Source organism: Pelodiscus sinensis, chromosome 3, assembly GCF_052426305.1.
Source record: "Pelodiscus sinensis isolate ZL-2025 chromosome 3, ASM5242630v1, whole genome shotgun sequence".
In the NCBI taxonomy this organism is placed as follows: Eukaryota; Metazoa; Chordata; order Testudines; family Trionychidae; genus Pelodiscus; species Pelodiscus sinensis.
The window spans coordinates 159741203-159885381 of NC_143054.1; the positions used below are offsets into that span (position 1 = coordinate 159741203).

The window sequence follows — 144179 nt, forward strand, 5'->3', positions numbered from 1 at the left end:
TGATTTATGTGTGTCGCTTTAGTAACATTGGTAGGGAAAAAACCTTACATGGATGGACACCTTCAGCATCTGGTAGCCCGTGCTTGGGCAACAAACAAAATGTCTCTTGGGCCACTCATAAGAACCCCAATAGCACATGTGGCCCATGGGCCACAGGTTACCCACTACTGACTGTCCTACAGGGTCATAACAGGCAATTGCACTTAATGGCCCAGGTATCCTTCTGAAATTTCCCAAAATCCCACTCATCACCCTTATTTTTCAAATATGCAAGATATTAGGTGAAAATGTAAATCACTATTTCATTATCATTAATGTTTTCTGCATCTCTTTTGTGAGTCGTGCAGCTAATGCTCAATCCCAGTGGCTGAAAAAAATTAGCTTGACACTTACCCTAGGGAAGATGGTGATGACAGGAGGAACACCACATGTGCTGCCAGGAACTGCAACTGAATGCTCTCTGGTCAGCAACAGTGCTCCTAGAAGGATATTCTAGTGCAAGCTCTTTATCCTGCTGTACTCACCACTATCCTGTGCCACCCAGCAGAGGCTAGAAAAACATTGTTTCACCTGTGACTAGCAAGAAGAGCATGTTCTTTCCCTGGAGAAGCTTGCCATCTCTAGGACTACCACACCATAATCTCAGTGGAAATTAATGCGAAGGCCACATGGTAACCAAAGCCAGTTCATCATTCAGCATGTTGCCTCTAAATTGGGCTAGCTAAGACTAGTGCTCCACACTTTCTAGTGTGGCACCTGATCCAATTCCAAATGTACTTCAGTATGTTGGACCCTGATCTTTAAAGCTCTGAGCAAACTACAGACAAGCATCTCCGATTGCCTTTTCCTCATTACCTGCAGTTCACAACATGAATACTGCAGTTGGGATGCTGTAAGCGCTGGTTCCTTAGTAGGGCCCCTCACTGTAGAATTCCTCCCCCCTAAATTACTAGGATGAACCACTGTCCTTATACTTAAAACTGCAGTAGCAATGTCACTTTAGCCATACTATATGATCAGTTTTCTAGATGCCAGTATATCAATGAAACGGAAATACTTTCTGGGATGTAGACACCCAAGAAAGCTGCTGACCAGATGTATGTAGTCCATCAGAAGAATTATGCAAGGAATGAAAGATGTAAAAAAAAAAAAAAGATATATTATAACCCTGAGATGGAGGTTCGCCACAAGTATTTTTTGCTTAATTTACGTGCACAATGATTAAAAAAATAGAGGCTTTTTCACCAGTCTTTAAATGTTGAAGTGGTTTAAAGGGAAAGAATGGTTCTATGGTTAAAGTAGCCTGCCACTTAAAAGAGATCTGCGTTTTATTCCTGTTCCAGCCAGAAACTTCCCAGGAAAACAAGGGCATATCACTTACTCTGTACTCTATCTGTCCATCTGTAAAATGGAGATAACAGTACTTCCTTTCTGCCTTGTCCATTTAGATGATCAACACTTAAGGCAGGGAATTTCTTGTGTTTGTGTTGGATACCGTACATTGAGGCCACAATCTCAGGCAGGCACTCTAGTGTTAGCATAATACAAAAATACCAGATTTATTCTTAAAATGCTTCTGCCAGTTCTGCTCATTCAGAAAATTATTCTTTTAGTAACACTTGCATAATTTCTTCCCAGCACATTTAAACTAGAATTATTTCTATTCTGATCTAAAATCTTTAACCCTCAAAATCTAATCTTAACTCTACCAGTTCTTTATGGTCAAATGCTGTCCTGTACCTACTTAACAAGTCTGTTCCCTGCATCTATTTCAAGTCTCATCTGGTATTTTAGCAACAAAATAGGTCTAGTATGTTTTTCCTCTCATGTTAGTACTGCAGAGCCAATACAGTTATAGGAAAGTGAGCTGGTTTCTTCTCTTATCAAACAGAGGGACTGATTATCATTTATGCTAAGGCACACTTATACAGTGCTGGCATTAGAATTACATGTACAGCCATATTAATGCCCTTTACAGATCTGGGTGTAAAACGAACTTTGAGACAGGCACTGAGTTTATTTGCTGATAGTAATATGAACCCAAGAATCACAATGTTCTGATCCCACGTTGGATATGCAGGGCCGATATTTAGGATTTTTAAAAAACTTTTTGGCATGGTATCTGGATCTCCCAGGTAGCGGGGTGGCCTAGTGGTTAGGTCCCAACATTAACTGGGAGCCCGGGGTGTAGGACTTCAGGCCACTTAGAGTTTGTTCCTTCAGTTTGGGGTGTGGCCCCAAGAGTCCAATTTCCCCCTCCTCAGTGGGGCTTTCCTTCTGGTTCTCCCCCTTTGGGCCAGATGGAGAGGTGGGAGGCGTGTGTCCTCCAGCAGCCGATCCAGCAGATAGCTCTGGCTCAGGTCCTGAGGACAGCAGAACCAGCTCCTGCCTCTTCGCTGGTCAGCCCCTGAGCTAGGTTCCCTCCTTTTATTCTTTCTCCAGGCCTGGCATTAGCTGCAGGTAAAACGGTGTGGGGCTAATTGGGCAAAAAGGCCTTGTTGAGCCCTTGCACTGCCAGGCCCTCCTTGTACTCCCTAACATATTCCCCCTTATGGCTCCCATTGGGTTCTGCCCTCCCCCAACTGTGTTCCATCCCTCTCAGAGAAAAAGTCTGCATTTGCATGGGCCTTCCCAGCCCAATGTTGGACCCAGAAGGAGAAGGGTTGGAAGGAGTGGTACCATCTCATAATTCTGGGGTTTGTCTCTGTAGTGGTTGGTGTCAGTGGAGGACATGCTGACTCACCACTGCCTCCAGAATCAGGCTCCAAGCCTTGCTGCCGGTCCACTCTCACTTCTAAAGGTCTCGCCCTTATGCGGGTGGGGCAACGAACGAACAGTTTCAAATAAGCTGCTCAGCAGTCTACACACCCTATACAACAGTCTAGCAAATAGTCTAAATAGTACATTCTAAACAGTAAATAGTCCACCAGGTTTAACAGCACCAGCCCATGTACAGGCAGGGTCCAGGATCGGGTCTCCATGCTGGCGGAGGGCCAACAAGCACAAGGGTTTTTGTCCACAGGGGGGAACCTGTTACCCAAAGGAAGGATTGTTAGGTATGATTTGTTTTCTTTATGATAATCAAGATTTCTGTGATTGTGCATACTCCATCTTGAATCCATCATGGCCTCCATTTTTTTATCCAATGGAAACTGTGAGGTGAACTGTTTTCCCGCCAAAGGACGCTGAGCTGTAAACAAGTTCTGGCTAGAACTGGATTTTCCCGCCAGAGACTCATTAGAATATTAACTTTACCTCAGAACTGTGCACAGCCAGCCTATCAATCATCCTGTTTTCCCACCAAAGAAGTAATAAAAGCCCTGCGCCTCTAGGGACAGTGTGGCTTTTCCTGCCTGCCAACGCAAAGAGAAAGAGAAAAAGAGGTTGTGGTCTGGGGTCTCCAGCCTATTGAGGTGCCTTTCCCATACTGAGCCATAGTTAAGACTTGGTTACAGTACTGGGATGCACCAAGCAAGGTCTGTTGATCTCTGCCTCCTCTCAAAAGTCATCTGTTCTGCAGACCTCCTGTGGCTCCATTGCTTTGTGGTGAAGGCCCAAGAAGGATCGGCAGCTGGAAAACCCGCAGCGTGGACAAGCACTTCCAGGCTTATCCTGTGGCGAACACCCAAGATTTTCAGCTAAGGATGGTGCTGACCTCAGTTTCCATCTTCCATCGAGGAATTATCTGGTGTTCCTCCCTGAAAGCTGGATACAGCTCTAGGGTAGAAGGTCCCAAGCCTACAGCTGTCCACTAGCCATGCACAGTGATTGTAAAGTATACTTACCTTATTGTATTCAGGGATCTTTTCTGTCTTCTTTTTCTTCTGTTTTGGGGTTGGGTGGGTTGTTTACTGGTTTGCTAGTGAGTGATTGTATGAATTACATGCATTGTATTTCTAAATTCTTACAATATATTGATTAACTTTAATTCTGGCTCTGTGTGCGTTATTGGGAAATCTGCCGGTGACAGATATGGTGTTTATCAGGGGGGCTTCTCTTCTGATTACAGGAATGCATAACATCTAAAATCAGATCCTTAAATTACTAAATTATCTTGTTACTGAGATTCCTGGGTAACAAAGGAGGTGGCGGGGGGGAGAGAGACAGGGACATGGGCCCTCCCTACTCCACCGTGTCCCAGCCCAGGGCCCTAACAATGGCAGCAACACAGTTACTGGACCAGCGGGCTCCAAGCCGTAACGCGCTGGTCTGGGTCACTGCGTCAGCAGGGTTCCAATCCATAATGCGCTGCCCAGCTGACCTCCATGTTCTCAGCCACCTCAGATTTGGCTGTCCCTGGGCCACTTCCCCATTCCCCCCCGGGGGAGGAGGGGTCTATCTGGCTTGGGTACGGCTCCTTGGTGTTGGCTGTGGATGGAGGTGCCGGCAGCGTGTCCATAGGCGTAGGGTCCAGGGCAGGTAAGGGTCCCGGCAGTTCAGCCCACTCGGCTGGGCCTTGCACGGGTGCAGAGTGTCCAGGTAGCAGCCTTCGCAAATGTGTCCTGGGATCCAGGTCCAGCAGCGGCCTGGGTGGTCTAGGCCTGGGCTCAGGGCCCTGGTACAGGCCCGGGCGATCCGACCCAGTCGTCCAGCGGAGCACGGCTTGGCTGGGCCTTCCTTCTCTGGGGCCGGGGAGAGCCTCTGCCCTGCTCGGCAGCTGGGCTCCGACTGAGCTGGGAGCTTCCCTTCTTATATCCCCAGCTCTAGTTTCCTGTTTCCTGTGGGTGGGGCTGGGTGATTCTGGCACCGTCCACCAAGGGGTTTTGAAGGGAGTTTCCTCCTCTGGGTCAGCGGGAGGCCACGCTGACTCACTATAGTCACTTTCATTGCATGTAGCCAGCAAAGAGGGGCATGGTCTGTGACGAGGATAAAGTGTCTGCCCGGGAGGTAATATCGGTGGAAGTCCACTGCCCATTTCACCGTTAGCGCCACCTTTTTGATTACAGGGTAGGCCTTCTCTCTGGGAAATACTGATGTAGAGGATCAAGTGCTCATCACCTCTTAGGACCTGGGAGAGAACAGCTCCTAGGCCTATGTCAGAGGCATCTGTCTGTAACAAGAGCTCCCTTGAGAAGTCTGGACTCTACAAGACAGGTTCTTGACAGAGCTGGGCCTTTAAGTCTTGGAAAGCTTCCTCACAAGCTTGGGTTCACTGGATTCAGTCTGGACTCTCCTTCTTGAGGAGGTCAGTAAGAGGGGCTGCAATGGAGGAGAAGCCCGGGATGAAGCGGTGCTTGTACCCTGCTAACCCCAGGAACTGGCGTACCTGCCTTTTGGATGATGGAGGGGGGAAAAAAAAAATCACTGGACCTTTCCCACTAGGGGCTGTACAGTGCCTTTCCCCAAGGCGTAGCCCAGATAGATGGTCTCATCCCTTCCAAGGCAGCATTTTGCAGGGTTCTCTGTCAGGCTGGCTTCCCTGAGGAACTGCAGTACAGCCGCCACGTTTTAAGTGGGCCTGCCAATCGTGGCTATAAATCACTATGTTGTCCAAATAAGCAGCCATGTACTGGCCATGGGGACGCAGAACACAGCCCATCAGCCACTGGAATGTGGCAGGGGCGCCATGCATGGTTCAGAATTGGAAGAGCTCAAAGGGGGTGGAGAAAGCCGTCTCCTCCTTAGACTCAGGCATGAGGGGGATTTGCCAGTAGCCTTTTGTTAAATCCAGCGTGGTACTCTGCCTCTCCAAGCCAGTTCAGCAGCTCACCCACCCGGGGAATGGGGTATGCATCAAATTTGGACACAGCATTCACCTTCCAGAAATCAATGCAAAACTGGGTGCTTCCATCAGCTTTAGGGACTAAGACTATCGGGCTCTTCCAATCACTGAAGGACTCCTCAATTACCCCCACTGCCAGCATCGACTGAAGCCCTTGTTTTACCAAATCCCTCAATTTTTGGGGAAGGGACCAGGGTTCTCCAGGACCGTAACCCCTGGTTACTGTGTGGATGTGATGGATGGCCAGGTGAGTTCCACCTGGTTTTGCTGAGAAGACAGAGGAGACTTTGGTGACTAACTGCTAGGCCTGAAGCCTCTGTTTAGGGGTGAGGTTGGACCCAATCTGGACCTTTCCGGGTTTTGATGTATCGTTCGCCTGGGGCCCCAGTTCCAGGTCTGGCAGGTAGGGTGTTATTAGTAACTCTTCCTGGGCTTTCCAGGGTTTTAAGAGATTCACATGGTAAATCTGTCGCACTTTGCGCATGTCAGGCTAGTGCATTTCATAGTTTACCGGGGCCCACTTGCTGAACCATCTCATAAGGCCACTGGTCAGCAACAGTAGGACCTGATCGCTTGGTTGGAACTCACGGAGTCTTGCCCATTTGTTATAAGTTGCCTCCGGGGCCCTTTGGGCCTGGAGGAGGTTCTCCTACGCAAATGTACCTAGGGCTTCAAGCCTCTGTCAGAGGTTAAGCACATATATTAGCAGCTTGGGAGGGCTGTTCCTCCCACATCTCCCAAACTAAGTCCAAAAGCCCATGTGGCTGCCTTCCATACAAGAGTTCAAAAAATGAAAACCCTGTGGCAGCCTGGGGGACCTCACGGACTGTGAACATGAAGGCCAGGAGGAGCTGGTCCCAGTGGTGCACATCCGTTATAACAAATTTGTGGAGCATAGCCTTCAGGGTCTGGTTGAAACGCTCTACTAGTCTGTACATTTGGGGGTGGTAGACGGACGTCCGGAGTGTCTTGATTTTTAATAACCGGCAGAGTTGCTGCACTGTTTGGGACAAAGTTTGTTCCCTGATCTGTTAGGATTTCCCGAGGGACTCCGTCCTGAGCAAAGATGTTCATCAGTTAAGTCGCCACTCTCTTGGCACTCATGGAGCGTAATGGCACAGCTTCGGGGTACTGGGTTGCGTAGTCGACTACAAGGATGAATGTGTGTCCAGCAGCACTCTTCTCCAGCGGGCCAACTATATCCACCTCAAAGGGTACACTCATGAGTGAGAGGGGGAATTAGCAGGGCTTTCTCCACTGACTGGGGTGCCATGAGCTGACACTCTGGGCAGGAGGCACAAAAGTCTGCCACCTTCTGGTGGATCCCAGGCCAAAAGAAGCAGGCCAGGATCCGAGCCAGCGTCTTTTCCCTCCCCTGGTGTCCCGTCACGGGGATGGCATGGGCAAGCCACATGAACTTCCTCCGATACGGCCAAGGCACCAGGAGCTGGTGGCGCACCTCTTCCATTTGCGGATCCTTATCGACTCGGTATAGGCAGTCTCCCTGAATTTCAAAATGGGGTAACTGTCCCACTTGATAGGGCCCCGTGGTCTCCCCATTTACTACAGCCACCTGGTCATATGCTCTGTTCAGGGTCTCGTCAGCTTGTTGCTCTCCCACAAAGTCCGAGGGGCACGTTAGGATTGCTGATTCAGGTAATGGAGCTGGCTCCCTCTCAGGCTGGCTGGGGCCTGGATCCACCAGGGTTTATGCTGGGCCCTGGGAAGTCCCCTCCCCCAGATCCGCCACTTCCCCCACTCTGACAAAAGTCGTGATTTCAACTCAACCAGCCCTCAAAGGCCGGGGTTGTTGTTCCAGAGCAGAAGGTTTCACTCCTTCTGACAGCAGTTCCCCAAAATATCCCAGTGATATTGGGCAGAGATGGGTCTCCTTGAGGCATCCGGGAGGACGGCCATGGACAAGGTTCCCCAAGCCTGGGGCTGAGTGGGGGCCCTGGCTCTATGTCTAGTGGGCGCCTGATATCCCGAAGGGGGAGCTGGTGGGCTGGTCCTGTGCCCAGGAATTGGGATATGTGGGTACCCTTGAATCCACGAGCCCTTCAGGGCCCGGGGAGGGGCAGCAGGTGCTCAGGCTCCTTTCAGGTGACCCTGGCTACTTTCAGGTGTCAGTGCTGGGGTGCCCTTGGCTGTTCTGGGTTCAAAGAGGGTGTTGTCTCTGGGGACTTGGCTGCTAGGTAGTTCATCAGCTATTCCCTCCCCCCAGAGTGTAGAACCTGGTTGAACTATTCAAGCAGGATCTGCTCAGCAATCTGCACTCCCATCTTTGTCTCTGGCTTCAGCCATCTCCAGCAGGCGTCCCACAACTTCTGGGTGATGAGCCGTGATTAGGCTCCTGCTCCCCCAGGAAGTGTTGTCTGAACATTTCCTCCAAAATGTCCAGAGCGTCTAGGATTGCTGCTTTGACCTGGGCATTGCCCTGAGTGGCAACGGGGTCTAGGACGTGGTACGCAGTCTGGGCGACCCCCATCATGTATGGAGCCAGGATTGCCACCCACTGTGCTTGGGCCCATTGGGCTACCACAGCCATCTGCTCAAAGGTTTCCAGGAACGCCTCAGGATCATCATCCGGTCCCATCTTAGCAAGCTTAATAGACGCCGGTGCAGGAGTCGGCAGCTGTTGCTGGGCCATCTGTTGGAACAGCTGCTGCTGTTGTTGCTGGTTGGCGTTTTGCTCTGCCATCCACTTCAGCAGCAGCTCCATCTTGCTTCAATGGCTGGGCTCACACTCACTTGGTCTATGGTTGTCTCTGTAATAAGACCCTTCAGCAGGCCATTCTCCACCACCTGTGGCCGGGTCTCCCAGGCAGTGGGGTGCCCTAGTGGTTAGGTCTCAGTGTTAGCTGGGGGCCCAGGGTGTAGGACTTCCAGCCACTTATAAGAGTTTGTTCCTACAGGTTGGGGTGACCAGAGTCCAATTTCCCCCTCCTCAGTGGAGTTTTCCCTTCTGATTCTCCCCCTTTGCACCAGAGGGAGGGGTTGGAGGCTTGCGTCCTCCTGTGGCTGACCCAGCAGATAGCGCTGGCTCAGGTCCTGAGGACACAGAACCAGCTCCTGTCTCTTCATTGGTCATCCCCTAACTGAGCGAGGTTCCCTCCTTTTATTCTCTCTCCATGCCCGGCCTTAGCTGAGGTAAAACAGGGCGGAGCTAATTGGGGAAAAAGGGCTTGTTTAGCCCCTGCACTGCCAGGCCCTCCTCTCATTCCCTCACAAGTCCATAAACACAAAACCAGTTATTCAGAACAGATATATACCAATGCTTCGGGTTCAGTGAATTTGATTTCCCTATAGGAACTTGCAAAGTAAAATACAATAATTCTGTTCAAGTTTATGACAGTCTTAAAGCTTAATAATTATTAAACAGAAAACACACCAGTATTTTCAAACTCAAATTCCATTCTGTAAAAGATTTAATTATACTGCAACCTGCTAAATGACACACCTGTGTTGTGCCATAATCTTCCATCTCTCCACCAGGGCCGCATGACGACTTTCGTGGGCCCTAGGCACTTGTGCCTTTGTGGGCCCCTTCCTCCATAAAAAAAACCAACCCATTAAACATTATTTTTGATATAACTTTAAATACTTCAACATTTTATTTTTTTTCCTGTTTTAGGCAAAATTGAATAGATTTTCGTGGGCCCTAAAAGTTTCATTTTTTTCTGATGTGAGAAAAAATTAAAACATTTTCGTCGACCCTAAAGTTCATTTTTTTCTTCTGATTTTAAAAGAAATTAAAACATTTTTGTGGGCCCCTAAAATTATCATGGGTTCTAGGCACTGTGCCTAATGGATAAGTCGGCCCTGCTCTCCACCCCCAATCAATCAATTCCCCACTATTCCCTTCACTCTTTACAAGGATCTTCACTCTAGAAGAGGGAAGAGGCGGTGGCTGCTGTACTCAGAGGCAGCCCTTAGCCTCCAAGTTCCTAATATACCTGTCATGCTCTGGTCCCCCCACCCCTTTCCAGAAAGGAGCAACAAATCGGGGTCACTCCGAGTTTCTCTCTTGCTCAATCTCCTCACCCCCAAAAAAACCTTACAGTACCAGCTATTTTGCTCCTTTAGAACCAGTGGATTTTAAGTCACATCACTTACCTGTTCCTTACACATTTCCTTCCCCATAGATCAGTGGTCTCCAACCTTTCTACACCCAAGGTCACTTTTTAAATGACAGAACAAGCCAAGATCTACCGCCCCGCCCCTTCCTTGAAGCCCCACCCTATCTAGTTTCCTCCTCTCCATTACTTGCTATCCCCAACCCTTACACTGCTGCCTTTTTCCCCAATTCTTCTGTAAGAAGAGGTTTTTCCAACATTTGGCCTGTCTAGACTGGACCAAATATCAGAAAAAAACCCTTCTTTTGGAAGCCCCCTTATTCCTCGTGGAAAGAGGAATATAGGGGTGACCGAAAGATCATGTTTGCTCTTCCACTAAAAGAAGTAGAACAACAAACACATCCCTGAATGCAGAAGAGTTTTTCTGGGATATCTCCAGAATCCTGAAAAACTCCTGCAGTCTAGCCGTACCCTCGCTGGGTTGAGACAGGATGTGTAGGCTCTAGGGTGGGAATGAGGGATTTGGGTGTGGGAAGGGGTGAGAGGTGCAAGCTGTGGGAGGAAATCTGGATGCAGGAAGAGGTGGATAAGGGAACACTGATGCTCGGGGAGGGAGCTCCAGGCCGGGCAGTGTTGGGGTCAGATGTAGGGTTAGGGTACTAAGCAAGCCACAGACTTCTGGATGTGAGGGTTCAGGAATTTGGGTTGGGGTACGTGAGGGGCTCAGGGCAGGGGATTCCAGTTTATGATAGGCTCAGATGTAGGGTCTGGGGGAAAGGGGCGTGCAGGAGTGTTATGATGCTGTGGCCAGATGCGGGCTTGGCCCCAATTGGGGGTTTGTTGGCCAGGCTTCATTTTTAAATAAAATACTATGTCAAACACAAAAAGTTTCTGCATTGTCTTTATTTCTGAGAAGGGCAGGGAACCTGTTTTGAGTCAGGGGTCACCGACTCACTGTTTTGAGTCAGTTGGGGCCACACAAGTGAGATGCAAAAAAACCCTCCTCCAACCCCCAAGCTTCACTAATGCGGCCCAACTGTGTTGGTGGGAGCAGGGGAGATAGTACTGGGGAAGGGTGCTAGTAGGTGCTTCGGCAGGGGACAGGGTGCCAGTGGGGACAGAGTTCTGCGGCTGGGGGCAGGGAAGAGGGAACAGAATGCTGGGAGGGGAGAGGACAAGGTTCTGCAGCATGGAACAGAGTGCCAGTGGGGACAGGATTCTGCAGCTGGGGACAGTTCTGTGGGTGGGGACAGTTCTGTGGCTGGGGAGAGGGGGACAGGGAAGAGGGGGCACAGGGAGGGCAGGGAACAGGGAGCCGAGGCTGGGGTGCCAGTGGGGGGCAGGGAGTCTCTATATTCTATAAGTTTATGATTAGCAACTACCATTGTTCTTAGAACACTAATTGCAATCTCATCAACTTCATTATGTACAAATCTGGTTCACACTCTAAAAATCAAGCATTTTATTAATGTGGTCACAGGCATTACGATCTACATATTAGAACAATGCCCTGAAAATATAAAATGTATGTATTTTAGCTTGCAAAGTGTAGTTTGTGAATGAGTCACAGAAATATGGTTACTTTAGTTATTGACTATGTTTTACCCTGCATATAGCAAAACAATGTGGAAATGGATGGCTCACGACATTAGGTAAGGAACATTTCAACATGAAATCACCATGGTCAAAAATTGTCTCTGGATGTTTTGTGGTCTTTTGGAAGTGAGCAGATTCAAAAGACATACCCACATCCTATCATATTTGGAGCTAATGGCACTTTCTGTTGACAGTCCTCTTAACGGTGGTCAATGACAAAACTGACCACAGACTGAATTTGCATTTCAATCTAGGTCTGGGTGAGTAAAGCCTGCTGTACCAATCCTACACATTTGTTCTGTGGATCAAAAGGATAGTCTACAATGAAGGTCCTCCACACACCCTAAATCACATGAAAAATTGGTATTTATAGAGGTCTGTTGAGACTAATTCTCAATAAATCATGGCAACATGTATTGGTTCTTTCCAGGGACATTTCCTACATTAGGCCTCAAATTAATCAGAAACTGGTTACTACCACCACAATGGAAAAAAATCCCAATGGCTATCCAGTGTGGATTGAGATGTGTCCACAGGTTTGAATGTTTAGTGTTTATATTTAGAGAGCCATGGCGTGTTTAAAAGTATTACAAAATAATACACAAACTGAATCAAACATCACAATTCAATCATTTTGCAACATAAAAATAAAAGTTATTAGTATGAAATTAGCTTTTATTTTTACCTCAAAATAAATGCACGTTTAATATTTATTCAAAATCAAAAATCGAAGAGGATATTTTAAACAAGTGAGCAATTTTTTTTTAAATAGCACAACTATTTGTAAACATTCAGTAATATCTTTTCCTCTCCAACTCCCCTTCAACTCCATTTGGTTAAAATCCCCTTCCTTTAATTTTTTTTGGTCTGTCAATTCAAAGATACACTTGATAGCCCAAAAATTAGAAGTGGCATAAAACAAAAACTGGTATTCATTCTCATCAAAATTCAGTTCCATGTGCCACCACATATTTATAAAAAAAACGCTTACTAAAGTGTTACTAAATCTGGATTTAGTAACCTCTTCTGCATCTTAGCTTTTTGATACCTTGATAAGGAAAGTCAATGCATAAGCATGTCAGAAGTCAGCACTAGAGCGTAACTACATTGTAACTCATTAACAGGGCTTCTAAGCAGGGTTCACCAGAGTGATGTCTTGTAGTTGAACTTCAGTTTCAGTAGATACTTCAGATTTACCTGAGCAACATCATAGACAATGTATCTGGGAAGGAAACAGCGAGTTAAGGAAAAACTACTTTAAAATAACAATATAAACATAGCTTGGACTTCAACAGTGTTTGAGTCTTGCACTATGCCAATCTGAACATAACAGCAAGCTCATGATGTCAAATTCTAGGTGCATGCCTATATTTCTTCTTGTGAGTTAGAACGTTTCCCCCTCACACACATTTGATTTACTTTTTAGTTTGCAATGTGTGAAATAGAAGTTTATGTTCTAAAAAATTCTGACAATATAAACAAAAGGAACAGTGCTAAACTCTGCAAATACTATAGGAAAATCAGCTCCAGGCTAAATCAAATAATGAATTCAGAAAAGCAGAACTGAACACCAAAATTAGGCAAACTTCCTGACCCCACACAAACCCATTCTTCTTTAAATCAGAGTATATAGCATCAACCGTTTATTTCGGAGCTCTTGATACAAAATCAGGAATAGGAAGAGTCACTAGACAAGGGCAACATTAAAGAAAGTGTGATGGGAATCTCAAGAGACAAACTGACTGACTGGACCAGGGACTGCATTAGCTGAAGACTATGTTTATCCAAAGCCATTCTTGTCTGCCATGACCTCATGGTACCAAGTCACATGCTCAGTCTAAATACTGGGGACAGAGAAAAAAAGTGAAGACTGAACACAGGACTACGGAATCAGGAATTCCTGAACCGTAATCGTATCTATGTTACTGTTTTCCAGTGTGAAGCCTCTGTCTCTGTTCCCCATCTATAGAAACAGAGAATGCTCGCCAGTCAGGGAATGGATTGAAAATGAAAAACAGTGCAATTGTTGGTATTATTGGAATAGACTGAGACTATCCACATCCTGGTTATTATGTGACTAAGTTTCATTAGAAAAGTCAGGCACTTAATCTATTCATTTTCTCAGCTTTTAATGCTACAAACCTACTTCTAAGATGATGACTCCTAAGGGCAAGTCTACACCACAGTGCTACATGTCTGATGAAGACACACTAATGCTGATGGAAGAGTGCTCTCCTGTTGGCATAATTACTTCACCTTGTAGAGAAATGGAAGCTATATTAGCAGGAGAGCATCTCTCACTGACATAGAGCTGTAATGTGAAACTGGTTTTGCTCAGGGATGGTGGAGGTGGCTTTTTCACTCTCCTGAGTGACGTAAGTTATATTGACTTAGGCTGTAGCATAGATGTGCTCTAAAACTAAATTAAACAAATTCTCACTAAGTCTAATGGATTTTAAAACACATATTGACAAGCTGAATGAGTAGCACATTAGATGACTTGGACAAAGTTATAATTCCATTTCATGTTGTCAAGTGAACTAAAACAGGAGTGATATTAAAAACCAAGGTTGCTATATGCTCCTTGCTGTCAGCTCTTATGATAGACAGCCTTGTGATGAAACAATTCAAAGAGCAGTCAGCGGAGTCTGGCCTGTCTAGAGATTATTAATTTAAAAAGTTATTTGCTTAGCAGGATCAGAGGAAGTGTGTCTAACGGTTAGATCATCTATTTGAGAATCTCTGGTTCTGACCCGGTCATAAACTGAATGCAGAAAAATGAATTCTAAGTCTCAGTTTATCCATCCATCTAGAAACAGGAAAAGGCTAATCTCTGCCCCCCACATCCAGTGTGGAGTTTAAACTAAGAGGCTACGTCTACACTGGCATGATTTTGAGCCAGAACTCTTTTGCGGAAGAGTTCTTGTGCAAAAACTCTTCCAGAAGAAAGCGACTACACTGGCATGTGCCTTTGCGCAAGAAATGTGCTTTTGCACAAGAGCATCCATGCCAGTGTAGACGATCTCTTGCACAAGAAAGCTCTAATGGCCATTTTAACCATAGCGCTTTCTTGCGCAAGAAATTCATGTTGCCTGTCTACATTGGCCTCTTGCACAAGAACAGTTGCGCAAGAGGGCTTATTCCTGAGCGGGAGCATCATAGTTCTTGCGCAAGAAACACTGATTTCATACATTAGAACGTCAGTGTTCTTGTGCAAGAACTTGCGGCCAGTGTAGACAGGCTGCAAGTTTTGGCGCAAAAGCGGCTGCCAATTTAGACACAGCCAAACTGTTTGCAAAGAGCTTTGCAAATGCTACAGAAGTGCAAAGTACTGTAGTTAATATAACTACTCACCATGTGTGCTATTTCTTTATATGCAGGGTTGACAATGAAAGTTTCTTTAAACATTATTCTAAAATTGTTTCCCTTGTAAGGGGGACTGTGCAAATCATAGCTTGCTAATCACTCCATGAAACAACAAGGAGTCCTGTGGCACCTTAAAGATTAACAGATTTATTTGATCATAAGCTTTTGTGGGTAAAAACCACTGTGTCAGATGCATGGAGTAGAAATCAGAGAGGTAGGGTATGGGTGTGTGTATCTCTCTCTATACATGTAGACACACACACACACACACACTCTCAAAAGGAGGGAATTACTTATCAATAAATCTGTTAGTCTTTAAGGTGCCACAGGAATTCTCATTTTTGTGGATATAGACCAGGGGTCTCCAAACTACGGCCCGGGGGCCGGATGCGGCCCGCGAGGCCCTCTCATCCGGCCCGTGGAGACCTTTTTGGATTCAAAGGCAGAAGAAGTGAGATTGTTTCAAAACCCATTTGAAGCAGATGTGGCCAGTTGCCCAGATGAACTGCAGCTGGAAGTCATTGAGTTGCAAGCAAATGACCTCCTTAGGGACAAGTTCAAAATAGGACTGGTGGGTTTTTACCAGTTTTTGCCCAAGGAAGACTTTCCTAATGTCAAAACTTTTGCATCAAGGTACCTTTCAATCTTTGGAACAACATACCTGTGTGAACAAACATTTTCAAGAATGAAATACGTGAAGAACAATTTGAGAACAAACTTGTCCGATGATAATCTCAGGTCACTGTTGATGTTAGGGACAACAAATCTAAAGCCAGAAATGTCTGCTATTTTGGCATCCAGGAAACAATTTCACCATTCACACTAATACAGGTGTTCATGTGTAGTGTATGAATGTGTTATTAAATAATAACTGAATAAAATAATATTAAATACATAATTAAAAACAACATCCATGTTTTGATTGTTTTTTATTTGGACCTCAAGTGTGTAGTCGGCCCCCGAACTGCTGTTTGATAGTTAATGCGGCCCTCGGGCTGAAAAGTTTGGAGACCCCTGATATAGACTAACACGGCAACCCCTCTGAGACCAATCCATGAAAGATCTAAAAGAAAAGGCTTCTTTATCTAAACTTCCTCAACTGTAATGGTAGATTCTGCATGTTATTCAGAGAAATGCTTTCCTGTTAAAGTGGAATGATAGCAAAGGATACTCATTATATAGAAGACAGGTATCACTAATTCCAGATGGAATTCCATTCCCTAAAGGAATATCCACACCATCTAGAGTGATAGTGGCTGAAGGATCAGGTGCAGTCTTGCCTAAACCTATGAAAGAGAAAGACAGTGTTAATTATAAGTCTGGAATGTAGGCAGAATCTTTCTTGCTTAGTATGAGAAAATGTCTCTTTAATGTCAGTCATTTATACAGTGCAGAAGATGTGCATGATACTTTACAGCCCACTACAAGCACCATACCCCGACTCACAATGGTTTGCCATAAAAGCCATTTGGGGAATCCTATGGTATGTCCAGTCTCTCTGCCATGAAGTTTAAAATGTTGTTATTTCTTCAAAGGAAGAAGTGTACAACTGCCAGATTACCCATGCACATTAAGAGCCTGTTTCTGCTTGCACTGAAGTCAGAGGGATCTATCCAGTTCCTATTTTATGTCGCCTGGAAATCAAGCACTTTGGCATCAGCACAGCCTCACTTGTACTGTGAGCCAGGTGTTGTTAACCTTTTTCTTTCTGTGGCCCCACTTCCTTCAATGCTGCAAAAACTCCATGGCTCAGCTGTGCCACAACAAATTGGCTATACTTGGTGGTCACCAGGAAACATGCTTGTGGCCCCCCCCCAAGGGGCTCCTGACTCCTGGTTGAGAACCACTGCAGTAAGCTTAAGCTTTGTATCCCAAGTGATCTTAAAAGTGACAATGACCACACACAGGCTATGTTAAATATTCTATAACCTCACTTGTGGAACGAGTAGATTGTTACGCCTGAAATACTTTAAAATGTTTTTATTTTTCCATTCGTGCTGGCTGCTTCATTAATTTCACACAGGTTGGACACTTAAAAACTGAGGGGTCAGATTCACTTCTAGTTCTCATACACCCTTCCCAATATAGAATACATTTAAACTGTAAAATGTAAAGGAAATTAAAATAATGAACTAATTCCTGTTCTCCTGTATAAACACTTTCTTGACATAAGTTAATTTAGGTTCTAATGTTCTATATACTTAAATGGATACCTAAGAAAGATATAAACTCCAGTAAAGATTTCAAAGATCAAGATGCCTATCAGATCAATTTGAAGCACTTTGTTTAATCAAGGGTATTTGTCAAATGTTACTATTCCCCCAATCCTGTGTGAATAATTCTCAACATTCATTAATTCCCTCTACAAATCCCCCAGAAAACAGGAACTCTTTTTTTTTTTTTTTGGGAGGGGGAGAGGGAGAGGAGTAGCATTGTAAGAACAGCAATCATTCCAATTCCAGCTTTTATCAGTAACATACAAAACCAGCTATTTAATCCCTAAATATTAAAGACATTTTGAAAGTGTTATTCAAAATACTTTACACTATTGGTCTATCAAGTAACATCCTACCTCCAGCAACGCCCAATACCAGTACTTTGAGGCAAGTACAAAGCCCTAAAAACACACTTAGTTCATTGTTCAGTGCTACACTTGGGGGAAATTCCTGCCCGAACTTTCACACAGACAATTAACACACTATGAAGCATGAAACTAGAGTTCCTCCCTCTCCCCATCTGAAAGTACATAAATACATTCGTGAAGGGAATGTTATTCAACCCTTTTTGAAGATACAGCCATAGCACATGTCTAGATTATTATTTTCACCATGCAAAAGCTGTCATGGGATGAAGCAGCAATGTTTCGTACAATTATCAACTGCATAATTTCTCAACTAAGCTTTACCTTTGACACTGTGTTTTCCCTTGGGCAACTTAGATATGTGAGAAGCATTCTTTAGTTCATGCCTAAAAAGTAGAAAGAACATTTCTAGAAAACTGTAAGAGAACTTAGTGAAAAAGAAAAAAAGTTACAGTTCTATGAAGTTATTTTATATACTATGCCTTTAGAAGGCAACAGTATCACAGCTGTCATTTCGCCTTCCTTGTTATAGTTAAAAATAACTAATTACAACAAACAACAACAATGCTATTTCTTTAAGGCAAATTTTACTCAAATTATTCATTTATTTTAGGAGTTACCAAAATGTTTTAAATTATCTCCAAGCAAACTACAACAGCTTCTCATTGTCACTTGAATAGGTTAACAGCTTATGTGGTACCTTCTACAACACTGAGCCAGTTAACAACATACAAATTACTTACATGTTTCCAAGGGCAACCTCTCCCAGTAAGATTAAGCCTATTGGGTCAGTCTGAGATGTGTGACAGTAGTTGGCACTCTTGGACACCATGTCGGCAAAATAGACACCTTTACCAAACATGTAACCAGTCTGGGGGTGGGAAAGGAAAAAGGGAATCAAAATAAAATCCTAGCTTCAAAGACAAAAGAGATGGTGAAATGCCTAGAATTCTGTCTGTATTAACTAGAAGAGTAATGCTACAAAACAAGTCCCAAGCGCTGCCAGAAGTGTAACTTATTGGCAAACTTACAGACATGTGGCAAATTACAGAAATGTTGCTCAGCAACCACTCTGAACAGCCTGAATAGCATTACATGTTCACAACAGTCATCTGTCCTCTCCTTACCCAAGCATTCTCTTCTTTAGGCTCTTACCACTAATGACCACAGGAGACCAGATGATGGAAGGGGCAAAAGGTGACCAGAGGAACAGGATGAGTGGCACAATTATTTTTTTGCACTTGTTTAACATACCACAGGTGCTTCAGGTGGAGCTATTCGGAGACCCTGTGAGAAGATGCCAGCAAAGTTGGTAGTGCGGGAGCCATGCCAGAGCAGTTGGCGATTATGAAGCTGTTTGAATGGTTTGTAACGCTGACTTTCCCCTTCACGTTCAATCTTGAAGATCTTTTCAAAGAGAGAAAGGAAAAATAAAAGTATTATCTGTTATTTGGCCCTTGGCAAGTTGGTGTGATCTTGAAAATGAGTAATCTGTGCTAGGAAAGTTAACATACTAAGAGAAGCAAACTTCATGGGTTTTATACTGTCAATCAAAGTCCAGCTACCAGTTATCTATATATAGCAAAGGTTGTACCAGGACATTTCATTAAAGCTAGTCCCCTAAGTGCTGGTGTTAAACATAAGCAGACTCGAGGGGGGACACTTGCTTTTTCAGCATGCGTTAGAGGCTAGGGGAGCACCAAAATATTGTTTCTTAGGGTTCCCAGTGGGCTAGCACCATCTCTATTCCTCAACTCCTCTAATTTTTACTTGCTCGCAACTTTCTGAATAATTCTCCTCCAGGGCTGAAATCTTCCAGATTTACCTCAAGCCAGAAGGTGATTTCCCCCCTAGATTTATTAAGAGACAAAATGAAAATAAAGATGTTTTGATAGCAAAAAAATGTCAAAAAACTTAGATTTGAGAATACCTCCCCAGCATCTTGCCTTCAGAGTTTGCTGTATTTACTCATGTAACAAGTTCTTGCTTAGTAGCTACTTAACACACAAAAGAGACACTGAAGAAAGCAAAGGTGTATAAATCAATTTTACACACCACGGCTATGTCCACATTACAAAAGCGCATAGCAAAAGCAATGTGCTTTTGTGCAAGAGAGCATCCAGACTTGCATAAGAAAGCTCTGACTGCCATTAACAGAATGGCCATCAGAGCACCTGTGCCTTTTCTGATAGGCTCTTTTTGCAGAAGAAACCCCTGTTGAGTGTCCACACATGCCTTTTTGTGTAAGAACTACTCTTGCTCAAAAAGGAGTTATTCCTTGTAGAAAGAGGTATACCTCCACCACAAAAAGCCCTCTGTTCTGCCATTCTACTGTAAATTTTCTTGCGCAAAAACATGAAGTGTGGATGCTCCATGGGTTTTTGCGCTAAACCAGTGTTTTTGTGCAAAAACCCTGCAGTGTAGACGTAGCCTACATTCCCCATCCCTTCAGAACTTACATCCACAACTTTCAGATCATATGCATTGTGGGTAGAGGCATGTGTATTCTTCACATACTGCTTTATGATCTTGGCTTCTTCGGAATCTTTATCAAGAACCTGGGAGGAAAGAACAAAACACAAAAGGTTTCCTTTAAAAATACAAATTAATGTGAGCCTTTTAGGTCATTTTGGGGACTGAAAAATTCATCTTGCAGTTGGTGGCTCTCCTCATTTCTTATTTATCACTAGGACAGACATGCCCAGGGCATCATATATTGTTTTTTGGCCAAAGTCAAAGGCTCATCTTTGTGTGAGAAGAAGAGTCACACAATTTGCTGTGGGAGGCTTTGGACAGGCAGGGATGTATGGGCCTTCCCACTCCACCCGTCAGGAACACATGTGCAGGGTATTAGAATTAAGAGACATTTTTCTGTACAGATGGTGAAATGAAGAGAGACATATATAATGGTAAACTGGGAGCTCAACATGAGGCATGATTCATTCCCTGATAAGTGGAAAGATACATTTTTAGTTTACCAGCAGTGTCTTATTCATCTGTTATGCTCTATACCAATGGGTGTCAAGTTCACATTCACAGCTACTGACAACAATCTAATATTCTATTTCATTTACCTTAATGTTAGTTTTGAGCTTTTCGTAGTTGACATCAATGGGGTCTTTATCCCCATCTTCATTTCCACCTCTGAGCAGGCTGTAAGCAACCTCGATATCAAGCAGGTTGTCTAACATCTGCACTTTGGCCTGGATAATTTGAAGAGGTTATTTTTCTTGCCATAGGAAAGTCTTTACAGCTTTAACACCTTGTCTTATAGTTGCTATGAGCATGTTAACGCTGAGGTATTTATAAATGTCTATGCACCATTGCAAAACACAACACTTGGGTAGCTCACATCAAATAAAGCGATCTATAGAACTTAACAAAACCCCACCTACCCCTATTATAAAATTAATATAGCAGCTGGACAAATAGACTTGACTCTTCTCTTTTTAAACTAACCATCCCAGGCACCAAAGAAGAGTGCAGATTTCAGAAGCCCTACCCTGTTCTGTTGCCAGCTAAGGAGCATTTAAGCTACAGCACAAAGAGTTCAAGCAAACTGACAGACTTCATCTTCTGCAGTGGGTCATGGGGAGATGAGCAATTTCTCAGACAAGTGGATCCCAGAGTGTGATGTTAAAAGCAGTTCTGTATCTATGAGGAAGAACCTACATTAAAACTTGCAATTCCTGCTTTAAGGTCAAGCCCCACATCTTTCCATGTTTTCACAAAGCTAAAAAAACAAATCCTCTCAAGTTTTCCGTTTTCCATTCAGTTTTGCTACGTTAAAACTTTACATCAATAGATCTTTTGGCAAAGATACATGTCAGAATATGGGTGCGAATCAGGCTAGCATCTTCAAGCCTGAAAAACCAAAGTGTTCTCACTTTCAAGAGGGACGAATTTGGCCCAGAATCTCTCTAGCTGTACATAAGCCACAAAGCCAGTTAAGTGACTGTTAAGAGCTAAGTCAGCCTTTGCTATGCAGAGCTCCAGAGACAATTCTTCAGACATCTCTGGATAACAGCTGATCCAATTTAAAACAGCATAAAAGGAAGCCTACATACAGGCAGTCCCCGGATTACGTACAAGATAGGGACTGTAGGTTTATTCTTAAGTTGAATTTGTATGTAAGTCGGAACTGGTACATATTGTAGGGGAAACTCTAGCCAAACATTTCTCCAGAGCTCAGTTTTATTCCCCCACACCTCACTTCCCTCAGTCCTTTATTCTCAAGCTGAGGTGTCTGCTGAGAAAAGCCGCTCCGCGTCTCCCTGGTCTGCTTGGGGGGGGGAGGGGAGGAAGGGGAGGCGCTAGCTTCGTGTCTCCCTGGTCTGCTGGGGGGAAGCAGCTAGTGCGGGGTTACCTCACCCCGTTTGTAAGTAGGGATCCGATGTAAGTCGGATCCATGTAACCCGGGGACTGCCTGTATTTAAAAATACCTACGTTATTATAGTTACAGCCTGGCAATGTCCAACAGGACTGCAAGCAGCTCAGCCCCAAACAATGAAGAAATGGCCACTTTAAGCTGACCGAGTGAAATTCTTAGAAGGTCTAAGATGCAAACCTTCTGCATTTGGATATCAGGTGCGAAAGCAGCTTTCTACAATAAATGTCATAAGACCCATCAATACCTGGATATGTTCTAGGTTATTTAGGAGAGGTGGTTTCTTCATTCCAAAATCATGGGGTATCAGTGTATAGAAGCGATTGGAGAGATCCAGTATCTGAGAATCACTGCCACCATCAGAAACCGCCTAAATGAGAAGGAGAAGAAACAGGAGTTCTGGGACAAATGCATGCAACAATACATTCAAGTCAAGGTACTTGTTTTGAAGGACTAGTAAAAAGAAATGCTAACCATACAAGGACAAAGAAAGACAACCAAAGTAATTTCAATACTGGAACTCACTTAAACAAATACAAGGACTGACCTATTAAATCAGTTTCCATGTACCATATCAAATATCTACAAAAATACAATCATTTTTTGGTGAAGCAACAACTGATGAAGGAATAAGCTTATCAGAAAAATAAAGAGGCTCTGGTTCACTGAAACAAATAAAACTGGGAATGCAGATGTGAACTAGAGAACAATGAAACAAATCCATTTTGTTGCAGCAGGCAGCTGATCTGCATTTATATTAAGTGCCCCTCTGGAAAATATTGACTAGGTATCCTGGGAATGCTCCAAAACATAAGCAACGGCTCCTTATAGCACCCAGAAAAGCTTAGCAGTACAGCGCTTCTAAACAGATCATTAAGCAAATACACTCCCCGTTGCAGCTTAGATGCTTGGTTCTCATCTTGGAATGCAGTGAACAGGAGTTCATTTCTCAGGAATATCTCAAGTTCACTGCTAGCGCAATTCCAAATATATAAGTGGATTAATTCCTCATTTACACCAGCAGCAGCAGATCTGGTCCTGTCTTAGGCCATTTCTACAGCAGAATAGCTACAGTAGCACAGATATGATTCTTGCAACCCTGTAGTTTAGAGACCAACTATGACAATGGCAGTTTTTCTATTGTTGTAAGAATGCCAATTCTGAGACACACAACTGTTAGATTGATGGAAGCATTCTTCTGTCAATCTAGCTGTGTCTATACCAGGGGTTAGGACAGTATAGCTTTGGTGCCCAGGCGAGTGGATTTTTTTACACCCTGAATGCTGTAGCTATGGCAACCTAAGTTGTAAGTGTAGACCAGGTTAAACTTTACATCATAATCTTATCACATGCTTAAAACACTGTTCATCCTAAAGAACAAATTAGGTCTCTTTATATTATCACACTGAACCAAAGTCACTAGTTGCATATTAATATTACATCCTCTTTGGGCCAGTCTACACTGGAAACTTACATCAGCAGAGCTGTCTCTCATGCTGACCTAACAGATGTAGCTATGCTGACATACTCCTGGTATAGACAACATTTGGTAGATGAAAAACTTATTTCATTAACAGAGCTACTGCCTCTGGGGTAGGTGGATTAACTACAGTGACATGGGAACCCCTCCCATTGTGGCAGTGAGTATCTATGCTGAAGTGCTGCAGCTGTTTTCAAGTTAAGACAGCCTCAGTCACCAGTGGTGTATGACTAACCATAATAATGTCCTCAGCCACAGGTTAATTCAAAAAGAATGAAGCAGCCCCTTTATTGCAACCTAAAGTACGTACCTTCTGCCATTAACTTGTACTTGATCAAAACAAGTGTAATCTCAATAAAGCACAGATGCAGCAAGGAATCCAGTCATATTCTGAGCCCAGATTGATTTCTGAATTCCCTTGCTGTTAGTCTGTTTCTTGCTCACCTGCTGAACCTCATTAAGGATTGAGTATGCACTCTGGATCTGCCTCTTGCTCAGCTTTCCCAGGGGCATCTTCTGGAGGTCAATCTGACAAAGATTTGTTGAAGCAATTAAAACAGGACTCCATTACAATGATGCTTCCATAATTCCTTCCATCTGGCCACCAGAAAGATCTGAGTCTCCAGACAGAATACATCGTATAAAAATTAAAACATTTCAGAGCTGCATGGGTTGAAGAATAAATAGAACAGCGCAGCCAGAATACAGACCAGTTATCTCCCAACGAGGCAAAATTGTATCAGTAACATAAGACCATGTGTGCAGTACTTGGACCGAACAAAATAAATGTTTTCTAACATTTCGTTTTAATATTTACCTAATGCCACAAGCATTCATAGTCCTTTAAATTAGGTCTGCTGCTGGAAAAAAAACTAATATAAAGGGCAGTTTGAACAAAACAAAGTATCTTTTAGGAGATCATATAACGTGCCCAGTATTTTGATTCTAGTAACAGTGATTCATGCTCCATTTTCAGCATTTCAACTTGGCACCTGACAACGTAAAGCATGAGGAAGCTATATTTTGCACACGGGGTGGGTGCCGCATCGAGGCGCATGGTAACTAAAAATGTAATCTCACAGTACAAGTTATGCCTCTGTTTTCCACATATGATTTACTGATTTATTTTAAAAACAGATGTAACCTGGCATCCCCACCTATCTCACCCCCAGCATCTTAAATCTTCTAGCGGTTCCCATCTCAAGGAGCTGGCAAAATAGTCTAAACAAGATTCAATGGAAGAACACCCTAAGAAACACCATACATCATTTACTGTTTGGATAAATTCTATTTTATTTGTTTAAGTTAAGCTAAAATCCCAGCTACATGCACACCAGCTTCTGCAATGGAGCTTAAGAAGCTCTTCTGAACCAGTGAGCCCTGCCACCATAGCACTGAAGTAATTTGCATAGCAATTTGCACCTTGTACCATGCTACAGAGATTAGCTTCCCCTTCCTGCTGCATCTCCATCATTATGAAATCCAGCTATATTTAAAAAAAAAAAAAAGCTGGTCGAAGAGTAGGGACGTGAACACACAGTTACTCAGAAGCATAACCCTTAACAGATGATGCTTACCAAGTAACGCTTAACTGTTTACTCAGGAGCTGTTAGCTCCCAGTCTCTGTGGGCTGGGAGCTGGCAGCCTGGGGAGGAGGGGGAAGTGGCAAAGGAGGAAAGGGGAGGGCTGCTGGTTTGCAGGCTGGGATTCAGCAGGTTCACACATGGTGGAAGTGGCAGGGGGAGAGAGCTGCTAAAAGCTCCTTCTTTGAGTCAAAAGCGACGAAGAGTCCTGTGGCACCTTATAGACTAACTGAAGTGTAGGAGCATAAGCTTTCGTGGGCAAAGACCCACTTCGTCAGATGCATGACGAAGACATGCATAACACGGCTACCCCTCTGGTTCTTTGAGTCATTAGATGTTCCAATATAATGTCCCTCTCCAATTGCTTTACAAGGAGGAAAGTAGCACACAAACTGCAAAACTCTGATTTTTAAGTTGCAGAGCAACACGGGTCTGTTCTAACTAACTTTAAACAAAACACCATATGATGGATCAAGTCTAGATCAGTATTATAGCCACTTTACTGCTGCCAAATGCAACAGATATATTGTCAGAATCACCTCTGGGGTCTCAATCCAGGAATGAGAACCCGCAGTACCAAGATAGTCCACTTAGCAAGTGTTTGCTACAAGGCAAGGGTCTGAAGAACTGTAACAAGACTGGTACAGGGTTAAGTGAGGGCAAGTCATTACAGAATTAGAAAGCTAAAGAGAGTCTTCAGGTCACCCCCAGCATGGAAATAATCCTTTACATCACACAAGTCTACGAGGAAAAAAGCCTGAAGCTGCCAAAGCTATCTATGCACACTGGGAATGCCTGGATAGGATGTAGTAAATAAAAGCACATGAAAATCAGGCTGGCAAAATGACCTAACAAATCCCCAGGGAAGACTGTGTCCAGTGTTTTTGCTCCCAAGCAGAGGCAAATATTTTTCCTTCATTGGAAAGATCTCCTGCACATAGGATAATACTGAAGACAGAATCTAATGGGAAGAGCATGTCTCCATTCAAGCTCTAGGGTCCATACAGATCCTCAGCTGGCATAAATTAGCATAGGCCCAATGACATTAATGTTCTCCAGATGATGTAGACAGTATTGGAAATGGAAAATTATTAGCATTTATTTTAAGGGCTTTAAGGCTAAATCTGTGCTTTCAAAAGAACATATGGAAAATCTATCAGATGGTTCAGAATGTGCTTGCACATTAAAGGGACTTCAGTCAGAGTTTCACTGCACATGACAAATTACAGTGTAGCTATAGAAAAAGTGGTGTGTAAACGAATCTATATGTCAGAGAACAAGCAGCACCTCTTTTAACATTCAATGTTACGCTAGGTAGATTAAATTATCTTTACAGGCTGACCAAAGAAAGCCAGAGAAAAGTTGTTTAATATGACAGATGCCCTGAGATGCAGCAGTCCATCCACTGAGTTGCAGACGGCAGATGAAAGTTAGTGCATACATTTTTATGCCCAGAAGGCAGGCAGGCATATGGCCCTTCTTGAATTGTGGTATGATTATTAAAAAATAGCGGCTGAGCTGTGGACAACTCATGGAAGACTGCGAAGTAATAATGGACCGTTTTGTTTGTGGTAATAAAGCCTGTTGTTATTTTTCTGTGATTTTCCACTATGGGCCACTCAGGGCCCCCACTGTCTGCCCTGTGGCACAATGGGGCTTCCTCTGTCAAACTGCGGAGGAAGTTTAATATTGTGTAATCCACAATATTGTAAGGGAAGTAAGACCTTAGGCAGGCACTACCAGACGATTCTTAACCCCACCTGTTTGGATTCACAGCTATATGTTACAGTAAAGACACGGAAAGAAGGGTGGATTACAGTGCTTATGCCCTCAACTAAAAGAATGATATTGACAGTGCTGGATCAAATCCACAGTAAAAATGACCAGTTACTGCCAGTTTAACTCAGGTGTCCACTGGGAAGGAGTGACTAGAAACAAGGAACATTAAAGAAAAGTGCAAGTACCTCAAATTCCACCATGGCTTTCTTCATGCTCTCCACATCAAATATCATCTTAATAAGGTCCTGGACTGGTTTTGGAAGCTTTGACTTGGTCCCTGCACTCACTGTCAATTTCCTCACAGCTTCTTCATCCTAGAAAACATAAATATAAACATAGCAAGGGATAAGGGAAATGTATTGACTGCTTTGGTAATAACTCAAACCCAAATTAGAGAGGCCACACTATTGCACAGACAACTGAATTTGGTGGGAAATGTGGGGTATTGCTCTGACAATACAAAGCAATGGGACATTAAGTTTGTATTTTAAAAAAACCCAAGCAAATGCTAACTTGACATTTTTCATCTTAATACTTGTACTAACATTTCACCCCCAACTAGGGGACTGTACTTTCTTTGAACTTCACAGGCTGTACGCTCTACTACAGGCAGTCCCCGGGTTACATGAATCCGACTTACATTGGATCCCTACTTACAAACGGGATGAGGCAACCCCGCACTAGCTGCTTCTCCCCAGCAGACCAGGGAGACACGAAGCTAGCGCCCCCCCCCCATCAGACCAGGGAGACGCGGAGCGGCTTCTCTCAGCAGACACCTCAGCTTGAGAATAAAGAACTGAGGGAAGTGAGGTGTAGGAGAATAAAACTGAGCTCTGGAGAAACATTTGGCTAGAGTTTCTCCTACAATATGTACCAGTTCTGACTTACATACAAATTCAACTTAAGAACAAACCTACAGTCCCTATCTTGTACGTAACCCGGGGACTGTCTGTACTTTAAAAATATACATTTACTCAGTGTAACATTCTGCATTAATGCAGACCACTTCACTAAAGTTACATATTTTGATATTCAAACATTTCAGTTGTCATCCAACAATTTGGCCATACAGATGTGCGACAGAAAATATTTCTTAATTGTTTTGTTACTGCTATCTTCAGGGATTTATTCAACAATAGTTGGTTTAAAAAAATGTGCAGAAATATGATTAAAGTTGAGGATATTCTTTTAAGTAAACTGACAAATTTTCATGGGCCAGACAAGGGTAAATTTTTGTTTTACTATTTAAACAGCTGACTCCTTTCTGCAATGGCTAAGTTATCACCTTTCATTTATTCATTATGTGCATCTGACAAAACTCTGGGAAAGAAGCAGTTTTAGTGTTTCCCACGTTTGGGTCGGTCACTCACACAGTGGCAGGGAAGATGTGTACTATTTTAAAAACAGGAAAATGAAATTGTGATGTACAACTGTCATGGGACTCAGGGACAGGGTAGTTCATGAAATTACTTTTGACTTACTTTAAATGACTAATTTTCAAATTGAAGTCCTTCTAATTTCCATGATTGAGAGATCCCAAGAGTGGACACACAGTGTCAACTCAAAGGCATTGGAGCTAACTTTAGTTTAACCACTTTCCTAACATAGCTAGTTAACTATTTAAATGCACTATTGTTGGCGTCTGATCTACATGGTAAACCACATGGGACAGGCACTGCATCACCTTATATTTGAATAGCACTGAGCACAGTGTAGTGTTCTGCATAATGCAAAAAAGGGCTGTGTCCCCCCCATGGGTGCTCCACTCTTGGTGAAGGGTTGCCCTGAGCCTCAGATCGGAGCTTTGTATAGCAGTTTCCCCTGTTGAGCCACGCATGCCCAGGAGGCATCTCAAGCCCTTCCCACCTCCTGAAGAGCGCGGCTCAACCCCACCCCTTTCAGTTCCTCGTCTCCGCCCAAGTAATTTAGACTCCGAGAAGAGGGGAGGTAGGGAGGGTCGTGGAGCACCCACGGGGACACACATCTCAAAGAACACTCGTTACTGCACAAGGTGAATAACTCCCTTTTCTTCTTCGAGTAGTGTCCCCGTGGGTGCTCCACTCTAGGTGACTACAAAGCAGTATTCAATATACGGCTGGAGGGAGCCGGAGTCAGTGTTTGGCAGTGGTGGAGAGCACTGCCGTGGCAACTGCTGAGTCACTCTTAAGTTGTGGAAAAATAGCGTAATGTTTAGCATAGGTATGATCTGAAGACCATGTTGCTGCCCAGTAAATGTCTCTTAAGGGGACATTGCCCAGAAAGGCTGTAGAAGCAACCATGGCTTGAGTGGAATGCGCTCGTGGTGGGTGTTGTAGCGGTCTATTGCCCAGAGAGTGGCACTTAATTATGCATGTCGATATCCACTTTGAGATTCATTGCGATGATACTGGTGTCCCTTTGGATCGTTCAGCAATGGAGATAAAAAGTCTTTCAGATTTACGAAATGGTTTTGTTCTTTCTAGGAAGAAGGCCAGAGCCCTCCGGATGTCCAGAGTGTGCAGGCTGGCGTCTGTCTGCGAAGAATGCGGTTTTGGGAAAAAGGTAGGTAATACGATCGGTTCGTTGAGATGGAATTCTGTACAGACCTTCGGCAAAAACGTGGGGTGGGGTCTAAGTATGACCCTATCCTTTGTGAAAACTGTGTAAGGAGGTTCTGACATTAATGCTCTGAGTTCGCTCACCCTCCTCACGGAGGTGATGGCTAAGAGGAAACAACCTGCATTGAACTTCGTGACCGTCCATATGTGCCCCCCAGCCGAGCAGGGAAGCATCCGTGGTGATTTGGATAGTGGGTTCGATTTGTTGGAACGGAACCCCTGCCAGAAGATTGTTTGGCACTGTCCACCATCGTAAGGATGCGAACACGTCTGGTGGGATAGTAACCGTTTTGTTTCGAGGGTGTCGTGATGGGATATAAACGGTTGCAACCCAGAACTGGAAACATCGAAAGTGCAGATGAGCATGGTGGACTACGTAGGTGGTGGAAGCCATGTGTCCCATTAGTCGGAGGCATGTAAGTACTGTGGTGATAGGAACTGTGAGCATCCAGTTTATAATTTCTTGTATAGTTGCAAAACGTTGCTGAGGTAGGTATGCCTGGGCTGTAACTGAGTCCAGGCGTGTGCCAATGAACTCTATATCTTGAACCGGGTGCAAAATTGACGTGTCTTGGTTGAGTAGAAGGCCTTGACGATTGAGGAGGGCCGTGGTCATATGTATCATAGAGGCGGTTTCGGCGTGAGGATCCCTTTAGGAGGCAGTCGTATAGTTAGGGAAATATGATGACGTTCTGCCGTCTGAGATACAGTTACGACCGCCAGTACCTTCGAAAATACCCTCGGAGCTGATGAGAGACCGAAGGGAAGAACCTTGTACTGGAAGTGGTCTGGTCCCAACGTGAAGCGTAGGTAGTTTCTGTGGGAGGGGTGGATGGTTACATGGAAATAGGCATCTTGGGAGGTCGAGGGCTGCAAACCAGTCCCCTTGATCTAGTGCAGGAATGATTGTGGAGAGTGTGACCATCTTGAAATGCTGTTTCTTGAGAAACTTGTTCAGTTTGCGGAGGTCCAATATAGGTCTCCAACCCCGTTCGTTTTTCGGTTAAGAAATAGTTTGAGTAAAACCCTCTCCCGTGGAACTCTCGGGGTACCCTTTCTATAGCCCCGATGCGGAGGAGTCAATCGATTTCTTGCTTTAGAAGGGTTTTGTGAGAGTGGTCCCTGAAGAGGGACGGGATAGGGGGGATAAAGATAAATGGGATAGTATAGCCGACTCAAATTATCTCTAAAACCCAGCGGTCCGATGTTATGGATTCCCATTGAGGAAGGAATGGCCGCAAACAGCGGGTGAATAGATGGCCATGTTGAACTCGTGGTAGATCGTAAGAGAGGTGTTGCAGGCCCCCGACCAAACCTTCAAATTTGTTGTTTAGATGGTTGGGTAGTTGGTGGGCGGGCCTGGTTGGGGCGCCTTCTAGGACCTCGTTGTCTTGGTCTAGTGTCTTCATAGGGCCTCTGTGGTCGATTGTATTGCCCATATCGGTATCGGTTGTATGAGTTATATGGGGTGTATCGTCCACGTTTATAGGGTTGCGTGTACACGCCCAACGTGTGAAGTGTGGACTTAGAATTTTTGCTGTTGTGGAGCATTTCGTCCGTAGTAGCTGCAAATAGCTTTTGTTTGTCAAATGGCAAGTCTTCCACTTTAGGCTGGAGTTCGCGGGGAACTCCTGACGACTGGAGCCAAGAAGCTCTACGCATGACCACCGCTGTAGCTGTAATTTGGGCGGTGGTGTCAGCAACATCCATTGCGGTTTGGAGAGCGGTGCGGGCGATCAGATGGCCCTCATGAACTATTGTTTTCAAGATGGATCTTTTGGACTCAGGGAGATGTGGCATCAGTTCTCCCAGTTTCGAGTAACTGTCAAAGTCATGATTTGCTAAGAGAGCAGAATAGTTCGATATTCTGAGTTGTAGGGTGGAAGAGGAGTATACCTTCTTGTCAAAGGAGTCCAACTTTTTGTGGCCCTTGTCTGCATTGCCCAACTTGTATTGTGGGAGCTTTGCACGTTGTTGTGCTGAGTCTACGACTAATGAATTAGGTTGTGGGTGTGTGAAGAGAAAGTCGTTGTCCTTTGATGGGACAAAGTACTTCCTGTCGATTCTCTTATTAGTTGGTTGAATGGATGCAGGTGTTTTCCAGAGGTCTTCCAAGGTCTCCATTATTGCCTCGTCTATGGGCAGAGCAATCTTGCTATGTAATGTAGGATGGAGATTTTTTTAGCAATTGGTATTGTTTCTTCTGGACCTCTTGCAGGGAGACATTCTGGCTTGTCGCTACTCTCTTGAATAGTTCCTGGAACTGTTTTAGATCGTCAATTGCTCCAGAATCTGATGGTACTACGGCTTCATTTGGTTGTGCCTCGGGGGCATCAGAATGTGTGACATTTATTGAATGAATGTCTGATTCATTGTCAGAGATTCGATCTGCCTCTTCCTCCGAAAGAGTTGCTGGAGGTAGGGGCTGCAGCCGAGATGAGCTTCTCCGGGATGGAGTGGAGTGAGCTGGGGAGCGTCGTCCGTATGGCTCCCAGTGTTCCCAGGATCCCCATTGTGGTGGATAAGGTGAGGGTGGGTAAGGCCAGTATGGGTGTCATGGGCTTTGTTGTGGTGGAGCCCTGTAATGATGGGAGCGAGACTGCCTAGGTGATGCGTGTCTCGAGGAATAGGACATGTGATGGTCATCCTCAGGAAGAGGAGCATCATGGAAGGATAAGGGTGACATAGACCTGGGAGGGGATTGCCTTGATGGAGACCTTCCAGGGGAGTAAGATGTAGAAGGCAGGCACTGATAGTGATGCCTGCTCTGTGAGTCAGTTTCCTGCTGAGGCTGATCCCTAGCAGCCTCATCTGGCTGCTTGTCTGGGTGTGCTGGCAGCATCAGTGTAGCATCATGCTGCTTAGCTGGAGCTGGTGCCGGGCACTTAGCAGGCTGTACTTCGTTTTGCTGCGGTGCCGTGGCTTTAATCTGTACTGCGGCTTTCGGCGCCGCTGAAGCTTGAAGCAGCGTCGGGGCTGGAAGCGGTGCTGCGGTTTGAAGCGGCACCGCGGTTTGAAGCGGCACCGGCTTTTCTTGCCATGCCAGCTGCTTGGAGAGCTCCCGGGGCCGCTCAGCTGTAGCGTGCCCCGATGCCGGTGCGGAGTGGGAGGATCGCCCGGAAGCCTTCGTAGCAGGGGTCCTCCCGCTTTGGTGTGCCTCTCCTCTATGTTTTGGAGAGGAAGAGGCTGGAAGGGAGCGGGATGGTGAGGGTCTGCCCCTCAGCTCACTCCTGGAGGGTGGGGGGGGGGGGGGGGGCTCTTGTTGCGTTGCCGCCTGTTCCCCAGAGGGCCGTAAAGCCTTTTCAAATAAAATCATTCTTAGGCGGAGCTCTCGGTTCTTTCTGGCTCTCGCTGTGAGTGAGTTGCAATGAGTGCAGCTGTGGGGAGAGTGAGTTTCCCCCAAACAGCAGATGCACATTGAATGACCGTCTGAAGCCGGCATAGGATCCCAGCATTGGTCGCATTTCTTAAAGCCTGAGGAGCCGGAGATGGCCAGTTCTCTCCTCTTTGAGCTTGTTCGATGTATTTATTTAGATGTTACTGTTGTTATCGTCTGTGTCCGTATGTTGGGTTTTTTTTTTTAAAAACTCTTCTCTTTCTTTCGTGTGTTGAACAGCTGTGGAAACGCCAGTTCATCAGAGTCCCGGTTTGAAGCAGGTTCAAGTCTCCCTGAGGGGGAGATTTAGTTAAGTGTATTCTTCCTGTTACTAGGTTTTTTTTTCTTTTTTTTTTTTTCTTTTTGAAAGAAACAAGGAAAGCTAACTTGGAATAGAACAGGGGAAAAGAACTATGCCTAAACTAGGTAGAGGAGAGTAGTTAGAAAATCTAACAGGGAGTTCCTGTTAGCTTCCCAACACAGGAATTTTGGGGAGTTACCTGTCCATAGTCTATTTCCAGAGGGTAGAATTTTTTGGGATATTTAGTGAAGTTCTTGGAATGCCAGGAGTTGCCTGTTTTCTCTTCATACAAATTCAAGAAATGCTCAATGGCATCATCTTTAGATGGCATCTGCTCCAGTTTGTTACTCCCAATTACGGTGCCAACACGACCCCAAGATCTGAAAACCCAGTACCTAGAAGCAAACAAAACAGTTAAAGGGGATACAAGTAAATTCACTCATTCTAGAAGTCAGTTCTAAATGAGTCAGATGCTGCGATAAAGGCTATGGGGACATAAGCATAGTATCAAACATCCATCCGCCTATCATTAAATGGAAAGCTTTCTAGTTTTGGAAGGACTACACACACATAATGGGCCAAATATTTAAACATTAATGCCTACGGCTACCAAAACAGTTGCCACAGAAAGGTGTGTAGGCACCAATATTAAAATCTGATGCGTGAATGTTGTACTAGGCCACTAGATAAACAGCTCTGGAGACAAAAGTGAGGGCAGCAGCGAATGCTTTCCTTTACTGCTCTATCATCATGCTGCAACTCTGACCTGGAGAAATTTTCTCTAAGGCCTGAACTAACACAGTTTTTTGTACTGATTTCACCATGATACTTGGGGATGACTATGAAAGTAATACAGGATTATATTACAAAGGAAGTTTAGTACCAGTGTAACAGTGTTCATATTATGAGGGTGCTGCTTTAGATATACCAGAAGAGTTAAAACAGGGCCACTTCTGTGTACAGAGAAGCCGTATGGCAAAGAGCCAGGTAACCCTTTGCAATCTCGGGAGATGCCAACAAATGTACCGCTGGTGTGGCTGGGATGTTGGCACTTGACCTATGGCTAGTGCCCTGCTAAATTCATGGATTATTTTGGTCAATTTAAGGGTTACAGGATTTTAAAAATAGTCAATTTCATGTTTTCATCTGAAATTTCATGGTGTTGTAACCATGCAGTCTTGACCGAAAAGGGGGTTCACATAAAGTGGTTGTAGGGGGTTTGCAGGATTGCCACCCTGACATCTGTGCTGCCTTCGGATCCAGGCTCTGAAGGCAGTGCAGCCACCGAGCTTCCTGCAGCTGGGGCAGATACCTAGAGGCAGGTATGATCTCCCCTTAACAGCAGCCATACAACAAGGGAAGAAGTTCTGTCCTCCCCAGCCTTGCTGGGATTAGCAGCTGGAGTCGGATATGCAACAGGAGACCGCAGCACCTCCCGCCCTGCTCCTTTTCCTCCTGTACAGTAACTAGATTTCATGTGGGGGAGATCTGATTTCACGAGCTATATATGTTTTTCGTGGCCATGAATTTGGTAGGGCCGTACTTATGGAAGCTGAATTAAAACTAACCTTTCTTCACTGTGGATACTCAAAAGCTAAACTATATAACAACTTTTGCTCACTACAAATGTGAACCTCTTATCGGAAAATCCTGTTTTATGACGGGCTAATTGGCTAGTCATTAAGTGTTTGCCATAAGCAACAGCACTGTAAGCGGGTTCAAATTCCATTTGAGAGAGCAACTGTATCTGCCTACATCGAGGATGAGCTGGCCTATAATGAAGCCAAAGGAGACAGTTATTCAAAGAGATTCTGATAGCTCCTGGGAGCCAGGGGGAGAGAGAGAAGTAAGAGACAGCCTCAACTCTTGTGACCACAAAGACAAAGAATCCAAAGTGTCTTGACACACAAAAGGAGAGAAACAAGGAGATTTAATAGTCAAAGCAGCAATTCAGAATGAAAGGAGTGGGTGGGAAGCCCACAGTTCCCATGTGTGTTAGCGCTACTACTACACTGCCTATATCCAGTCACTGCTGTGGCTAATTTTTGCTTTGTGTAATATAGAAACTGAATAGAACAATGCAAGTTTCAACTTACTGTGGTCATACATTTTGAAAGCAGACACTATGAAAACCTTGTTAAGCATACACACATTTAAACTTCTCACAAATCAGACAAGACTCCAGATTCTAGTCTAAATCTAAAGAGTGAGAAACTGTCAAAATACAATAATTTACAACTCCAGCTGAGGTACTGGCACCATTTTGTTGTACAGGCAGTCCCCGGGTTACGTACAAGATAGGGACTATAGGTTTGTTAAGTTGAATCTGTATGTAAGTCGGAACTGGCGTCCAGATTCAGCTGCTGCTGAAACTGACCAGTGGCTGACTACAGGAAGCCCGAGGCAGAGTTGCTCTGCCCCAGGCTTCCTGGAATCAGCCGCTGATCAGTTTCAACAGGCTGAATCTGGACACCAGTTCCGACTTACATACAGATTCAACTTAAGAACCCCAGGCGTCCCTAATTCAGCCGCTGCTGAAACTGATCAGCGGCTGATTCCAGGAAGCCCGGGGCAGAGCAACTCTGCCTCGGGCTTCCTGTAGTCAGCGCTGGTCAGTTTCAGCAGTGGCTGACTTGGGGATGCCTGGGGCAGAGCAGCTGGGGTGCTGCTGGGTTGCTCCAGTAGCGCCGCTCCTCGGACCAACCCAGCAGCACCCAGAGCGGCGCTGCGGGACCAACCGGCAGCGCCCCAGCTGCTCTACCACAGGCGTCTGGAGAAAAGCCTGGTTTGCTGGGGGGGGGGGGGGCGGGAGGGGGACACTAGCTGCGCCCCCCTCCCCCCCCCCCCCCAGCAGACCAGGGAGATGTGGGCGGCGGACCGAGACGCACCGCAGTCCCGCCGCCCGGGTCCTCCGTGGCTTTGCTCCGCGTCTCCCTGGTCTGCTGGGGGAGGCTTCCACCCCCAGCAGACCAGGGAAACGTGGAGCAGCTTTTCTCGCCCCGGAGGAGAAAAACCCCGTTCGTAACTGCGGATCCGACATAAGTCGGATCCGCGTAACTCGGGGACTGCCTGTATTTGCATGATTTGTAGAGATACAATTAATAAACTTTTTTGATCTGTCAGTACTGAATACCAGCCCTGAAATTTTGTCATATATCAATCACAAATCCAGATATGAGACCTGATAACAAGAGTCCAAGTAGAGAGCAATTGAAAATACACATCACCTACAGCTGAAACAGGCTGCTTATATGCAGACATTAGCTTACATTGGTTATTGTAAGCTCCCTGCTAGTAAAGAATCACTTTTCCCTAAGGCCCTCTTCTGATGTATGCTTGGCTGAAATTGGACATGATGCTTCCTGGCTCTTTTCAATGCATTTTGTGAAGCCTCAGTGTACTGATTCCTACATGTTTACACAGATGTGGAGCAATCTGAAACTGAGCTGGCATCCAGAAGTTTTTGCAGTCAGCTCATGCCAAACAGGAGTTAGAGGAAAAATGCATCCTGCACGCCTCTTCATAAATAGTTCCCAAAATTAAAATGGGCACACTTGGGTCATGGTACACCATTCTATATCTAAAAAACTCCCAACTGCTCAGTCTGGGATGTTTTCATTATCAGTGGAATTAAGCACAAACCAGATTTGCTTCGGTGCTTATCAATTCCTAATTTCTTGCATGTGTAGGTTTAGTTTCTTCATCTCACTATTTGGCAAAAATGAAACTAGTTTGGTCAGTTTCACTTTCATGTTCTCACACACATTGTGATGTGGTGCTGTTAGGTTTGTGTTTCCAGAACTAAAAAGGAACTTTTCCACATTGAAAAAAACCAAACTTCACAGAAATTTTTAAAAAGTCATCAAGAGATTTCTATTTATATTTGGCATTTGTAAAAATCGTTCTCTAACCCATCTCCCCCACCCCGTACTTCCATAGGAAATAAAACCCACCTGATTTCTCTGTCATCCTCCAGTAGCTGCAGTTTGTAATAGGAATTGGTTCCTTTGATGATATCTACCAGGCCAAGTGTAGCACTGAAGATTTTACCACTCTTTTCAAAGACATGAGCAGAGTCCTCCAAACCTATGAAGAGAGTTAGTGAATTAGAGCCAGAGTGAAATAGTGATTTTGTATCTCCTTTCCTTATTCAGACTAATTTTGTGTACGCAGACTCAACCAAGAGATGTTAAGATACACATGGGCACAAAACTGGAGTCCAACAAAATGGCAGATGAAATTCAGTGTCGTTAAATACAAAGTAATGCACATTGGAAAACATAATCCCAACTACATATATACAATAATTGAATTTAAACTAGCTATTACAATCTCTTGGAATCACTGTGGATAGTTCTCTGAAAAGATCTTCTCAATGTGCAGCAGAAGTCAAAAAAGCAAACAATATTGGGAATCATTAAGAAAGGGATAGATAATAAAACAGAAAATAACACACTGCCTCTATATAAATCCATGGTATGCCCACATCTTGAATTCCAGGTATAGATGTGGTCGCCCCAGCTCAAAATTTTTTTTATTGTAATTGGAAAAGGTTCAGAAAAGGGCAAAAAATTATAAGGGGTATGGAGCGGCTGCCATATGAGGAAAGATTGATAAATTGGGACTCTTCAGCTTGGTAAAGAGACGACTAAGAGCGGGGATATGACAGAGATCTATAAAATCATGACTGGTGTGGAGAAAGTAAGTAAGGAAATGTTATTCCTTCTCATAACATAAGAACTAAGGGTCACCAAATGAAATTAACGGGCAGCAGATTTACAACAAATAAAAGTACCAGATCCAAAATGGGTTCCAGCATCAGGTGGCATGGTCACCTGTCTTTGTAGGACTAACCACAGTTTGGACTTACAGGAAAAACAAATCCATTCACAGGCTGTTGATCTGATCACCCAGCCATTAAGTTAATAAAGTATCACTAATGCTTTTAATAGAATACCTGGACTAATAAAACAGGTTCCCACTTAATATTCATAACTTCATAAAAAAGATAAATACATTAATATAAATAGGATACACAGATACAGTGGACGACATCTTTTAGAATGTATGTCATGTGATGTACTTTGCATAAAGCATCTTTGAGTTATGCATATTCATAAGCCAATTTTCATAAATGGGGAGGTACAACAGGATCCCGAGCCTCTGTTTGCCAGAAGGTGGGAATGGGCGACAGATCACTTGATGACTACTCCTTCTGCTCTCCCTCTGAGGTTATGTCTACACTACAGTGTTATTTCAAATTATCTTATTTTGAAATAGTTAATTCAAAATAAGTTATTTCAAAATAACGCTTCTACACACAAAATGCATTTCAAAATAGCCTTTTTCTATTTTGAAATACCGCGTCTACACTGAGTGGACACTGATTTGGATTTAAGGCCTGCCAGAACCAGGTCAGGCAGGGCATCAGGTCAGGAGTGTCTGTATGTGGCTGTTGCCTGAGGCTATCTGAGGCCTGTGCTTAAAGGAACACCCCTCCTCGCCCTCCCACCCCCGGCAGCCAATTCTCAGGTGTCCCTGCTTGCTTGCCTGCCTCGATGAGGGAAAGCAAAGCACTTGTGTCTCGGAGTGCTCTGGTTGCCCTCATTCGGGACACCATAGCACTGTAACATGGAGACAGAGCTGCCCCTGGGCACTCTGGTGCATCTCGTGGACATGTTGCTATCAGCCTGGCTGCACTTGCTGCAGGCTGCCATCCGGGAGGTCCATCGGGGGGCTGTCAGTATCCAGGAGGCCCTGTGGGAGAGCGTCCACCCTGAGGAGCACTCAAAGCCTCCCTAGTCTGCCCCACTGGGGGCTTGTGCCTCATTCCTCCCTTGCGTCCTTCCACTTACCCCTCCCTAGCCCCACTTCCTAATAGCAAATAAAATATACGTATTTTCAAAAATATAAACTCTCTTTATTTAACAAAACTGGGGGGGCGGAGTGATGAAACTCTGGGGAGACTGGGGAAAGGAGGCAGGAGAGGGGAAGAGAGGGTGGGAGAGGGGAGGAGGAAATCTGGGAGGAGGGAGCTGGAAGGGGGAAGCAAGGGGAAGAAGGGGGAGGGGAAGCTCAGGGTGGGGAGGAAGGTGTGGAAAAGTTGAGGAGGGAGAGGCAGGAGGGGGAGAAGGAGTGGTAGCTGGGGAAGCAGCACAAGGCAGCACACTCTGCATCAAGATCTGCAGGTGTTCACAGATGACATGACCCTGGGCAAGCAGCTCCCGCCAGAACTCCCGTTCTTCCTGTGCCTGATGCTCCATGATGCGGGTCTGGGCTTGCAGGGCCCCCAGGTGCTGCTTGTGGTACCCTAGCAGTGTTTGGGTGGACCTGCTGAGCCCTCAGGTGCAGGAGGATGTCCCGAGCGGAGTGGTGCACCTGCATGCACAGTTGGTACAGCTGTGGAGAAACAAAAGAAGTGGTCAGTTCTCCTTGGGGACACAGTGGGTGAAGCCCAGCCCCCCTCTGCAAAGTGAGGATGATCGTGGCCTGCACCATCACAGCCAATGTGCTTGCACAGAGGCCATGGTTGGAATGTCCGGCTATTCTCAGGAGTGGGATCTGCCCCGAGACCGCACCCATGCCCCTGTGCTGTGTATAGTGCGGCCAAGGTTGGGGGAGGGGAGATGTCTATTGCCTCTGTGTAGAAGGGGCTTGTGAAGGGAGGGCATCCTGCTGTGTCCCGCCCCGGAGTCAGGAGCATGTCATGTCTCTTCACACATGCGTGTGGTTATCAGGCCACAGACCCCATGTGGCAGGCAGCTGGAGCCACCTGCCCAGGGGTGATACCGCACATGCTTACACATGCACTGGTTGCTGCATGATCCATGGTAAGCAACGCCCACGCATACAGTCCCTGGTCTCCTCCTCCCCAGAAAGGGACAGTGATGGCACTCACATGGTGTGGCTTTCCCAGACAATCCTGTTGACTGCTGCTGGGACAGCTCGGGGGGGGGGTCCTGTTGGCATGGCACCCTCCGTGGCAGCTCCTCCTCCACGCCCTGGTCAGGGCCTTCCGCTTCCAGACTGCTGCCCTCCGCGGTGGCACGGACTATCCTGTGCGTTGATGATGAGGTCCAGGGCGTTGAAATAGGAGCAGGTGTCTGCCCCTGTTAAGGAGCTGCCCCAAGTAGCCTTGGCGTACGCCTGCCACAGCTCCTTAATCTTCATGCGCACCTGCTCTTGGGTGCACATGTGGCCTTTGGTGGCCATGGTGGCAGCTATGCGGCCATACACAGTGGCGTTCCTCCGTCTAGTGCGGAGATTATCGACATTGGAGGCTTCCCCCCAAACCTCAAGGAGGTCCATGATCTCTGCACTAGTCCAGGAGGGTACCCGCCGTCTATAGCCCCTGGCTGGCTCCTGGGAGCTGGGGGACTGGGCGAGGGACAGCTGGCTGGCACTGGCTGCCCGGTGCATTCTGTGGCCACTGGGTGAGGGGCAGCAACTGCTGGCAGGTCTGGCTCTGGCACATGCACTGTGGCCAGAGTCTACCTTTTTAAGGGCTCTGGAGCTGGGGGAGAGGAGAGAAGTTTTCCGGGTTTGGCCCAGAGTGGCCACTAGGGGAAACTGGGAAGGGCTGGAGGCCCCCTATTTCGGAATAAGTGTCTACACACAGTGCTTATTTCGAATTAGCTATTTCGAGTTTGGCTTTACTCCTCGTAGAATGAGGTTTACCAAACTTGAAATAAGTGGCCCACTATTTCGAAATAGCCGTTTGGCTGTGTAGATGTTAGGAAAGTTAATTCGAAATAACAGCTGTTATTTCGAATTAACATTGATGCGTAGACATACCCTGAAGCACCGAGCATTGACCACTGTTGGAAGACAGGAAACGAAGTTAGATGACCTTTGGTCTGACCCAGTATTACTGTTCTTATGCATAAAGACAATGGAATTGCCCTTGTAATTTCTCTGCATATGCAGGATGACGACCACCAGCACTTAACATTTCACCCAACAAATGTTTCTTCTATGGGACAGGCAGCCCAAAAGATGCTGAGAATCCACAACTCCTAGGTGCCTCAATGGAAACCAAAAGCACTCACGTCTCAGGTTTCGGTCATCATGCTTCTTTTTCAGGGGAGAATTTAACACACAGATTTTGGTCAGCTGGCTGGCTCATCAGTTTCCACGGCTAGGGCTGGGTACTGACAGAAAATGCAATGCGAATGCACAGACTCAAATTGAGACTCTGTCTAGGATGGTGGGAGACAACACATACCTGAATCAGGGTCCACTGCTGCTCCTCCTTTAACCGTTAACTTCATTTTCTTTTCAGACTTGCTAGTTCCTGAAGAAAGAGATGGGAAGACCTTAGAGTTCTGGTCTAATAAAGCAGGCATTATCTGAGGAATTCCTCTTCAATCAATGCTCAAATTCTTTAAGAGACATGTGTAGTTTTCATCCCATCTGGATTTACAGTAACAGGTTCCACCTGTATAAAATGCTTCTACAACAATGTTAGAAAGTCACTACAATGTGCGTGTATAACTTTTGCACATGAGGTAGAATTATGATAATTCTCAAGGCTGAACTCAGTGTAATTACTTCTGAAGTTTAATTTATTTACCTGGAACTTACCTACCTATCTTGGACCCCATACAAAAGCCTGTGGTTTGTACCTGAGCTTGTCTATTGCTCAGATGGGGATTGTCACTAGCATTCACAGATTTATTTTGTTGCGAGTCACTATATTTTGAGTGTCTAGAACAGCATGGGACAAAGAAAATAGGAAACATTGGTTCTGCCACTCACTATATGACCCTGAGTAACACACAGAGCCAACCTCTCTACTGGTGTAAGATGGGGAGGCTGTATGAAGCCAATGGGCTGTATGGATTTATGCCAAAAGAATGTCTCAGTGTATAAGACTGAAGGAGAACCCCCCAGCTCAAACGAAGGAATACAACAGGCCCTCTCTCTCTCGCTCCAAGGCAAGAGCGAGCTAGAAGAGGGACTGGCAGTATGACAGCAAGAAACTCTTACCAACTGCCCCTTTGAGAGGGAGTTTGGACACTGAGGCTGGTCTGGCTTTGGGGTTTCATTAACTGAAGAATAAGACCCCAATCTGGGAACATGCCAGGAGTTTGGACCATTGCCAGGGCACCTACACTGTGCTGAGGAGCTCACAAGCCCTCAGACCCTCACACAAGAGCTATGCCAGCAGCGCGCAACCCATGAGTCACTACCCCCAAGGGGATTGCGTCTGTCTTCCTGGAGGGTCGCAGCGCTTTGACCTGGGCTGGTTGGCATTTTTGTTTTTCCGGCTCAGTGTCTGACGTACACGCGGCGGGGGTGGAGGAGTGGTAGGGGAGTGGATAAGCGCTTTAAATTAAAGGGGCTGCCACAAAATGTTCCTGGCTTTTTTTTTTTCTTTTTGTTCAACAAAAATCCCCACCCTTTTTTTTCCCCCAACAAATTTTTTCCTGGCTCTGGGGGTTGCAAATGAAAAAAGGTGAGCACCACTGAGCTATGCTATGGAAGGATAAAGCAATGCTTAAACACACAGTAACAAACAGTCCTGTGAAGACAAGAGTCATTGTATTTTTTACCTTGTTCTTCCTTGACCTTTCCAGCACTCTTCATATTTGGGAGCCTGCTGGACTTTCCTCCCAGGGACATCTCTGTATGCTCATGCTTCACCTCTGCACCCCAAGGGGAGACTGCATGCAAAGACAGGAGCTCCTGGAAGCCCTTGCTGGAGGATTTCACATCCTGCAAGAACTCTTCAGAGACCACTCGGACTTTGGCTTCTTTCACTTCTTCCATCTTCTTGGTCATTTTCTCAACTTCCTCTGCAAGGAGGATAAGCGTCAGGGAAGATGGAGGAAATGTTAGAGACAAACACAGAACATAAACCTTCTGAGATGCTTGGATTCTTGCCCTGCTTTACTGGTCTGGGCTTTATAATATGTTTTAAAGAAGAGTTTGCATGTGCAGGTGTCACCACATTTTGCATGTGGTGCACCTTGCTCAAAACAAAAATCCCAACAGCCTAGTCTAGGTTAAATCAAAGTTACCTGTTGTACAATGACTTTCTGAATTTCAGTCCCTGCCTCACCTCCCCACTGGGTCAGGGGACTTGATGGGAGCTGCTCCGAGGACAGCAATTGCAGCACCCTCCCAGTCAACTGCATGTCTATAAAGGACATTTCTCCCCCACACTATAAGAACCTGATCCTACACCCTCAAAGTCAACAAAAGTTTTACTTCAGAGAGAGCAGGACCTAACACAAACAGACACAATGAGGCTTTGAATGAATGCTTTAAATAGTTACAACCCACCCTGCATTTGACATGCAGATACCTAGATCAACCTCAACTACCAGTTACGCAAAAGAAGCCATCTTACAATTAAAACTCACTTTAGCTCTTTAAAACCCTTTAAAATCCCCAACAGGAAATATACCTATTCTTGACATCATCCCTGTCGCAGAGTCAGGAAAACACTAGATCGTTCAGAATAGAAAGTGCTATAGAAAGTCTTGCTTACTAAAGATATTTTTATTCACGTTCCTATGAATGTGAAACGCCCCCCACTACTCAAACATGGCTCAACAGAATATCACCTCCAGCCTTTACACAGAAATTTAACTACAGCCAACTACTAACGAACAAATCCTAAGGTTGCTGATAACATCTCCTTACTTTGTGTGCTGATGCACAGGGTAGCCTTGTTTGCTGTTCCTGTCACCTTTCCACCCAGGCCCTCAATTATTGCCTTCACTTCTTCTTTGTTCCTGGATAATTTTCCAAGGGTCAAAATCTTCATGCCCGATAACGGTTTATCTAGTTGTTCAGAAATAAAAACATCAAGTAAATAAAGAGCATCGAGCCTTCTGGGAGCATGGATGATACAAAAGCAAGATACACCCCCTAAACCCACAGACCCTGACACATCTTTGAGCAACTGGAACAATAATTCATCCTCCCCAGTACAGAGAAAACAGAAGCCAGCATACCCCCACTGTACAGTAGGGATGTAGGCGAGTAGCTGAGTAGTCAACGACTTGCATTTCCCCCCCTTGCTGCCTCTGTATCAGAAGCAGCCAGGGGGGCAGGGAGGGAGCACGAGCTGGTGCTGGGGGGAGCCAGCTTAAAAGCCGGCCTCCCCAGCACTGTCTCTGTGGTGTTGCCTACCACACCCCACGCCCCTGGCTGCTGCCTCTATCAGGGACCTCCCGCAGACAAGGGCTGCTGGACCTGGCATGAGCCAGGACTGAGCAAGCCCGGCTCAGTCCCAGCTCGCACTGGGTCTGTGACCTACCCCCACTGTGGCTCTGCATTTTAAATGTAGTAAACAGACAGCCTGCCTCTTACCTGGCTCTTACTGCATTTCAATGGCAGAGCCACAGAGAGGGTAGTTCCTGGACCCAGCACCAGCCGGGACTGAGTGCCTTCCCTTATCGACTAATCGTGTAGTCAATACAAATTGTATCAACTACACGATTAGCCAATTACTCGCCTCTTAATCTCCTTAATGTACAGCAGGTTTTCTGGGGACAGAGGTGAAGAAATGAAAAGGGTTTTATACTGAGGACACAACTATACTGGCACTTTCCTACAGACACTGCTTGTACACTGTTGGCTAGAAAGTGCTAGCACTGCTCCCCTTTTGCATATACAGTGAAGGGAGGACCTAAAAGAAACGAAAAGGTGCCGTTTAAGACACAAAGGGCACCTCCTTCATTGAAAAAACCTGGTTTTGGAGGAATTAGGGATGTCTTATAAATACAAGATACTGTTTCCAACATGTTATAAGATATGTTGGTCTTACTTGCACAAAGGGACCAGAGTGTGGAACAGATATGATCCTGAGTGGTTACAGAGCTAAGTGGTAACACAACTGGGGTGCTATCCCGTTATAGATCCAACGTACCAGGTATAGTTTTTACTTTCTAGACAACCACAAAGGCTGAAAGGTACCACCAGAACACTAAAGACTATTACAAGTGCTGAGGGCTGAATAAGTCTGAGCATCTCCTACGGATAGGCAGGTCATCTCCCACTAAAGGATACAACATTGGTTTGCTACTGTCAGTGGGAGAATGTTGGAGGAATCTGGATCCAGAGGGCAGAAGAAATAACCGTTAGATGAGAGAAGCCAATGACTGATAAGCCACGCGCAAATGAATGATTTCAAACAAGCTAGTTTAATGTTGGACATGGAACATGTGACTCTGGTCTATGGATGCTCCTCACAAAAATCAAGCAAGGAACCATCTTCATGAAATGTTTCCTTTGAACTTGTCTCACTGCTCAAGAATTTGGATGAGCTCTGCAAAAACAGTTATAAACGCGGTAGAGTAAGAGGATCCCTGGGGACTTGTCGAAGCATAACTTAGATCTCAAATGCATTTGCCCACAGTCTGCAGCTGGGATCTATCCATATGGAGGGTGGGGAACAGAAGATGTGACCTCTGCTTCTCACCTCGGCAATTCAGCCCAATGTTGGAGAGAAGGATAGGTACGGTATATTGTACAGCACTTCAGGGACACCATGTCATTGGCTAGCCATGCTCCCCCTCCTAAAGTGAGGTATAACAGACAAGTCACTGAGCAGAGCAAGAGGAAGGAACTCTGCCAAACAGGCTGGGTGAGCAGTACACACACTGATACAAAGGCTTCTCAAAAGACCGCTCAATGCCTCCTTGCCAGTGGAGTGCTGGGAGCAAAACCTTAAGGCAGCACTGACATCTGCCAACTCCCCGCCCCCCACTGCCAACTAGGGAAAGTACAAAGTATGTGTTATTTGGCTCCAACAACTGGAGAGACATATCCCCATTCAAACCAGTCTCTCCTTGCTCTGAACACTGCTTAGCCAGTCATTTACCTGATGGCACAGATGCTTTCTCTGTCAAAGGAGCAGAAGCTGTTGCTGGAAGTGCAGTGTTCCCCGCCACAGCCTCTGGAGGGAATGCTCGGTCCTGCTTTTTACACTTAAATTTCTTCAGATAGGAGATTTCCCGGAATTCCTATGGGGTAGCAGCATAAAAAGACTAAAATATACTAATAATGTAACAAAGTTAAAAGACTAAATTCAGTATTGGGCAAATCTTGGCATTTACTCCTGAAAGATTCTTATATGGATCTCAAAGTAGTTCACAATTATTTTACTGCATAAGACACATCATCCCATGCAAGGTAGATAACTATCCCATTTTACTGACTGGGAGACTAAGGCACAGAAAACTTAAGTGACTTGCTCAAGGTGAAAACAGCAATTTAGTGGAAGCCAGGAACAGAATTAGGAGTCCTAGAACTCCCCCATCTTGCTCTCACTATGAGAGAACACTGTTCCCTGTTATACAAGAACCTAATCCCTGAGACACATTTGCTCCGTTTAAAACAGAAAGTGGAGAAAAAAAAAAACCCTCAATTTCTTCAATTGCTATTTCATGAACATTTCACGTTTCTGCTGCTGGTCACCAGTAAAGACAATTTTTATAAGTGAAGACATACCTATATTTGTAATTTTTTTTAAAGGCCTGGTCAAGACACTGGTTATTAAAAGTCACAAGCACTGTCTTTGAAAATGTTTTTTTTCCCCAATTCAGAGGAAAAGCAGAGGAAACAGCAAGGAATCGGAAAAAAAATCATCTCTCCAACCCAGTGCTACTGTGTAATCATCTCCCCTATGCATTAGCTATGAGCAGCTCTTCCCATTCCCAGAGGCAGAGCAGCACAGAAGTTACAGTATGTCCCGCCCTTTAATATCAAGGTGTAGAGGCATTAACCTCTGTGCTTCCCCTGCATGTGCGCAAGAGTATTTTACAAACTAAAAGGTCGAGTTTCAGATTGTCAAGTCTGCTGCACCTACCTTTGGGATTATCCATTCCTTCCTGTTGGGGATCTGCGTTTTGGCAACACATTTAGTCCAAGCAGTGATGTCCCCTGTGCAGTAGTATGCATCACTCTTGAACACAAACTGTCCCTTGCACTCTTCACAGGGAAGCAGAGCTCCAAATGCCATCCCATCTGCTACTCGGTCCAAGATCTAAAGCAACAGAGAAGCAAACAGGTCATCCCAGGATAACTGTGGATGCGCACACACCGCAAGCTCAAGAGGCACTGTGTCAGAGAATTCATCTATCTTGCACACAACTGAACACCCTTACCTAAAGACAAACTGTGCTTCTTGCTGACTAACTAGTTTATGGAATAAAAAAACCAAAAACAAATAGTTTAGGAGCACCTTAAAGACTAACAAAACATGTAGATGGTATCATGAGTTTCAGTGGGCACAACCTACTTCTTCAGATGTCACTGATTAAAATTAACAAAACATGTAGATGGTATCTGTGACATCTGAAGAAGTAGGTTGTGCCCACGGAAGCTCATGATACCATCTACATGTTTTGTTAGTCTTTAAGGTGCTACTAGACTATTTGTTGCTTTTTAAGTTTTCCCTGTTACAGACTAACCTGGCTACCCCTCTGAAGCTTATGGATAAAAAGACATTCTTCAAAAGTACTTGTCCCACAAAGCCTTCATCTCATGCCACTAAATTAGCATGTCCCTGCACGAGCACCCCCTTGTGCCTTTGGGCTGTCATCTCCTTACGGCAAGGCTTCTGCACTGTGTTTGAGAAAATGTAAAGTGCTAAGCACATTTCCACTTAGAGTAAATTAATAATGTTGCTGGAAGATGGGTGTTACATTTGATCACACAGTAATCAGCTGTCAATACACAGTCCATAATAATAATTTTCTCCAATGGAAAATGGTCCTTGACCATTTTAATCCTGGAGAGCAACTGTGCTCAACCCACCTTTGGTCTTCCCCACCCCCACCCTTGAGGCTTTAGCACTGTTTAGGAAAGGTAAACATTCCAAGGCAGGGATGAGTCACACCTTCCAATGCAGATCACAAAGGCAATTTCCTCCCCCATTCACAGGCCTGTGTGCTGAAGTGGAACTCTGACAAAAGGAATTAAGTTTTGCAATTCAACAGATTTTTCTGTTCTTGAGATTTTATAATAGGTTTTCCCTTCAGATCTCATTACCAACGGTCACTGTGAATGAACCTCCTGGCCAAGTCAGTCAGTCAGTCAGTCAGTCAGACACACACACACACACACACAGCAGCATTCCTAAAGGAAATAAAACTCCAACTCTCACACACACACACACACACACACACACACACACACACACACACACACACACAGCAGCATTCCTAAAGGAAATAAAACTCCAACTCACACACACACACACACACACACACACACACACACACACACACACACACACACACACACACCAGCATTCCTAAAGGAAATAAAACTCCAACTCACAGCAGATTCCCCAGAAGGCACTTCTTGTTTGTTGGCTATCAGCAGCTCTTTCAGGTCGTTAGTGGAACAGACTTTCTTCAGCTCATCTTTGATGCTCCAAATCAGCTCTGTCTGCTCCTGTTGAGAAAAACCCAGCAGCTTGGATATTTGCAATCCTTTTCCAAGAAGAGCCATCCTGAAGTAGCAGACTTCTGTCAGGCTTTCGACACACCAGAAAGCAGCAACTAAAGAACACTCGCAAAGAGTTTGCCAGATGCTGGAACACCTTTGTCAGGTTTCGGCATGACTGATGAGACTGTGCGCGGTGTCTGTGTTTTTCCAGGAGAGAGGCTGCAAGTGAAAGCCAGCACCACAGAGACAAGCCGTACTTCTCTCTTCCCTCATTTGTATTTTTCTAGGAAACTTCAACAGCAGCAGCTCCAGCCCACGTCCATGTCCACTAACTTCTCTCTCCCTCAAAAGGACTCTATTACTCTCTTTAATACTATCTAAGAGATTGTCAAATTGGGGGATGGAAGGAGTAATTTTAAAAACCCAGCTGGAGGAAAAGGGAATAAATATTGTTCAAATGAAAACCTTATTTAGTATTTCACATTTTAGAGGTTTAGTTGTTTCTCCTTTTCTGTCTCTTTAATAAAGAATTTAAAAGATGTTTAGGATGTCAGTTGCAGTAACGAGCAGGCTAAAGTCTCTACAAAGCAAAATGTGAAACCTGTTTAACACTGTATATGGTTGGACAATGCCAGAGTCACGTTAACACCATTGACTCTTTAGGCTCACATACTCCATCTCAATTAATGCAACAGCAAGGACCTAAAGCAGTGGTCCCCAGCACGGTGCTCGCGGGCGCCATGGCACCTGCGGGGGCATTTGTATGCGCCCGCCAAGTGCCCAGGGCTGGCCCCGCCCCGGGTGCATGGCGCATGCGCGGTGCCGGAGCCGGCCCCAGGCACATAGAGCACGGGGAGCTCCGGCCCCGGGCAAGCGGCGAATTGGGCGCTCTGGTCCCCGGGCATGCGGTGAATTGGCCACCCTGCCCCCGGGAGCATGGCTATGGGGGCGCCGGCCCCGGGAGCGCGGCAAATTAGTCGCCTGCGCCCCAGGCGCGCGGCTATGGAGGGCGCCGGCCCCAGGAGCACAGCAAATTAGCCTCCCTGCCCCCAGGCAACCAGCTATGGGGGGGGAGGGGGAGAGAAGGCGTGTGCCGGCTTTGTGCGTGCGGCTATGGGGGGGGGGGTGCCAGTCCTGGGCGTGTGGCTCTGGAGGACGCTGGCCCCAGGCTTGCTGTGAATGGGCGGTCCCGCCTGTGGCCATGCAGCGCATAGGGTTGCTGGCCCCAGGCACGTGACTCATGGGGGTGTGGCGTATGCACGGCCCCGCCCCCGGGTGCGCGAGTGTCCCCACCCTCTGGCGCCTGGCAGGCGAACGGCCATGCCCCCTGACGCCCGGCAGCTTCAAATGGTTGGGGACCACTGACCTAAAGCAATTACCATCCAATACCCTATTGGTGACCTGTATCGAATGTCTTGTTCTCAACTCAGTTCCTAACAGGAGCAAAAAGGGCTCCACAGCACAAGTGTCTTTTACATCTTTCAGGGTCCAAGATCTAAATGGGTTTGTACAGTGAACTCTCACCACTGTACCATGTTACAATGAAGCACACTAACAAGGAAGCATGAGGAAGCTTACATTGCTGCAGCTCACACTGTACTTGTGTGAATAAATAAGACTCTAGATCCTATAGCAGTGAATAAATAGAACTCTACGTGTCATGGTTGTCAACCCAGCATAACTTCAACAGCATTTAATGCCCTTTAAGAAAGAAAGTTTTAGAAGTTTGGGGTAGCACAAACAACAAACCTTCAATAGCTTCTCCTGCTTGGATTCTTTCTCTTTTTCTTTTTTTTGTTTCTTTTTTGAGATCACATTTCCATCCATTTCATCACCTTTTCTCTTTCTAATGGAGAGAAAAGCACACACAAAGGGAAATCATTAGCGTGATTGGCAGCAACAACCAGAGCTTTACTCTGACTGCGTTGGATAGAAATGGAATATGTTGTGCAGACTAACTTTTTGGTTTGTGCAACATTAGTTCATTTAAAAAATTTCCTTCCTGATAGGTCTTAAATGCAATATAAATGAGTTAACTGCTCAATGGAAAATCATGAACTGACTAAGTCTGCTTAGAACAACTGCCCGCTGGAGACCTGTACAGACTGGCAAAAGTACATGTAAAAAAATTAAATGCATTACCTAAGAGCCTCAGAAATATTAATCAGGAGTCGTATTAACTATTTGAGACAACACAAATAAAAACTCAGTAGGAATTTTCTCAGCTCAGTGTAATAGGTGGCACAAATACAACTCCTCACAATAGGAACATTAGTGGATAATTTATCAGCAGAATCTGGCTTTTCATTTTAGGCTCTGAATCAATTTAAACGGTCAGAAATGGCAAACACAATGACCTTGGTAGGTCAGCTTTCTTTGAAAGACCCCAAATGAAACCTACCTACGTATCCAACAGAAAAAGAGTTTATGCCAGGCTCCCTGGTTGTAAAGTGACACTATACTCCCTGTGTTATAACACAATTCTTCACAAGCAGTTTAACCTAAGTTAGCTGGAGCTGCAGTGGCTGCTACTAATTCTAGTATAAAATTTTGGCTTAGAAAGACAGCTAGATAAGGAAATCACATGAAAGCTAACAAAAGATTTGGCACACTTAAAACAAAATACAAGGGGCCCACAGAAGACAATTTATAAGTTTCCAAATCCAGGCATTACATTTTCTTGGCCACGGTAGACTTGATGTGTTCAAAATTAAGAATGTTTTCACTCTTCTGCAGAGAAGAGAAATTTCACACAGCTCAAGAGAGAGGGACATACACTAACCCCAAACTCAAGACAGGATACATACACATAGCATTTTTGACTTATGGTTTAATTTTTCCAGGTCTCCTATCATTCAAAACCATATTTGTTGTATATTAAGAACAAAGTGACCATACCTACATTTCTACCATCACCTTGGATTGTGAAACTAGTATTCCCTATGAAACTACTTATCACCATTTTACATGGTTTACTCTTTGTACACTTTTGTCAGTCTTGACCGTGGAAATAAATTAGCCCAATCTTGACATATGTGGATTATGAAGAACATAGCGAAATGTAATATATTAAAGGATTCATTTTCATGCAAAAGTCAATGATTCGTAGAAATATTTCCATTGCATTTAGACATTATAAAACCTGCTGAGGGGCTAGAGGTGAGCCAAACTTGGATTTTATCTGCAGTGACCGAGCAGCAGCCCTTTAAACAGCATCTATTATTAATCAGGATCACACTTGTGGGGGAAATGGCTAATCCCCAGGGCTCTTGTCTACCAAATTAGCATTTTAAAGCATTCACTTCTTCTCAATCTCTCTCTAAACAGAGTTGCATGTTTGTTGTTGCAAGATGGGGTGCAGCTTTTCTGCCTCTGTCTGGGCCTCCCAGCTGGAGACGATGGTTGGATGGATGCACACCAACTATCATCTCCAGCTGGAAGACCCAGACAGAGGCAGAAAAGCTGCATCCCATCCTGGAAATCACTGGTATTTCATAAAAGAAGCCACATGCTCCCTCCATCCATCGACATGCCTGCAACTCATCTCCGGGATGAATACCCAGGAAAACAAGCTAAGAGGGAGCCTTGCCTTCAAGTGTCACCAAAGTGAATGAGTCCACCCAATACCTTCCCCAAGTGAGCCAAGCCAGGAACCTCTCTGGTGAACTCCTATTTGGCAATAGAGTTTATGTACCAGCTGCAGCGATTAAAGTCTTTTGGAAATTCGGCATGATTGTCACCTGTACCAAACCCAATCTGTGCAAAAAGTTATCGACTTCGGCCCTGTTTAGCAAAGCACTTTGTGCTTAAATTTATTACATTCTCTGACTTGGGAAGAAACATGTGTTTAACCTAAGGAACATGCTGAAGTACATTGTTGAATTAGTGCACTAGGATCTAAAATACCTCCTTTTTGGCAAGGGGAAAGTTAAGCAACACACTTACGTAATAATCAGACTTTTCCCTGCAATCAGAGTAAGCACATGAATAGCCAGAAGCCTAATACACCACTGAAAGGCACTGCAGTCGAGGCACTGTGCCCACGTTCCATTAGCTAATGAAATCTTTGGATGGTTTTCCTCAGAGTCATGCGGCAATGGATTACTCTCTCCTCCTGGTAGAGGAATTAGTGTACGTTGTAAGTTAACATCTGGACAGCAGATAGCAAGAGGCATAAGAAAGTCAGTTGCCGTAACTGATTTGTCTTAGAAAAACGTGAATGCAAACACTTCTTAATCATACTGGATGGGGCGGGCAAAGCACAGGCTGCATTTTCCCTGTATACAAGCAAGCAAGTTTTACAGCTTTAAACTTTTTTTTAAGAAAAGGTTTGTTTTTGTCTGTGTAGATTTAATAGATTTTCATCTTGCTTATGGAAGTACAGCTATAGCTGCTGTATGCTACACTGCCATTCCCCTTCTAACTAAAAAGGGGTCATGAGCATCAACAGATGTAGCTGACTAGGGATGTTGGATATTGTGGAATTGAATAGTAACCGTATGAAATTTTAGTGGTTACATGACTATTTGATAGTCCCTGAGGGCGGGGCTGGCAGCCAGCGTGCTCCTGGCCCCACTCCCAGGGAGCCCCCTGCAACCCTGCACTGCTGTCTCTGCATCAGAGGCAGCAGCATAGGGTGGCAAGCAGGAGCCAGTCCATGAGGGGAGCTAGTTTAAAAACCACCTCCCCTGCAGACCAGCTGCATGATACAGAGGCAACAGTGTGAGATGGCAGCAGTCTCTGTTTGCGGGGAGATTGGATGCTGCGGGGACAGAGGAGGTTGCTGCGGTGCAGCCTCTGTCCATGGCAGGTCCAGGCTCTCTGCATAAGAGACTGCGTTGTTACGCCTCCCCTGCCCTGCTCCCCAAGCTGTGGAGGGGGTGGGGCAGGTGGCACTGTGGAGCTTGTGCTGAGGGGAACTGGCTTTTAAGCTGGCTCCCCCCACCATTGGCTTGACTGCAAGAGCCGATACGTGTGGGGAGCCGGCTTGAAAGCTGGCTCCCCACGGGCACCAACTTCCACTCCCCTCCCTGCCCCCCCAATACAGAAGCAGCAAGGGGAGGGGGGGAGAATGTCTGTAGTCAACAAGATTAACCGATAAACCCATCTACATAATGACATGCCTATAGCAGATTTACACTTTGTCTACACTTGAAAAGTTTAAAGTGCAGCAAAACCAGCCACTAGTGTGAAAAGGGAGAAATACAAAGACCGTTACCTCTGCCTCCCATCTTCAAAGAATCAACTGACTGCTCTTGTTCCTTGCATGAGTGCTATTCCCCTGCAGGTTCATATAACAATACAGTTAAACCAACCTTGTATGATGGTATCTCTCTTTTGCCAGTAAAAGCTGTCTCAAATAAACAGCAATTTCTACACTACAAGAGCTATGGGCATTTATTCTATTTTTAGAACACAAGCTAGTTGATATTCAAATGAGGTGCAGCCCACAGACACTTTTGACAAACTGCCAATGTAGCCTTTTGGCACAGAGCCACAACCTCTCTCTCATGCTGTTACAGTGTTGTATTGCCAAGCAAAGAGCCCAGCCAATGCATCTACCTACTTTACCTCAAGACTAGACATTAAAGCCCAGAGCACATATAGGAAAATCAGGTGTTGGGCTTAGATTGTACTGGATTGGAACTCGGAAGATCTGGGTTGCAGCTCCAACTCTGCCACTGAATCATTGTGTTACCATGGACAAGTCTCAGCTGCAGCAGACCAGAGAAACAGGGAACAGTTACATAAAATTTTCCTTATGTTTTTGATACACATTTTATTTAGATGGAAGACTTGCGCCAGGGTATCTTTCTATAAACCGTCTGTACCTCAATCTGCCTGCCCCACAATCTGGAATATGCAAGTAACACTGTCTCCATCACAAGAAGTGCTCCAAGACTTAATTCTGAAAATCTCCTTGAGTCCTCAATGGAGGGTGTGATGGAAACGTGAAAGGTGTGTGCGGTATTCTAGTCACAGCATTTGGGTTCAAACAGAGCTTTGAAAAAGGAAGTCAAAGGCATCTTTGAAGCTCATTGTTAAAATCTCACCCGATTTAATAAAAAGTGATCGGAGACTAAAGATTTCAGTTCATTTCTCCTGCGAGAGCTAATGTGAGGCAAGTGTTCTGGGGTATTAGTTTCTCTATGAATCACTATTGTTTTGGGTGTCAGGAGAATGTCTTCCTTTCTCTTTGTAAAAGGCGAGCAATAAGAAAGCAAGAGAATTCTACATTGCTTCCAATTTTTACTAAAATTATTTTTTACACACATGGCTTATCCTTAGCACCCTTAGTGTGACCACAAAACATGAACAGAAAAAGGAAAGGTACTGAACTTGATAGACCAGTCTAGCTTGAAGTGGCATTTTCATGCCCATTATTTGCTGCTTCCTTCACCCAGACTCCCTCCCAAACTCCATTCTCCCTCCTGCACCCCAATCCCTTACTCCAAGCTCCCTTCTGCACCCAACCTCCATCCCAGACCCCACACTTCCTCCATTAATCTAATGGAAGAGTGCAGCCCTCAATCACTTTCCGAAATCTTGGAGTGGCCCCCCCGTCAAAAATTATTGCCCACGCCTGTTTTAGGGGTCATGTTTTTTTTTTTAAACAAACCAACCTATAGCCTCTTGTTGTAAAGGCTTCACAGTTTAAGCATAATCTCCAAAATCCAAAGCAGACAAGAGGAAACATTTGCATAATGAAACTACTTCTGCTCTGCCAAAAGGAACTGAAGCAAACTGTTATATATTGATCCAGCTAAATTTACGTTACTCTGTGCAAAACAGAACACATACCAGAGCACAAAGCCTACCAGAAAACTGCATGCAAATGTAAACTTTCACTTCTCTGCCTTTGAGAATGGTACACACCACAGTAGAGCTGGTAAGTGTAAAGATGCTCAATTCCCTGGTGCTACCCAGCAATAACCGTGTCCATTATGATCAGTGAACTGTACTAGCTGTAACTCAGATGGTTCTGAGAACTCACTACATCTACAAAAGTCTAGGTTAGGAAAATGAGCAGACTGGCACAAAAGAGACCGTCTGTACATAAGTCCCTCTTGCTAGAGTTACACTAATCTGCTGAGTTGGTGCTCTACTCACTGGATGCCTGTTCTGAGCAGAATCATAATTTCTCCTTCATTCATGTGTACAACACGTGTCAATCAAGTTTTTGAAAGCATTAATGGGGAAAAAATTCTGGAAGGCCGCTGTCAACTATTGACACCTAGAACCATTAATGTGCATCCTCCCCTTCAGGGTGCCCCCTTACGCAAAATTCATCTCTTATACCCTACTCCACTTTCCCCAAGTAGTCCCTTCTTGGTCTGTACTGGCCTCTCAGCTGGCGTCTTCCCCCAAATTCCCCTCTGGGTGTTCTTAGGTTGGCTCTCCAGTCAAGTCACATAAAATTCTCAACTCCAAAGGCCCACCTTCCATTCCCTTGGGTTTCACTGTACTTTCCTTGCTGGTCCTTCCCAGGGCTTCCCCTGCAGGAGCTGAACTTGCTGCAGTGCATTTTTCCACCTTTGTGTCCAACCTGTTAAACCCTCTCTCAGGGATTCTCTCTGCCAGAGACCAGTCTCCTCTGCAGCCTCCCTCCAACTGAGGCTAAATTTACACATAAACCACTAAAATGTCGCCACAACAGTGCCTTAACGTGAAAGCATGGCCACAGCACCAGCTATCTCCCAGTGTCCTATGGAAACCACCTAAACAAGGGGTGAGGCGCCCAGAGCTGGGACCCTGTTTACACTGGCACTTTACAGCCCTGTAACTTGCTGTGTTCACAGGATGTTTTTCCACATCCCTGAATGAGAAAGTTACAGCACAGAAACTTGCCAGTATAGACAAGCTCTGAGCTCTCTCACTCCACTTAAAAAGCTTTGCAGTACCTCCTTTGACCAGGAGGCAATTCAATCCTGAGTTAATCAACTCTGACGTACAGATGTTAGCGTACAATCATGTAAACACCCCATGCTGCCTAGGGGTGGGAGCCAGTGCCTGTGAGGAGCCAGCTTTTAAGCCGGCTCCCCATGAGCACCTGATCTCACCCAGCCAGAGGCAGCAGCGTGGAGGGTGAGGAGGGCAGGCGGGCACTGGTACACACAGGAAGCCAGCTTTCAAGCCAGCTCACTGCACCTTTCAGCTCACATGGAGCTACCTGCCCCCTGCTTGCTACCTCCCACAGAGGCAGCAGAGGGGGTAGGCAGGAGCCAGTGCTCAGGGGGAGCCAGCTTAAAAGCCAGCTCCCCACAAGCACTGGTTTTGCGAAGCTGCCTACCTGTCCTTTGATAGAGTGGGTAAGGAGAGCGATGCTGGAGCAGCCTCTGTCTGCAGGGAGTTCGGGCCTCCCCCCCGCAGACAGGGGCTGCTGCCACCTTGTGCTGCTGCCTTTGTATCAGAGGTAGCAACAAGGGGTAGCAGGTGGGAGCTGGTCTGTGCGGGGAGCCAGTTTTTACTCATTTAGCCAAATAAAAGGGATTTTACATCCCTAAATCTTACCACACAAAATGAAATCACTTTGTATAGGGATGACTGAAGAATACAAGGTGCTTTGCTATTACTAAATAGGGACTGTCACACAATTATCCTTTCCTCACAAAGAACTACACACTTACTGCTTGTATAATATAGCATATTCCTTATTCGGTGTAACTATCAAAAACCTTCATTAACAAAGAGATAAGATTGGCTCGTGCTGCCAAACCAGGCCTATGAACTACCTGTAGGACATGGTTATTTCCCCTCCTCCGTTCCTCACAAATGCTGCAACTAGGAATGGCAAGTGCTCTGCCTTAGATACGAGTTTTCAAAAAGTGCTTTGTACATGTATTGTACTGGAACTCTGAATAGCGAATAATAATGCTTCACTCTTACCACTGAAAATTAAATAAAAAAGATGCATTTCAATGTAAGTTATTTGATTAGACCCAATTTTTGTCACCCAGTTCAGTGGTCAGGGAAATAAAAGACTGACAGTCAATTCCTACTCTGTGTCCATGGGCAAAAGTGATGACTCCAAGCTCCATGGATGGAGGGGAGGACATCTGCAGTTGAGTTTGTGACCTACTCAGATAAAACCTCCCCACAACAGAAACAGCTCAGTGAAAACAAAACGCAAGGGCAGTTGGTGTAGATGGAGCCCAAGCCACAAGTACAGTAGATCTCAATGAAAGCTGGAAGGAAGTGGAGATTCTGAGATGCCAAATCCTGACAACCAAATCTGTACCAAGAGCAGGCAAGAGGAATGAACATGCCGTGCATGGCGATGTTGGTACAGGTTAATGAGAAATGAAAAAAAAAAAAACCCCCAACCCCTAAAAACATCTGAATGTGCTTGGTGTCAGTGAGACGAGATGGGCAGGAAATAGCAAGACTGCATTTGACGTTTCTACAATCTTACACTCAGAAGGAGCAGCATGAGAAAGAGGTACAGGAATTATGCAAATAAAACCACAGTGAACTCTACTGGCTCAGGAGCCAGTGAACGACGGAACAGCAGCAGCTGGGCTGGAAACAAGACAAGTGTACAGTAATTCAAGAACATGCACTCACGAATGCAGCAGGTGATGGTGAAAAAGATCTATTTCACAAGCACCAAGTCTTGGAATTGCCTAGCTATGACATCAAGTGGATGACAGGCAACTTTGATGCGTATGTTGGCAACAACTCTACTATATGGGAGGAAGTCAATGCCACAGTACATGGGTGGCAGGTGAAGGCCTCTCTCCCCAGCCCTGCCCCTCAGCCTCCCTATCCCGGAGCATGGGGAGAGTGGGCCCTCAGGGGCAGCAACACTCCGTCCCCAGTACAACTACAGTAGGTATTCTTGGGGCCAGGCTGACAGTGCCTTCCCCGGTCTAGCACAGCCGGTGCCCAGCAACAGAAGATAGCAGAATTATTAATGAGAAACACCCTGTAGAAGGAGGCAGACACTTCCAAACACAAGAGAACTCATAACAACATTACATGAAGATGGCCAGACAGCACAACTGTCATCCAGACAGATCAGGGCTGTGTCTAGACTGGCCAGTTTTTCCAGAAAATCAGCTGCTTTTCCGGAAAAACTTGCCAGCTGTCTACACCGGCCGCTTGAATTTCCACAAAAGCACTGACTTCCTACTGTAAGAAATCAGTGCTTTTTGCGGAAATACTATGCTGCTCCCGTTCGGGCAAAAGTCATTTTTGCACAAAAGGGCCAGTGTAGACAGCTGAGATTTGTTTTCCGCAAAAAAGCCCCGATCGCGAAAATGGCGATCGGGGCTTTTTTGCACAAAAGCGCGTCTAGATTGGCCATGGACGCTTTTCCGCAAAAAGTGCTTTTGCGGAAAAGCATCCGTGCCAATCTAGATGCGCTTTTCTGAAAAAGCTTTTAACGGAAAACTTTTCGGTTAAAAGCATTTCCGGAAAATCATGCCAGTCTAGACGTAGCCAGGTATATATCTAACAGATGTATCTTTTTTGAGAGATGTCAGAAGAGCAGATGTTGGCTCTGATCATTATCTTTTAGTGGCCATGTTACAAACTCAAAAAGAGCAGGGAAGATGGATACAAAGAGTGTTACAGCAATAGAGAAGTCCAAAAACAAAAGCACAGATCAGAGTTGGGATGTGAATGCTCACTGGTTATGGTTAACTGGTGGCCCAGAAGGGCTGGAGCAGTTTGCCAGACCAGCACCTGGCCTTGACAGAGGCCCTTCCAGTCTGGCCAGCCCTCCATCTGCCCTCATTTGAGCGGTTAATGGATTAAACAGGACTTAACATCCTGGAAGTCAAGACAGTAGAAGAATAGTGGACAACTGAAGAGGATGGAAGACAGATGCATGGTTTACATCTGGACATAGGCAGTGACTGACAAGCAGAAAGCTCTGAAGGCAAAAGAGGATCAGAGCAAGATGCTGGCAAAAATCTTAGAGCCAGATGCAAGACACAAAGAAAAGGATAAAAATAAATGATGCAGGCAAGACAAAAACGCCTGGATTCAGATAAAGCCAAAAAAGCAGAAGATGCAGCAAAAAGAGGAGACTTCAAGCAGCTCCACAGAATAATGAAAGTTCTTTTGAAGAACTGAATCACCACAGGTGATGCCCATCAATGATTCTCTTGGACAGATGTTGAAAACACACAAAGAACAAGCCAGATGAGAAAGGAGATTCTCATTCTATACTGAAATCTCCAGTGCTAAACCATCATGCACAGAGTCAAGAGACATGCTGATGCTAAATAAGAAATAGAAGACGGAGCAATTATGTGATGAAATTAAAGCAACCATCTAAGGCAGTGGGGGCCCATGACTGATCAAAGGCCTCAAACGGGGTAAGCTCCTGGGGTTGACAGAATTCAAACTGAGGAACTACAGGTGAGAGGTAAAATTCTGAATGAGCAACGATCAAAAGTAACAAAATATGGGTGAAAGAACAAGCACTGCAAGACTGGAAAGATGGTATCAACATGGCATTGCCAATAGTGATCTTATTCAGTGCACGATCTGGTGAGGTATTGTACCACTATCGATACTAGGCAAAGTACTGGCTAATGTTATGCTGAACAGAACGAAGAACGTAGTGGATAAAATATTACAAGGAGATCAGGCTGGGTTCTATCCAGGTAGATCATGCTGTGAACAGATATCCACTCTTCAACAGCTCACTGATAAAGTTACTGCCTGGCAAAAATCCAACTTAACTTCACTGATGTCAAGAAAGCTTTTGATAATATCAGCAGGGACATCCCATGAAATATTGCTCTAAGCCAGGGGTAGGCAATAAGTTTTTACTGGGGGCCACTTCAGAAATTTTTGAAAGTGGCCTTGGGCTCCACCAGAAGGGGCAGGGCCGGAATACTGCTCTGCTTCCCCAACCACAGACCATGATTGGTCTGCGGTGGGGGAGCAAGTGAAATCTCCCCCTTCCCCCAAGAGGCTCCCCCTCAGCGCCCATGGCCCTGGCGATGGGAGGAGACTTTGTGAGCTCCCCCTTCTGCCACAAGGCCAATCAGGGCTTGGGAGCGGGGAGCACACAAAGTCTCCTCCCACCCTGCCATGAGCGTATGGCACTTCTAAGCACCATGTGCTCCTTGCAGGGTGGAGGCAGGGTAGAGGAAACTTCATACACGGCCTGGGGGTAGGGGAGCGGCAGGGCCTCCGCGGGCTGAATCAGCCCACTTGGTGGGCCCTTGCGGACGCCCTTTTGCCCACCCCTGCTCTAAGCTATGGGATACCAGACAAACTGATCAACATAATAAACAATGTACATGACTGAGGCAAATGCCCAGTATGTTCAGATACAGACCAGAGGAGTGGCTTGATGATGTGACTGGAATTAGGCAAGAGAACACTTTATCAATGATCCCATTTGCATTAGCATTAGGTTGGGAGATGAAACAGGTAACAAAAGACACTGCAGAAGACGTAAAAAGAGTTAGCAGAAGTACAAGACTGTAACTTTCCCAACAACACCGCTTTCCTAAATAGGATGTGGAACAGAATGACTGCCTTGCAGCAGAGGTAGAACGGGAAGCAGCAACAATGGAACTGAAAGTAAATACAGCAAAAACCAGGATTACCTGTCATGATCCCTCCTTCTGGGGCATCTGGTATTGGCCACTGTCGGCAGACAGGATACCGGGCTGGATGGACCTTTGGTCTGACCCAGTCTGGCCATTCTTATTATGAAAGCAGGAAAGTGGACCACAGATACAAAGGCTTAAGTGGATGGAAAAGTCAAATGGGTAGAAGAGTTCTGCTTCTTGAGAACTGCGCACACTTTTGAAGGTGGGCGCAAAAAAGATACTCATAGGAAAAAGATTAGGAAAAGCAAACACCATGTCTAAAAGGTGAAACATATGGTCAGAGTTCTCCACACCAAACAAAAGATAAGATTATACCTTATGACCGTACTGAGCATGCTATTAGATGGTGCAGAGGTTTGGCCAATGACAGCAGCTAATAAGAGAGTGGAGACTACCCTTCAGTGAGCTGAGGAAGATACTACACATTTCACAGAATGACAACAACAAATGTGAGAGCAAGGGAGCTGACAGAGCAAGACACGTTAGAAAATATCAAAGAAAGTGCAGGTGATTGGGACATATACACCACATGGTAGAAGGGAGACAGACTAAGCAAGCACTGAAGTGGGTGCCTAAGTAAGGCAGGCCAAGACTGTCACTGTTCTATGCCCAGAGGATATGAATGTGCTGGCATCCCCTGAAAAGTACCACAACTAGTGAGTGACAAATCAATGGAAGACCTGGAGAGTCCTATGTGCTAGTGGCACGGGAGGAATGAAAGTCTAAGGAATCACTTCAGTGGATGAGAAATAAGGACATTAACACCACTATCAGACAGTGCAGCACAGAATCTTTACAACTGACCTTCATGATTGCTAAGTTTATGGCACAAAATATTACGTCAGTGTTCAAAGTCACGGCTGCATGGTTGCACACACTATGTGTTCAAGGGAGATGCTTAAATTGTAAGCTCCTAGGGGCAAGAATGAATCTTGTTTTACTTTGCACAGTGGCTAGCACAACAGGGCTGTAAATCCCCCTGGTGACAGCTTACAGGCATTACTGCTATACAAACAATAAATGATAAGACAATTACATTAAAAAATCCTATTTAAAACACCGAATCTGTAAAGACGTGCATTATGTGTTTTCCAGTCAGCAGGCTCTCATATCCCCCACGTACCCTTCACTCTTCACAGCAGGCAGTTGCTTCTTCAGAGCTTCTTTATCTTCTGCTTTCAACATCCCAAAGCCCTGGAGCTGACCGGCACCAAATGCAGGGAGAAAGCCCAATTCTGCTCGGTGGCTCACAAAACAGTCCAGATGGTACCAATTATCTATCATTCCCAGCTGGGGCTTTTCAGGATGCACCATCTTCTTGGAAATTCTGATCTGGCCCTGAAGTGGAGAAAAACCAACAATACAGGCGTGGCTGCCATGCTGCTCCAGGAAGATTTGAATATTAATTCAGAGAAATAGCTGGTGAATTTATAATGAACGAAATGCTTCTTAAATAGTAGAGTAGCAAAAACAGTTCCAATCATCCGCTAGCAGCCACATTGAAATTTACACCATAACTTTCATTCTAATTCCCCTGGTTCCCCATGCGCCAAAAACTCCCTTTTTGAACGAAACTTTTCACTTTTCATCTCAGCCCATACTTAATTTACAAAATAAGATTGGAAATCCCATAATCAATCTGAGCAAAGAAAATTCAAGTCTTAAGTAATTTTTGCTCAGCAATGACTCAAAATAGCTAACCACATTTTAGACCCAATTCAGAAACCTTTACTCGTGCAAGAAATCTTATGGAGGTCAAGGAAGCAGATCATGCATGAGTAGGCTCCCATGCAAGGAAGTTTAAAACTTTGGTTCTCCAGAAAGTAGTATGTGGGTACTAATGAAGTGTGATCCAAAGTCCGCAGATCTTATTCTGAATTACAATCCAGCCTTTACTATCCAAAACAATCACTCAGAAAGCCTCATTTCAAAAGCAAATCTGGACTCTAATCCTGCAAACACATGTGAACATTTATGCAAATGAGCAGGGCTCGATAAACTATCGAATCTTCTCTCCCGTGGCAAGAAGATTTCAGCCGCACGCCCCGTTTATTGGTGGCGCGCGCATGCAGCTCTTGCGCATGCGCAGTGCGGGGCTAGCAAGCGGCTTTTGCCAAGCCCTGCAAATGAGTACTCTCTCTGAACTCAGTAGAATATTCACATTAACAAGGGCTGCAAATTCAGAACCTTCTTTGGCAAGATTTCTTAAATACCTGTACATGGAGGAACAGGACAAACTCTACAAAACAGTGATGGGATGAATCTGTGGAGAGCTGCATTCTGTGTGCATGTGTATGTATCCTGCTGGCCTTCCTGAACAAAAATACATTTACAATACAACAATGGGAAGCCAAAGCTTCTCTCCAGGCCTTTCTTGTGCAGGAATCTCAGCAATAATCTGCCAATCAGCTCCACTGCCTGGACCAAGTAAACGTTTTCTTTCCTTCACTAAAAAGATTCAGCACGAGTAAATCCCAGGGGGCCTCAAGAGGTCAGATTTGAAAAAGTGACCTTCCCGTACTGAAAGAGCTGTGGGTAGGCAAACTGTTCAGAGCAGAGCAGTTCTTCTGAAAGCACTACAACTTTTAAACCCAAAATACTAGGGGGCTACACTCGCCAATCCCCCTCTTTCTGGGAGTAGGTGCTTGGCAGGGGGAAGGAGGCAGGAGTGGACTGGGGGGTAAGGGATCTCAGTGGAAGGGGCAATTGAGGGGGCCGGGAGTATGAGGTCTCACTGGGAGTGCAGGGGGGGGGGCACCCCTGCTTCCCCCCCCCCCCCCCAGCGTTCCCGCCAACTGCCAGGGAGGGCCTGGCCCCAGCTCTTGCTCCTCCCCTCCCCCCAAGCAGCTGTGGGAGGGCCTGGCCCCAAGGCTGTTTCAGCCCTTCCCCCATAACCTTTCCTCCCACCCTGGGGCCACGTGCTAGCCCCGGTCCTTTCTCCCACCCCTGGCCAAGGCATAAACCTAACCAATCCCACTGCCCTGCCAAAGCCACGTCAGACCCAGCTCTGCCCCCAGTGGCTAGAGAAGGCAGAGGCCGCTGCGCACCAAGCCTGGCTCTGCCCCTGGCAGCACACCAGGTCCGGGTCTCCCCACAGCTGCCGGGGGGGGGGGGGGAGAGGGGCCCAGGCTGAGGCCATGCCAGCTCCAGCTTTTGCCCTGGCCACAGACAGCCCCAGCTCTCCACCTGGACCCTGGGGAGTGAATGGAGTTTGGCTCCTGTGGACACAGTGTGTCATGATGATGTCACTCTGTCATCCCACAGGAAAACATTTATACATATATAAAGAGAGAAGGAAAACAAAGAACAATAGTTCAGAACTCATGAAATTAACTGTGTCAGCTAGGACTAGAAGGGGATAAACCCCAATAGCTGCATGTCCCTACCTTTTCTATTTTCTGTTCACAACCTTTGCAGGTACTTCTGTTAGACTTGGCATATTCTGCAGCAAAATCATGTAAGCTCTTCTCAGCCTTGCCACCTCCATCCTGGTCACCGCCTTTACCTAGAGAACAGAGGCAAAACCCATCATTAAACTTCTGAAGTTGTTCATTTTATTTCTTAAAATCTCCCCAATTGTTTATCATCCCCCCCGCAAAACATAACGAGAGACTAGTTATGAAATAATCCACATTAGCAACAGCTCAGTACATTTACTGAAATAAGTTCAGTGACAAAACACATAAAGCCCTCTCTGCAATTCAGAATCCCACAGAAAGCGTTAAGATGTCTGCAGATCCACAATAAAATTCTAGGCTTACTCACCTTTGCCTCAGTCTTCACTACTGGGGAAGACAATTTCAGTCTTTTCTCTGCACTTGTCAAAAAGTGCATAATGCTGCAATAACACTAGTTCCTCCAACTTCAATTTAAAAAACAATCCCTATGAGATGAATGTTCCACCCTGAAGAACACAAGCCTGGCCTGTCAAAGAAGTAGAGTGAGGACCCAATCTCTAATCCCAGCTCTGTCACTGAGCTGCAATGAGGTAAATCGCCACCTCTGTGCTTCCGTATCCACGTGTCAAGAGAGGACAGGTTTAACTATAGCTCACATGAATACTGTGAGGATTAACCAGTTAGTATTTTAAAAGCACTTGGGAAAAATCAAGTGTTCTGTATGCTTGAAAGAAGGAATTGTGTAAGTCTGCTTATGTAACTGCATACTTAATTTAGAAGATCTTCAAGGGTGTCCAGAGCCTGGAACAGCCACCTCTGTTCTAGAAGTAGTACAAAATAAAATAAATAAAAATTGCTTTTGAAGACGACCTGACCAGAACTGGAGTCAAGCAAATAGCCACACCTCATACACAACCATTTTCTTTGACAGGTTATGTGTCAGATAGGCTGACTTTAATCTACAAGCCTCCCACAATTCCTGTATTGTACAGACATTGGTATCTGCAGTCTGCTCAATATTATTAGTTTTACTGTAACATGTAGGAGTGCTATACATACCCAAGACCTTCCAATCTGCATCAGATCATTTCCCTGACCATTTAGTTATCTACACTGAACTCTCAATACACAGCGCTTATGCAATCTTTATTGGTGTTTTCTGGATCTGATATATTGGTAGGTGTGATGGTTTCATGGTAATTATATAAGGTACTAGGTTACTAAAACATTCCCTCTTTTCCATTGTGTATTACAGATGATTTACTAGTATCAGCTAATTGAAACTACACTAGCTAAAAAACCTCAGAGGGCTAGTTATGTTAGTCTAGAACTTTTAAAACAACGAGTGGTCTTAGGGAACCTTAGAGACCAAACTATATAGAATCATGTGCTTTCGTGGGCAAAACCCATTAGATAAGTAAGTGAAAAAGTATATTTAGTGATGCAATATCCTTGCTCCCCCCCCCACACTGTTTGGTCACTTTCTCATTAGGTTCAACATACAGAGTATCCTAGCTGTTACCGAGAATCAAGAAAGTTCCAGTGATTATTCTGATTTTGCCATCTGAAGGGACATCACTGCAAGTGAGCAAAAAACCCAGTACCTTTAATCACATCCTCGTGAGCGTAGCTAAGTTGGCTCTAAATGGATATGGCATCTTACATCTCCATTAACATCACTTTTGCCTCACATACCTGCTCCAGCTCCTCCAGTTTCAATTGCTTTTTTGATTTTCTCCTGGTCTTCCCATCTGAGCTCGGGGAAGCCATCAACATCTGCATGAGACACAAGTCGGGCCCGCTTCCAGAAACAAGCATAATGATGCCAGTGGGGGACTTTACCATCAAACATGGGTGACTAGGAAGAAAGCAACACTAGAATGAGGGGAGGAAATTCAGATAAGGAAACATAGCCACTTCTGTATATTAACCTAGACACTTTGGCTACGTCTACACTGGCCCCTTTTCCGGAAGGGGCATGTTAATTTCAGCTATCGTAGTAGGGAAATCCGCAGGGGATTTAAATATCCCCCGCGGCATTTAAATAAAAATGTCCGCCGCTTTTTTCCGGCTTTTAGAAAAGCCGGAAAAGAGCGTCTACACTGGCCCCGATCCTCCGGAAAAAGCGCCCTTTTCCGGAGGCTCTTATTCCTACTTTGAAGGGAAGTAGGAATAAGAGCCTCCGGAAAAGGGCGCTTTTTCCGGAGGATCGGGGCCAGTGTAGACGCTCTTTTCCAGCTTTTCTAAAAGCTGGAAAAAAGCGGCGGACATTTTTATTTAAATGCCGCGGGGGATATTTAAATCCCCCGCGGATTTCCCTACTACGATAGCTGAAATTAACATGCCCCTTCCGGAAAAGGGGCCAGTGTAGACGAGCCCTTTCTTTCTAACCACATGCAGGGATTTAGAACAGGGCACAAGAATCCAAAATCCTATGTAAGTACCACTAATACAAGTGACCTGCTGCTAAGAGCAGGGTCACAAGGATTCTCAGGAACTCCCTTCTTCAAGGGTCTGCTCTGAGTCACTCCATCTCCCCCCACCCTCACTCACTTTCACTAGGCTGGGGTAAGGAGTTGGAGTGAGGAGGGGAGTCTCAGCTCTGACTGGGGGTGCAGGCTCCGGGGCAGAGCCAGAGATGAGCGGTTTGATTTGGAATGCAGGAGGGGACTTTGGGCTGGGGCAGAGGGTTGGAGTATGTGTGTGGGGTGCAGGCTCCTGGAGGAAGTTTGGGTGTGGGAAAGGATGCTGGGCTGGGCAGGGTTAGGGTACGAGGAATCCAGCAGGGGGGTGGGGCAGGGGATAAGAGGTTTGGGGTGCAGAAGGGGATTCAGGGTGCCAGTAGCGCTTACCACAGCTGCCAAGAAGTGGCCACCAGATCCCTATGGCCCCTAAGTGCATGGGTGGCCAGTGAGGTGGCACATGCTGCCCATGTGCCCACAGGCTCTGCCCCACTATTCCCACTGGTTGTGGTTCCTGGCCAGGGGGAACTGCGGAGCCAGCACTCAGGCAAGGACAGTGAACAGAGCCTCCCTGGCCACTCATGTGCCTACAGGCTGAAATAACATAGTCCACATCTACACTACAAGCAGTTTATTTCAGCAATATCAAAATAACGCCAAGCTGGAGAACTTCTTACTCCAACTCCTGTAACCCTCACTGTATGAGTAAGGGAAGTCGGAAGAAGAGGGCTCGTTCTCTCGGACTTCCTGCTGTGTAGACCACCATGACAAAAGCCGAAATAAGCTATTTCGACTTAAGCTACGCAATTGACATAGCTCAAGTTGTGTAGCTTATTTCGGCTTTAGCCCTGCTGTGCAGACAAGCCCTTAGAGACTAACAAAGTATCATGAGCTTTTGTGGGCAAACCCACTTCTTCAGAGGAGCTGGAAGCTGATGTCCATTTTGCATATTAAAAGACAATGGGCACCATTACCTAAAAGTGAGAGAGCACTCTCCTCTCTTCCCTAGGCTGCAAATGTTGCCAAAGCCCCACCTTCAGTACTTGGCAGGGGGTCTTAAGTTGCTTAACAGTGCAGCTTCAGCAAAGTATGGGGTAAAACCAAAGGGCTCTGGGATGAAAACCTTTCCTTGCAATGCAAAATAATCATTGGAGCAAAGATGAGATGTAAGATGAGCAGGGCAGGGAGCTGGAATGAAAATACAGAACAGGGCAAAAAAAAGGAAAAGCGCCACACCAGTCAGTAACAATCTGAAGAACACTTCTTATGCAAATACACCGTATACAAACGAAGTACTCCCCATTCACTTACCCCTACACACAATTAAGCTGCTAACAAGCTTGGAAAACAGGACCCTGCAGGTCACTTTGTGGTATGGGCACATAAGCAGCTAAAGCAAGTTGTAAACTCCAAGATAACACTAAGCTCTCCTGGTTAGTGCAGAGCTTGTTTCAGATGGCCATGATGAACACTCCCCTGTGTGCCATTTCCCACTAAGGATGCTCTCCTTCAACAGGAAGGGAAAGATAAGTAAAGGGCATGTCTCACTGAGGATCCACATAACATTTGGAGATGTCACAAGTGTGATCTCATTAGAGGCTGGCTCAGACAGCAGCACAGGATAATATGCAGATTACATTTTGAAGAGGGAAGGAAATGAAATCTCAGGGTTCATTGCACACCCCCACCTCAATGCAGCCCTTTATGAATGAACCACAAAAGTGACAACCGAAGCACCATTCTAATGCACAAGATAAAAAGTTCCCTTGGTCCAGGGTACAAGTTCTAGATGGGGCATGTGATCAGACTGCATTGGCGCAGAGCAGTAAGTGTCTGCCGGCCTCACCCAGGCTGATGGAAGAGCAAGGAAGGAAAATGTGGGGCTGTTCAGGAGCAGGGACCCCACAAGTGCAGAGACCAGAAGATGCCCAGAGTAGGGAGCTGTGAAGGAGAGGAGACTCCAGAGGAGCCAGGGCTCTGACAGGCATTTTGCTGAAAGGGAAGCAGGAGCCTTTTCTGTAGAGGACAGGGAGTAGAATGAGGAGTCTGTGAGTAAGTTCCATACATATGATGGCAGGCCCCTATGCAGGAATTCCTGGGGGGGGGGGGGGGGAGGTGCAAGCCATAGGAGGAGCTGGTGGCTGCCCTACTCCCATGGCTGGCCTGCCTCTTCCCCCATGGTGGGGGGAGATCAACCCCAGTCTTCCCCCAGCTGGCTAGATGCCACCCCAGCCTTGGCAGGGGGAGGTGTAGTCGCACGCTCTGCACCCCCTCTGTGTACGGGTCTGATTGGGAAGCAGAGAATAAGGTAGAAAGGAATGGCAAGAGTAAAGTGAATAAAGTGAGGGCAAGAGAGGAAACAGAGCAGACACCAAAACAGATGGAGGAAAAGATACCTAGCTATATTGTGGTAGAAAGAAAAGAAGTGAAGAGAAAAGGAAGGAAGAAAAATATAAAGGCAGTTTAATAAATTGAGGTTTTGTGTTTTACAGAGCTAAATACCTACGTTACAACAAACAGCTCTATTTTGGGAGGGGAAAAAAAGGCATGCAGGAAACCTTTGCCATTCATGGGGGAACCTCCTATATTTAATGGAAACAACTAGAAGAGTATCAGTGCCTCTTGGGAAGCAGAAGGCTGCAAGCCAGTGGTGAATAAACTCAGTGGGAGTTGGACAGATTTTTCAAGCCCTACCCTAACGAGAAGAGATCTCCCTCCTGTGCTACTTTCACTCATAGGCAGAGCTAGACAAATAATGCAATCTACTCGCCAACCCAGAAGAGCTGGGTTCGGGCAATCTGCGCATGTGCAGATAGCCGGACAGCGCGGCTGGCAAGCAGGGCTCGCCGCAGTTCGGCGAGCCCTGCTCATAGAGATGTAGGGATCAGAACACAACCACACTAGGAATAGTTGGCACTTGGACATTATCTGAAAAGTCCCCTATTGAGGAATTTGTGAAGTGCTCAAGACTCTGGAATGTTATCTTATTTGGCTGAAGCAAAGGCAACAGCAACAGAAATTAGACCTCTCTCCATAAAGGGTCTGTGGTAGATGTTAAATTTCAATAGCTAATCGAGTAGTCGATGGAATTTCGACTACTTGATTAGTCGATAAGGGGGGCCGCCTGCGACTTGTGCATTTCAAAGGCAGAGGCACAGCTGGGAACCCTCGCGAGCATGGACTGTTTCGATCCCCACTTGCACCATTTCCCCACTGCGCATGGTGGGGGAGGGAGGGAGAGGGGAGAAGTGACTAGACATGTAGTGACTCTTCCCCATTAGGGATGTAAGTGATCACTACCGCAGGCAAGCCTAGGGTTATGTAAAATCCTGTTTAATCAATTAACTGATATGTCGTTTAAGAAGGTATTAATTCCAAGGACAGAAGAATGCCTCTGCACCAGGTTTAATCATGGATGTGGCCAAACTATAATTATGACACACGTGTTCCTGTGTGGACTGAAAAAAAAAGAAAAGAAAAAGAGTAATCATAACCACGTTTTAACCTTGGTAAATTCCTAGGTTTGTGTACACTAGCCTTCTGTGCAGCTTTGCTGTCTTGTCAGACCTGGCAACAAATGCATCTAACCAGAGGGAAAAATAGAGCAAGGTGTGAGAATTCACTGATAAGGTGGTAAAGCAGATTTCTTTACAAATGCAAAGATCAAAAAAGGGGAGAGAGGGAATGCTACTTGCCACTAAAAATAGGTTAAACTCATCTACAGACAGGAAGGAAGATTTGTGTGTCAAACACAAATAGCATTGTCCAAAACACATCTTAAACTGCCCAGGAAAATGCCTTCAAAGTTCCTCAGCAATAATGGAAATTGAGTTCACACTTCAACTAAATGCCTCATTTTGACCTCCAGCCCTCCCCCATCTGCAATTATTTGTCTCCACATACAGGTCTCAAAGCTGCAGACTGAGGTAAACAGTTTTTTTTAAATTGTATCCTTTGGTATATATGGTCGAGACTATTTTCTTCCACTATTTGATCTGAGGAAGTGGGTCTGGCCCACAAAAGCTCATCGTCTAATAAACCATCTTGTTAGTCTTTAAAGTGCTACATAGTCCTGTATTTTGTTTGAGGTAAACAGAGCATTCCAATGTACTTTACAAATGATAAGCAATTCACAAAAAATATACTGAGGAGTAAATGGCCAATATTCCCCAGTGAGGAAGTGAATGTAGTTAGAGTCCAGTATCACATGGACTGAGATTCTATCAGGGATAGAATTTATACTGCTTTTCGTCAACTCTAAATAAATCATGCCTTCCTGTGAAAATCAGCTAAAAATTACACAACTAATTACTGTCAACCAAATAGAGAGAAATTAAAATGGAAGCCATCTAGCACATAACTTAAGGTTTTCTTTGCTTTCTGCCATCATCTAACCACAGCATCAAGCAAGCTGAGACAACGCAATGACTTGGGAATGATGACTATGCCTTCTGCCTTTCATCTCGCATTCTCGCTCATTTCAAGGTATGGACTTCGAATGCCCCCTAGTCAGGGCAGCCGGAGATCACGTCACTGCTTCTGACTGATGTGCACTGATCACACCATCTTCTGCGGAAACAGCGATCCCCTCCAGCTTGCAAGAGCAGCCCCCCGCTCGCGACTCGGAACCCCGCTCAAGTCCGGCTGACCCCAGCCCGCAGCGCCGCGCGAGCCCCAGAGGCTGCAGCCGCGGAGCACGAGCCGCGCTGCAAACCGAGAGGGATGAATGGGGCGGACGCTCGGCCCGGGGCGCCGAGGGGAAGGCGGCACGTGGCCGCTGCCGGCCTAGCCGCAGGGGCAGCGCCCCGTCCCGCTGCCGGGCGCCGCAGGGAGCTTGGGGGCGGTGCCGGCTCCCGGCCCACGCGGTACCTGCACCATGATGGCCAGGCGCAGCGAGTCCTTGGCGATGCTCTCCCCGCATTTCTTGCACGAGGCGCGGCCGCTCTTGGCGTACTCCGCCCGGTACAGCTTGTCCGCCGGCTCCGCCATGGCGAGCGCGGGCAGGGGACGCGCGGGAGCCGGCGGCAGCGAGCGCAGGCACCCGCCGCGCTAGCCGAGCGCCACGCGATCCACCCGGGCTCAGCCCCGCCGCTCGAGCCGCTGTGCAGCGCTCGACTGAGCCCCCTGGCCGGGCTCGGCGCGTGTCCCGGCTCGCTGCGCTGGAGCGATGGGAAGAAGGACGCAGCTTGGGGCGCGCGGGAAGGTGTCACATGGCAGCCCCTGCCCGGGCGCGCAGTGTAGGGGGCGGGGGCAGAGCGGAGCCCCGCCCCTTGGCCGCGTTGCTGCTGCAGCTGCCGGTCCCAGCCAGCGGGGCTGCTTAGAGTGGCTGCAGGCCGGGGCTGTGTGGTCTGCTGGCCTCTAGCCGCACAGCGCTCCCCTCCTCCCCCCCGTGCCTTGGCCGCCTGCTCGCTTCAAGGCGCTAGAACGTGTCCCTTGAAGTTAGAGCTGGGTGAGGCTGTTTGTACCCTCAGATCTAGCCCCTGCTTACAGCTGGGCTGATATAACCGGGCCAGAGATAAAACTCTCTGGCTCCAGGGGGTAAAACTCACAGGTGGAGGAAAATTCCACTGTTTTCCACAGAGCTCCTCCCACACCTTACCAGTCCCCCTCTGTCCAGGATCCACTTCATGGCTCTGTGCCTACATGAGTTGCTTTAGGGCAGGGGTCTCCAACCTTTTTAAGCAGAAAAATCATTTGAATTTTAAGTGCAATCCAAGATTTACCTCAAATATAATTACTCTTGCCCCAACTTTCTCCCCCTTTATTTACGCACACCCAATCCACGGCCCCACAAAGTCGCGAGACCTCCTCGTCAACCTCCTCCTGGCCTTAGCGAAAGCTGCCATTTATAATAGCAGGAGGAGGAAGTTAGACAAGGGGGTTCTCTGCGACTGTGGGGCCTATTTCTGCTCCTCCCTCGTGTCATGAATCCGGGCAGAGTTCCTCTGGGCGGCGTCCACTGGCTCCATCGACAGCTTTGAGGAGCAGTGGGCGCTGTCCGGGGTTCTCTGCTCGGTGTCCCCATCCGGCTCCCTTATTTTGAACCTCTAGCCCGCACTTCTTGATCCTTTAGTCATTATTTGTCCCAAGCAATCAGTTGGACATGGGTCCAATGTCCCTCCCATAAGGTTGGGGAGGGGCTTTTAGAGCCACCATCCCATGATTTCAAATAGGCCCCCTCCATTCTCTGAGGCCCCACCCCTGCTCCATCCTCCCTCTCTTGCCCATCCTCACTCACTTTCATCAGGCTGGGGCAGAGAGTTGGGGTGCAGGTTCTGGTCTTGGATTAAGGGATCTGGAGCCACTCTTGGAGCAGGCAGCTGGGATGTAGGAGGGGTTCTAAGTGCAGGCTCTGAGGGGTGCTTGGGGTGCAGGGGAAGGTTCATGACCAATGTAGGAGTTCAGGATGTGGGCTCCACCTGGGCTTTGCATACCTAGGTGGCTCCTGATTGGTGATGTAGTGACCTACTCCTTAAAATAGCCAGCAAATTCCATCCCAAGTCTTGTTGTGCCCACTCTTTGCTTTGTGGAGAAAGGATACAGAGTGAGAGGGGACACCCTGATATCATCACTCCTCATCTTCCTCCCCTGCCCTGCCCAGAAAGTAGGTGGCTCCCCAGTGGGAGAGGCAGGAGATGAGCAGCAGTGTGAGGAGGGGCAGCTGAAGTGCTGGCACTTGATAGCCTCTTGGCCAAACCAGGCAGGATCACCTGTCAGAGGCTCCAAGAGCTAAGATTTACTGGTTGGTGACCACTGCTTTAGGGAATCAACACCCCTTTCCCAGCATGGGCCCAATGGCAACTAGCTAGTTCCTGATTCCTCTGAAAGGGGAAATTCTTCACTGTTGAGGGAACCGCAAAAACAGTTAATTCAGTCTCTGTGAAACTCATCACCACCAGACAGCAAGCTGGATGGACTGCGAGGCTACATCTACATTGCACAGTTATTTCAGAATAAGCTGTTCTGGAATAGTTATTCCAAAATAGCTTATTTCAAAATAGCATGTCTATACCGCAGGGAAGCCTAAAAATTAGTCCAAGGCAGGCTTCCCTAATGTAGACGTGCTATCTCAATTTAGAGCTCCAGAAGGAATAACTTAGAATGGCCCTGATAAGGGCCTATTTCATAATTGCAGCATTGGAGCATTTACACACACATTATTGCAATATAGCTATTTCAGAATAGGCGTTATTCTTCGTAGAATGAGTTTTACAGAAGTCAGAATATTTCAAAATTATTTTGAAATAGAATTGCTGTGTAGACACTCACATAGTTATTCCGAAATAACTTTGCTGTGTAGATACACACAAAGCAGCTGCTTTTGCGGAAAAACTTGCCAGTTGTCTATACTGGCTGCTTGAATGTCTGCAAGAACACTGACTTGCTACTGTATGAAATCAGTGTTTCTTGCAGAAATACTATGCTGCGCCCATTCGGGCAAAAGTCCTTTTGCGCAAAGTTTTTGACAAAAGGGCCAGTGTAGACAGCTCAGATTTGTTTTGCGCAAAAAAGCCCCGATCACGAAAAAGCACGTCTAGATTGGCATGGAAGCTTTTCCACAAAAAGTGCTTTTGCGGAAAAGCGTCCGTGCCAATCTAGATGCTCTTTTCCTCAAATGCTTTTAACGGAAAACTTTTCTGTTAAAAGCATTTGCGGAAAATCATGCCAGTCTAGACACAGCCTGAGTGTTTCCAGGGATCAGGTGTGACCCATGCATTTACACATTCTCAGCTTCCTTTCCCTGATATGGGCCCTGAACCTGCAGAGAGTCCCCAGTGGTGGAGTATTGATGTTAATCTCCATAGAGTTCAGGGGAGATCTGCAGGTAATGAACCACTTCTGTCCTTTTATGTCAAGAGCATAATCTGACGCTGGGGGGGGGGGGGAAATATGATTGTAAGGTTGAGGAAATTAGGTGGTGTACCACAATCCTTCCTTTCGTGCCTGCATTTTCTTACAGGCCTGGATGCTTTAGGCAGCCATTTATGCTTTTTGCTTCTTATTATTCTTTTGTTATTCTCAAAGGCTATGTCTACACTGGCAGGTTTTTGCACAAGAACAGTTGTTCTTGTGCAAGAAGCCGCAGAGCATCCACACTGCCCACCCTCTCTTGCGGAAGAAGATTTACAGTACAGCGTGGTAAGAGAGGCCTTCTTGTGCAAGAACTACGCTCTTTTTTTAACAGGTATAAGCCCTCTTGCGCAGGGGCTCTTGTGCAAGAGGGCAGTGTGGACACTCGACAGCGGTTTCTTGCGCAAGAAAGCTCTATGGCTAAAATGGGCATCGGAGCTTTCTTGCTCAAGAGAGTGTCCACACTGCCATGGGCGCTCTTGTGCAAAAGCATAGCTCGCACATGGCAGTGTGGACGTTTTCTTGCGCAAGACTTCTTGCATAAGAACCCTTGCCTAAGATGTTACTACGCAAAAAGCCGCCAGTGTAGACATAGCCAAAGAGTTATCTGTTTGCTCAAGATGGTACAGTGTAGGAATGCACTGTTGACTTTCAACAAGTTTTGGGACAGCTCCCAAGGCCATGCACCTGGTATGGGAGTGCAGGAGGGCTTGGGAAGGTCACATAGATATCTGTGCTGAATGTTTCCAACCTGATAATGCTACTTACTTGGCCTAGAAAAATATACAAAGTATCAAAAAGCTAATTATTGGATGTGGGGAAAATATGCAATGTATCAACGATCTTGTTAGGTTCTCAAAACAACAGGGGTAATTCCTGTAGATCCAACAGTATATAAGTGCCAGGGATATTCCTAACATTAGAACCTCGGCGTAGACCAAAGCCACAGAAGGTGCTATGTACTGGCCACTGGGGTCTGTCTGCTGTCCTTCTTCAGGGGGTTCCCGGCACATAGGCATTGCATTTTATTCTGAGGTTTGCTTAGGCTTAATGAGGATTGTATTTTCTTAATAAGTATTGTACTTTATTCTAAATTTGCTTCATTGTACTTTACTCTAATATTAAGCATTGTATTTTACCCTAATATTTGCTTGGTAAAATCTTTAAGCCTTCACCCAATTTGTGTGCTTATTGCCTGTTTGTGTGTGTGTGTGCGCGCGCATGTGCCAGGCAAAAATCACAGAAAAATCACTTGTGTTTAGATGTGAATGCACAAAAATGTCACAAAAAAGTCCTATACTCTGTGCATTATTGGGAAGCTGACTTGTGTGTGTAGATCGGGCAAGTATTAGTGTCCATTTACAATTCTGTGGTTCTGTAATGAATCCATAATCTTCCTTAGTTCTGGGCATAGGTTAGAATCTTAGAATTCTCCCTAATTAGCAAGGTTGCTGAAGCTCCCAGGTTTGATCCCAGTTGACAGCTATCTGTACAATGTGGAACTATGGTTAACTAGGTCAGTATATAACTTATGTAACTTGTAAATACCACTCTGATTAAGATCATTGCAAAAGAACCCTACTGACATGAACTTACTGGGGATTGTGGTATTCAAAAAAATAAAATAAAATTGAACATTTCAGAATTACAATAGGTACAGTGTATAATTTTATGTACATAATGAATGGTAACATCTTACAGTTTTATAGGAGCATAGTGTACCTGTAGTCACTGGTGAAATAATACAGCTATATTCTGAGTGTATATACCTTCTGTTCACTGCCAAAACCATATGTGTAGCTTGTTGATTAAGGGATACAGTTTTCCCTCCACCAGGAAAAATGATTCATGTAACAGCTTCAGTTGTTCATAACATCAGTGTTCAGAAAATTAGGGTTCTACTAGAGTAGGAGTACTTTTCTGCTGAAGTTAAATTTGTATACAATTTCTGCCCCCACATCACACTATACTATTATTTTACAAACTGTCCCTAAGCTTTAGGTCACAAAAATTTGATAATGACACTATCTCACCAGTGTACTTTTGGGAAGGGATTCAATTGACAAAAGTTGTGGGAAATGATTTTAGCAGATAAGATATCCTATATTCAGTAAATATTGACCTATTTACCAATTAGGGATGTAGGCAGTAAGTTGAGTAGTCGACTACCCAATAGTTGAGTGACTACTTGACTAGTCGCTTCCACCTCCCCTTGCTGCCTCTGATAGAGGCACCAAGGGCAGGGAACGGGGGGGGGGGGCAAAGGGTGGAGAGCAGGAGCCAGTGCTGTGGGGAGCCAGATTAAAAGCCAGTTCCCCCCAGTACCATCTCTGGGGAGGGGCGGAGGAGGCAGAGGTACAGTGGAGGACCAGGTGTGAGCCAAGACAGCTGATAGCCTAGGGAGGTTGTGGAATCCCCATCTCTGGAGATATTTAAGAGCAGGTTAGATAGACATCTGTCAAGGATGGTCTAGATGGTACTGGGTCCTGCCATGAGGGCAGGGGACTAGCTAGACTCGATGACCTCTCAAGGTCCCTTCCAGTTCTAGTATTCTATGATTCCAGACTCATGCCTGGTGCCCCACTGAGCCTCTGCCTGTTAAATGTAGTAAGAGCCAGACAGCTGATTCTACATTTAAAATGCAGAGCCACAGCGGGGCAAGCTCCTGGAGACAGGAGCTAACCCTTCTGCTGCTCTGCAGTTTCTCCCATTATTGACTAATCAAGAAGTTGATGGAAATTCCATCAACTACTCGATTAGCTGATTAAACAAAATTTAACATCTCTATTACCAATAACTTAAAACAAGAAACAAGTTCCAGAATGCATACATTATGGAAGAGAGGGAATATCATTTGGTATTCATCCAACATCCATGAGATACATAGCATCATGACAGAGTCAGAGTTCTCTGGGTGTTCTGAGATATTTCAATAACAAAAAGATAACAAGATTTCAAAAGCACCTTTACAAACACCAATAACTGATCTGTAGAGCTGCAGACATAGCCATAAAATACATAGACATAGCTGTCAAAAGGGCCATTACCTCAAGTTGTGTGTGAAACTGTACTGTGTAAGTCAGCAGTTTCCATCCTTTGTCTTAGCAGGTATCAGCTCTCATTTCCTGGTCTCTGGCTCAAAAACAGATTTGCACAGTTACTTGCAACTGGGTGCTCATGTGTCTCAGAAGTCATGGTACTGCTCCTTTAAAGAGCAGAAGACCAAGCTCTTCTCTTGAAGGATGCTGGGAAATAGTATAAAAGTGGCCAGGGAGTCACAAGAACCATCTGTAAGTAGCTGGTGTCACAGTTTCAAAGTAACTGAAACTGTATTTCCCCTCTATGGGTCCTTGAAGGTACCCACTTGAGATTTCCAGTTGTCACCTGTCTTGGGTGGAAACCCCTGTCCCTCTCCCTTCTCAACAAGGATTTTAAGACTGCACAATTCCTTGTTTCCACCATGATATTCCCAATAAGCCAGTCTTCCTAAAAGCCTGTACCTGTGTTTTGCTTTCTCTTCAAGGGCACTGAACAACATATTGCCAGAAGTTACAAGCCACTGCACTAAGCAACCACCTGCATTCTTCAGGTAAAAGTGTTAGAGAAAACATATAAAACATACAATATTGTATGTGCATGCTAAAAGCTTTCCAGAGGTCATCCATCACTTGTATGGAATCCTTAGTAGGCCAAAGTCTTTCTAACCCTTCCCTCAGAGGTGGCCCCTACCCTTAGACATAAGGTCCTGTCTAGTTGCTAGATGAAATAGGGAGCCATGAGCCAAAAAACCTACCCTTTTGATATCAAAAGCTCTTTCTTTGTTGGTCTCAGGAAAACCCACCTAGAATCAGTACACGCAAATCTCTCCAGGGCATGCTACCTCACTAGAGGTGTTTACAGCTCTAGTGAATCAACAACTTAATCCCCTCCCACCCCAAACCAATTATTTTAATTCCTGGAGGAGCTGAGATAACTCTCCTTTCTGGAGTTACATACAGTATCTGAGCTGCAATGATACATACATTCAGTTAGGGATGTAAGCAAGTAGTTGACTACTCGACTACCTGATAAGCATAAGCTTATGAATGGAGTACTAGACTCCCCTCCCCTTGCTGCCTCTGTAAAAGCCAGTTCCCCCCAGCACTGTCTCCACCTGCACCCCCATCTATCAGAGGCAGTGAAGGGGGATGGGGAGGCTGCTACAAAGCAGCCTCTGCCCATGGCAGGCCGAGACTCACCATGAGCAGAGGCTGCTCTGGCAGCAGCCCCTTTCTGTGGGGGTCGCTGCAGGGAGTTGGGGCCCCCTGAGGACAGGGGGTGCTGCTGCCAAGCAGCCTGTTTGCAGTGGCCCAGGCAGAAGCTGCTCCAGCAGCAGCCCCTGTCTGCGGCCAGTCCCGGCCGCCGCAATGGGCTGCTGGACCCGGCGCAAGCTGAGCCTGAGCAGTACCAGCTCGCACCAGTCCGGGACCGCTGTGCCTCTGCATTTTAAATGTAGTAATAGCCACCCAGCTCTTACTACAATTAAAACGCAGAGGCTCAGTGTGGGTAGCTCCTGGAGCCAGCGTGAGCGGAGACTGAGCAGCCCCAGCTTGCGCTGGATTACTACATTTAAAATGCAGAGCTGCAGCAGTCCAGAGCCAGCGCGAGCCAGCACTGCTCAACCCTGGCTTGATCCAGCTCCAGGAGCTACCCCTGCTGCAGCTCTGCAGAGCGGCCTCCTTATCGATTAATTGTGTAGTTGACACAAATTGTATCGACTTACACGATTAGCCAAATAACCGCTCTTTAACATTCTTACATTCAATACAATATAGCCCCCAAAGGTTATTGCACCTGATCTATCACAGTTTGAACAGAACAGTTGGGATAGGTGAATAGAGGCTGTGGGGACTTGGAGCTCAAGAGATATTTGTGGTACCATGGGCCAGGAGCAGGCAGAATTAAGCTCTGAGGACAAGAAAGGTAGAGTCGCCCAGTGAATGGGAATGCCAATGAACACTTGCTCTAGGGGCATCCCTGGCAGCATGGCAGGCAACAGATGAAATTTCTATAGCGAACAGCAGCTCTGGGGACATAACTGGTCCTCTGGGAGTGAAAGATCTGAGATGCAAACACTCTGGGGACATCAGTGGTGCAGAAGACAGACACCAGATGGACATTCTGGGGAGTGGGAGTTTTGGAAAAAACAGCAGTGCAGGAGAAACTGCCATCCAGGGAGAACAAGATATTTTCCCCCTGATTATTCCTGGCTTGGGGGGGAGGGAGTCAAATTTGGAGGGGAACAGCACCCTCTTCAAAGAAGGCATATGTTGCCAACTCATTCTGAAAACCATTTATGTCTTCTGCATCATGCAGACTTGGCTCATCGACAGCAGTTGCAGCATGAATGAGAATTTTATAGCATGTCTATGGAGGTCTCAGAGCCCATCACAGGTAAAGTGCTACAGCAGCATGCAGACACTACCTATGTCAATTAAAGTGGTTCTTGGTGTAGTTACTCCCCAAGACATGCTAGCTAGGCTGACAGATTTCTTCCGTTAACTTAGTGCTGTTTACACCGGATGTAAGGTTGGCTTAACTGTGCTACTTAAGGGGTGGCTTTTCGCAGCCTGAGGAATTTAGTTAATTTCTAGGGTAGACCAGGTTTGAGTAACCAAACCAAAATGCACTTTGGGGGTAAACAAGAGCAATCTATTGATTTCCTAGGTTTGTCTGCTTACAGCAACAGTGAATTTTGCTCAGAATCCTTGTCTTATTTGTATTCAGGTGCTGTAAAACTCTTAATTAAGAAAAATAAATACAAAAGACCAAGTGTCATCATCTTCATCCCAGCTACTTGATCAAAAACAAATACAGACTAGAAACAAGAGGAGAATTTGGGCATATTAGCTTTTAAAGCTTCAGGGGGTAGCCAAGTTAGTCTGTACAGGAAAAAACAACAAATGGTCTGGTATCACTTTATAGAACAAAATACGTAGATGGTATCATAAGCTTTCGTGGGCACAGTCCACTTCTTCAGGTAGACATTACAAGACTTGATGACTCCATAAGCAGATCCCTACTCTGGGAAATATCTCTACGTCACAATAATACATTTCTTTGCAGCGTTGTGGTCATGTTGGTCCAGGATAGGAGAGAGATGAGATAGGACCTTTTATTGATGGAAGATTCAGGCTGCAGAGGGCTCTTCTTTGGGCCTGGGGAAGGAAAGCAGTGTGTCCATAGGATGGTTCAGGGGGGCCACCACAGGCTCTTTGCTTTGGGGGAGCTCCTAAGAGGTTGCCTCAACTGTCCTATGGACAGGTCCCAGGGAGGTCTGGGGGATTACCTAGGGCCGCAAAGGTTGCCACCCCCACTCATCGCAGCAGAGGTTATTGACCTGATGATCCAACCCCTCTGCTTCCCTAGCTAGATACCTTAGCAGGACACCAGGGCTAACAATACAGGTCTTGAAAAAGTGCCTGAAGTCTTTGGTAATCACAAGCAATCAAATGTTAGGTTTACATCTATACCAGCAGGCAGCACCACCTAACATCAACTTAGGAAGGCTTTGTCTAGACTGGCACTTTTACTGTTAAAACTTTTGTTGCTCAGGAGTGTGAAAAAACACATCCCAAATGAAAAAAGTTGTACAGTAATGACAAAAAGTGCTGGTGTGGAATCTCTCCAGTACATCTGTAGGAGCCACTCTCCTGTTAACATTTATTGTTGGGGATAGTTTTATTTTGTCACTGGGAGAGCTCTCTCCTGGCGATAGAGTGGCTACTACTTACCTTACAATGGCATGGCGCAGTATAGACGTAGCCTCAGAGAAATGGGTCAGTATCTGCTTGGACAGAGGGAGAAATTACTGTTGAATTTATTCGAAAACACTGACCAACATTTAAAGAGTACTTCAGTGATTCTTGAACCAGATGTTGGTCCAGAGATAAAGCATTCTGTTTAGGCCATTGTGCGTTTCATGTAGTCATGGCTATCAATGCAACTAGCACAGTGTGTTGAGGAAAAACATATAGTCCAAGGTTTTAAAATGTGCCCCCAAACATTATAACCTCCTTCTCTGAAGGATTCAGACATTCAAGAGAAGTACAGGCAGCATCTTAAAAATAGGATCTAATACAAAGTATCATTTAATTTTATTACCTTTACAGAAGAGTCCTGATCTTATGCGTGAATGGTTATATGAATCATTTTTCCTGATGTGGGAAAAAAATGTATTCCTGGATCAACAAGGTACACGCATATATAATTGGGCAGAAGGCATGCAAACTCAGAATGTAGGTGTATTATTTCACCAGTACCTACAGGAACACTATGTACACACAGGCAGACAACACTGTAAGACAACACTGCATGCTGAACATTTGTCACCATTATGTACAGTATCATTTAATGATTATTAAATTAGCTTATGCACCGTACCTTTTGTAATTTTATGCCATCTTCATTCCCCAATTATTTCATGAAAATCAGGGATTAACTGTACTAATCAGCACAGAACCTGAAAGGAAAGACTTTTTTTGATACTAGCATATTTTGAATATTCTAGATTTAGGAAGGGGGGAAATTGCGTGCTTAGTCACTAGATGGCCCTATATATACACACAGTGTCATTCATGTGCATGATACAATAGACGTCTAGAAAACAGAAGTGGAAAAGATTCGTTTGGACACATTTAGGCAATCTCACCAGGAGCCAGGATTGTCCCCTACAGTGTATTCCCCCCGGGCTTTTGTTCAATCTAGTTTTAAATGTGTCAAGCAATAAGGCCTTTAGCCACTTCCTTTGAGAAATTACTCTGTAGTCTAATGTTGCTTTCTTGCAATTTCAGATATGACACCATCTCACTCCTGAAGCACTTATATAGAGAAATAATTCAGAAAAAAATAAGGGTTCACTCCTTTGACAATCCTGTTGTTTTTTCTCTTAATTCTGCCAGCCATTGAAAAGTTCATTGCTATAATTAGTACTCCCCCCAACTCCAACTCGTTGGCTATTTTCCTTTCTACAACATGCATTATTATTAAAGGACTAAGCACAAGACAAGCTGCGAGGTTCTCATCCAATTGTTATTCAAGTTAATTAGCTCAAAGCTAGCTTGGGTATGTGTCTGTTTACAGGTGCCTAACGCAGTGTAGACACACCTGCTGAAGTTTATGGCTTATCTATACATTAAATTGTAACAGCACTAGTACAGCTACACTGCTATAATTGTACTACTATAGCTTCCTATAGGGACATACTTATTCTGGAATAAATCACTTTCAAAGGGCTTGTCCACTGCTACTTTACTGTGCTGTAAGTTTCTCAAGGGTGTGAAAAAAACCAGCCCCAATGCAGCAAGATACAGTGTTTGATAACACCAGTGTAAATAGGCTCCCAGTGCTGTTAGCTACTCCCCATGAAGAGGTAGTTTGCCTACAGCACTGAGAGAACTCTCTCCAGGCATGTCTACACTAGGAAATTATTTCAAAATAACTTATTTTGAAATAATAACTAGCAAAATAACTATTCAAAACAAGTGTTATTCCTCATGGAAAGCAGGAGTTATTTCAAAATAACCAGCCCCTTATTTCAAAATAGCGGGCTTGGTAGTGTGGACACGCCACTTGTTATTTCAAAATAAGGGGAGTTATTTTGAAATACCACATGGCCATGTTAAAGTGCTGCTTCAGCTGCACTTTAAAAACATACATGTGTAGACAAAGCCAAACTAAACTGGGAAAGGGCCTTTTTATTGTGGAATAAGAGATTCCACATAGGAGCCGCAGCAGTAGAACTATCACACTATAAATTCACACCCATGTCTAAATTAGGGATTCGATAGTGGCATAGCTAGAGTACCTGCAACATAGATGCAGTCTAGAGTAACAGAAGGGACTTTTCCATCTCTGTAGGAACACTACCTCCCTAGTAGCTAGGAGGCATTCTTCCATCAATCTAGTTGCATCTACACCAAGATTTAAGTTATGGATGGGGAACCTTTTTAGGGTCAGGGACCACAGACCCACAGAAAAAAAATCAGGCCCAGGCTAGTAGATTTAGTGTGCTCCAGCCCCAGAGGGGCAACAGCGGGGGGTGGGGAGGCTGGTTGGAACTGGAGCACCAGCACAGGCTCCCCAGTGCTGAGGGGTAGCCCCAAGCCCCAGGACAAGCCTTAGGTTCCCCACTCTTGGTTTGTCATCATAGATACAGTGCTATGGAGTATAGATTTTTCATGCCTCTGAGTGTTGTTGCTATGGCAACTTACATTTTAATTTTAGTCCAGATCTTCAGTATAACAACATTCTGGGCAGCTTGTTCACTAGATTGTGGGATACCTCCTGGAGGCCAGGGGAATTACAGGACAAGGGTCAAACTCCCATTATCCCTCCTGTTGTAGCCCATTGTTTTGAATGAGAAGAAAGTCAGGCTGCTATTAAAGAACAGTGGCCTTTCTTAATGGCACAAAGCTCAGCCCTTCCACTTGTGCTGTACTCACAGTGTCTTCTGAGTCATGGCTGCCTCTGCCAGGTTGCTTAGGGTCTCAAGTTGTGACATGGGGAGAGGCCTTCCTCCAGCATTTCCACCCAGTTGAACATCTGATAAAGGTGAGACATTGCTGCTTGTAGCCTGAAGAAGAGTCAGAACTGTTCTTTCTCATGCCTGAGTGAGTCACTGGAGGAGAGTTTCCCTTACCTGCCCTTTCGTCTTGGGGAGCTTGACAGGTCCCTCGTTGAGACTTTTTTAAATATAGATTCATTTTAGTGGGAGGAAGAAACCAATTCACTGACAAATTATCTTCTCTTCATTGCTACCTCAATCTCTCTCTCAGCCCTCGCAGGTACCCTGGATTTTGCAGGCAGAAACACCAATTAGGGATTTAACTGTTGACAGCTGCCACCTAGGGCCTGATCCTGACTTCTTTATTTGTGGGAATAGGAGGATTGGGAATTTAAATCTACTGGTGTTGAATTGGCAGTAGGCATGCACTACCACACTTAAATGTCTATTTAGTTTGATTTGTACACTTAATAAGCTGGTGTGCCTGTCCTTGCTCTAGGAACATCTTGACTCTAAAGTAATTATTAACACCCCCCCCCCACACACACACACTTTTCTGGTAGTGTTCTTCCTCCTGCAATAATTAACATACATAAACTTGAAAAGGATGTAAGTGGGATTTACATGATGCTTAGGCTTTTTGTTGACCCTTCGGATGGGGTGAATTTCACCCTTAAGAATAGACTCCGTCCTCCTCAATCACTGGAAATTCTGCATCACAGACCAGCTCAGAAAACCCAGAGAAACAGCTCCTCCCACCTGCAGAGAGCTTCCTTAAACAAGCCTATTTTTCCAGCCTTCCTGCTCTGGGGGGAAAGGAGGGGAGGAAAGGAGGAAGATGTTGGAGAGGAAATGGAGTTGAAGGGGCTTGTGTGGGTGCAAAAGCATCGCAACTTTTCTTTACTGAGGGCTTAACCCTGCAGTCTGGGTTATTGGTGATATAAACAGTGGCGTGAGTTACACATCCAGGGTAGGGGGAATGAGACTGCACTATTTTCATCACAGTCAACGACAGCAGCTTGAGCAAAGCTGTCACAGTTATAAATGCCCCCCTTTTCATTGGGTCTATTCTTTACATTATCTTTGATCACCAATGAGGTAGGGAGGTGCTATTATCCCCATTGTACATGTTTGGGGACCAGGGCACAAAGTGGCAGAGGGATTTTCAATGAAATTAAAAGGTGGTGAATTAAAAATAGGTGGGGTGAAAAGTATTTCCTGTTTGTAATTAACTCACTACCACAGGGAACGGTTCAGAGCAGGTATTTAAGATTCAAAAAGGGATTGGACACATATTCTATCATGATTATCTGGAGAGTTATGAGTTTTGGATGGGATATGACACGTGCTTCAGAGCATAAGAATGCAACCATTAGAGATCACGATGAGACCTAATATAAGAATAGATCATCCCACCTTTGCTGTCTCAAGTCTCCCTCTGAACCTGGCCATTGTCAGAGTTGGAAGAGTGGATGCAGTCTGGACTCCTATAACATGCCCAAAGTCACACAGGAAAGCTGTAGCAGAGTGGGGAATTGAACCTGTTCCTCTCACTTTCCAAGCTACAGCTAGCCACTGTACCATCCAACCATCATTGGATTACAGCAGGGCTGGGAAGCCTCAGGCCCAGGGGCCAGATGTGGCCCCTTGCCTGCCTGGATCTGACCTCCAAGACTCAGGGCTCCACTTGCATTGGGGAGCCTGTGCTGGTACTCCAGGCCCCCGCTGGCCCACCACGGGGCTGGAGCACACAAAATCTATTAGGCTGGGACCTCCTAAGCTCTGGTCTGTGAGGGGAATATGGGGTGTGTCTTTCTCTTTCTTAGCTGGGGGCCACATCAGTGAGGGATTTTTGTGTGCAGCCCTCACCTGGGTTTTTTTTTGTGTGTGGCCCCCAACCCAAAAAAGGTTCCCCAACCCTGTACTACAGCACTGGGGCACACACACACACACACACACAGGTTCCCCAACCCTGTACTACAGCACTGGGGGGCACGCGCGCATGTGCGTGCACACACACACACACACACACACACACACACACACACACACACACGTTCCCCAACCCTGGACTATGGCACTGGGGGGCGCATGCACACACACATGCGCGCTCACACACACACTGAAAGGAAAACCATCATCCTAGGCTAGCCTTCGGCTATGTATGGGCTCCAATATCCGGTGAGCATCACCATCGGGAAACCAAATCACACCCAATTCTTTCTGCTCGTGACACCCCTTAGGCATTGGTGACTGTGTCCCTCTTCACCATCTGCAGTGTGGCCTCTAATGACTACTTGTGTGTTGCCACTAGTAAACAAATGAGGAAGCAGCATCATGGAAAAACATTTGCAAGCTTGAATCAGGAGAAGAGAGGAGAAAGAATAAAAAATATTCATATTCTCAGATATACATAAAGCCCCACCTGTAGCCAGGACTAGAAAGGAAGATAACATTAGAGACTCTCCTGAACCTAATCCCCAGATCCATTTTCAGATTAAATTTCTCTCCAAGATGAGCCAAAACCCAATCCAACGTGGCTGATTTGCTTTATCTTCTAGCAGATGTCCCTAGTGGGCCAGGCAACTGGCTTGTATACCCGAGTTGCCTTGACCAGTGTTGTCTTCAAGACATCATTGTCAAGTCCAAGTCGAGTCTCAAGTCACTACTGTTCAAGTCTCAAGTAGAGTCTCAAGTCTCAATTTAAAAGATGTCAAATCACTTTTGTACAAGCCATCAATATTGGCATTTTCAGACAATTTTTTCACCAAGTCAATTTAACAAAATTAGCAAGTCTCAAGTCAAGTCTCAAGTCACAAACAAAGAACCCGAGTCGAGTCTCAAGTTGAGTCACCTAGGTGACTTAAGTCAGACTCGAGTTCAAGTTGTGGGGCTCGAGTCAACAATTCTGGCCTAGACATTCTAATTTATCCATCATGGCCACCAACAGGCTAGGACGTCAACTGGATCTCCATGAGCAAAAGGGGTGATGTAGTAGGGGCTGCATTCACTCTTGTAGCCATGGTGTTCACTCTGTTGTTGTATTCACTGTTTGGTTTGTTGTGTTGTGTGTGATTCCTCCTGGGTGTGTGTGTGCGCGCACGCACGTGTGTGTCTGTGCCCAGAGGGGGATGGAATCTCTGGGGAAGAACTCTTGAAGGGAGGCACGTAGGGAATGGCCCAGGCTGGCCTGTCACCAGAGCGAAGCGGAGGATTCAGTCAGGTGACACTTTGCCTGGGAATCTGAACAAAGGAGAAGGCATGGTAGCCTGGGAGGCTGTGACAAGTGGCTGGGTGTGTCAGTTAGTTTTCAGCTGGCTGAGAGAGAAGGGAGCCTAACTCTAACCCTCACTCCTTTCCCAGAGATGGAGTGTACTGACTGCTTCTGGTTCCTGTAACAACAAATCTGGGCTACGCTGTGTTCCTGTGAATCAATAAACCTTCTGTTCTACCTGCTGGCTGAGTGTCACATGGGACTGCGGATGGAGGTGCAGGGCCCAGTGACTCCCTCCCCAGAAGGCAGAAAGGTCAATTCTGGTTCTGCAAGTGGAAGGAGAAGAGGCAAGAAGCATGAGCTCGGGCACGAAAGAGAGTAGTAATCAATCTCTCTGGCATTACTGTTAGTGGTACTGTTGATAATGTGCAATGAGAACACTGGAGGGTAAAACTTCCATAGCTTGCAATCTGCTTTGGACGGAGGACAATGACTCCTACCACAGAAACGCAACCCCTTTTAAGATGGCACACATCAACTTTTTAAACAGTGCTCAACAACACGTTACCAATTAAGCTAAAAATGGAATTTAGGGAAGGAGAAGGTCATTGTGTAAGTTAGCTCTGGAGTGCAGGCAAAATTCTAACACTCTTCTTTTTGCAAATATAGATGACAGCTGATCCTAATAAATCTTGCTTCTGTGGCTTAGCCAAAACCGACTTCTCTTCGCTTCTGTGTACATTGGCTCTTTTTATCTGGTGAAGGACGTACATGATTTTACTTAATGGCTACGTCTAGACTACATCCCTTTTTCGTAAAATGGATGTAAATTAGACGGATCGCAATTGCTAATGAAGCGGGATTTAAATCTCCCCCGCTTCATTAGCATAAAAATGGCTGCCGCTTTTTTTCCACACAGAGCTTTGTTGGAAAAAAGGGCCAGTCTAGACGCTGATCTTGCGGAAAATAAAGCCTTTTCCAAAAGATCTCTTATCCCTTATTTTATAGAGGGATAAGGGATCTTTCGGAAAAGGCTTTATTTTCTGCAAGATCAGCATCTAGACTGGCCCTTTTTTCCAACAAAGCTCCATGTGGAAAAAAAGCGGCAGCCATTTTTATGCTAATGAAGCGGGGGAGATTTAAATCCCGCTTCATTAGCAATTGCGATACGTCTAATTTACATCCCTTTTATGAAAAAGGGATGTAGTCTAGACGTAGCCAATGAATCTCTACAGTTATATCCAGGTGAAAAGTGGGATACTCTATTAAGTCTTTGGCTAATTGCCTAGTTTGTGACTAATCTCTCATTCATTAAGAGCAACAAATTACTGCTGACAAGTGGAGGCTACCCTCCCCTATAACATTATTTATTCCAGTTGTTTCCCTGATGAGGAGCCTTGTGCTATAGCAGTCAGTATAATTCTCCTCAATTTATTTCATTTACATGCTATTGCATTCTAAATTGTCTTAAAGGTGACCACAATTTGGACCCAGAAACCTAAAGGCTTATTCTTCTTCCCCGAGACATCAAAACATAAGGATGCTTCTCTTAAGCCTAGGAGTCCATGCAAATATCAAACACTCAACTAGGATTTCCATTATGTATGTTACTATAAAAGAGCTAAATATATACTGCTGGTGTACATAGATGTGGCTCCATTAGAAATCATTTCCTTCATTCCAGAAAATCATGATCAATTTGCAGGCAAATTGCCAACATCAGTGATAAATTATGCTTTATGAATTATTTGCCCAGCTGTAGGTATTATACCACCACTATTCATTTTAAACAAATCACTATATTTTTATCTCTACAGGGTTCCTGTGTTTATGAATTCTTGATAAAAAATCCTAGCATTCCACTGTGACTAATAACTACTAGGGCTTTGCTTAAAGATTAATTAGATTTTGTCCTAAATTCAAATAAAAATAAAAATAAAATAATTTGTTCAAGGGCACCTGAGGTTAGCCTTGACTGCATCTGTCCAGAAATCTGTTAATAAGCAGGCCACTTATTTAGCTGCCTGAATGTTTATTAAATGGCTTAATTAGATATCTAAGTTGAAAAATGTACTCGAGTGATTTGCACAAGAGCACACACAAACAGTGGAGAAGCTGGAAACAAAACCCAGGTATCATGATCCCTTCTCTCCTGCTCTAGCTACTAGACAATACCTATCCAGATATATATTTCAAAACACATGCAGTGCAACACAAATGCAATGTAAAATTATATTCTATACCAATTATACATAAAGCATTGTAGAGACCTAAATTATGTGAAACAGTGAAAATATATAGCATAAGAGAAGACAGTGAGGTAAATACATTGTTTGGTGGATGAATCTCTCTGGACAACCAATATGCCAATTTCCACCTTGGATTTACATAGAGCTGCAACCCTGTCTTTGTTCCTAGAATGATTTTCATGGGAGATTAGAAGCCTTGGAGGCTTGTAATATAATGGCACAATGATGGCAGTGAAATCCTAGGTCTCACCCCAATGTGCCTCATCACTAATCTGGAAGGTCCATTTTTAGCATTCAGCCAGAACTTGGTCTCTTTGCCGAGACTGCTGGCAAATGGAACCAAAGGTGGTAGTGGAGACTTTAAACACATGATCTTTAGGAACTAGGGTCGCCAGATGGTTTAACCAAAAATACCGAACACCACCTCCCTAAAAAAAAAAAAAAAACCACTGGGAAAAAAATTCTGTTGAGGAAAAGAAAAGGGAGACCAAAGTTGTTGAGCAAAGAAAAAAAGGACCCCAACAGCAATTACTACGCAAAACAATTAAAAAATCAGCATGGCCCCTTTAAGAAGAGGCTTTTTTGCGGGTGGCCATTTTGTTTTTCTTTCCAGCCACAAGACAAGCCCCTGTGGAACCAGGTAAAGGGATAGGGGGTTGTCCGGGGGGCAGGGCCCGGTTGCTGAGTGTGTCGTAGGGTTGCCAGTTGTTTGGTATTTTTGCCTCCTGGCAGGGAAAAAACCCCAGAAAATACCAGACATTTTAGGCGCTGTGGGGGAGACCAGCATGGCGGCAGCAGTGTGGCACCTACCTCTGCCCGGCTCAGGCGGAGGATGCCACCTGCAGGAGCGGCGCAAGCAAATGACATCACCTGCTGGGGCGGCGCAGACAAGTGACGCAGACCGCCAAGGTGCCGAAGGCAAGCCGCGGATTGGCAGGACACGGGCTGCAGCGTGGGCACATCCACCAGCGGGATATTTAAAAGGAGCCAGCGAGGCCCCGGGGGAGGGGAGAGGCAGAAAGATCACCACCCTGCAGAAGAGGATTGGTGAAGCAGGATGCCAGCCAGAGAGAGAGAGAGAGAGAGAGAGAGAGCTGGAGGCACAGCCGGACGGAGAGCAGCACCTGGCGCAGGTACAACGGCCCCGGTCGTCGGGTAGGAAGTGGCCCAGAGCGGGGTCATGAAGCCCGCGGGCTGACGAGTTTAGGGGAATGCCCCTGTCATCTAGGTACGGGAAGCCAGTGTCCCTGCCTTAGGACCCTGGGCCGGGACCCGGGAGAGAGGGTGGGCCTAGGTCCCCCTACCATGCCACCCTCAATTATGCCTCGGGCTGATGAGGCTGATATATGTTGAAAATAGTAGTGGAGACTGAATAATTGATGGACCATGGGGGCAACTGGTGGCGGCTTTGAGACTCGGCCCATTCAGACTTGAGTGGGTCATGGCTCGAGGGAACGCTGGGTGTAGAAGGTTGATGAGCGGGGGGGAGGGGAAGAGAGGGGAAGTTATATTGCTTAATAAAAGGTGTGATGTGCACACCTCCTGGGTCTTCTGGCTTACAGGGAGCAGCATGAGGAATCTGTGATGAAGGTAGAGCAGGATGAGAACCAATTCGCTGTTTCATTAAGGACTTTGCTACAGGAAATCAGTGATCTACGAAAGGTGTTGGCGTTGTTCGTTCACTTCCTGTACAGTGTCATTTATATAATGGCTAATTTGCTGTCATGCTTATGCTTGTTTCAGTGGCTGCTCATTAGGTGAGACCCAGTATCATAATTGCTGATGGGAAGCAATATTCAGAACCCCTGCTGAACTGAAAAAAAATACATATGGTGACTTTCTTTCTCTAACTAGAGTTCAGTGACCCAAACCAGCAGGGAACATGTATTTCCCAGCCAAGGAAAGCATATTGAGCTTTATCTGGGTCATAGATTAAGTGTTCATGGCTCTTGCAAAAGGAATTGTTGCCTAGTTAAATAGTTCTGCAACTTACCTTAATTATTGAATGTCACGGTTCTATTTGGATAGTTTGAGAGTAGAGAGGGCTTGGAATTAATCCGTGGATTTGAGCACCCCACATTTTGAGCAAAAGTTTGTGTTCAGAGCTTCACTCCATGACTGGCTCTTTTCCATCCAATGAGAACCAAAAATCCAGATTTGAACAAACTTTGAGGAAGCTCAGATTCAGAACCAGACTTTGGAGCCAGGGCACAAAAATAATAATTAATTCATAAATTGTGTAATTGGAGGCAGCAAGGCTATTCAGTTACTAGACAATGTGGGGACGTGTTGGGGAAGAGTCACCATAGTATGACTGGGCTCCGAAATCCAGCCGCTCACACTAAAAATGATATCAATTGTCACTCTTTGCTGCGTTCCTTACCAAAAGTGGATGGTGAATGATCATAGATCTGTTGCTGAAAGTTACACTGAAATCTTCTCCAGCTCACATGTGGAAGATCTTTGCTAGTGACTCGAAGGAAAGTAAAGCACTTGCTGATCAAAGTGTTTTTCATTCTCAACTTTTGCCATCATTTTAAAAATCAGTGGGGCAAAGTTTCCCTTACCATTTCTGTCTTTCTTAGCTCAGGCTTGGAGGAAGTGGTGGGGCCCCAATCCATTCAGCTCTTCTGACTACCAGTTGTGTCACTCTGCTTCCCGCCACCACCAGTAAGTGCAGGAGGCAGTCCCACCTCTTCCCTCCAGCCCCCTCTCCCCAGCGATGTGGCTGGGAGAATGGAGAGTGCAGGGGCAGGCCCAACCCATGCTGCTGGCATCAGGTCACCCGCTAGTCCCCCAAAGCATAGGGCCTGGGGAATGTGCCCTGAACTGTCCCATGAATGGGATGGCTCTGCCTCTAGTGGGGCTGTACAGACCCCAGGAGAAGCAGCTGCAAGGAACAGCAACACCATGCTGCAGGAGCTACTGGCAGGAGCCGGCTGGTGATTCCACATTCTGCTCCTTTTGCTGTTGTAGTTCTGGACAGCCCCGTGGCTCAGAAGTCTGGCACAGCAGGAGGATGACAGAGCCTCCCCCCAGGTAAGATGGGATGGGGAGGGAATGAGGAGAGTGCAGGAGCCCCAGACTGGAGCTAGGCAGGGAGGAGTCATGTGGGTGGGAGGGGTCATGTATCTCCCTTTAGCTGGTGTTCCCATTTGTGTTGCTCCCATGAGTTGCGAGGTATCAGTTAAAAATCATGACTGCCTTCCCCACCCCTCAGAGTCTGGGCTGCTGCTGGAGCTCTCATTATACTGGTCTTCTGGTTTCTTCTCAGGAGGATGCTTAGTAGTGCCTAAGGGAGGGTATGTCTACACTACCCTCCTAGTTCGAACTAGGAGGGTAATGTATGCATACTGCACTTGCTAATGAAGCCCGGGATTTGAATTTCCCGGGCTTCATTAGCATAAGCGGGGAGCCGCCATTTTTAAATCCCTGCTGCTTCGAACCCCGTGCAGCGCGGCTACACGGGGCTCGAACTAGGTAGTTCGGACTAGGGTGCCTATTCCGAACTACCGGTACACCTCGTTTCACAAGGAGTAACGGTAGTTCGGAATAGGAACCTAGTCCGAACTACCTAGTTCGAGCCCCGTGTAGCCGCGCTGCACGGGGTTCGAAGCAGCGGGGATTTAAAAATGGCGGCTCCCCGCTTATGCTAATGAAGCCCGGGAAATTCAAATCCCGGGCTTCATTAGCAAGTGCGGTATGCATACATTACCCCGCTAGTTCAAACTAGCGGGGTAGTGTAGACATACCTGGAGAGAGTTTTCCTGGCCCACTACTGGTCCAGCCCAACCTTATCTTGGCTTCAGTGTGGGGTCCACCATCCCCTCAGACCCTTCTATCTACTAGGCTAGTATCTTGTCAAAGAAGGAAATTAGGCAAGATTTATTCTTCACAAATCCACATTGTCCTTTACTTATCACCCTCTAGTTGCTTACAAACTGATTGTTTAATAAATTGTTTCAGTATCTTTCCAAGTATTGAAGTTAGGCTGATTGGTCCATAATTCACGGGGTCCTCTTTATTCCCCTTATTAAAAATAGGTGCTGTGTTTGCCCTTCTCCAGTGCTCTGAGACATCACTCATCTGTCATGAGTTCTCGAAGATAATTGCTAACAGACAGTTCTGAGATTGCTGCTTCAGCTAGTTCCTTAGGTACTGTAGGATGAATTCATCATGCCTTACAGACTTGAATACATCTAATTTACCTAAATATTCCTGAATTTTTCTCCTCCAATTGTGTTATTGTGCTATTGATTGTGTTAAGCATCACAATAAAAAATGACAGCGTGACAAATGCTAATGAGCACTTCATTAGCATACTCTTTGCCGGCAAAACCCTGTAGTGCAGACATTGAAAGAGCCTCTTCTTATTGCCTTTTACATCACTTGCTAGGTTTAACTCATTTTGGTCTCTTGGTTACTCTGACTCTCTCCCTATGTGCTTGTGCTATTCTTTTGTACTTAGCAATTTATCCATGCTTCTACTTCTTGCAGGATTTCTTTTTGCTTTTCGGGTCAAGCGCTCCTGGTATTGGCCTCCTGTTATTCTCCTTCACCCACACCTCTTTTTTATCTGGAGAGTTTGCAGCCATCCCCTTAATATTGGCTCTTAAAGGAACTGTCAGTTCTCTTGACCTTCTCTTTTCCTAAATTTTCTTCCTAGGGAACTTTACTTACCAGTTCTCTGAGCTTGTTTAAGTCCCTTGTCCTTATGCTCCTGCTCTCAGCTCTTTCCTTTCCTTAGGATTATGAAATAATTTCATGATGACCACTTTTACCCAAATTGCCTTCAACCTTCAGATTTGCATCTTATTCTTCCTAATTCATCATCATTATGTACGATCAGGTCCTAAGAAAGAAATATAAGGCATGATCCTGCTTTCATGAAAGTAAATGGCAAAACTCCCATGTGACTTCAATAGGAGGAAGGGTTGGCTGCTATGTCCCCTCTTAGGGCATGTCTGCATTTGGGACCCATTTTGAAATAACTCCCCTTATTTTGAAATAACATGGCAAGCGTTCACACTACCAAGCCCATTAGTTTGAAATAAAGGGCTTGTTGTTTTGAAATAATAATTCCTACTTGTGAAGAAGAATAGCGCTATTTCAAAATTGTTATTTCGGAACTTACTATTTTGAAATAACTTATTTCTAAATAACTCCCTAGTGTAGACATGGCCTAAGAATGTGTGTCACAGACAACAGAGGAAAACAAAAAACATGCTTTTGCTGGGAAAAACAGAACATGTGAAAAAAATGAGATGAATGTTGGTTTATAAGCACAGGCAAAAATTGCTATCATTTCCTTTCTATTCCCTCTATTCCAAGTGCAATTATAGTGGTGTCAGCTGTTCAGGATGTTCCTCTGATTTCTGGTGGCTTTTCTCCACAAAATTGTTCTCATGTGAGGTTACAAATTGCACTTGATCTTATTATTCTTCTCGGAGGAAAGACACAAACACCAGCTTGTCTTCTCAATCACGGAACACACAGTTCCAGAGGAGAAAACATTGGACTCTTTACTCCCTATTCTGGCTAATCGCTACTTCCTCTAAATAAAATCTGAGTAAGATGGACAGCTCATTCACCAACTAGATGTAATGAGGGCCTGAAATGTCAAAACAGCACAGGCACCAGTGGCTGTCTGAAGATTGCCAGTTGCATGAGTAACTCCATCAGCTTCAAGTGCTTGGGTACTTTAGTGGTGGATCAGGGAAAGAAAGTCATTAAGCATAATGGCCCAAATCCTCAAAGGTACTTGAGTGCTTAATACCCACTGATCTGAAGCAGAGGTTGATAACATTGATAAATTCACACTGGAAAATATAATCCCATCCATACACACAAAAATGATGGGTCTAAATGAGTTGTTACTGCTCCACGGGTATCATAGGCTGTGCTTCCCCAGACAGCCTAGCATGACCCCACCCACATTCTGCCCCCAGGCCAGGCCCCTACTGCTGTCCCCAGTGCTGAAAACATCTGCTCAATGTGCAGAGGTAGTCAGAAAAGCTGACAATGTTAGGAACCATTAGGAAAGGGACAGATAACAAGACAGTAAATAAAATAATGCCACTCTCTAAATCCATGGTATGCCCACGCCTTGAATACTGCATGTAGTTTGGTTGCCTCATCTCAAAAAAGATACATTAGAATTGGAAAAGGTAGAGAGAAGGGCAACAAAAATTATTATGGATATGGGACGGCTTCCATATCAGGAGATGTTAAAAAGACTGAGGCTGTTCAGTTTGGCAAGGATGACAGTGTGGGGAGGGAGAGTATGACAGAGGTCTATAAGTTGAAGAATGGCATGGAAAAATGAATAAGGAAAAGTTTTTTGCCCCTTTACATAACAAGAACAAGGGGTCATCCCATGAAATTAATAGGCTGCAGGTATAAAACAAATATAAGGAAGTACTTCTTGATCCTTCAACACTTTGTGCCTTAATTTTCCCATCTGTTAAATAAGAATAGCAGTTACCTTCCTTACAAGGAGCTAGGGAGTGTGAAGGGGCTTAATTACGTAGTTTCTACACTTTGACAACTCTAGATAAAAGACATGAGATCAGCATAAAGTTGTATTAATACACATATTTACCCTCATGAAAACTGCTCAGAACACTGAGAACCTTATGGAGCAGTGGACCAGCCAAAGCAAATCCCTCACTGTATTTCAGATGGAGGTATAACTTCCTCATTTTCCCTTATTCAAAGCATCCCTTATCAGGAAGCATAGACTCAAAGGCTACGTCTACACTGGCCCCTTTTCCGGAAGGGGCATGTAAATTTCACCAGTCGTCGTAGGGAAATCCGCGGGGGATTTAAATATCCCCCGCGGCATTTAAATAAAAATGTCCGCCGCTTTTTTCCGGCTTTTAAAAAAGCCGGAAAAGAGCGTCTACACTGGCCCCGATCCTCCGGAAAAAGTGCCCTTTTCCGGAGGGTCTTATTCCTATTCAAAGTAGGAATAAGACCCTCCGGAAAAGGGCACTTTTTCCGGAGGATCGGGGCCAGTGTAGACGCTCTTTTCCGGCTTTTTTAAAAGCCGGAAAAAAGCGGCGGACATTTTTATTTAAATGCCGCGGGGGATATTTAAATCCCCCGCGGATTTCCCTACGACGACTGGTGAAATTTACATGCCCCTTCCGGGAAAAGGGGCCAGTGTAGACGTAGCCAAAGTGTCATTGCTCACTCAGGAGACCAGCAGATAATTTGATCTCAAGATATTCTGTGCTGTTAATCAGCTGATGACCACACTATTCTCTTATTCACAAACAAAACAGAGGCATTTTACAAGAAGTGATTCTTGTAGGTCAATACCCTCTGCTATCAATTGGGATTGATCAATTTCAGGTACCTAACATCTTTTGATGTACAAGTCCATGTTGGATTAATCTCCTGGCTATGTAGGCTAGGAAGTATCCTATGGGAAGGATCTCTGGCCTCATTCATGCCCACCAAAAACTTTGATTAAGTAACATATCAGCATAAGATAAACCAATTGTGAAGATGAAATGGTGTCTTCATAACTGTAATGAACAAGGCATTCTCTTGACACCTCCTTTCTCATTTTAACAACTAACCAATTATTGCCCAGAGCCAGATTATTAAAGAATTTTGGGGCCCTGTGCACTATGGAAATTTCCCTCCCCTCCACATTCAGTCAAATTGGCCCAGCTGCCCCTGTCATAAGGGATGGGTTGCAGAACCAAACCTTAATGGCCCCATGAGCAGGAGCAACTCCATAACCTCGAGAGAATGAGAGAAGACAACAGAACTACGAAGACTTTGCACTTCTACACCACCTTTTTCCGAGAGACACGAAGAGTTCCATATACTTTCAATTAATTGTCCCAGTTCCCCCATTATGTAGGTATCACCCTTATTTTATAGCTGGTGAAACAAAGGTTTAGAGGGCTTAGGTTATCTTGCTCTGGGCACTCAGGAAATAATTGGTAAAGCCAAGAATAGAACCTGAGTCTTGCGCCTCCCATTTCCTTGCTTGAGCCACAAAAATACTTTTTCCCTAACTGCTTCACAATAGGTGGTGGTCTGCCCATGAATCAAAAATACTCTGTAACCAAAGATGTACAGAGAGTAGAAAAACCCAATGCCAACAGCAAGTCTATGCTGGGAACAGAGGCATGCATTAATTTTGCTTAATCTCATATTGACTTTTGCTGTCATGCCAATACAGTTGTTACAGAAAAAGAAATGCAAAGCAATTTGGGTTCTTCAGGATGAAAAGCACTATATAAATGTAAGATTTTATTACTGTCATTTGCTCTATCTAACATGCCCCCATCCTAGGTTCATGGATCATTCATCGGCTTCCCATTTGAGAAGAGGAATGACAAATCTCTTGTTTAATCTGTTTAAACCCCAGTTCAACTAAACACCATCTTTTCAAATGTGTTTAGATACCTCAAGGTACAGGTAGGAGTCTATGAGGATTTTCAAAAGCACTTAAGCAGATTAGGCCCATAACTCTATTTGAAATCCATTGGTCTGAAGTGCCTGAAAGTAGTAGGAGTTAGTTGCCTAGGCTACTGAGGGAGTTTAGGAAGTCTCACTAGGGCCTATCTGCATCTTTAAGTGCGAAAATCTGGCCCTAAGCCCTTAAATACATACTTAACTTTAAACAGATGCTTGAGTTCTTTGCTGAATCAGGGCTTTGGAGGCTGATCCTGCCCCTGTAGAATTAATGGCAGAGCTTGCATTGATTTCAATGGTGCAAGATCAGATCATTAGGTACCTAAGACTTTGGTAACATGTCTCTTTTTGCATTGAGCATCCAAAAGTGGAGAGGGACTTAAGTTAAAAGATTTGGATCTGGATCTTGATTTGAAATACCCCACACATGTTAACGTTTCCCAGCAGCACCGTAGATATATCATTGGGGCAGGGACCATTTTTTGTTCCATTTATACAGTGCCTAGCCTAACAGGGTTCTGGTCCATGCCTGTGGCTCCTACATGCAATGGTAATATAAATAATAACAATCTTCATTTTATGGCATGGCAGATTATTTTTCTGTTTCTACAGCCTTATCATGCATGGCCCTAAGGAAGAACACTAAGAACTAGAGATGAGCCCCAGCTACAAAGTTGGGATCCAGATCAGCCCTTGTCCAACACTTGGGGAAAACTCTGATTTGAAACAGGATTTCAACTGGAAAACTATTAGAACCTTTGAGGACATGGTGTGTTTGGCAGTAATGTGCAAACATCAAAGGATTTAGGGCAGATAAACACCAAACAGTTCAGAGTAAAAACCCAAGAAACACTGTGGGTACGTCTAGACTACAGGGTTTTGTCGATGGAAGTTTTGTCGACAAATACTGTCGACAAAACTTCTGTCAACATAGAGCGTCTAGACAAATTCAGTTGTCGACAAAGCAAGCTGCTTTGTCGACAAAACCCTGTAGTCTAGACGCAACCCTACAGGCAATAACACCTTCTGTCGACAGAACTCTGTCGACAGAAGGTGTTATGCCTCGTAAAATGAGGTTTACCAGCGTCGACAAAACTGCTGAGTTCTGTCGACGTTATGTCGACAGAACTCAGCGGTAGTGTAGACGCAGGTATAGTTTTGTCGACAAAAGTCCACTTTTGTTGACAAAACTCAGTAGTCTAGACACACCCTTAGAAAACAACTCAGAATATGGGCTGCCCATATAGCAACTACTGTATATTTACAGGCAGGTATTGCATCTGGATCTGATATTGAAATAATCTAACCTACCCCGCCCCCCCCCCCAAAAAGCCGCCAACAAGATGATAATATTCAGCATCTTAACCTGTTTTTTTACCTCTCTGAAGTTTGGAAGACATTGGCAGGCTGCCTCAAAGAAATTGGATCTTGGCTACTACTAAATTCCTCACACTGCCTGGAATATCAAACATGATGTTAAAGTGACAATCAGAGACTGCACAAAAATATTTGCTGCGTGAAACCAAACACAATCAATCTGATGAAGGAAGTAGATATAGCAGCCTTGTGTCTCCCTGGGAGCTCTTCTAAAACTGTGCATATGTGCATCCTAAAGGCTGAAATTGCTGATTATTAATGGTCACTGCGTGTTTTATGGTGCTGCACAGAACATTAGTTCATCAGAAAACTCAAATAGATTTTGTAAAGAGCTCTCAGCTGAAAATTCCATAGCACTTGCCAGATGGGAACAGCCCTAGCGTCCATCCAGATGAGTATCCTGTTTGACAGCTGCTAATGTCTGATGGATCAGAGGAAGGTATGGATGCCTGCCTAATACATCTAGGATGACTTGCTCAAGCATATGACTGTTAATTATGAGGAGCTGGTTCTAGTAAATCCAGATATTCCAGTGACTTTCTCTGGGTTTCAGTTTTCCCATCTGTAAAATGGGAATGTTATTTACACTGCAATATCTCTTAAGGAGGCTTAGCTGAAAAATATTTTCAGTGTCTTAGGTGGAAGATGCTATAATAAGGCAAAAATTATGTATTGTGCAAGATCAATTGTTAAGCACTGTTGGCTATAAGTTTGGTTAATACTACACAACAAGGAACGATTTCTTTTTCGCCTCATCTGGGGATCAGTTTGTACACTGAAGCATGAAGTTTTTTCCTCAGCATTAGTAATTGCAGATATTCAGAGACATATCTAATCCTTTCTGGGAACATACTAAGCTGTTTGCTGTCTGTATAACTCCAAGAAAGGAGCATTTTAATGCAGCTACCTGCTCAAAATAGCTCAGTTTCCAGCAGCAGAGGAGCTGCCAGTTCTTCTATTTTAAGTCATGTTAAAACACTGTTGTAATATGAAACTAGCATAGAGCTGCTACTTGTTTGTTATCTGTTGTGGAGGACCAAACCTTGTGGGGACAGTGATATAACGAGTACTGGAGAGGAGTCAGCTGGTCTTGGGATTCTTCACCTCAACACAATCCCTATCTCCATCCCACCCTATCCTGAGCCCCAAGACCCTTTTTCCAAACCCATGTGATTGTAGTGGGCCCAATGAGGGTACGTCTACCCAGCAGCATTATTTCAGAATAAATGATGTTATTTTTAAATAACAAAATGTGTATCTGCACAGCAAACCTTTATTTCGAAATAATGTCGAGATGGAGGACTTCTTACTCCGACTCATGGTAACCCTAATTTCATGAGGAGTAAGTGAAGTCAAAGGAAGATATTCTTCCTTGGACTTCCTGCTGTGTAGACAGCACCAAAAGCCGAATTAAGCTATTTCGACTTCAGCTACGCAATTGGCATAGCTGAAGTTGTGTATCTTAATTCGACTTTTGCCCTGCAGTGTAGACATGCCCTGAGAGAACAGCAACTGGAATAAGTCTTGAATAAGTCCACTTCCTTCAACAGACTCACATTAGTTTAAGCAGAGCAGGAGTCATGCTAGTGCTTTGTCCTCTATACTCTACTATGCCAAAAACCAAGAGGTGCCTGCTCAGTAGGAAGTAATCTGGGAGCCTTAGGCTATGTTTACACTGCTGCACTGTTTTAGGATACCGGAAGTATTCCAAAATAGCAATTCTGCGTTTTTTGAGCAAGCCTGTTATTTCGAAATATAACGGGCTTGCTATTCTGATGTCCATGAGGAATAAGGGACGCTTTGAAATAGCACTTTATTTCAAAATTGGGCACTGTGTAGACAGCACCAAATTTTGAAATAAGCTATTTCAAAATTAACTTGAAGTAAGCCATGCAATTTGTGTAGCTCAAATTGTGTAGCTTATTTTGAGCTCTGGGTGCAGTGAAGACGCACCCCAATTTTCAAAACAGATACCTAAATTGTGTCCATAAAATGTACAGCTGCAAACAGGAAACTGCAAGCACAAGACACTAAGTTAGTGCAATTACTTATTCTGCACACACAAGTACATTCATTTGCACTTAGTTATCACCCAGCTGTGTCTGTGTGATCCGATTTTGCAGATCAGCGCAATGTAAATATGTTATTGAAAGCTTAGCATTCTCTAGGAGAGAAGGCAAGATGGTCTAATAAATGGGCTTCTCCTTTTTTAAAACCAAACTCTGGGCCAAATTCACTATTTGTGTAAGCAGGGGCCCTGGAGTTGTTCAAGTGAGTTTGATCATCTGTATCTAATAAAAAGGAAATGTAGGTATCAGAGGGAGATTTGATAACCATTATGGAATCCTCTTTTCTACAGACAAGAAAATGAAGGGAGCAGGGAAAACAGTATTTCTTGTGATTAGTTCTGGAACTGTTTGTTTCTGTTAAACTCCTTAGCATTGTTTCAGGGCTGCAGCCTGACTTGAAGAGTCAAATTCTAATCTTATGTTCTGGCCAATGCCTTCTTTGTGCGTGGATGAGTTTTTAAAATGGAGGAAGAATAAATGTCTATATTCTACAATGCTATTGACAAATGCACATAGTACATGCCTTGCACAAGAATCTGAACACATTTACATAATGAAAGAACTATAGCCATTTTGCTCATAACAAATCACCATTCTCTCATCAGCTTGCATCCATCCTTTAACATCTTTGAATTTCATTTCAAATCAAGCAAATGTTTAGGCAAAGGCACAAGCCTTGCATTGTGCTCTCAACAAACTTGGACTCTGAAAGAGGACAGCAGGAATATTCCACAGCTAGATACTCCACTGGGAGAATGCTCCCCTGCCTGCAGGCTGCATGTGTTAAAGTTAGGGGCTGTCAGCATTTTCTCACTGGTTGGAGGCATCTATTTGATTTTTTGTGGAGCCAAAGGACACAAAATCTAAAGTCAGTATATAATCCTGGTTTAATTATATAACCACCTCTTTTGCTACATTTCTAAAGTACAAGCTAAAGGACAGTGAGTCAAATGGAGAGAGAGCAGAGATAAAAATATAAGCAACTTGAGATTCTCCTGTTAAAGCGAGATAGAAATTATATACAGTGCCAGCGATGGGCAACCTGGGCTAGTGAGTGGTCTGCATGAGTGGCCCTCCTTAATCTCAGTGGGCTGCAAGAGTGTCATAACCAATATGGTGTCCTCAGATAGGGTAGTTTTGCTAACTGCATTTGCATACCTAGAATTTGTGGGGTATGCTGATTGAACTGTTGCAGCACTGACTGGATGCTCCTATAGACAACCACCTAACCTCAAGATGATTCTTACCAACAACCACAGGACATACCACACTAATACCAACCCTGGTACCTTCCGTTGCAACAAACCCCGTTGCCAGCTTTGTCTACATATTCACTCTGCTGATACCATTATTGGACCTAACCAAGTGAGTTATAAGATCAAGAACACATATTCCTGCGCATCCAGAAATATAATTTATGCTATCATGTGCCGAAAGTGTCCGTCTGCTATGTACGTTGGACAAACGTCTCAGACACTTCACCAAAGGATCAATGCCCACAAAACAGATATTAGACAGGATCACAAAGAAAAAACAGTTTCTTGCCATTTCAACCAGAAAGGATATTGTCTCAATGACTTGATTACCTGCATCCTGCTTCAAAGGCCTTTTAAGACTACACTTGAAAGAGAATCCTCTGAACTGTCATTCATGCTTAAATTCGACTCTTTACATTTATGTTTGAATAAAGACTCTTATTATCTTACCCATTACAAAGATAGCTTCCCCAATTATCACCTCTAATATAATTAGCTCCCCCCCCCCCCATCTCCCTTCTGTTCTGAAATTTGATTTGTCCTTTTCATATGTGTTCATTTTTTTTAATTGTATCCTTTGGTATATATGGTTGTGACTATTTTCTTCCACTATTTGATCTGAGGAAGTGGGTCTGGCCCACAAAAGCTCATCACCTAATAAACCATCTTGTTAGTCTTTAAAGTGCTACATAGTCCTGTATTTTGTTTCAGCTACACCAGACTAACACGGCTACATTTCTATCACTGACTGGATGCAGAGGGAGTGCATGGCTCATACAGTCAATGTTGTGTGCAATCAGCACTCCCCTCATGTATATGCTCTTGCTTTATGTGTGTGTCACTTCAATAATACTGGTAAGAAAAAAACCACGTAGATGGAAACCTGGCAACCCTGTGCATGGGCAATGGTAAACAAATGTCTGCCAGGCCACATAGGCCACTATGGGCTCTGTAGTTAATGTTAGTCCCCAAACTACTGAAGAAAGCACTTTACAGGCAAAACAACTCAATTTCCCCATGACTAGTATTGTCCAACAGTCCTTCAGTAAGTTCCATGTGTGGCTTTTGCCACACAAAGTGCCCAAATCTTTGTCATTCCACATTCTGAATGTTTACTGTTTTCTACAATTGTCCATTGCCTTCCCTTGTCATGTGCGTTCTTTTGAAGTGCATCCTGTTGACATTCACTGTCTCACAAAGAAGCAAAAGTTTTTAATGGAAAACTATACAAATCACAAGAAGGTTACAATACACTGACTAGAAAAGGAAGCAAATTTTTGTCCATTTCCATAATGAAAATTCCAATCAAGCCATCTTACATATTACATTTGGAAAGACCAAATGTTTCCATATTACCCTATTTGACAACAGCGCTTCAAATCAAGTTAAGACCAAAATTTAGGATTTTTTTGCTTTTTTTAAAGTGGTGTTTATAAAACCTAAACACAGAAATAAAATGAATCAATAAAAAATAAATACTACTTTTGTGGTCCATATCACTTGTAGCACAGAATTAGAATGAGAGGGTGACCAAAAAAAGTGTGTCTAACAGATGGACAGACACTCTCCTCATTGAGGACAGTTTGTATGCAGCTGCTGTTATTGCTGTTGCCTCAGGATGTCTGACATGCTTGTAACTTATTTTTCGTAAGTGCAGTGCATGCTTAGCATGAAGATGCTGGAGGAATTAAAAACTGTAATGAAAGAAAAGGCTTCTTTGGAACAGGATTTAAGCTGGAAAATTAATAGAACCTTTGGGGACATGGCATGTTTGGTAGTAATGGGTGAATGTTAAAGGATTTAAGGCAGATAAACAACAAAGAAGTCAGAGTAAAAGTCCCTAACTAGTCAGTAGGGGAATTAGAAAAATAAACAGAGTTTGTTTAGAGGCAGCATAGTTAGACTGGTTCTGGGAGAAGATAGTTCTAGTTCTGGCTCTGCCACTGACTCGGTGTGTGACTTTGTACAAGTTATTTAACCTTTGTTGTATTTCAGCTTTCCCTTCTGTGAAACGGGGGATAATACTTATCTACCTACCTCAAGGTATATTAGAAAGTTTAAACATTTCAATTAAAAACAAAAAACAATGCAATAGGCTCTATCAAGTCACATCCACAATTTAAACCTCTAGGTAACTTTTCCTGCCAAAATTTAATGATACAATCAGACCTATAGGGCTAACCTGCTTGCTTGCCTATAGATATATACATTTATTATTTCCATGTGGTTTTGACAATATGTTTATTATAATAATTTACAGTAGGTTTATATTGGCAGCTTGGCTGTAATGCAAGAAACTTCCAGGCCACCTCCTGTATGTTGAGCTAAGGCAAAGTTAGTATTTTTGTCTGGGACCTTTCACCCAAATAACACAGGTAGCTCACATATGTTTGGGAACTTTCACCTAGATAGATGGTGGTAAGATAGAGTGACTTACCATGATATAGGAACTTCCAAGAATACCCTCAAACTTAGCAGGTACATCATTACTTGGAAAAACCCAAAATAACCAGTTGAGACCAGACTGAATAACTGGGTAGGACAGAAATAATAAGTGTGATAGATAACCACAAAAGGCCTATGGTAACGAATTGACACATATGATAATAAGTTGAGGTCAATGATATCCTGACTCATTGGAAAAAGACACTTCACCATTAGTAAGGTGAGGTGAAATAAGGAGAAAAGGAAACACCCCCTACTGAATATGTATCAGACATAACAACATCAGCGTAACATATGATAAAAGTGGCAACCCAGCCAAGGGGTGATAGGAAAAAGAGATATAGTGATTGGGAGGTGCCAGAACGAGAGCCACTGGTGACAATGGTGGAGAAGGTGCAGGTGATGAGGAAGATGATGGCTAACACCTCTGGTTATTCTAGATTAGGGTGGGCAATAATTTTCGCAGAGAGAGGGGCACTTAATTAATTTTTGGACATAGTCATGGGCTGGCTCCACCCCCCCGGGATGGAAGGAGTAGGGCTGGGGACTGGCCTCCCCCCAGAGTTGTCTGGAGCAAAAGGCTTTGAATTAAAAACATAGCAAAGGGCTCCTGGCCCCACTGCTACCACATAGCCTGGCAGCTGCCGAGGGTTGCTGAGGCTATTTAAAAGGTTTGCAGCTCTGGTCCTTGCCAGGGTATTGCCATGACCAGTAGCCATGAGCCATTTAAGGATCCTGCTTCCTGATCCACTGCCTGGAAATTTGGTGGCATGGGCAGCAGGATATAAATAGAAAATGGCCAGGTGCAGTCTGAGGGCTGGATCAAAGTGTTAGGCGGGCCGAATCCAGCCCCCTAGCCCCATCTTGCCCAGCCCTGTTCTAGAAGGAATGGTGTGAGTATATGGTATGGAAATATAGATGTACATTCCCTATTTATCTTATGAAATTGGGTGTCTGTGACTGTGCTTAATGTGTTAAACTGTATTTGCAAATATACAAGAGTTCTTATACTGTGAGTATTGTATCTGTGCACATCAGGGTTCCCAATCTTAGAATAACTGAATACTGGGCCTGATCCTGAGACAAAGAACTAGTCAACCCTAAAGGTGGTAACAGGAAATTCATAAGAAATCTTAGCTCAGGCACCACAACACAATCAGTAACACGTTATTAAGACTCAGATCTTAATTCAACTCTGTTGCCTGCTGTGCAATTTCAGGGTCAGAATTCATTCTTCCTATTTCCGCTTGGGTCCACAGCTGTCCAGCTTCTCTCCAACCCTCCACTCTTGTCCACCCACCGGAAGTCAGTGGGTGCCCTTCTGGCTACACCACTGAAAAGTATTCTTAAAAAGATGGTTAAAGTAGTAAATTAAGATAAAACATGAGGAATTCTGTACCTAGAAATCAGCATCAATGGGGGCAAGGGATTCCATTGCTTGTATGAATCCCTGCACACTGCCCATTGTGAGCAATTCTGTTGAAGGTGGACACGAGGGGCAGAATCATGGGGCTATTGAAGTATTCCACACTGTCAAGTGTGAATGGTGCTAAAAAGAAGAAAGATATAGATGGGTTAGCATTGAACATCTTCCAGGGGACAGAGAGAGGAGGTGGCAGAAGACCTGGAGAAGATGCAGGAGTCAAATGATCATGCTTAAAGAACAGAACAATTGGACTGGGTCTGGTAGGATTCTAGAACCAGTAAACCCAGAATCATGGAGTCAATGCCTTCAGTCTTTGCTTAGTCATTATGCAGGCAAATCTTCCATAAAAATCAAAATAAATTTTGCCTAAATAAGCACTGTGAGGCTGTGTCTACACTGGCACAATCTTGTGCCAAAGCGGCCGCTCTTCCACAAAAACTTGCTGCCTGTGTTCTTGTGCAAGTAAGCTGACGTTCTACTGTATAAAATCAGGGCTTCTTGTGCAAGAACTATGATGCTCCCGCTCAGGAATAAGCCATCTTGCGCAACTGTTCTTGCGCAAGAGGCCAATGTAGACAGGCAACATGAATTTCTTGCGCAAGAAAGCCCTATGGTTAAAATGGCCATCAGAGCTTTCTTGCGTAAGAGAGCGTCTATACTGGCATGGATACTCTTGCGCAAAAGCACATCTCTTGCGCAAAAGCACATGCCAGTGTAGACGCTCTCTTCTGGAAGATTTTTTGCATAAGAACTCTTCCACAAAAGAGTTCTTGTGCAAGAAGCTGCCAGTGTAGACGTAGCCAAAGAGTGGGTCCTCCATCAGTTGTATACCACTATTCTTACATACTCTGCTAAGAAAGGGAATGGCTTTATGGGTAAGTAAAATAATAACCATACCACAGAATATAAGCCTCACTCTAAGTTTTCTTTTATGCTTGGTTGTTTCTAGGTTCTTCCACAATCTCTTTTGTCCTAGTTCCTACTCTCTAGAAAGCACTCCCACCTCTCTCATATCCAGGGAATACAAGTCACTCCCACAGTTAAGAGGTTGCACCTGCCTAACCAGTCAGCAAGCTTCATTAGCATTACACAGGATTCTAATATGTGCTGTCTGTGTGGGTCAAGAGAAGAGTCTTTCTGACCTATTACATGCTGGCACTGAGCCCATCTGCAGTTCTGGGTGAATCTACTTCAGTTCCTCCATCTGTTAAACAGAGATAATCCTATGCCTTTGCAAATGTTTTGCCTGGATTAAATAGAGAATGTTTGTAAGACTCTTTGAAGATAATACTTCATTAATAATTGCCCACTTTTCATCAGGGGATCTCAAAGCACTTATTACAAACATTAGTTCAGTTTCACATCTGCCCAGTGAACTACGTAAAATCATTTGCATCACCATTTCACAGGGGAGATAACTGAAGTATTGAGAGGTTAAGTAATTGGCCCAGGGACACAGAATGCATCAGTGGAAGAGCTGAGAGCAGAATCCAGATTTCTTGACTTCCAGTACCTTGGTCTAAATTTCTAGTTGTGCTTCCTCCCTCAAAACCGAGAGATGAAAATGTTATACAAGTACCAAATAACATTATTATTGGTGTGGGGGAGAAAGATTTCCTGGAGAGAGGGGACATTTTACATCAATCATTCCCTCCCCCACAACCACCCACCCACTGACTTCAGGGATTTTTCAAAGCACTACGGATGATGCAGTTTGGTACATTTTAATCAGTTTCTTCCCCCATAAAATTATGATCCAAATATTGCTAATAATTAAACACAATGCAACCAGGTACTACATATTCTGTCCAGTAAAGCCACTAGTGATATATGATAGGACAGTATCTCAGCTAGGTGGTAAGCCTCTGCCATGGGACTGGGACTCTCCTCTGCACCCACATTTAACCTCATTAGACAAGCACTATGCCAAGGTTTAGGACTATGAGTCAGGGTGAAAAGTAACGTCCAGAAAGATAGCAGTGCAGGCACAACACAGAGCAGAGAACCCAGGAGAAAGGCTTGGTATGATGAGAGAAGAAATATTAAAAATCCATGTCTGCAGTGGAAGGAAAGGCAAATAGAAGTCTTACATGAAAGGAAGAAAATATGTTTGAAATGGCCTAGAAAAATGAATTTCAGGTCCAAATTTGGCTCATTTTAAAAATTCCTGGTGCCAGTAGCAAGGCAAGGGCCCTACAGCAATTCAGAGCCCTACAGCAAGCAAACATTGCGAAATGTTGATATGGCATCTAAATTCCTCACCCCCAGAGACGGAAGTGGCAAACTAAAACCAAAATTATGGATCAGACTCTCCCCAGCCTGCACAAGAGGGCTGTTTATAGTAGCAGTTTTTACGCTTTTGTTGATCCCCACAAATAGCCAAGCAATCCTTTAACTCACAGAATTCCACCATCCTGTCAGGGGCTTATGTTAGTTGAGATGGGAGTCTCTTCGCACTGATGCCAGTGCTCAGTTCCAAGGGTTGGGAGGTGTCACCAGAAGGGGCTGTGAAGTCAGCTTCACCAACCCTTAAAGCATCAACTACTGCTGCCCACGCCCACTGCTGTGAGTGGAGAGGATGCTGAGGAGCCGCTCTAGGCCTGGATGTTGGGTTAAAAGGGGTGGAACAAGGGCAGAGGCACAACAAGAGGAAAGCAGCTGCTGCTCCTTCCTCACCCCTGGCCCAGCTTTTTCCCAGAGGGCCATGGATTTTGATGCCCTCAGAGAGCAGGGGTGAGTTCCAACAGGTGCTTATGCTCCCCATTAGCTGAGCTGCACTGGTCATTAAGGGTGGTCAAGGAGAGGGGGGAATATACATTAAGACTGTTATTTTAGCTGTAATTGGATATGCCAAGTGTGATATGAAATGCCACCTTGTGAGCTGCTCTTATTAGTAACCACTTGAGGATTTACTTGATGTTGCTCAGGTCCTTGGGGGGGGGGGGAGCTGAGGATGTGGGGTGCAGGAGTCAGGGCAGAGAATTGAGAAGTTTGGGGGGGCTCAGGGCAGGGCATGGGGACACTGGAGTCAGGGGTTGTGGTGTGAGGGACCTCAGGGAAAGGGGGTTGGAAGGTATGTGAGGGGACTCAGAGCAGTGGACTCAGTACAGGGGGTTGGGAGGTGTGTGAGGGAGCCCAGGGCAGCCCTGAGGCTAGCTGGGCTGCGCTGTCTGGCTGGCAGCTGGTGTTTGGGGATGCCATGGTGGCAGGGGCTGCCCTAGCTGGCTTCAACCAGCAGCTACAGCCCAGGCAGTGGCTCTCCACAGGGAGGGCTGCAATTATGGGTCTGCTGCCCAGCAGGACTCCCTTCTGGTGTCCGTGCTGTGGCTGAGGGTTTGGGCTCTCGCTGTGAGTGGGAGGGCACTTACCCAGGGCTAGTGGCCTTAGCCATAGAGAAGAGACTAGAGTAAGAGCCAAAGAGGATGAGATGGTTGAGAGTAACTATATTTGTGTTCCCCCTCCATGGTCCACCAAGGATCATCCAATCTTAGGCTTTCGACTCCTAGTCATCACCTCTGTGGGGCAGAGATGTGCATCTCGCTTCCTCCTGATGGGTTTTTCCAGGCCGTACAGCTCCCTGCATATACTGAGTTCCCCAATGAGTCAGACTCAGTAGGCCTGCTTTGCTTTCTCTCCAGAGGCTCTAATCAGTGTAAATGCCCACGGTTGTGAGGTACCACACAAATTTTCCTAAGCAGGCATAGTTGCATAATTCTTAAGCATTATAGAGAAGAAGACACATTACAACAATAAAGGAACCTACACACATGCTAATTAGCTTTAAAGTGCTCACCCCCAATTGTAAGAAGGGCTCTGGCAGGCAATCAGTCCTTCAAACCCTACCGGAGGGTTTTTCTGTGGTCACAAGTTCATAACCCCCTTGGTTCAGAACAAGCTTCCCGGTGAGTCAGTGATGCACTCCTTTGGCCTCTGATCTTGTCCTGGCAACACAAGGAGTCAGCAGAGAAAGGTCCCCTCCTCAGGGCAAAGCTGCCAAAGTACGAGCTCTTGCATAACTTGGGAGGGTATATTAGCCTATGCCTCTCCAAGAGATTTCCTGGGAAACCCACTCAACTTTAAAGTTAATTCTTGGCTGGCTCACTGTTTCAAAGAGTCCTTTGATGCTCATACCACTTCCCAACGTCTACATTAGTCATGCTCATGTCTCCCCCTTCCTGCCCCTCCTCCCAGAGACATGATATATAATCCTACATGAACATTTGTGGTTTTATGCAATGAACCCATAAGATACTTGAAGTTAATTCAAATAAGGTTTGTTCTGGCTAATGGGAAATTGCCAGACCTGTCACAGAAGGCAACCCAAAATGCCATGATGCAGAAATTATTGGGCAAGGCTCTATGGCCTGTGTTATGTGGGTAATTTGATCTATGGCAGTTTGGGAATGGCATGGCTTTCAAGCAATACTCCCCACAGACCAGGCCTGTTGATTGGGGGAGGGGGCAAAAGGGACAGCTGCTCCAAGGCCTGATGATTTAAAAGGGCCTGGGATTCCAGGCCCCTGCTGCTGGTACCACAGGAGCAGCAGCAGCTGCAGCTGCTGGAGTCCTGGGCCCTTTAAATCATTGCCAGAGCACTGCACGGCATGCTCCAGGCAGCTCTCAGGGCTGGCTGTGGGGTGGGGTGGGGGGGGGACGGGGACAGTGCCATATGCTCCGAACCACGCTGCCCCTTCTACCATAGGCCTCCTTCTTCCTGAGGCCTGCCCCTTCTGGAAGCCTGGAGATGGCCCCTCCTCACTTTGCCCAGGCTGTCCAGCCCCTTTCCACAGGCTGCACCTATGCAGCTAAGAAAAACCAGGCAAAGAGGGTGCAGAAGAATCTTTCAGAGAGTCAGGAAGGAAGAGGTAAGTTGGCACTAATCACCATTTCAAGGACAAGGGTGAAAGTGGTTGCCTGCTTGCTATGCAGGTGGCATAGTTATGCCAAACAGGGAAAGGACTCACCTTAATGCTGCTGTCTCTGACATTGGTGATTTGTTCCAAGTCAGGAGGAGACACTTGTTTTTTATTAGAATGAAATCAGGGATTATAATGCCCGACTGCCTTGGGGAGGTCAAATGAGTCAATTCTGTAGTAGGAGAGGAGACACCTCCTGGTGTGAGGTCTAGTTGGAGCCAGATGGGTTGAGGACTGTCAGATGCTGGCAGGCTTGCCAGTTGTGCGCTCATGCAGGATGGCCAGGTGTTTGGGAATTACCATGGGCATTCACAGCTACACAGGGATTTTAGCCCCAGTCCTTCTCTACTTTGCATCTCCCAAGTTAAAATCTCAGGCCAGACTTGCTGGTATCAAATGCGGCATGTACCTCCCTGCACCAAGGTGGGATGCTGTACTCCAGGGAGGAAACTGTCTTTGGGGGACGCAAGGTGGTATTTCCATTGCTGTTTCAAAGTGAGGAGGGGTAGCTATAAGTTCCACTGAGGGGGAGGGGGATCTACAGGCCATTGGAGTTCCTGATTCAGCATGTCCTGACTGCATGGAGCATGCATGCCCCTTTCCAAGGTAGCATGGTTTCCTAGCTAGTATGGTTCAGATCCAACTGTAGTGTTACTGAAGTTCAACACCAACTTAGCACCGGTTTTGTTACCTAGCCGTTCCATTTCCCCTCAGTGTGAATGAACTTTCCATGATTATCTGTAAGTTTGAAAGTTTGAGGGGTTGCCATATGAGCCTGTAACTGGAAAAAAAAACCTTAAAAAACATAAACAACTTAAAAAGCACCTTTCATTATCTGCAAGTTGTCAAGGGAGGGCAGAAGGGATGAGATGGGAAGGTGCCGGGTGGGAACAGATAGGGTGTGGTCAGTGGGTTGAAACCTGGACATGAAAATGGCCACCATGCCCATCACTGCAAGATATTCCTGCTGTCCCTCTAATATTTTATTCTCTTGCTGCAGTATACGAGTAACTCCCTGACACCTTCCATGCTGCTTTACCTGAGTGTGCAGAAATGCTACCATGTAGGGCAAAGGGACAGTACAGGCTGCCCTGACACAGAAATGTGCCCCCTGCCACACCATCCCTCTCCACCAGATACTCAGTACAACATGAGACACACTGAGAGCACCATGCTCTTGCCAGCACCTTCAGTTTGCAGTGCCAGCAGCTCCCCTCAACTAATACCCCCCATTGGATCCTGAATAACAGGACACTAAGCTCAGTAGCCCTTCTGGCAACTCTATTTTTGCACCACCTACATCTGGCCTCCTGCAGGATTGAGCCTGGAGAGGCTGCCAAGAAAATCCCCAGGTAGGATTTTTATGTGATCTTTTGCTGAAAGGCCTCTCCTTGCTGTCTCACACCCAGCAAGGTGAAGCTCTGATTTATTCAAGCCATTATATGCTTTTAGTAAATAGAAGGGGATGCAGGGAGAAGCTTGGACGAGAGACACATTCTGAAATGGCATTACCAGTTTATTCCACATGATAATGCGGTTTGATTTATTATCGGTCAGTCCTAACTAAGAATAACACGCAATGCTCCTAAACATGCAGCTTAGGTGAAAGTTTCTAGCAAATAGGCAAGTAGAAGGTTTATTGATTTTACGAATGCAGCTGAATTGCTATATGCTCCCTAGTACTGTCACTCTATGCCAATGGGAGGAGACTCTTCCATAGACTAAATTAATTCCAACCACTGTTTTCAGTGCTTTTTTTGTGACGGTACGTTCCGGTATGGCGTACCGTCACCTTTTTTTGGGAGCACTTGCTGCTTTCCTCCGGCACAGCCCCCAGCCAGCCCTGGAAGCACTTGCACCAGATGGAAGCCTGCTTGGGACACGCGGCAATTAAAGGGGTTGCAACTGCAATTCGGCCCCGACCTCCCAGGCACTTTTTTTTTCCCCCCTCGACAAAACCATCTGGAAACCCTAGTACTGGCACCTTTTTTTTTTTTTTTTAAAAACATAAAAAGCACTGGTCTTCACTACGTGGAAGATCAATGCTGCTGCAGTCGATCTTTTGGAGTTTGATTAAGCCGGTCTAGTAAAGACCCTCTAAATCAAACTCAGAGTGCACTCCCATTGGTTTCAGAACTCCTGCTCCTTGCAAAGAGTAAGGGAAGTCGATGGGATTGTTTGCTCCCGTCAACCTCCGGCTGTGGAGACCATGCAGAAACTCGAATTAAGGTACATCATTTCCAGCTATGTAATAGCTCTAATATAATTGGACTTCAGTAAAGGATTTCACATGGTACCACATTGGGAACTATTAATTAAATTAATGAATTAATTAAATGCAGGGAATGGTGCCCTCATGTCACTGGGCAGTAGAAGAGAACTGATAGTTAAATGCAGATACGTGCATTGTGCTGATGAAGCAGATAGAACGATTGATCAGGGAATGTAACCAGTGTCTGCGCTGTGCTAAGTATAAATAAATGCTCTTTAGTTAACATTAATGGCCACTAAGCTTCTGGCTCAGAATAAATCTGGTATAGAGTTCTTGGATTTCCTCATTCAGGACAAGTTATAGCCATGAACACGGGACCAGTCAAAGCTAATACAGCATTGTCAGCCTATTCTGAGGACTTAAACAAGGCCTGGGCAAAATACGGCCTGCCAAGCCACTGGATCTGGCCCATGGAGGCAGTGGGGAGCTCCAGGCAGGCTCTCCTGCTTGCCCTATGGGGGCATGTAGAAACTGCCCCCCCCCCCAGTAAAAAAGTTTGGCCAGGCCGCTCTTGTTCTGCAGTACTCCTTGAGAGAAACCGGCCGCACCCTTCCTGCATACCATTGCCTTTAGATAAAGGAAAGGTGTGAAAAGGGGAAAATAGCCTCAGACTCTCCCACCCGTCACCTTGGCGTGAGAACTGCTGGGCTTACCTGGTCGCATGAAACCTGCACAGTTTTGGCCCAACCCCTGGGACACAGACCCTCCCACTTGGTGACCATTGGGCCATATATGGTAATATGCAAGCGCGGGAAAGCGATGTGCAGATTTGGGGATAAATACCCATGGCACAGTTTGCTCTAGGAGGTCTTCGCAACACACGTACCACTGTGCGTGTGCCTTCTCGTATACTTCAAAGCGCTGCTGGCCTGATCAACCGACCAGCCACCTCCCCTGACTCTCGGGCGTAACCAAGGCCTTCGCAACCGAACCGATATCTGTGAAATGTTCTGTGTGCTGTGTAAGTTGGTATGTATGATTTGATTTTTTCCTGTTGTATAAGCTTAGTGTTGTAGTTGTTTTTGGGTAGTACATAAGAGTTTGTAGTTATCACTGTTATTTAATTACCGTAGCTGGATATTTTAAGATTAGAGACTATTCCCCTTGCCATTCCCATCCTTATATCTCTGACACGTTTAACTAGAAACCATAGAATATAATAAATACTGTAAATTCTATATTAACACGGTCTATTAAAAATCTTAGAATAAATACTATAAATTCACCACTGTCATAAATAAATAATTTGTATTTGATAAAACTGTCCACCTGGTTCTGTCCTTCCCCCCTTGGGTATTTATCATTGGACCTGTGATTCTCGCGACACCCTGCAGCCCCACATGCTGCTCAGAAACGCGGCTGTGGGACTCTCTCTCTCTTTGAGCCCAGAGGGGAGGGGGGAAGATTCAGATGTTTCTCTTGCCCCCAGCACAATCCTATTGGCCAGTTTTTGGACAGAAACTGTTTGAGTAACAGACAGCCACCCTCCTGCTCACTAACTGAGGAGCATGGCCAAGCAGGCAGAAACATTTTAAACTCTGGAAGCAGGCTGGTTTGGCTGCTAACTGATAAGTCTCCTGACCAGAACCTACCTCTGGCATGCCAGACCGTTCCTTCCCCAACCCTTTGTCCCCCCCACCCCTGCCCTGGTACTCCACTAGGATTGCCAGATGGTTTAACTAAAAATACTGAACACCCGCTCCCTCCAAAAAATACCGGGAAAAGGCATTACACCTTTAAATGGCCCCACTCTCCTCACTCCCCTGCCCCTGCCAGACATGGCAAGGGAAAATTGTCCCCACCAGGCTTCCATCCAAAGAAAACAGGTATTTTCTGTTTGTTTGGTTTAAAAAAAAAAAAAAAAAAAAAAACCACACAGGATGGGGAAACCAAATAATGGACAGTCCAGGCAAAAACCGGACACCTGGCAACCCTATACGCCACATGCACTCATACCCCCTCCCAGATCTGGCACCCCAAACTCCTGCCTGAGATCACAATCCCCTCCTATCCTAAGTCACATCCCAAAATCTGAACCCCAGTTCCCTGCCCTAGGTCACAACTGCCTCCTTCACCCAAACTCCCTGCCAGACTCCATTCTCCCTCCTGCACCCCAATCTTTTACACCCCAAGCTCCCTTCTGCACCCAACCTCCACCCCAGACCCTGCATTTCCTCCATTGATACCAGGGAAGAGTGCAGCCCTCGACCACTTTCCAAAATCTTAGAGTTGCCTCCTATCAAAAATTACTGCCCACCCCTGACTTAAACAGATCTCATGCAGACCTCAGAGGGTGGGTTTGGGGACTGGTTTTGATAAAGTGCCATTGTGTATGTTGACGGCTGCCCCAGTCCTGGAGACTACCTTCGTGCATTGGCTTGGCCTGCATACTACCTCCCATCCAGACCCCCCCCCATCCCATCCTCAGCCTACTCCTGCACCCTACCTCCTAACCAAACCTCATACACCCATCTCTTACTGCACCCATTTTGTGATCAAATGGTGGTCTGCAGAGAGGTCTACATTGACCAGGGTGGATCGCGAGCCAAAAGGTTTGAAAACCACTTATATAAACCACATTGCTGGGCACAGGCTGAGTTAAGAGTGTTGTCTAAGCTTTTACCCTCAAATGTCTGATCAAAGGGGGCTGGCTCATTCTGTGAGTGAATTCCCCAAGAGAGACTCTTAGAATGCACCTGATTACAGAAGTGGAGAACTCTGGTGAACAGTCCATAGCCTACAAAACCGTTTAATCCCATGCCCATCTCAAGTCAGTAGTGAGTGGAGGTCAGTCAGATCTGACTAGTTGGTGGCCCACAGGAAAGCTGGCATCCTCAATATGTTTTAGTCAGATGGGTGTCCACCTCACAAATACCACTCTAATCAGATGTCTGTGAGCTGACCTCTTGCAGTCAGCGTGAGGAAGCTTACTCGGTCTTGGTCTACTAGCTCCATTAGCCTCTCTTGTTAACAGCCTAATGCTCTCTTGTGATCACTACACTCATTTAAGAAGATGAAACACAGAAGCATGAACGTGTGAAACAGGCAGTATAAATGCTAGTTCCCTGAAATAAAAACATGCTACAGATGCCAACAAGTGTGTGCTCTCACTTTGTATGGACAGTGCAGGAGTTGTAAATAAAAGTCTGGGTTACCTGTCAAGAGTCAAAATCCTTCTCCCTGTGATTCACAGCACTGACACATGGAGAATCCAGGGTTCTGTAAAGTTCAGCATATTAGCAAGGGGTTGTTAGCTGGTCTAGAGGAGCCAGGGCTGTGGCTTTCATGTTGCCCTCAGGGAATTCTCTAAGCTTGAAGGTATGGGCAAAACATTGTAAAGTTAAACCAAAAAAGAGAAGCGATGATCAGAGGAGCTGGCTGGAAAACATTGCTCTGCTCTCTCCAGTGCTGGCTAAGAACCGAACATGTCACATTCACTCAGATCCACAGTCAAACTGCTGCTTAATAGGGTGAAAACAGAGAGTTGCCTTTGGAGCACAAGAGGACTATAGGAACAGGGCTGGTGGTACTAAGCAGAAAACTTTGCAGTTTTGCTGACAACAAAATGGAGGCAGGGAGCAAGGCTGAAATCACCAAGAATAGGTATTCCAAGTGGAAATTATCTCTCGTGAGAAGTGGTGGATTAGCCACTGGGCCAATGGGGCCCATATCTAGGGGCCCTGGACAATTGGGGGCCCCAGAAAAATGCCCCCATACCTAGCATGCTACACCCACCTGTTCCTCCTGCTGGGAAGCAGGGTCAGAATATGGGGGCTTGTCCCCCTCCACTTGGCAAGCCGCTGCACCCGGACTCTGCTTCCCAGGAGGAGAGGTGGAGACAACCCCTGTACCCTGATTCTGCTCCCCACCTGGAGAGCAGAACTGGCAGGGGAAGTCCCCACACTGACTCCATTTCCCTGGCAGGAGCACCAAAGTGGGCTGGGGAAGTCCTACAAATCCCAAATCCACCTCTGCTTCTGAGTTTACGGTTCTAATTTTTGAATTCTTAAGGCTGGCCATTCTTCCACTTAAGGAACACTGTGTTGAGCTTTATTGTAGCAGAATTGTTAGAACTGTGCATTTCCTATTATTTTTGGTATATCCACTCCCAACCTCAGTCTGATTGTTTGTCTCATGCGCTGGTCGTATCTTTTCTTTAAATCGTAACCTCTTTGGAGCATGCTTTCCCATTCACTTTTTGACTGTATAGCACCTAGTACAATGAGGACCGACTTCATTGGCCTCTTGGTGGTACCATAATACAAATGTTTAGTAACAGTGTTTGTTATTGCATCTATGGGACTTTTTTTGGGATAACCTCTAAATAAGAGTGACACAGAGTTGAGGTTGTGTTTGAAGCAGCACCCAGAGGGTAAATCTACACTACGTGCTTATTTCAGAATAAGTTATTTCGGAATAAACACTCTGAAATAGCTTATTCCAAAATAGTGCGTCCACACTACAAATGTGCATCAAAATAGCGCAATGCTATTTCAAAATAGAGCGTCCAGACTGATTGGAGCCTGAATTGCATTTAAGGCCCTACCCTCCCCGGAAGCACTTTGGGCAGGGCATCAGGACAGTAGTTACTTCCAGGAGCTGCTGCCTGAGGCTCATGCTTAAAGGGACCCTCCTATACAGTCATGTCTCAGGCTATTCACCTTTGCCTACTTCCTTGAGGGACAGCAAAACCTCTTTTCACTGCCTGCTCTGATTGCCCTAGTGGACATCACAGCTATCTAGCCATGGAGCCAGACCTGCTGGAAAGCAGTCGCTAGCTCTTAGATCTGGTGCAGTTACTGCAGGCTTCCCTTATAGCTCTGCAGGAACAGGATCCACAGCTCCCTGCCAGGCACCACCTCTCCTCTCTCCATGTACTGCTCATGCAGCACAGCCCCTCCTTTCCTCCCCTGCACACCGCTGCTTCTGGTTACAGGACACCAGTTCCGACGTGTGGGACCGGATTGTCATGGAGTGGTGGGACAACCCACAGTGGCTCCAGAACTTCTGCATGCGGAAGGTCCCATGACCTGAGAGCAGGCTCACCCCTGCTCTCAGGCAACGCGACACCAACATTGACTCCCCATGCCCCTCCAGAAGCAGGTCGCCATCGCCCTCTGGGAGCTCGCCATGCCCGACAGCTACTGCTCTCTGGGGAAACAGTTCGGTGTGGGGAGAGCGATCGTCGGGGCGTGCTCATGCAGGTATGACTCTCATGCTATTGTCCCAGGAGGGAGGTGAATTGCTGGAATGGGGCTCCCTAAGGGGGGGGGGGGAGAGGTGGAAGCTCCCTCCCTGGAAGGTTTGCCAGTCCCACTTTCAAAGCCCTGCCAGGGGATGTGGTAAGTTAAGGTTGGTCCTGGTGTGTGTGTGTGTGGGGGGGGGGGGGGGGGGGGGGCGCTCAGGGAACTTCTGAGGGCTCTGGCAACCCTGTGATGCTTTGTCTCCTACAGGCAGCGCGGGCCATCACCATTCTGCTGCACAGGCTCGTCAGGCTGGGCGAGATGGACCCCATTGTTTTTGGCTTTGCCGCCATAGGCTTCCCCAAATGCAGGGAGGCCATTGACAGCACCCACATCCCCATCTGGGCCCCAGACCACCAAGCTTCTGATTGTATCAACTGGACCATGGGGTACTTTTCCATGGTCCCATAAGCCATCTTGCACCACCAAGGCCAGTTCACCGACATCAATGTCAGGTGGTTGGGGAAGCCACATGACGCCCGTGTCTTCCACAACTCCAGCCTCTACCAGAAGATACACGCCGGAATCTTTTCCCCAACTGCATCAGGGCCAGGGTCCTGCCCACCGGAGGAGACGGAAAAGTGTTGCAGGAGGTGTGTGTGTGAGCAGTAGATGCCGCTTGCTAGGGAGGGTGCTGCTGGGGTCCCCTTCACTTTCTCCCTCTGCTGGCAGGCTCCCCTGGCAAGTGTCCTTCACCTCGTCATGCCTGCCTGGAAGTGGATGCTGCCCTGAGAATGCAGGCATGACCATCTGCCATGTGCAGCACTGTTCTGTGTGTGTCCATGACTACAGCCTCATTAGTGGTGGCTTGTGGCAGGAAGGTGTCCCGCAGCAGGGTCAGGAGCAAGGCAGGCCTGGGCAGGAACTCTGAGCAGGAGCACAAGGTTCCTTTGCGGCAGCCTCATTGTGGCTGTGTGCTCTGGGCTGGCACCCCACGTGCACCGGCTGCTGTGCGATCCCCAAGACGAGAAGGCCAGATGAGGAGCATGCAGCCCACTACTTCCCCCACTACTCACTGCCCACTACTTCCCCCATGTGTGTCTAGGGAAAGTAATGGAATTCACCTGATAGGCCTTCCCCTGCTTCGTCTGACCCTTGGGTGACGTCCTGGGAGGGGGATGGCTCCAGGGACATGATGAACTCCTGACTGGCGGGCATGGTGTCGATGCTGACCTCCACCCCCTCCTGCACTTCCTCCTCAACTACACCCTCCAGGAGGCTGATGACAGGTGTCTCCAGCCCAGAGTCTACAACAAGGGTGAGAGGAATGGACTGATCCTGACCCCCTCCCCCCCCGGATGTGGTGGAGCTGGTCGTGATAGGGACAGGTCTGTGGTGTCATCCCTGAGCGGGAGCTGCATTCCTTGGTCTTGGTGTAGGCCTGCCTTCAACCTCATGCACACCTGCTCCTGGGTGCCGCTGTGGCCTTTCTGGCCCAGGCTGTCAGCTGTCTGGCCATAGATGCCCACATTCCTATGTGTGATGAGATCCTGGAGGTTTGCCTCCTTTTCCCATACCTATATGAGATCCAGGATCTCCACACCAGACCAGGAAAGGGACTCCTCTTTCTCCCTTGGGCAGGGGCTTGGGAGCTGGCTGCTGGGACTCTTGCAGCTGTGGAGGGCTCGGTGGGAGCACAGGGGTCACTCAGGGTGGCAGTGAAGGCTGCTGGTGAACAGCACAGGGCTAGCAAGGCTTTCCTTGTGCCACAAGCCCTTTCCTCTGTGGCTGCAGCTTTAAGGATTGCAGGGAATGGGAGTTAGAGAGTTCTGATGAGTGTGGACAGAGTGGCCACCAGGGCACCTGTGAGAATCTCTGGAGGTCACTTGTTTAGAAATAATCACAGCTATGCTGGGTACACACATCCTATTTCAGAATAGGCGTTGTTACTCATTGTAGATTGGTTGGGGCTCACGGAAGGGCTCTTCCCCTTCAGGGTCAGTGGGCAGCCACTCCACCTAAGTCCACAGAGCCTCATTAGTCCTTGGTCTCGGGCCGATGATCAGTCCGGTTCAGTGGGTAATAGGCCAGTTCAGGTCCTTAGATGCCCAGGTCCTGGTCTAGGGCAGGGTAGCAACACAGATGAACCGTGCCTAGTTATAGTTCATAGCCCAAGCCCTGGTTCAGGGTGGGGCCGCAAAGCAAACAAACAAACAGCTGGGTCTCTTTGCTCGGGCAGAGATCCTGCAATCTCAGGCTCTTGACCTGGAGTGGCGGGGGAGGGAGACTGCCACCTGACAGTTGGGTGGTGGGGGGGACGCAGGCCCACCCACTCCACTCTGTCCCATCCCAGGGCTCTAGCAGCAGCAGATCAGTCTGTTGCTGGGTCAGCAGGGATCCAGACTCCAACATGCTGACCCTGGCTCTGGCAACAGTGGTTAGCTGTCCCTGGGCCACTTCCATTCTCCCACTCCACACATACCTGGTTCTCCAGTCAGTTCACTGGGGTGTTGGTAGCTCCAGCAGCGGTCCCAGGGGTCCAGGCCAGTCCTCAGACTCCTGCAGGCAGGGTGGGTCACGCAAGACCAGGCCAGTCCTCAGCCTCCGGAGGGGAGGGGCCAGTCCTCAGCCTCCCAGCCCAGTGCACAGAGCAGACATCTGGCTCCTCTGCTAGCTGGCTCAACAATGAGCTCCTGGGCTGGCTTTTTATAGCCCTGGCCACGCCTCCTGACTTCTGGTCATGTGAGGGGATGGGATCAGGCTCAGCCGAAGAGGGCTCACAGAGGGGTTCTCCCATTTCCAAGTCAGAGGGTGGCCCCTCCATCCCATTACACTCATGAAATGAGGGTTACAGATTTCGGAATAAGAAGCCTGTTATTTCAAAATAAGGGGTTTTGCTATGTGGATGCTCACCTTTAGAGTTCAGCTTGAAATAATGTGAATTATTTCGAAATAATGCTGCAGTGTAGCTGTGCCCTAACTATGCATTTCTTTATTCTCGTAAGTTTGCAGTTTGTTTTTTCTTGTAACACTCAGTCTTTCGGGACTGAATGGGAAGATCTTAAACTATCGTGTCCTGATTTTTTTTAAAGTTTAACTTTGTGATTTACAAGTCCCATGTTTGAAACAGATATATTCTCCAGCAGCAATTGAAACTCTGCCTTAAAGTTTTTGTAAGTGAATCAGTGACATAATTTAGAGAATCAGCATGTTTGTGATGGTAAATGAACTTCTCGTTTGTAGCTCAAAGACTTGCTACACCATCATTTCTGGATCAAGAGGTGCTCAATTCAATCCAGAGGGAAACTGGCAACACTTAATGTGAGAAGACCTTCATCTTTCTTACGGAACAATGAAAATCCTGGCAGAAAATCAATCCCCCCCTCAGCAGGCGGTCGCCTCAATGGCTTTTCTGTCCCTTTCTACTGATATGCATCATAAATTCCATTCCCTTGTGGCATAAACAATAATAAATCACTTACTAACTCCATCAGTAAGAGAGATGACAAAAGAGGGAAGCTAAGTTTTGGCACCTAGAGCTTGTCTTCAGTGTAACTATTACCTCACATTACTGTACTTGAGCTGCTCCACTTGAGCTCAGCCTAGCAGAGTTTAACAGTACTTCTACCTGCAGCTGACAAGTTGTTGTCTCTTTAGCTGGTGCACCCCCGTGATTCCAGAGGCCTGTTGGTGACAACTGTCTTGGACAACTGGGTCTTCGGTGGCTGGAGCAGAAGTCAGAGTCAGGAGTCAAGCCAAGGATCAGAGTTAGAGACTAAGCACAGGAACAAGGCAGCAAGATGAGAGACAGGAGCTGGCCAGAAAAGCTAGAACCAGGAACAAAGCAGGGAATAAGGAATGAGGAACAAGTCAGGAAAGCAGGGCGCGGGAGGTCAGGTGAGACGGCAGGATCCAATGTAACAGCCAGACAGGAATTTACACAGACAACTGCCTTATGCTTCCTTCTGGCTTAAATAGCGTATTTGGCCCAAGCAGGGATTCTAGAGTTTTTTATCCAATCAGGTCCCTATGGGTGGTTCCTTTGGTGGAATGAAGGCCTTAGAGCTTCCAGTTCTCTAGTCACTAGTAGAGCCTCATGTGGCCTGGGTTCAGGACTCACAGAGCCTCACAGCAGGTGGCAAAGGGTTCACTTTGCAACAGCATCTCTTAATTGGCCTGACAAACTTGCTCCCCTTAGTACACCATTTTCACAATATTTATCCATAAAGAATATCATGTGGTGTATTAATGAAAACTGGTGTCTCACTGATTATGAATACTGCCATAAGATGTATGAACTGATGATATGTAAGCAGTTGTGTATATGTAGTGAAAATATGTTTTAAAGTCTATCACCAAAGAGAAAAGCAGTTTTTTTCCCCAGACAGGAGGTATATTCACCTCTCTCAATTCACAAGTTACATTGAGCATTGCAAGTCAGCAGGATGAGAGCCCATCTTACGTATGAAGTCAACAAGGGGATGGGAAGACACCTAAGATTAAACCACAGCTGGTTGTCCTGTTACTGGGTGGCAAAAAGAACTCTGAAGAGTATGAAAGAATGCAAGGAGACATTTTATTATCCTTCACCAAGGAATATCCTGGCCGAGGAGGGTGCTTCATGAATGCTTGGATTGTGGTGTGTCTGAAACTAGCTAGCTCTGCAAAGGACAGAATGTTTTGGGGGAAATCTGCTTTATTGTCTAAGAAAGGTAACTGCTGGTTAGAATCAAGATGATTCTTACCAACCACCACAGGACATACCACACTAATACCAACCCTGGTACCTTCCCTTGCAACAAACCCCGTTGCCAGCTTTGTCCACATATTCATTCTGCTGATACCATTTTGGACCTAACCAAGTGAGTTATAAGATCAAGAACACATATTCCTGCGCATCCAGAAATATAATCTATGCTATCATGTGCCGAAAGTGTCCGTCTGCTATGTACATTGGACAAACATCTCAGACACTTCGCCAAAGGATTAATGCCCACAAAACAGATATCAGACAAGATCACAAAGAGAAAACAGTTTCTTGCCATTTTAACCAGAAAGGACACTCTCTCAATGACTTAACCACCTGCATGCTGCTACAAAGACCTTTTACATCTGCACTTGAAAGGGAATCCTCTGAACTGTCATTCATGTTAAAATTCGACACTTTCCAAAAAGGACTTAACAAACATTTGAACTATCTCACCCATTACCAAGACAGTTTCCCCAATTATCACCTCTAATACCATTAACTCACAAACATCCCACTCTCCCTACCTCTAATATCATCAATTCACAGACACTTACCTTCCTTCCTCCCCCCCCCCCGCATCGCCCTCCTGTTCTGCAATGTGATTTGTCCTTTTCATATTTGTTCATTTTTTTAAAATTGTATCCTTTGGTATATATGGTTGTGACTACTTTCTTCCACTATTTGATCTGAGGAAGTGGGTCTGGCCCACGAAAGCTCATCATCTAATAAACCATCTTGTTAGTCTTTAAAGTGCTACATTGTCCTGCATTTTGCTTCAGCTACCCCAGACTAACGCGGCTACATCTCTATCACTATTCTGCTGGTTAGTGTAAACCCAAGTTTGAGTTGTACTATTTGAATTATTTGTAACCATTCTTACTCACTAGCTTTTAAAATCTTAATCTTTGCTAGTAAGCTTCTGATTGTTTTCACTATAATTATATTTCAGTGTTGTGTTTCTGCATTGTGAAAACAGCTGAATCAAACAAACTTGTGTGCATCCTCCCTAGGATTAGTGACCCTGGAAATTTTGGGAGTTTCCAGTGTCTGGACACAGTGGGTGTGTCAAGACTACATGCCTCCGTTGACAGAGGCATGTAGATTAGACAGATCGGCAGAGGGAAATGAAGCCGCGATTTAAATAATCGCGGCTTCATTTAAATTTAAATGGCTGCCCCGCTCTGCCGATCAGCTCTTTGTCAGCAGATCGGGGCAGTCTCGTGAAACCAGGTTTATCTGTGCCGATCGACAAAGGCTTCCTTGTCGACCGCGGTGCGTCCAGACTGCCCCAATCTGCTGACAAAGAGCTGATCGGCAAAGCGGGGCAGCCATTTAAATTTAAATGAAGCGGTGATTATTTAAATCGCGACTTCATTTCCCTTTCTCGAATAAACTAATCTACATGCCTCCATCAACAGAGGCATGTAGTTTAGACGTACCCAGTATGAGAACTCTGCAATCTGAAAGCCATTTCCCCACTTATTTAAACACATAGGCTGTGTCTAGACTGCATCCCTTTTCCGTAAAAGGGATGCAAATTAGACTCATCGCAATTGCAAATGAAGCAGGGATTTAAATCCCCCCCGCTTCATTTGCATAAACATGGCTGCCGCTTTTTTCCGGCTCGGCGCTTTGCCAGAAAAAAGTGCCAGGCTAGACGCGAATCTTTCGGAAAATAAAGCCTTTTCCGAAAGATCCCTTATTCCTTATTTTAAGAGGAATAAGAAAGCCTTTTCCAAAAGATCCCTTATTCCTCTTAAAATAAGGAATAAGGGATCTTTCGGAAAAGGCTTTATTTTCTGAAAGATCCCCGTCTAGACTGGCGCTTTTTTCCGGCAAAGCTCCAATCCGGAAAAAAGCGGCAGCCATGTTTATGCAAATGAAGCGGGGGAGATTTAAATCCCCGCTTCATTTGCAATTGCGATGTGTCTAATTTGCATCCCTTTTACGGAAAAGGGATGCAGTCTAGACACAGCCATAAAGTTATTGCTGATGCCACCTATAGTGGTGGACAGAGTTGATGTCTTACTATTTTAATTGTATTTCAACATATCTAGTACCAGTCATAGGCAACTCATTATTTCTGGAGCACCAACAGTGTACTAGGTACTATATAAGCTGGGAATACAGTCAATAAATATTAGTCCCTGTGTAAATCCTTAATTCTGGGGCTTGGTGAATTGCTTATACTGTTGCCTAAATATATGCTTGAATACAAATGTAAACTAGATTTGGCTGCATTCAAGAGTCATTCTTTTACCATAATTATTCTAGCAAACAAGCTTCCTGCCTGGTGTTTTCATGGAAACAGAAACTTTAAGTTAATATTAGAGAATAGTCACAGAAAATAAATTTTGATTCACTAAGTGAAATAACTGATTCCTGGAGTTATGCTTATCCAGAGAGGGAACAAAAATGCGATGTGACCTCTGCATCCTGTCAGAGCTAACCAGCTCATCTGAATTTCAAGTACTGAACACTTGCTAAGAATTGCTTACAAACAATCTCTACGCCAAGAATCATTTTAAGAAATATTCGGTAAGTAAGTCACAACAGCCCTCCCTCATTTTTCTCACATGTATTTGTTGTTCAATTCATGAAAGAGAGACAAAATATCATCAAATTATCCACTTTCAGTGATTTATTCAGCTCTTGCTAATACAATATGCTCAATGTCTATAGTTTACAATATTAAACTAGAAGGAAATGGCCAGCCTTATGTGTAGGGAAAAGACATTTTCATCTAAAATGTGAAATTTGCCTTATTACAAGATAAAGCTATAATTTGCTCTGAACTAGGATATCATTCACTTTAACTTTGTTTTCCAGAAACCTGTAACCCAGAGGTAGGCAATACAATGGCAGTGGTTTGTCAGGGTCAGCCCCTGGTGGCTCATCACTGCTATATTTACCCACACCTCTGCAGGTATTGCTGATCACTCCTCCCATTGACTGTAGATCACCGTTCCCGGCCTGTGGAAGCAGCGGGAAGCAGCACAAACCTTAACATGGCTTCCCACAACTCTCTTTGGTCAGGTACAGCAATCTGCGGCTAATGGGAACTATGAACACACATACCTGTGGAGGTGTGGGTAAATATAGTGGTGGGGGGCCCACCGGAGGCTAACCCTGGAGGACCAGATCCGGCCCACAGGCAGTTATTGGCCCACCCCTGCTGTAACCCCATAACTACAACCCACATCTTTCAGTTATTTAAAATTACAACAGCAATCATTGAGCTGCACAATAATCATTGGGAGAGAAAAGGAGAGCAGAAATGTGCATATTCGCAAAATGAGAATTTTATCATTTTTGTTTCTCTTAGTTCTCCCCCCTCACATTTTGAATAAAAATCACAACTAATACATTTTATGAAGACAAGCGCTGTGCTAAAACTGATAAGCCAAGTACCTGAGTGCCTGTCATTATAGTATGCTACCTGAATTATGAAGTACATTACATTGCTGTGTCTGTACATTTGGGGGATCATTTTGTTATCAGTTCATCACTCATCAGCTGGGCTGAGACTCCAGCTACTTTCACAAAAGCCTCCCAACCATCATCAGAAGGTAACATTTGGTGACTGCCATCATTAACTGCTAGTGAAGAAATTCAGATCCCATTATTAATATCCATAGTCTGGTTAGTTTGAAAGAGAACTAGACCAAATCCATTTTGCATTGTAATAAGCCATCACAAATAATCTCAATTTTCTCAGAACTCATTCCCCCCCGCCCCAAAGGAAAGTCACAGTGGTAGGAATTAGAAAGAACAGGAAACATATTTGAGCATCTCTCAGCTCTTAGGTTATTGAGCTCCATATCTACTTGCTAATGGGGTGACTCCTGTGACAATTGCTTCTAAAGGTTTCTGCAAATATGTTATTTGGCAAGGCATAGCTGATCAGCAACTATTTGTTCTTTTGAAACGTCACCTTATTATTGTAATTAAATTGTTCGCACATGGGTAATGTAAGAATTTCTGTAGGCACCCTTGGTGCCACAAAAGTACATTCATTTAATAGTTGTGTGTTTCCAGGGGTGAAAGACACTGATGGAAATGGATTTCCACAGTGTTTATCTGAAACAGCTTGCTTTATCCAGATATTTACTAGGAAGAAAAGGCTTAGATAAGGAAGTTGTTATGAAATTATATCCTGGTGGTACCTGTGCCCATCTGCAGTCTCTGTTTCATAATGCAAAGAGATTAACACCTGAAGATTTCCTACTGCAATTATGGAAGGAAATCTTCACTGATAGGAAAAAAAATAGTAGAGCTGAATCAGTTTCTCTATAGTATTTAGACTATGCTGTCCCTCTTTAGCTGGACTGCATGGAGGAAGGACAGTCTTATGATTACATTAAGCCACTGGACCAGGATTCAGGTTGTCTGATTTCTAGAAACCAGGTTGTCTGTTTTCTATTCCTCTCTCTGCCACAGACTTGCTACATGGTTCTGAGGCTGTTGCTTAATTTGTGTACCTCGGTTCTTCCAACTGTAAAATGGGAATAAGAACTCTACCTCACATAGGGTATGTCTATGTAACCTTGAGTGGGCCAGACATCACTGCCTTTCTCCAGTGTCTAAAGAAACCCCATTTCCACTGCAGTACTGGAGACCCAGAGTTTATTTCAGCAAGGATTGCCCAGTGTTAGCCTCCCTACATTCAAGTTCCAAAAGAAACTAACATAATGAATTTAAATTAAATAACTTTATAAAATTTTATGAAGAAACAAATAATTCTCATTCTTACAACAGAACACAACTATTTTACAATCCACAAATAATGTCTATAATTACACTAAACATAAGTAAAGAGAAAACTAAAAGTGAAATGTGAATAGTTCAGTCCACACAAACATAGCAGGGTGTGACGGGGCGCTGAGACCCCGCACTGAGAACCCGGGGGTGTGCGCCCTGCTGGAAGGGCCACGGAGCCTGTACCGGCCGTGCGCCGGCTGCTCCCGGGCCGCGGCTCAGCTGGGGGAGCGCCACGGCTTGCCAAGGGGGAAGCCCTGCCGGACGCCGGAGGGATCACAGGTATTGGCCGAACAACGCAGGGGGCGGGACGCACGGCGGCTTCTTGACGCCGTGGGGATTATAAATCACTCCCGTCGGCAGAGGAGAGGGGGAGGCAGCAAAAGAGGAGCGGACCCACCAAGAAGGGGGTAACCGCCTAGGACAGCCTTCCCGAGAGAAACCAGAGGCAAGCAACGGAGGTGAACGGAAAGGGGAGGAAGGAAGCAGCCCAGGGCAGGGCGGTGAATCAGCCCGTGGGCTGGCAAGTTTAGGGACACAACCCCGTCAGCCAGACTAAGACTGCAAGACAGTCTAAGTCCTTAGGGCCCTGGGCTGGGGCCCGTGAGTGAGGGCGGGCCCGGATCCCCCTTCCTCCCCCGTGGCCCCCCAAAACCCTGGATTAGGGGACTGAGAGACGGCACTACCCGCCATTAGCAGGGCTAGAGACCCTGACTTGAGGGACTCAACTGGCCCGGAACTAAAGTGACGGGTGAGACGGCCTAGGAGGGTCCGCCCCACGCCCCCCTGGCAAAGGGGACGAGACCCGAGCCCATCACACAGGGAAAGACTGAGAGGTTCCAAGATCTTAGATTTAGTTCACCAAAATTTCAGTTTGTGCCTCTGATATCAACTCTGCACCATGTGCTGAGTCTGAAGTCTCTCTCTCTCTCTCTACTTGCTTGTAGGGAATCCTCCGCTGGAGTCCAGGCAGATTCTTCCTTTGCTATGGTCACTGCTAGGCAGGCAACTCGCTGATTTAACTAGTCAGTTAGTTCACAGATGAACAGACTTAAAGAAACCCTATTACAAGAAAATACAAAAAACCTGAGAACAACAAAATAGAAATGACTCTTTTCCCCACTGCTACATTTACAGAGGAGCTGGAAAAATCACATGGACTGAGAAAGTGAACTAGAACAGTCTGACTAAAATCCAAACAGCATTTAAAGCAAACAATTGCCACAGAAGTTATTTCCCCTCCCAGGTTCTCCTAGTTCTAAGTAGCATTGCCCTGATCACCACCACCACTACCGGCTGCTAAGTGCTGCAGAGTGAGGAGCAGCAGTCAGTTCTCTGCTCCTGGCTAAACTTAGAACCCCAGGAGTAATTACTTTGAATGACTCTGGGGAGTAGTTATTTTGAAATAGCAGCCATGGAGCATCCACACTACTGCTATTTTGAAAGAACTATTTTGAAATAAGCATCATTCCTCATGGAAAGCAGGAGTTATTATTTCGAAATAACCAGTCCCTTATTTCGAAATAACGGGCTTGGTAGTGTGGATGCTCTGCTTATTATTTTGAAATTAAGGGAGTTAATTTGAAATAACTCCCTAGTGTAGACCAGAGCATAGGTATTGTGAGGCTAAATTATTTAGTAATAACAGACACCATCAGGAGGGCCAACAGAGTTGCTGTGACCCTAGGCTCCCAGAAGGGGTGTGGCCCCAGCAGGGGCGGATATAGAGCAGGGTAAGTGGAGCGGTCACTCCGGGCCCCGCACTTCAAGAAGCCCCGCGCATGCACCGTGTCAAAGGGGGGGCCCCGCGAAATTGTGCTACCCTGGGCCCCGCAAAATCGTCATCTGCCCCTGGGCCTCAGACAGAAAGGGCAAGGCTGGGGCAGCCAGCCTTCAATGCTGTGCCCCTCTCCCCCAGCCCTCAGAGCCACTGCAAAGCACTTCAAAAGTGACTAAAATGTAGCGGGAGCCCCAGGCCCTTTTGTCCCATCACCCTCACCCCATTGAGGGGCCTGGACACCATAGAAAACTCTCTCCAAATGACCAGCTGCACAAAGACTGTCAGGGCTCCTGGATTCAGTTCCTTCTCCTGCTACTTTCTAACAATGTGACCTTGGGCAAACCACTTCTGTCTCCTAGTGGTTTGGTTTATCCATCTGTAAAATGGTGGCAATACATTACCGGTCTCATAGGAGTGTTGGTCGGGAGGCTTAACTAAAATTTGTGAATGCATTGCCATTCTCAGATGAGGGGTGCAATATATGGACAGATGCATTATTAATTATTCTGATAATAAACTCAGGTATTGCTAAAATTGCCTTGCGATTACATTTTCTGGGGATGTTTTCAAGCATTGCTTTTAACGTACAATGTGGATTTATTCCCTGCTTTCCTACTTACATTGTATTGTTGAAAAAGCCAAAGGACTAGTAAGAAATCTGAGTATTGCCAGTACTTTTTATTTGAAGGAGGAGGTCTGGCAAATGAGAACTAGTGCCATACTTTTTCATTATTTATTTTTACAGCCAACAGCCTGGGGCTGTCAGGTCTTATAAGCTAAGCAAGGGCAATGCCTGGATGGCAGCCTTGGACAAATGCCTACACGCTGTATGAAGTAATCTTGTCCCTGCTGCATCCCCACTCTTCTCCTGAGTCCTTTTTGAAGCAGTAGCCTAGGTGTGGGTTTGAGATAATTTTGCTGGTGGCTAATGTTTAAAAGATGTTAAGCTGCAGTTCTTATCATCAGTGGTCATTAAAGTGCGTGTGGGTGGGTTTGTTAGTTGGTTTCACAAGAGTAGGATTATTAACGCTGGCCTCTTGCCCACGTAATTAGCTCCATTTTATCTAATTGCATTCAGAGGGTGGCCTTCACTGACCTACAGTATTCCTGTCCATTACCTGCCTGGCACAGTTGTGTATTGTTAAAGGTTTCATTTCTCCCAGCTATTCACAAATGATGATTATTAACATAAGGCCAAATCCTGAACACCAGATGGGCTCCTGCAACTTCCACAGTGCACAATGGGAGATCCAGAGGCCCAATACAGCTTCTGATTTGGCCTCTAAGGCTATGTCTATACTGGCGGGTCCTTGCGCAAGAAGCCGCAGAGCGTCCACACTGCCTGCCCGCTCTTACGCAAGAAGATTTGCAGTACGGCGTGGTAAGAGAAGGCTTCTTGTGCAAGAGCTATGCTCTTTTTTGACAAGTGTAAACCTTCTTGCATGACAGCTCTTGCACAAGAGGACAGTGTGGATGCGCGGCAGGTGTTTCTTGTGCAAGAAAGCCCTATGGCTAAAATGGCCATCAGAGCTTTCTTGCACAAGAGAGCGTCCACACTGCCATGGATGCTCTTGCGCAAAAGCACAGCTCGCACATGGCTATGTGGACATGTTCTTGTGCAAGAACCCGCCAGTGTAGACATAGCCACAGTGAGCTAGTCTTGGAAGGTTGCGGAGTGCCTCTGACAATGTTCACATAGCTTTTGCTCCCAATAAGAGCAATGAGATCAGCAGGATTGGAAGCAGGCCCTTGGCATGGGTCTAATTCTCACAAGTGGCCATCCAATTTGCACACATAATGCTACACTTCTGTCTTGTGTTCATTTTATGGCACCTAAAGTTAGGCTTTGTATCTAACACACAGCCACAGAAGTCTCCTACCCACAGCCAAGCTCCAAAGTGAACATAAGAAGTGCCAAGAATAGGTGTACAAAAACACAGCAGCACACTTCTAAATGCCCCTCATTGGAGACCAGGTTGAACCTCTGTAAACCTGGCCCTGTAGGATTCCCATGGAACTGTACCCAAGCAAAATTTTCTATCCAAAGTTCATCTGCATTTAGATCCAGGATTTGCAATGAAGGTCATCTCTATTTTTCCACATTACTAGTGTAAAGAGACATGCTTGCTGTTCATTCTTGTCAACCAGTAAAGCTTAATTCAGCTAGAAATATTCCCTTGTTATTGCTTCAACCAGACAAGCGATAACCTTCACTTCTTAAGTATCTGTGTAAGCCATAGGAGCTCTGTCATTTTCTGTTCTTTCAATACTTCGATGGGAAGTATTACACTGTTCCTGTATGGTGCAGTTATAATTTATTCTTTAATTTGTATGTATGACACAGATTTGTCCGGGGAGCCTGCTTTTGCAGCTCCTGTAATGTAATATTTCAGTGGGATTAGGGTAAAACAAAGGCTCAGAGAAAAGATATGACAGCTTCATTACTTGGCTATTATTGTAGCCATGAAAGTCAACCCTGGCCTCTTTTCTCATCCACAGATATAATGGGTTTTGTTTGTTTCTTACTCACGGGGGATACAGGTTTGTGACATGGATGGATACAGCTGTTTGGCTGACTGCTAGTACAATAGTTGATTAGCGCTGGGATAGAGCACAAGCCTTTCCTGAAAAACAGTGGTGATCAAACACATAGCTGGAAAAGGGCCTATTTATTTATCAGATTTTTCCTATGAAGCTAGAGAATGGAAAGACAGAGAAAGCAGCAGCACTCCATCAGGTTCGGGCTGGCAAATGTTATTTCTTCTTTACATATTAGTTGTTCGTTGACTCCTCCTTACTGTCTGACAGGAATAAAAAACAAGGGTGATGTCATGCTAGGGGTCTACTATAGATCACCTACCCAGGCAGAAGAGGTGGATGAGGCTGTTTTTAAACAAAATCATCCAAAGCGCAGGACTTGGTGGTGATGGGGGACTTCAACTATCCAGACATATGTTGGGAAACTAACACAGCAGGGCACAGATTATCCAATAAACTGCACTGGAGGCAATTTTTTATTTCAGAAGGTTGAGAAAACTACTGGAGGAGAGGGGGAGAGCTGTTCTTGATTTGATTTTAACAAATAGGAAGGAACTGGTTGAAAATTTGAAAGTGGAAGGCAGCTTGGGTGAAAGTGATCATGAAATCATAGAGTTCATGATTCTAAGGAATGGTACAAGGGAGAACAACCAAATAGAGACAATGGACTTCAGGAAGGCAGATTTTAGTAAACTCAGATAACTGGTAGGTAAGGTCCCATGGGAAGCAAGACTAAGAGGAAAAACAACTGAAGACAGTGGACAGTTTTTCAAAGGGACATTATTAAGGTCCCAAAAACAAACTATTCCACTGAGTAGGAAAGACAGAAAATATGTCAAGAGACCACCTTTTCTTAACCAGGATATCTTACATGATCTAAAAATAAAAAAGGAGTCATATAAAAAGTGGACACTAGGTCAAATTACAAAGAATGAATATAAGCAAATAACGTAAGTATGCAGGGGCAAAATTAAAAAGGCAAAGGCACAAAATAAATTCAATCTAGCTAGAGACATAAAGGGTAACAAGAAGACATTCTACAAATATATCAGAAGCAAGAGGAAGACCAAGGACAGGGTAGGCCAATTACTCAGTGAAGAGGGAGAAACAATAACAGGAAAGTTGGAAATGGCAGCGGTGCTTAATGACTTCGTTTAAGTTTTTACCATGAAGATTGATGGTGACGGGAGGCCTAGTGTAATGAATGCTAGTGGGAAGGGGGTAGCTTTAGAATTTAAAATAAAAAAAGAACAAGTTAAAAATTACTAAGAAAAGTTAGATGTCTTCAAGTCACCAGGGCCTGATGAAATGCATCCTAGAATACTCAAGGAGCTGATAGAGGAGGTATCTGAGTCTTTAGCTGTCATCTTTGAATAGTCATGGAAGTCGGGAGAGATTCTAGAAGACTGGAAAAGGACAAAGATAGTGACCATCTATAAAAAGGGAAATAACAACCCAGGAAACTACAGACCATTCAGTCTAACTTCTGTGCCAGGGAAGGTAACGGAATCCCCTGCATTCATGGTAGAACCAAACACCATCTAGACCAGGGCTGGGCAAAACATGGCTTGGGGACTGGATCTAGCCCGTGAAGCCACCAGATCTGGCCCACGGACCACCCTGCTGGGACCCTAAGGCACGCAACTGCCGCACGTTTAAAGCGCAGTCCTGAGGCTCTCTGCTCTGGAGGCAAGGGGAGGCTTTGTGTGATCTCCCTGTCCCCAAACCAATCCTCAGCTCCTATTAGCCAGAAACAATCAGCCAACAGGAATTGACCCCAGCCAATCTCTCAGCTCCTATTGGCTGGAAACAACCACCCAATAGAAGCTGAGAGATTGGCATGGTGAGTGGGGGCAGCGCAAGCCTCTTCCCCCTCCCAGAGCTGAGAGCCACATGGAAGGAGTAGCCTGCAGCTATAAGTGATCTGGGGCTGCTGGCCAGAAGACGCTTATGTAAGTGCCTCTCAGTCAGAGCCTGCCTCTGGCACCCCTACCCCTCCCGCATCCCAACTCCCTCTCCCAGGTCACCATCCAAACCCTCTGCACCCCCTGCCCCCGGTAACAACTCCCTCCCAGACCTTGTAATTCCTCCTACACCCCTCTTCCAGGCCAAAAGCCTCTCCTGCACCTAGAACCCCTCCCTAACCCTGCACCCCAGTCTCCTGCCCCAGGTCATAACCTCCTACTTCACCCAAACACCCTCTCACACCTTCTCTTACACCCCAGTCCCTTACTTCATGACCCCTTCTGCACCCAGACTCTATCCTAGATCTCAAATCCTCTCCACAGAAAAGTGCAGCCCTTGACCACTTTCCAAAATCGTGGCGTATCTTAATTCAATCTTCCCCTATAGGGTAGATCTGGTATCAGGTTCTCTTTTCCAGACTAAACGGTTCCATGCTAAATGCACTTTCCTGCTTCAAATAAATGTGCCTTTGCTCCGTGTGAGAACTGTACAAACTTCCATTCTAGGACACAAATTAAACCCAAATTTTAAAAGTCAAACAAACTTCCACCTTCAGATCTAAGTCCATCAGGGGGCCTGCATTTAGGGCTTCATGGATTTATTGAGTATACTGCAAATTGTTATTAAAACGCCTAAGTGTTTCTATAGAAACAGCAAAGTAGCTGTTAACTTAAAAACACACCAAAGGTTATGCCTTACAAGCATGTTATTTTCTATGCTGATTTGGTGTTTTTCCTGCCCACTTTCCCCTTGCTTTTTAAATGTGGTTTTGTCTTTAGAGGTAAAAGTGTGAACTGCTTCTACCCTGCACCTTGCTGAATTGGTCTTCGTGGTGAATTGGGTCAGAAAAGCTCAGAACCCATGCATAGACATTAAACAACTGAAACTTCTGACATCTGCTCCTGACTGAGCATCCAAACTCCCTAGCTAAGTTTCACAGGTTCTTGAGTTTCAGAACCTCAACCCTGAAATCTTTACACTGAGCCTTCAAAATTGAGCTCAGTAGCTCCTGGAAAGAGGCTCTCCTGTGAATTCCTGCTTTTGATCATGCTGGAAATATAGCAAAGATGGCTCCTCTCTTGGGATTGGGTTCTTTCACTTCCCGTCATTCTAGTGCAGAAGAATTTTCAGGAAGGAGGAGGGGGAGATTCATCTGTGCCTGTCTGGAGGACAGTCTTTGCAGAGGAATGGGAGGAGTTAGGAATTAGGGACTGGAGGGAAAGGGAATAGAAAGGAAGAAAGAATGAGAGGAGAGTAGCTCCACATATCTCACCCAGCTGCATGATGCTTTCTATACAAAATAAGGATGTGAAAGTGTAACCATGTACACAGTTAACCGATTAACCCAGACTCATCTTTTAACATTCACATGCTACTGGTTCCCAGGCAGCCATCTGCCACTCCACCTGCTGCCTCAGTATCGGAGGCAGCAGAATGGGGGGCGGGGCAGGCAGGAGCCGGTATACGCGGGGGAGAGGGCTTTAATGATGGATCCCTGTGCTCACTGGCTCCTGCCCTTCATGTAACAACGGAAATATTCAACAGTTACACAGTTAGTTAATTACACACATTGTAACATCCCTAATACAAAGGGTCAGAGAATATTTGACTAGGAAGATGTACACTTAAGTAGCAGCATGTAAATAGCCTGAAGATAGTGTAAACAACCAAAGGCAGCCCTAACTGGTTAAGAAAAACATGTTATGTGCATGCATCTGACAAACCAGAACTGCTTGTCATCCTTTTGGCACTCTGTGTACAGTAGCCAGTAGACACGTTCTCAAGTTCTGCAAGGCTGCCTGTGCTGAGTATGCCTTCCTTTCCTTAGGACAAAAAAATAGGGAGCTTAGAAAAAAGCATGTCAAATGTACTGCAACTATTTCGCAAAAGCACAGAAAACTAAGTCAGGCAAACTGGCAATGGCAAAGAATTGCAGAGCATCTCGATCAATTACTGTTAAAAAAATTATGAATCCAATTTCCATTTCATTGACCCTCTTTGAATTCCTATCAAATATGTGCATATATTTTTATGCAAACCCAGTGAAAAGCAAAATATTCAACTGTGCATTATTTATGTTTAAGCATCTACTGACAACTCTTACATCTAAAGCTAAATTCTGTCCCCAATTAAAGCCCCAAGCCTTCGATTCTTTACTCTGAAACCCGCTTAGTGATATTAATAGTTTCTTAAGGAGTAGTTCCATTGAATAGTTCTTTTTTCAAAAATACTTGTGAAGGGTTCAGATACCCCAGTGACCATATAAACACCTGGACAGATGAGCAGCTGAAATAGCAATCAGTGGGACTAGCCCTGTGCACATAAACTATTCATGAGACTATGGGTTGGTAGGATCTAGTCCTTAATGATGTACCTATAATAAATTGGACAGTCTGTATAAGAATTACAAGCTCCAAGTGAACCCAGAATTTTTTTTCACTTCCTGTCCTGCTGCATTGCTGCACAACACTGCTGAAAGCTATTAAACAGCTGTTGAATTCCACCCAAGAGCTGAATTAAGTGTTCTTAATATCCAGTTACTGCTATCACATAGGTACTTTCAGGTTTAATTAATTAAAGTTCCCGGAGTGCTTTATAAACCTCAGATGAAAGGCCTTATAGCAGTACAAATGGAGTGGTGTTAATGATTATAATCACTAGCCGATGACAGCAAAAGGCAAGTTATAATTTGAGAGTTCAGTAGAAGTAAATTGTGTGAAGGAAGGACTTTTGCAAAGCAATTAAATGAATGGACACAATAAACCAGAGGTCTGACTGCAAGGAAGTCCTGGATTTGGTACACCAATTAATGTCAGTAGGGTGTTGTTATCGGTAGGGAAATAAAAATTGATTTATCTGGCTTGTGTTTGGATGAAATGCTTATTGTATGAGAAATTTCTTGGCTCTGCTAACATAATCCTGTGTAGTCAAAAGCTGCTGATTGAAGACTGAAGATTCAAATGCTGACGGAGCCTCATTTTTATGTTTAGTAAAAAAGTTACTTTTCTTTCGGCATTATGCCTTCAAAAGAAAAATGATACCCAACCAAACTAATTTTATACAAGCAAACACCAAGTCAAACAAAGAAAATGTCAGTTGCCTAAAAGGATGACGTTTAATAGAACAGAATAATGGAGTGTTATAATATAGGTTTTCCATCAAAAGGAGCAAGTTAAACATGACAAAACTGGAAGTAACTTGTCTTCCCTTTATGGCTCTGTCAGGCTATGTCTACACTGCAGGCTTCTTTCGGAAGACGCTTTTCTGGAAGAGATTATCTGAAAAAACTTCTTCAGAAAGAGCGCATCCACACTGCCAAAGCGCATTGAAAAAGTGATCTGCTTTTTCGAAAGATAGCATCCAAGCTGTGATGGATGGAGTGGCCACTGGGGCTGTGTCTAGACTATATCCCTCTTTCGACAGAGGGATGTAAATTTGACACTTCAAAATTGCAAATGAAGCAGGGATTTAAATATCCCGTGCTTCACTTGCATAATCGCGTCATGGTGCTCTTTCGAAAAAGCACCATTTTGAAAGTAAAACTGCAGTCTAAACACGGTTCTTCCGAAAACAGCAGGCTTTTTCGAAAGATCCTGTAAACATCATTTTTTGAAATACAGGATCTTTTGAAAAACCTGCTGTTTTTGAAAGAACCGTGTATAGACCGCGGTTTTACTTTTGAAATGGGGCTTTTTTGAAAGAGCTCCATGACGCGACTATGCAAATGAAGCTTGAGATATTTAAATCCTCACTTCATTTGCAATTTTGAAGTGTCTAATTTACATCCCTCTGTCAAAAGAGGGATGTAATCTAGACATAGCCTGGGGCACCTGTGCTTTTTCCTCTTTCCTCTTCTTTCAAAAGAACTCCCTCCTTCCCATCCAAACACGCCTTTTTCCGAAAAAGCTCTTTTGGAAAAAGGCTTCTTCCTCGTAGCAAGAGGTTTATCAAACACTGACAATTTGCTACAACAGCACATGTACACTTTCACAAGTATCTGACCTGTAAGCCTTTTGCACAGCCTCTAAACATATCCAGTACTGCTTAACATCTCCTCATGCACACAGAGATATATCCTGATTAAATGAAATCTTTCCATGTTTGTTGCAAAACCCCCAAACTTAACATTCCTATCACTACCCTCCAGAAAGATACAGGGCAGAAACAATCCGTACAGGAGAGAAGAAATGCAGTATCATCTCTTGCAACTTCCTGCTCCTTGTTTCATTGGAATAATTTGACTCCCCTTGAGAAGCAGCACAATATCCTTTCTGTTAACCTAGATCTCCGGAGATCTGCACAAAGGGCCACTTGGGCCACTGAATGTCACTTGTGTTAACTTGTGTTGCTTCCCCTCCATGACTCTGAAGAGGTGGGTTCAAGCAGCTGCCTCCTCCAGGTCCATGGAACCGATATGGAGTCCCCATGAATGGGCAGGTTGGGGCAGAAAAAGGGTCATGCCAAAGTGTCAGAGCTCCCCCATTCCTCAGCTGCAGGCTCCCTTCCATGTGAAATCTATGGAGTCTTTGGAGCCTGCAGTCATCGTATTTTCCCCATCCATTATCAATTTTATTTTGAAATACTTCCCAGACAAATGCATTCACTTGATGAAATGTTTGTTTCAGAACAGTTCTGTGATCATGCATGATATGGCTGTGGAGTTAAAAAGGAAAAAATAAATGAATCTGAAACCTCTTAGTAGAGAATCAGAAGCCACAGCTCTCCTTTAATCTTCTTGGTTTGGGGGAGTGAGTCAAAGAGCCTTTAAAGAGCAGATTGTTCTCTGCGTGGTCCTTTGGATCCACTGCGTTTGAGCAAATGCCTACCAACTCTGTGAGTGTTAGCATACAGCTGCTATCTAGATTAAATATTGCTACAGTGTTGGTATTTTAAAGGGTAAAAAGTGTCTCTTAAATACAAAAAAAAAGTCAAATTCTTGGGGAAGTCATATAAAGGAGGAAATGCTCTGTTAAAAACAACCTTTTAAAGGAGAACAAAGTTATGAGCAATTCAAGGCTTCAAGCCTGACAGAAATAATGCAAATTTTCAGAGGGTGTAGCTATGTTAGTCTGTATCTGCAAAAACAATGAAGAGTCCTGTGGCATGTTATGAGGGGCATACTCTTTCGAAAACCCACTTCATCAGATGATTGAATCTGATGAAGTGGGGTTTTACCCACAAAAGCTTATGCCCTAATAAATCTGTTTTTCTCTGCAGCTATGTCTACACTATGTGCTTATTCTGAAATAAGTTATTTCGAAATATTAACTCCCAAAATAGCTATTTTGAAATAGTACGTCCACACTACAAGGCACCATCGAAATAGTGCAGAATTATATTGAAACAGTACGTCCACACTCATTGGCGCCTGGATCACATGTAAAGCCCCCTGGAAGCACTGCAGGCAGGACATCAGGACAGCAGTCACTTCTTGTAGCTGCTTCCTGAGACTGAGACTCATGCTTAAAGGGGCTCCTCTCTACAGCCGTGTCTCACACTCCTATTCTCCATTGCCTGCCTCCTTGAGGAACACCAAACTCATGCCGCATGCTCGGGTTGCCCTTGTGGACACCACAACACTTCCAACATAGAGTTGGAGCTGCTGCAAAGCAGTGCCAGGCTCTTAGACCTCTTTCTGCGACTCCTGACCAAGTTAATGCAGATTGCCCATGTGGTGCTGCAGGAGCATAATAACCAGCCCAGAATGGATGACCTCCTCACCTAAGTCTGGGTGCTCCTCAAACACCGCAGTCCCTTCCATCCTCCCCTGCATACAGTGCACCACCACTTCTGGTGGCAGGAGACCTGTTCCAACTGGTGGGACTGCATCATCATGCAGTGGTGGGACGACCAGCAGTGGCTCCAGAACTTCTGCATGCGGGACACCTTCCGGGAGCTCCGCAAGTAGCTTGCCCCTGCTCTCCGGTGACTGGGGAGATCGACCGCAGGGACCGTGCTCATGCAGTTTTCACTCTCTTACTATTTTACTAGGAGGGTGGTGAGCACTGGAATGGGTTCCATAGGGAGGGGGGGAAGAATCTCTGTCCCTAGAAGTTTTGCAGTCCTGGCTGGCTTGTCAAAGCCCTGCCTGGGATGGTTTAGTTTGGGTTGCTCCTGCTTTGAGAAGGGGCTTGGACTCGGGGACCTCCCGGGGGCTCTTGCAGCCCTGTAATTCTATGTTGCTATGATTTTATAGTTGGTGAAGGCCATCAGCGCCATCCTGCTGCAGAGGGTCATCACCCTGGGCAACACGGATCCCATCATCGCTGGCTTTGCTCCCATGGGCCTCCCCAACTGCAGAGGGTGCTATTGAGCGCACCTACATCCCCATCCTGGCTCCGACCACCGGGCCTTGGACTTTATCAATAGGAAGGGGTACTTTTCAATGGTGCTGCAAGCCCTCATGGGCCACAGGGGTTGGTTCACAGATATTCACATTGGGTGGTCAGGGAAGGCACACAATGCTCGCATCTTCAGGAACTCCAGCCTCTTCCACAGGATGCAAGTGAACACTTTTTTCCCTGACCACACCATCAGGGTCAGGGAGGTGGATATGTCCATGTGCATCATGGGTAATGCAGCCTACCCCATACTCCCCTGGCTGATGAAGTCCTACCTAGGCAGCCTGGACCCTACCAAAGAGACCTTCAATACCAGGCTCAGCAGGTCCCACATAGTTGTGGAGGGTGCCTTTGGCCGCCTCACGGGGAGCTTCTGGAGTCTCCTCAGCTTCCTGGACAACCAGAATATTCCCCAGGCGGCAGTGGCCTGCTGTGTGCTCCACAACCTCTGTGAAAATAAAGGGGAGACTTTCCTGTGAGGGTGGGGGGCAGAGGCTGAGCAGATGGCCAGGGCCTTTGAGCAGCTGAGCACCGCTGCCATTCAGTGAATCCATCAGGGGCCTTGAGGGAGAGTTTCAGCCAAGGCAAGCTGCGAGACTCTCCTCTAGGCCTCCCCACAATGGACCTCTGCATTGCCCCTTTGTGCCTTTCCTCTCCCACACACGCCCTCCACAGACCAAATAAAAAAGACTTTTTTGTTTGAAACACAACTGTCTTATTTTTATTTGGGGAATATATAAGAGAGGAGAAACTGGAGAAAGAACCTGGGAGGGGAAAGAGAGGGGAAGAGGGGTTTAGGGATGGGGCTGCGATTGGCGCCTGTTCCAGCTACCTCAGGATGGCTTGGCTGCTTGAGAGGTCCCACTGCCATGTGTTCACGGGCCTCAGTGGCCCCTGGGGGGGCAAAGAGAAGAAGCCGGGGAGCAGAGGCAGGTGCTGGGAGTTGGGGGTGTGGGTGCTGGCTGGTGGACCTCTCGATGGCTGCAACCCAGCATTTCACAGCGGTGGTGATAGAGGAGCACATGGTCTCATGCTGGCAGGACAGCTGCTGCCAGTCAGGCCTCCTCAGCTCCCAGTCAGCCTGGTGCTCCTCCTCAAAGTTCTGGTTGAGGGAACTGCAAGTGTTCCCACACCAGGTCATTGTGCAGTCGCCTGGGGCTCTCGCGGGGTCAGGAGGATGGTGTGGGAGGTGGTGGACATACCACACTCACAGCTGGCCCAGCTGTGAAGAAAAGTGACAAGGGCAGTCATCTCAGGAGACACTGTGCACGAAGCCTGTCCCCAATCTCTGAGCCAACACTGAAGGTCTCGGTTCAGATGATAGGGAAGTACTTCGAGCAAGGCCACCTGTTGCTTAGAAAGTGGGCACTTTCCTGCAGGGGCACAGTTGTCCCAGGGGAGCCTCATTACCCTCATGTCCTAGAGCCAAGCAGGCATGGGAAGGTGCCAGCCAGGCCAGGAGATTGTGGGTGGGAGGGAGAGACAGGGCGGCTTAGCTTCCCTCTGTGCCTGAACATGTCAGGTTCGGCATTGGCGGCATCCCGCAGACAGAGACCTTCTATTCCTGCCTGCTGGAGGGCGGGAGGGTATTGGGGGAAGTGTGTGAGAGCAGCAGAGGCAACTTGGTACTGGGGTCCCCTCCTCTTCCTCCTCCCAGCATGTTCCCATGCAGGGGATCAGTGCCCTCTGCCTCGCTGTGCTTGACCGGGACCGGATGCTGCCCAAGACTGCAGGCATGACGCCATGCCATGTGCGGCACTGCTGTGTGTTTCCATGACCCCAGCCTCCTTAGTGGTGGGGCATGTCAGGAGTAAGGCAGGCCTGTGCAGGAACCTTGTGAAAAGGAGTGAGGGATTCCTGTGTGAGAACCTCGTGCGGCTCAGTGCTTCAGCCTGGTGCTCTATGTGTACAGGTTATTGTGCAAGCCCCAGGCCGAGAGGGCCAAGCAAGGAGCATACAGCCCCTCACACTCCTCCCACATGCAGATAGGGAAAGTTATGGAACTCACCTGACGTGCCTTCCCTGGAATTGTCCAAGCCCTGGGAGACATCCTGGAAGGAGGATACCGGCTCCATGCAGATAGCAAGCTCCCAGCTGGTGGCCATGGTGTCCAGACCGGCCTTCTCCTCTGCCTCCTCATTGTCATCACCATCCTCCTCCTCCATAGCTCCACCCTCCTGGAGGCTGATGACAGGTATGTCTAGGGTGGAGCCAATGATGGAAAGTGGAGGGAAGTGACTGGCCCCCCTCCCAGGATGGCATCTACCTGCTTGTAAAAGCGGTAGGTCTGGGGTGCCACACCAGAGTGGGAACTTCATTCCACGGCCTTTGTGTAGGCCTGCCACAGTTACTTCATTTTCATCTGCACCTGGTCCTGGGTGCAGCTATGTTCCTTGCAGCCATCTGGCCATAGACATCAGCATTGTGCTGTCAGGTGCAGCTATCCTGGAGGTTTGACTCCTCACCCCAGACCTCTATAAGATCCAGGGTCTCCGCACCAGTCCACGCTGGTGCCCTCTTTGAGGTGGCTGCAGGTGTACCTGTAGCCATGGGGGGTTTGGAGGGAGCACTAGGTTTGCCATGGCTCCAGCAAAGGGTGCTGTGTGGCATAGGGCTGGCAAGGCTAGGGTGCTTCTACAAGCCCTTTCTTTTCTGTCTGCAGCTTTAAACACTGCAGGAGAAGGGAATCAATAGAGTTGTCAGGGGTGTGGCCAGAGTGGCCATCAAGGCAGCTGCAAGAGGACTCTGGAGGCCAATTATTTCAAAATAGCAGCGGCTGAGGCTGTGTCCAGACTCCATGCCTCCGTCGACGGAGGCATGTAGATTAGCCAGATCGGAAGAGGGAAATGAAGCCGCGATTAAAATAATCGCGGCTTCATTTAAATTTAAATGGCTGCCCCGATCTGCCGATCAGCTGTTTGTCGGCAGATCGGGAGAGTCTGGACGCGATGCCCCGACAAAGAAGCCTTTCTTCATCGACACAGGTAAGCCTCGTGAAACCAGGTTTACCTGTGTCGATGAAGAAAGGCTTCTTTGTCGGGGCATCGCGTCCAGACTCTCCCGATCTGCCGACAAACAGCTGATCGGCAGATCGGGGCAGCCATTTAAATTTAAATGAA

General features: G+C 45.6%; 1 protein-coding gene across 1 annotated transcript; it reads right to left on the reverse strand.

Annotated features, from left to right (window-relative positions):
- Positions 1–11243: 11243 nt before the first annotated feature.
- PARP1 (poly(ADP-ribose) polymerase 1) lies at positions 11244–71845 on the reverse strand. Its single transcript, XM_075925305.2, has 23 exons — positions 71560–71845; positions 65924–66086; positions 64217–64335; positions 61954–62168; positions 50002–50098; positions 48142–48258; positions 46667–46843; positions 45680–45821; positions 43495–43635; positions 42399–42641; positions 41069–41137; positions 36798–36930; positions 33044–33239; positions 26756–26884; positions 23653–23736; positions 21976–22098; positions 20416–20544; positions 19801–19899; positions 18596–18748; positions 18085–18212; positions 17666–17727; positions 15932–16046; positions 11244–12616 (listed from the first exon to the last, which is right to left on the reverse strand). The coding sequence occupies exons 1-23, from the start codon at positions 71677–71679 to the stop codon at positions 12535–12537; spliced, it is 3036 nt and encodes a 1011-aa protein (XP_075781420.2). The 5' UTR covers positions 71680–71845; the 3' UTR covers positions 11244–12534.
- Positions 71846–144179: the final 72334 nt, after the last annotated feature.

Coding starts and splice junctions, on each gene's coding strand:
- PARP1 (XM_075925305.2), bottom strand. CDS start 71,679: ATGGCGGAGCCGGCGGACAAGCTGTACCGGGCGGAGTACGCCAAGAGC. Junction 64,336..65,923: donor AACTGGAGGAGCTGGAGCAG/GTATGTGAGGCA, acceptor TCTGTTCTCTAG/GTAAAGGCGGTGACCAGGAT. Junction 26,885..33,043: donor TGGAAATAGACTATGGACAG/GTAACTCCCCAA, acceptor TATGTTTTCTAG/GATGAAGAAGCTGTGAGGAA.